The sequence below is a fragment of the Tursiops truncatus genome, chromosome 2 (genome assembly GCF_011762595.2).
Source record: "Tursiops truncatus isolate mTurTru1 chromosome 2, mTurTru1.mat.Y, whole genome shotgun sequence".
In the NCBI taxonomy this organism is placed as follows: Eukaryota; Metazoa; Chordata; class Mammalia; order Artiodactyla; family Delphinidae; genus Tursiops; species Tursiops truncatus.
This window is the reverse complement of record NC_047035.1, coordinates 129,150,433-129,294,611: the sequence shown is the minus strand read 5'-3', so window position 1 is coordinate 129,294,611 and position 144,179 is coordinate 129,150,433. Positions and strand designations below refer to the sequence as shown.

The window sequence follows — 144,179 nt, the reverse complement described above, 5'->3', positions numbered from 1 at the left end:
GCTCCAGACGCGCAAGCTCAGCGGCCATGGCTCACAGGCCCAGCCGCTCCGTGGCATGTGGGATCTTCCCGGACCAGGGCACGAACCCGCGTCCCCTGCATCGGCAGGCGGACTCTCAACCACTGCGCCACCAGGGAAGCCCCCATTCACTTCTCAAAGACTGCTGACAGCTGCCTCTACCTTAAAGCAGTATTTTCCACTCTGGGACCCATGGAACCCTGAGAGCACTGTGAAAAGGGAAAGACAAAGAAGTTTAGGGCAAGTTCTTAGAAATCGATAATGCAGAGCATCATATTAAAGATTCTGAGGTCTTGCAGGAAAAAACCCGATGTTACAGTCTAACCTAGTGTTCCCTACATTTTCTCTGGCCTTAATACCCCCTGTTTTCCCAGACAATACCAATTCACATCTCAAGGGACCAGCATTCTTCTAAGCATAGTCTGAGAAAATATCATCCTACCAAATACATGAATTGTAGCACCAGCCCTGCTCCATGACACACCAATTACAACCATGTTTATGGCTATTCCCAATGCAGTAACGTACTCTCATTTTGTCAAGTGAAACATGAAGTTCCTTCAAAATAGCAAGTGTTTTCCCCAACTTCTCAATCTGAAGGACCCTTACTAACAACTTCAAGACCCAACTCAAGTGTTACTATCTCTCTAAAGCTTTCTTCAAGTCCTCAAGTCACCCCGCTGTTTGTCATCATTCTAACACTGCCTGCCTATGTTCATAAACCACCTTCCCTACCAGACTGTCAGGCCCTTTTATCTTTGTATCTGTAGCTTGTAGCACGATTTCTAGCATGTAGCAGAAACTCAACAAATGTAGATTAAAGATGTATTTTATTGTATTCTAATTCAGTACCTCACAGAAAGTAGGTGTCAATGAATATTTATTATAGAATTTCTTGAGGTCAAATTATCTTTAAAGAAATGTCACCTGGATGGCTGTAGCTGAGATAAAGGGATTTTCCAAAAGAAGAGGCACCTTTGGCTCTGCTCTATCTTGAGAGGCTAGATTCAATCAGCTAATCCATCTAGCAACCTGGTTATTCCTCCCCACCCCCAAATTCATGAGCACCTCCTGTGTCTGTACCTCAATAAAAGGGGACAATCTTCCCAAAGAGGAAGAGATATATTTTTTATTTGTTTATGAAAATTTATTTTTCATGCTAATTATTTATTTGTATTCCTATATGCTCAATGCTATCCTTTTGCCTTAGCTTTGATGTTTTTCTTTCCTTTTTTAAGATTTTTATTTTATATTGGAGGATAGTTGATTCACAATGTTTTGTCAGTTTCAGGTATACAGCAAAGTAATTTAGTTATACATATACATATATATCAATTTTTCAGCCACGGATATAGTTAATCAGTGGAAGGCATTAGCGTGCACAGGGTACAGTGCTGCACACCCATTGAGTAACTGTCCTCATCCAGACACATGGTACCCAGTGGCTCCAAGAGTTCTAGTTACTTTCTCACTACTCACTGGTAGGACAAGCTCCACTGAGAAACAGTGTAGTTCTACCCTTGTCTGAGGCAGTTAATTTTCAAAGAGTTGTGTCAAATATTTTTTAACAATGAGGCAGATCTGTAAATGACGGTGCTATTTTCCAGCTGGGCAATCTATTTCACCTCTTACCACCCACTTTTCCTCATCTGTAAGACAAAGATAAATGAGGCAGCATTTGAAAACATTTAACACCTTGCTTGGCACCTAGCAGGCAATCAATAAAAGTATATTACATTTGGTTCTGTTTTCTCCTGAATTTTACAGCTTATAAAAATAGAGGAACCACAAATTAATAACCAACTCAAAAATTTGTTACTCAGTATATTTTGGACAGATCTATTTGTCTCTGCCATTTTCCATATTAAATTAAAATTAAAACACGCTCTTTTAAAAAGCCCTCCTCATTCAGCAGAATAGCATTTAGAATTAGGCACCTGAGCCACACATTTTAACGCTGACTCCATTTATTGTCCAAAGTTTAGCATTTTGAGACCTCAATGTCTTTAAGGTAAGGTCCAGATAAAACACGTGCACCAATGGTACGGTCCTGTCATAGGGCAGTTAAGAGATGTTGGTTGGAACCTAGCAGAGCACGAACATTTCTTTCATAAGGTTGGGACCTTTCAAATTATTCCCTCATTATTTTGTAGGGGAGTAAAATGAATGAGCCAATTTAAATAGGCCAGGGAGGGAAGAAGCCACAGCTTACACTGGGGACTGCACCAAGTCACACACAAAGAAGGCCTGGGCCAATGCGGGGTAAGGGCACCAGCTCTTAGGAACGTGAGTCCCCCTAGCATTGGAGTTAATGAGGCCATTGGTTCACTTATTTTCCTTCCCAGAGATTATCATGATCAATTTGCATGATGATTATGGAAAAAATTAAAACACTATTCCCAAAGATCAAGTTAATATAGGCCTTAGAGACTTAGAACTTCCTGGAGGAGAAGGGTATATTTTTCTCCAAAAGGGGGAAAAGCAGTTGAGATGAACTACAGTTTAGTTCAAAGAAGCAGTGGTGAATTCCTCTCCCCCACCCCCCTTTTTTAATTCATAGCATCTAACATCTCTATTAAGCCCTTGAGAACCTTTCTCCTTTAAGAGCCTATAATGAATTTAATACAAATTCAAAGGGAAATAAAAGAAGCCAGGCAGGGTGGGGGCTGGGGGATCAGAATGAAGAAGTGAAAAGTATATGAATTTGAGGAATCCTCTTGTGGTTGAAGAGCCATTTGCTCCACCTTCAGCCAGTGACAGATTCTACGTTTTCTAGGTTCAAACGAAAAATCATTTTTCCTTTGATAACTCAGGATCGCCTAAGAGATAGACATCTATAGCATCACACTCTCTCCTTAGGAGCCAAAAATCTAATCGTTAGGGTCTCACTAAAGTTAACTGCCCCACATACCAAGCAATTCCTTTTTTAGTTCCGTTTTTACCCCTTTCCCTTGTCGTTTACATGAAACTTGATCCTGCTTATTTTTCCTTCTAGAGAGACTTGCATTTTCTGCTCCATAGAGAAAGCATCTGACCACGTTGGTAGCTGGTCTGGAGGATGAAACCTATGCAGATCTGCATTCTTGAGATTTCTCCCCATGTTACTACTACGAAATGGGATAGATAAATGCAAAACTGTGCAGCTCTTCCATCTTTTAAGGATTTTACTTTTAGCAACTAAACTATCTTTACAGAATAAGCAAAAGGAAAATAGTTAAACCAACAAATATTCTGTATCACAGCTAACTTTTCCTACAAGCTATTCTCAACTTCTCTATTTCATCTCCATTCCCTAATCATTGGGAATCCCATATGTATAAAGACATATCTATCCTTCTTTAATAATTTGTGTCACCTCAGTTGCTCCATGCTTTTCTCCTAATCCATGTCACCGTTGATTCCTCATAGTTCATGGTCACAAAACCTAAGAAGCAAACAAGCAAAAAAATGTGGCAGTTTATGTCCAGCAAACACAGAAGGAATGAAATATATATTCTTTCCATGATTGACTTAGAGGAAGAAACATTTTAAGAGGAGAAAATAAGCCTGTTGTGATGACTTTTAACATTTTATCTGTAACTTATCCATTAAGTCTATCCATTGACTAAAGTAATCTTATTGAAAATGTAATGCCATCATTCTAGGCACAACAGTGACTGTAATAAATTTAGTTTGCAAACATTTACTGAGTATGTATGTTGGGCCAAGCACCATGCGAAGTGCTAGCAGGGTCACCATGAACGGTTGTGTGGGTTGTGCACAGTACAAGGGTGCCCAGCTGAAGGGGCAGCTGATACCCAGCTTGTTCTCTAACCAAGCAGAACACCCAGGTGCTGGCTACACTGACTTTAAGGAAAGGTGGCCTTTTTATAGTTTATTGTCCCAAAGGGTACAGTTTTTTGATAACCGTATTTGACTAAATGAGCTCAGGTCTAGGGCAGCCAGGAGCTTGTAATCTAGTGGCAGATAATTTCAGTGAAGGGTGATATAAATTACCTGAAAAGCAGTCTTGATGAGATAAAAGGTAAACAACGAGGTAGTCATCACTTCCCCTTTTACAGTTTCTCTATCTGGTCTTTTTAGCAAAGCACAATCACGCGGTTATGTTCAATCTTCTCAACTCCACTAGGCAGGAGTCCAAGTGTCCTGTTTGCGACTGAGGAAAATAAGGCTCAGAGAAGTAAATTAACTTACTCCAGGCCACTCAGCAGCTAATAAGTGACCCCAAGACTCCATGTCCTCCCAAGGTAGAGGGACCCAGAAGTAGGGCGGAGAGCTCTGTGATTGGGGTGGGGTTGGAGCTGAAACCCAGTGGCATCAGCACTGATCTCCAATGCCCAGCACTATGCTTGGCACACGGTGGACCCTCAAGAAGTATTTATTGAACTGAACTCAGTAAGGAAGCCTGGAGAACCAACATTTCTTGAGCAGGTCCAGGAAGTTCCTAAGATGCCACATGTAAAATGTGCTTGCTCTCAGGGTGTCCCCTCTCCCATCTCCCTAGTCCCTCACCCTACTCCTCCATTGCTCCCTGCACTCTCTTATCAACCTTCCATTGTTTGGGGACTTTCATTGCCAAGCCTGGTGGACAAGGCTGAAATTCAGACAGCTCACTGAAGTCTCCACTCTCCCCTGCCCATTGGCCCTCCATCGGGTTCACTACCGTACCTGCACAAAGAGACAGGAAAGCCCTTTGAGGAAAGCTTCCCATCCATCTTCTTGGTGGTCTTCCATGCCTTTGCCAATAAGGTGGTCTGCTTCGCAACACACTTCTATGTATTTGACATTTGTCATAAAACCCAGGTGAGGCATATCTGTCTTCTGTTAAAATAAGCCATTCTACAAAGGCATTTCCTCTGCTGTTTGGGCACCACCAGAAATAATTATTGACATATTGTCTGCATGTCTACCAGCCCTATTAATAGGAGTGGTTTCCCTATCAGAGAAACAAGAGTAACACTTATGGGACCAGAAGGAGACAGCATGATATGAAAACCTGAAGGGGAAGCTGTAGCTGAAACGACTGGCTTGAAACAAATACCTTCCTTTAACATCTTTCAAAAGCTAGTGACTGTGGCAACACAGCTGCTTCTCTGAGATGGGGCATGAATTTTCTCAGAACACTTTACTCAGATGAGTCTTAGGTTCACACAGCACAGAAGGAAGTTGATGGAAGTTTTTCTGAGTGGCAGTGATTCCTCTTTAGAAATAGGATGGCTCAGCCTTCAAGGGAGGTTTCAGGTGGGTGAGAATCCTGGACACTTGGACTCTCATTACATACTGTGAATACAGGAGAGAAGCAGCAATCATTTCTGATCCTAATTGATCCCTTGAGAGGCACCCATGGAAGAAGCCTGTCTCAGTTCCCCAAAGACCTATCAGTTGGAAAATCTTTCCCAAGATTACCAAAATCACTACTATGCTCAGAGCTGTTATAGCTCCTTTGAGCCTCTGTGGGCCAAGTACATATGGCAAAATATATAATGCTTCACCCTTGGGTAGAGAACGTGGGCATATGTACCTCTTCCAGCAGATCAGGAAGGAAGGAAAGGGATGACTTTTATAAAGGGAAAAGGACTTTAGAAAGACATATGCTAATTTAGCTGTATTTTTGTTGGGGTAAAAAAGGAGGACTCCTTTTCAAAGATATCTACAAATGTTTCCTTGTGGCGATAATTGCAACGGAAGTGATATTAGCACACCTAACAAAACATGTTACTTGGAACAAATATTTCTACTTAAGGGGAAAGAAAGACTTATCCAGCTGGATGAAGCTGTGGGTACTTTCTAGATTTAGATTCTGGGCCAGCCTGACTATCTGAGCAGCCCAAGTAGCTGTTTGGTGGGTAGACAGGGTGGGGGGGAGGGGGAGGGTTGATACATAATAAAGAATGTGAAGATGAAGAAGTTTCCTTTATTGAGGCCACCAGAGAGAACCAAGAAAATATCCAAAGATCCATGGTAAGAAATTTTGTTCTCTCAGCAGACCTAAACAGGATGTTTAAGAACAGAGAAAATTCATGCAGACAGGAGAGAGGCCCCCAAATATTGAATGGTGGACACTCAAAAAACTCTATTTCTAGTTAGCAACATTCTTTCTAAGTCCTTCTTCTCACCCAACACTTGAATGAATGCCAGACATTTTTGTTTGCACACACATAACCTGCTTGCTGCATGCCTACATGAGAAGTAGACTGTCTTGTTCAAACAGGAATAAATTGTTGAAAGAAATATAAGTGCTTAAGTGTCTTCTTCAGGACTGGGAAATCATCTATCATTTGGACTTTGAGTTGCAGCATTGTAAAGAGGAAACTTGTTCCTTACAATTATGCTGCTAAACTAGGAATAAAGACCTCTGTCGCAAGAGATGCTTAAGCAGTATGTGGATGAGAGATTAACTCTACAAGAGGCAGAGGAAATCGTCTATTTCCCCTTGCCCAACCCACTAAACTCAAACCACCCAAAACTGTCAGTGGATTTTAAATGAGAGGAAGTGGCTAACTTGATGATCAATAACAACATTGACCGTTCAGGCTGTTAAGATAAAGGTAATGTAAGTCATGCTTCTAACTATGGGTAGGTCATTTGCAGGAATCAAAACAGCACCAGCAGTGACAGTTGTCTCAAAAGGATCAGTCTTTAATGTTCCAGACCACATGTCTGCAAAGCAACAAGTAGCCATCTCATCTCAAGTGGGCATCCATGTCTTCACGAAAGGTGGAGTTCTACTTCTTTACCAGAGTTGGAGTCAGACAAACATGTCAACGTTGGCCAAGATTCCCAGCCTTCTGAATTCTGGGAAAGGACTGTCATTCCTGAGTTTGTGATGTGTTGTAGCCTAACAGCCTCCGGTGTAAATGGTTGCTAAACATCAGGGCCACCAGCAGGCATTCTGAGATCTTCAGAGACTAGGAGCCTCTCACACGTGCTTCCTTTCCCTTTCATGTGTAAAGGACCTCCACAGGATGAATGCCCTGAGTTCAGTGCCAGTGATCATGGATGTCGTGCCAGGAAGGTTGTTCATTTTGCACTAGCAGCCACTGGGAGATTGACACACTATAGAACATTAAGTACTTTTCATATCAAGGCTTTAGCATGTTGCTTACTTTGGGTAGTCGGGGAGATCGATTCCACTGAATGTCGTCTACATGTAGCAGATGTACTGTGGAAGAAATATCCCACCTTCATGCCAGATTTTGACATATTGTCTGAGGTCCATGTTAGGAGGGAATTGGTGGCTTTTTTAATAAGACTGAGTATAAGGCAATATACTGTTTCTCCTTGAGAAACTGGCTCACCTCTATCATGTGGGCAAAGAGCTGGGTTCTGATCCCGGGGACTGCTCCGGCATGTGCTGCCCATGTGCAGAGAACGAAACAATTTCCTATCTGCAAATGATGCCTTCTCTTGTTTCAATGTTATTGCTTCCCCATAAAGGTCTGTACAAAGCCTCAGCATGCCTCTTGGTATGCTATTTTTTTTATTGAAGTATAGTTGATTTACAACGTTGTGTTAGTTTCAGGTGTCCAGCAAAGTGATTCATATATATATATATAAAATATTATTTTTTCAGATGCTTTTCCATTGTAGGTTATTACAAGATATTGAATGTAGTTTCCTGTGCTCTAGAGTAGGTCCTCGTCATTTATCTATTTTATATATAGTAGTGAGTGTCTGTTAATCCCAAACTCCTAATTTTTCCCTCCTCACCTTGGTATGCTATTTTCATTTCTGCAATTGTGATTCTGTAATTCATTATATTCAGCACAAAAAGCAAAAGACACGTGTTCAGGTTTTATGTTAACAAAGTCCTTCCCCTTGACTGGCTGCTATTTAAACACTCTAAGACCACACGCTTCTCCCATGTTGTCTTCATCTGCTTAAGCCTGAATCTGTGCCTGTAGGTGGGGAATGACTGGATACTATTGCCCTGATAGCTGATGATAATATTTCTACATCCACTGTTAAGCTTCTTAAGTTTCTTCTTCACTTTAGGAGTGTTTAGCATATCGTTTTCTAAAGACCATCCTCGGTGTGCCTTAGGTAAAGTACGATTCCATACCACGTTCGTGGGAGATTATCTAGGACTGAGCTGCTGAGCGAATATCTCAGCTCCCCTCAGCCGGTCTCTCCATAAATGCACCTTTATAAACCTCTCAGGGGTAAACTGGGTCACTTGATGTTGTTTCAGAACATCTGGAAAATAGTCATTGGGGTGGGGAGGGCTATAAAAGCGTTTTGTGCTGAGGCTCCGGGGATCTCAGGAAAACACGGATGTGACACACACCAAATGATTCTAAAACGTCCACTTGTTTGTAAGTACCCGAACTACTCATTATCTGCTCTGACTTCACATAAGAGGGGTTTGACAAGGACGCTGAGTTCAGATCTGTGTTGTGGCTCCCCCACAAGCTTCAAATCCCTTTTCTGGCATTTTTAGGCAATCGAGAAGCAGACTGCAGTTGAGTGGAGCTGAATCTCATTTCGCATGCCTCCCCAGAGTGAGCAGAGGAACGAGCCCCCAACAACAAGAGCCTCCAAGCGACCAGCAGGTAACCACACAATAGATAGGACATCGTCTCTGTTTGTAGGTATTCCCCAAATATGACAGGTATGTAAAGCAGCCAGAAAATGGATTGTCCTTCCTTAGGCACTTCCTTCATTGGTTGCAATACTTCTTCACAGGGAGAGGTTTAGACATTTCGGGTATAAAAAGTCCTTCCTTAAACATCTTGAATTCCAAGCCGGGGAACTTCTTAAGGGATTGAGTCATGTGTTTTATGGTTCTCACTTTCCTTAAAATATTAGTTAAGGAAACAAATGAGAGCTTTTCTTTAAGGGGCGCAGTGAGAGCTAAACTGGCTGACCCTCCATGCTAGCTATATTGTACTTTCCTCCTTGATTAGCACGGGTACCAGGCTCTTCCTTCAAATTAAGACAATATGCTTGAAGTGATGAACCGTATTGGCCATCTATCTTCCTTTTGTGATCTGGCTCTCATCGAGCTGAAATGAAGCCATTTCTTCTGCCTGTGGCTGATTAAACACAGAGTAAGTCCTAAGGAGGCTCTAATGATCCTCCACAGAGCCTGCGTCAGCCCAGCCCGCACCTGCAGGCTTCGGCTTCTCCACCTCCATCAGAAAATGAAGCATCTGTTTCAGGGAGGTGGTATCTTTTTATCATCCGGTGTATCACTCTGGTCAGAGTGGATGCAGCTCATTTGGTACCCAAGGCTGCCTCCCGTGCCACAGGTAACAAATGGTCCCTCAGGAAGTCTTGTTCTCGTCAGGGGTGAAAGGACACAACTTTGGGTAAAAATCTGTGACTGGTAAAAGTCTCCATGGCTCACAGCCCATGGTCTTCTTTTAAGCAAAACAGGTTGGGAAATGACAAGAGGAATCTTTTAAATAAACCAATCCTTTGTTCATCAACTCATTGATTCTTTTATTCATTCATTTCATAAACACTCATCAGACACCAGCTATGAATGGAGCCCTGTGCCAGGAACTAGAGCTAGAGCATGGACATGGCCCCTGGAGGTTACATCCTAGTGAAGAGACAGACATTAAACAAGTAATGATGAGTTAAGTACTTAATTACCACTGTGAGGAGTATCCCAAATAATAAAGGACTCTGGGAATATATAAGAGGGGGACTGACGTTTTCTGGAGTTCCGGGAAGACTCCCTGGGGAAGTGACATTTAAGCTGAGACCTCAAAGACAAGATCGAGTTGTGAGTTCATAGAAAGCCACAGGGCACAGCATGTTCAAAGGTCCTGGGGTCGAAAGATAATGTTTAAATCATCCAAGCACTCAAAAACCCAGTGAGAGGGAGAGTGGCTAAAAAACAGGACTGACAACGTGGGCGGGGATCAGATCAAGCAGGGCTATTTTAGGCTGAGTTAAGGAGTTAGAATTTTATCCCAAAAGTTTGATTGGAACCAGTGGTTTGTAAGCAGGAAAGTGAAATGGTCATTACCATGATAGAACCTTACTACCATTTTTGAGTAGTGGTAAAGTTGCACTTTCCTTGCCAGGCACTGTACAGATTTGTAATTTATGATCTCCAATGGTTCCAGCATTCCATTGAGGTGAGAGGAAACTGAGGCTGAATGAGGGTAAGATCACACCAGATCACACAGCTGGCAGTGTGGGACCAGGTCCTGGCCAGGCCAACCCCACACAGACTGACTCTTAACCTGCTAAGCATTTGTGACACTTATATAACATTACTTTGTCCAACTCTATGACACTTTAGGAGAATTTACAATTTATTTATTGATAATGTTCAAATGATGATAGCTCCATTTAAATCATAAGAGAACTAAAAATAGTAGAACTAACTTACCTTGTCCCTTAGAAAGGAATCTTGGCACAAAGGTATTAAATTAGTGCCATGTAGAAGCTAAAAGCCCAAGATCTGGAATTAGATTGACTTGGGTTCAAATCTCAGCTTGTCCAGTTCCTGACGGTGTGATCGAGAACAGGGGGACATGGAGACTGATGCTCGGTTTCATTCTCTATAAATGGATATGTGAACACCGAGTTCACTTGGTTGTGGTGAGGATTAAATGAATAGTTATGCAAACCACTTTTCTAACTTTCTGAGACCCCCCAATACACATTTGTCACTAACACCACCAGCACTGCCACCATCTTCATCATCATTATTATCGTCATAGCATCATCATCATGGTTACTTAACTAACTTGCCAGGTTAGTGGGACATTAAACATCCCACCTCTTTCTCCTAGCATGTGCTTTTTAGTCTATTGCAAGTGCATTGCTCATTTTCCAGCTCTCACATTATAGAAAGGAATGTGCACTAATCCCTGGCAGGTAGCTGAAAACCAAGAATGCCTAATAAGTCAGGCATCAAATAAACCCAAGAACATTTGAAAGCAGCACAAAGTAATTCCAAAACGACTTAACTGTGCAGAAGAAGATACTTGATGGAGATGAGTAGCTATGAAGCATTTTAAATGTAATTCCCCTTTTAAATAAGCAGCTATAACAGATGAAAGGAACCTGTTTTGCTTTGAAAACTGCTTTTTTGTCTTGATAGCTTTTTTTTAATTATATGAGGAATCAAATGGATTGGCTTTTACATGAACAAAAGTTTACATACAAATATTATATAAATTGAACATAGATGTTTATAGGTATAGGTGATGCAAATTCCTCCCAAAAGGATATCAAATATCTAAATCCAGGGCTTCCCTGGTGGCGCAGTGTCTGCCTGCCAATGCAGGGGACACGGGTTCGTGCCCCGGTCCGGGAAGATCCCACATGCCGCGGAGCGGCTGGGCCCGTGAGCCATGGCCGCTGAGCCTGCGCGTCCGGAGCCTGTGCTCCGCAATGGGAGAGGCCACAACAGTCAGAGGCCCGCATACCAAAAAAAAAAAAAAAAAAAAAAAAAATCTAAATCCAGGAAGATATCTGGGCAGGACCATCTATCTGCTCTCCTGATGGTTATCTAACACCCACCACACTATTTTTTTTTTGGCCACGTTGGGTCTTCATTGCTGTGCGTGGGCTTTCTCCAGTTGCAGTGAGTGGCGGCTACTCTTTGTTGGGTGCATGGGCTTCTCATTGCCGTGGCTTCTCTTGCTGTGGAGCACGGGCTCTAGGCACGTGGGCTTCAGTAATTGCAGCACACGGGCTCAGTAGTTGTGGCACATGGACCCTAAAGCATGCAGGCTTCAGTTGTGGCTTGCAGGCTTAGTTGCTCGGTGGCATGTGGGATCTTCCTGGACCAGGGATCAAACTCGTGTCCTCTGCATTAGCAGGCAGATTCTTAACCACTGCGCCACCAGGGAAGTCCCAACACACTATTCTTGGTGTTAGTTATAGACAAATTTACACAGCAGATCCACAAAAATTACTTACTATTAAATGAAACGAGGCCTGTAAGAGCCTCCTGTCCAGTGCTTGGTAACATATTCAACCTTTGATCAATGTTAGCTATTGCAATAATACAAAAAAAAAAAATTCGGGTTAAAAAGTTTTTTGCTTTTTCTAATTTTATTGAGATATGATTGAGCTATAACACTGTGCAAGTTTAAAGTGTACTGGTGATGATTTGATACACATGTATACAGCAAAACATACGTGTGCATGGTAAGATCATTTAGGATCTACTCTCCTAGCAATTTTCAAGTATATAATGCAGTATTGTTAGCTATAATAACCATGCCATACATTAGATCCTTGGAAATTATTCATCTTATAACTGGAAGTTTGTATCCTTTGACTAACATCTCCCCATTTCTCCAAGCCCTCAGCCCCTGGCACCAGCATTCTACTCTTTGTTTCTATGAGTTTGACTTTTTCAGGTTCCACATATAAGTGGGATCCTTACAGTATTTGTCTTTCTCTGTCTGACTTATTTCACTTAGCATAGTTCTCAAGGTTTATCCATAGTGTTGCAAATGGCAGGATTTCCTTATTTCTCGTAGCTGAATAATATTCTATTGGGGAATATTATATGTATAATATATCTCACATCTTCTTTATCTGTTCATCCATTGATGGACACCTCGTTGCTTCCGTATCTTGGCTATTGTGGATAATGCTGCAAGGAACATGGGAGTGCAGACACCTCCTCAAGATCCTGATTTCATTTCCTTTGGATAAATACCCAGAAGTGGAATTGCTAAATCATAGAGGAGTTCTATTTTTTATTTTTTGAAGAGCCTCCATACTCTTTTCCATAGTGGTTGCACCAATTCACATTTCCATCAACAGTGCAAAAGTGTTCCCTTTTCTTCACATCCTCACCAACATTTGCTATCGCTTGTCCTTTTGTTAATAGCCATCCTAACAAGTGTGAGGTGATACCTCATCATGGTTTTCGATTTGCATTTTCTTGATTATTAGTGATGTTGAACACCTTTTCATGTACCTGTTGGCCATTTTTATGTTTTCTATAGGAAAATATATATTTAGGTATTCTGACCATTTCTTAATTATATTGTTTGGGTTTTTTTGCTGTTGAGTTGCAAGAGTTTCTTAAATATTTTTGATATTAACTCCTTATCAGATATATGGTTTGCAAATATTTTCTGTCATTCAATTTTCATTTTGTTGATTGTTTATTTTACTGTGCAGAAGCTTTTTAGTTTGATGTAGCCCCACATGTTTAATTTTGCCTTTGTTATTTGTACTTTTAATGTCTTTTCCAAAAATTTATTGCCAAGGCCAGTGTCAAGAAGACTTATCCCTATGTTTTCTTTTAAGTGTTATGGCTTTTGGTCTTATGTTTAAATATTTAATCCATTTTGAGTTACTCTGAGTTAATTTTTGTGGGTGGTGTGAGATAGGGTTCTAATTTTATTCTTTTGCACATGATTATCCAGTTTTCCCAGCACAATTTATTGAAGAGATTAGCCTTTCCCTGTTGAATATTCTTGGTTCCTTTGTCAAATATTAGTTGACCATATATGCAAAGGTTTATTTCTGGGCTCTGGATTCTGTTCCATTAGTCTATGTGCTCATTTTTATATTAGAACCATATTGTTTTGATTTCTATAGCTTTGTAATATAATTTGAAATAAGTAAATGTGATGTCTCCCGCTTTGTTCTTTCTCAAAATTGCTTTGGCTATTCAGTCTTTTGTGGCTCCATATGAAGTTTAGGATTTTTCTATTTCTGTGAAAAGTACTATTGGAATTTTGATATCTGCATTGAATCTATAGATGGCTTTGGATACTATGGGCATTTTAACAATATTATTTCTTCCAATCTATGAATAAGAGATATCTTTCCATTTATTTGTGACTTCTTCAATTTTTTCATCCAAATCTTACAGTTTTCTGTGTACAGATTTTTCACCTCCTTGAATACATTTATTCCTATTGTTTTTGATGCTATTATAAATGGGATTTTTTTCTTTATTTCTTCTTCAGATATTTTGTTGTTGTTAATATATAAAAACACAACTGATTTATGTATGTTAATTTTTTATCCTGGAACTTTACTGAATACATTTATTAGTTCTAAGAGTTTTCAGTACAGAAACAGTTTTACTTTTTTCTTTCCAGTTTAGTTAACTTATTTATTTTCTTGCCTAACTGCTCTGGTTAGGACTTCTAGAACTATGTTGAATAGAAGTGGTAAAAGTGGGCACCCTTGTCTTATTCTCAGTCTTAGAAGAAAGACTTCAATGTTTCACCAAAAAGACTTTTAAAACCATCCAGTTTAATTCCTATGTGTTCACAGATGATGAAACTACAGTCTCAATAGGTCATAGAACTTTCAAAATATTTCACCTCTACTAAGAACAGAGTCTATACCTGTTAGGACATGAAGAAGTTAAGGCAATCTGAGATCTGAGATAACCAGAAAGTTCCAACCTACTTAGCCCTCTGACAAAGTTGTTCTCATCTTATGGGACTCTTCTTTCATCACACTAATCCAACTGCCATTCCTTTCTTCTCATCTGCCCTTACTAGGTTATATGTTTCATTAAGGCAAGAACTGTGTATATGTCATTTTCCACACTATTCCCAGCATCAACACAGTCACCTGGCATGTAGTAGGTACTCAATATATTATTTGTGGAATTGGATAGAAACATATCGGCATGTAGCACAATGCCAAAGTTCAAGCCAAATTGCTACATTGTCCATCCCAGAATTATGTGCAGGACTTAGCTAAATGTTAAGCCTCCTCACTGAGACTCTGAGAGATAAGAACATTTGTTAGATAAATGTTTGTAACCCAAAGATACAAGGTGGCATGTGCCCAATAAGCCATGCTCATTGTGACTGACTCATTCTCAGTACAAATTCCTGCCTATCTGAGAGATAACTCAGTCTATAGTGAATGAGACCAGGTAAAAGGTAAAGATGGTCCAGCAACTCAAGGGCTGAACCTGAAGCTTAAGGAAAAATGGCTACACACTGGAGACCACTTTTAGGCAGAGATGCATTTCCACTGCCATCCATGCATCCAGTGCATTTCCATTGCCAATCACACTGAGGTTTTGCTCATGGCTATCTTAAATGTAGTTGGATACTCCCTCTAGTCCTGGAAGTGACGTGACAGAGGTGAGGAAGGAGTCCTGTGTCTTTGTAGGAAAGCTTCTATCAACTGCCTGACACCTGAACTCAAATATAAAATTTGTCAGCAACACTTTTCCCACTGCCTTTCATGGTAAGGCTCCTTCCACTCAAAATGTCCAGATGGGGGACACAAAAAAATGGATGCAGTTAGACATGGAGGGAATCAAAGATCACTTGCTCTCTCTCTGAGACTTAATCATCTGTGAAACAAAGGATTCTAAGACTTGCCCAATCCACCTCACTAGATGGTTTAAAGCACCACGGACAGATGTCTTCAGGAAGATAAGGTCTATACAATTATAAGCTGGTGTTTCTTTCTTGAAAGCCTTCCACTAGGTGTTACAGGGTTAACAAAATGAAAAAAACCACACAGCCCTGCTCTTCAAGGCACTTACAGTCTAGTACACACATGCGAGCACAGTGAGTTAAAAAAAAATTTATACACACACAGACAGTTGTTATTTTATCAAATATCTCTGTAAAGGAATCCATTATAGAACACACTGAAGCACAAATTAAATAATCTTTGTTTGATTGATTTTGAATACCCTTAGACCATTTCAGTCAAATAAGTATATAAAATTGTACACTTTTAGGAGAGAGGAATAAAGAATATATAAACAGGGCCCTTTATGTGAAATTCTATATAAGTCAACTCAGAATCAGACATAACTAAAATGGAATAGGAAGATGTGTCCAATTACATATCTGCCTCTTACTTCCTTTACAGCATCAGTATTCCATAAGTCCACAAGATCACAGCTTGACCGACAGAGGTCATACACAGAGCAGAGGATTTGTACTGATGAAAAGTTTATTTTTTTCCCTTATCAAAAAACAGGCATATTTGATTGCCAAAAGTGCTTAAAGTGGATTATATCTACATTTGACTTTGTGTTAAGTGCAGAGACAGAAATCTCTAAAATTTATAAACAAAATTTTCTCTCTTCCTTCAGAGTTCGAAGCAAAAAACAACTTGCACTGTATCTCAAACATACTACAGCTTGAATGTTACAGGGACATAAAATATATTTATTGTTGCTGTAGCTCAAATTTTCCATCCTACTACATGTACAGAGTTGGAGTTTACCAAAATAGCATCAGCAACACTGCCAACAAGATCCTATAACCTTAACACAAAGTAAATATGAAAGTAGAAAAGAAATGTAACCTTTTTAAAGTTCTCTCTATGCAAATACCATGCAGAAGTCACTGACTACTGAAAACTGCACATCTCTTCAATATCTGAACCACCCCGAAAAATCATCATGGCAAGCTTGTTATTTTGATCTTTCACAGATTTCTTTAAATTCCTATTCACTTTCTGTGATGGTCTGTGTACCTACAATCATCATCTATTAATAGTACATTTCTTAAGAGTCCCATACAGGCATAACCACAAAATCACAAAAAAGAGCTTTTTTATAAAGTTTCTGGGGCTATTTATCTTTGAATACTCACTCTATGATCAAGTCATCTTCTAAAATGATCATTAAAATGAAAAATACATTCAAAATATATAAAGAACAAATACAAGTTAAGAGCAAAAAAAACCCCAACAATTTGATTTAAAAATGGGCAGAAGATCTGAACAGAGTTTCCAAAGAAGACATACAGATGGCCAACAGGTACGTGAAAAGATGCTCACCATCATTTATCATCAGGGAAATGCAAATCAAAACCACAATGACATGTCACCTCACACCTGTTAGAATGGCTATCATGAAAAAGACAAGAAATAAAAAGTGTTGGCAAGGATGAGGAGAAAAGGGAATCCTTGTGCACTGTTGGTGGGAATGTAAATTGGTGGAGCCACTATAGAAAACAGTATGGAGGCTCCTCAAAAAAATTATAAATAAGGTTTCCCTGGTGGCGCAGTGGTTGAGAGTCCGCCTGCCAATGCAGGGGACACGGGTTCGCGCCCTGGTCTGGGAGGGTCCCACATGCCGCGGAGCGGCTGGGCCCGTGAGCCATGGCCGCTGAGCCTGCGCGTCCGGAGCCTGTGCTCCGCAACGGGAGAGGCCACAACAGTGAAAGCCCTGCATACCGCAAAAAATATATATATATATATATATAACTAGAACTACCCTGTGATCCAGCAATCTCACTTCTGGGATTTTTTCCAAAGAAACTGAAAACACTAACTCAAATAGATTGATGAACCTCCATATTCATTGCAGCATTGTTTACAATAGCCAAAATATGGAAACAAACTCTCTCTATAGATATATTGCTATTTATGACAACATGGATGGACTTTGAAGGTATTATGCTAAGTGAAATAAGTCAGACAGGGAAAGACAAAAACTGTTATGATCTCTCTTATATGTGGAATCTTAACAACAAAAAGAACAGCAACAAGCTCACAGATACAGAGAAGAGATTAGTGGTTGCCAGAGGCACGGGGTGGGGGGTAAGAGAAATGAATGAATGGGGGGGGGTTGGTTTAAATAAATCGAATAATTTTAATTAAAAAATGAAATATACTAACAGTAGCAAAATAAGTATTGAAACTCATGGGACCACAAACTCCCTATCTTGCTACCCCATTTATTTGAACTCTTTATTTGCATGAGTTCATGTCCAACATTGGTTGGGAGTCTGAACTGAAAACGAAGAACTTTGGAGCACAGGCATCCATGATGACACTGGAGGCCAGGTAGATGGAGCAGGATGCTGTGTATTTCCCAGGCAGTGCCAGAAACTCAGTCTTACCTTCTATCAAGACACTGCAGGATGAGGCTAAAGGGGCTGATTTGACGAAAGCCATTGTGAGACTCAGGTCCAAGATGTGTTGCCTCCAAGCTGAAGTGATGAAGTGTGACACAGATCGAGGAACCTCCCACAGCCTACCTCAGACCCTGCAGCAGCTCTGACTCCCAGCCACGGATAACGGCCGAGCCCAGCAGAGCCCAGATGGAGCTATGGAAGGGACCAGGCATGCACACGGGGTCCTGCTGGTGGCCAGGCAAGGCCCTCAAGAACTATTAATGTTAATTTGACTTCCTGGGTGCCAGTTAATTGAGACCCACGAACATCCAATTTCCCTTCCTGTATGGAATATTGAGTTGAACATGCATTCCCCACCTGAAACCTATGAGCAGTATTTGTTAAGTCTGGAATGCTTAGCAGAAAGTTACCTAAAATGTTCATTGATAACATGAAGCGTGTCCCTGTGGTTCTTTCTCTAATATAGACTCTCCACCTCCAACACTAATACACCTCTTCTATGTATTACCAAATAATTCTGCTGCATATCTTTTTTAATATTTATTTTTTATAGAAGTATAGTTAACTTGCAATATTGTGTTAGTTTCAGGTGTACAGTAAAGTGATTCAGTTATACATATATACATATATATCTATTTTTTTCAGCTTCTTTTCCCTTCTTTACAAAATATTGAGTATAGTTCCCTGTGGTATACAGTAGGTCCTTGCTGGTTATCTATTTTATATATAGTAGTGTGTGTATGTTAATCCTAAACTCCTGATTTATCCCTTTCCCCACCCCTTTCTCCTTTGGTAACCATAAGTTTGCTTTCTATGTCTGTGTCTATTTCTGTTTTGTATATAAGTTCATTTGTATCATTTTTTAAATATCCATACATAAGTGATATCACATGATATTTGTCTTTGTCTGGCTTATTTCACTTAGTATGATAATGTCTAGATCCATCCATGTTGCTGCAAATGGCATTATTTCATTATTTTTATGGCTGAGTAATATTCCATTGTATAAATACACTATATCTTCTTTATCCATTCATCTGTCGATGGACATCTAGATTAATATAGCTTCTAAGGGTGTCTAATTTACTAGTAAGAAACTGCTTAAGAATTAGGAGAATCCAGCTCCCTGTCTTTTAAAATACATTCAGTTTTCATAAAACTTAAATATTATGGTTCATCTTCTTATAATGATTGGCATACATAATTAGGAGAATCCAGCTCCCTGTCTTTTAAAATACATTCAGTTTTCATAAAACCTAAATATTATGGTTCATCTTCTTATAATGATTGGCATACATAATTATGTGTCAATATCTAAGTCTAGAATTTGGTGCTTACTTTGTGATGTACAATTAATATTGATAATATAGAATTAAGTACTCTTGATAAGCTACTCTAAGAATCTAGGTACAGAATAGATCAGTAAATCAATGATACAAAGAAAAGAGCACTTCTTGAATTTTTTTTTTACTGTTGTAATGTCAGAAGTCACTTAGAAACAGAACTACATGAGTAACTTAAACAAAGGAGAAAAATCCAGAACTCAGTATTTCTTCCAGCTTCTTGTAGGAGCTCTGACAAAGGGGAAATAATCTAAATAATCTAAATCTAAATAGAAAGTTTTGTTTTATAAGCTTGTTGGTTTGTTTGGGTTTTTTTTATGCAAGAGACTGTTAAAATTTACACTTGTAAATTTGTATGAATGTTCCCTTTCACATCATCACATTAACTGTCCCCTTAGCAGTTAATAAGGAAGCTGTGTTTTCCCTGAATTAGATAAAACAATATCCAGATTCAAAATAAAAAGATGGAATTACTAGCAAACTTTGCTAAGTTAGTAAATCGAGGCCTTTTCTTATTCTTTGTATAAGGTCAAAAATGTGACATTCCAGGCTTCGCTGGTGGCGCAGTGGTTGAGAGTCCGCCTGCTGATGCAGGGGACACGGGTTCATGCCCCGGTCCGGGAAGATCCCACATGCCACGGAGCGGCTGGGCCCGTGAGCCATGGCCGCTGAGCCTGCGCATCCGGAGCCTGTGCTCTGCAACGGGAGAGGCCACAACAGTGAGAGGCCCGCCTACCGCAAAAAAAAAAAAAAAGTGACATTCCCTTAAATGATACAATTGAGGATCTTTACCCAGTTGTTAATTCAGAAGTATGTTCCTGTGCAAAAGAAAAAAAAAGTATTTACCATGGATTCATGGATTCATATTTTAGCATTTCTGAAAGCATGCCTTTGTGAAAAAATTCCCTAAACAAAGAAAACCTTTACCTGTGTCAAATTCAACAATCTGCTTACTTTGGTAACATGAAACACAAGCTCCTCTTCCAGGAGCTCCAACTTTGAGAATAGTTTAAGTGACCAATGACATAAAAAATGAGTTTGCTTTAGACCTTTCTTTTTGGTAGCCATGACATAGTAAGGAAAGGATAAAGAAAGACACTTGTCAAAGTAATACAGTATTTCACGTCCGCTGATTAGGTCTGTTCACAAGTGTAACAGCTGTAACCAAAGTCTTATTACACAGTTAAAAATTCCGATTTTGATGAAAGGTATTGGACCAGGCCACATTTGTGGTAAAAATGTTTTCCTTTTTTTTTTTTAACTCTTCTGCCAGAACAAATGAATTTCTCAGTCACTATATGTGATACTACAATAGAATCAGTGGATCTTGCCAAATATGGAAATCTTCTAAAAAACTGCTCTTATCAACTTGCAAGAAGCCAAAAAGTGAAATGGATATTGTGACGCCCTGTAGACTCACGATATCACATTGGATGAGGCATGTGAAAGTACTTTGTAAATGATAAATAAAGCACTACAAGCATGCAAATTATTCAAACTACCTGTAAAGCTTCCTTCATGATGATGATGGTGATGGTAACAATAATAATAATAGCTATCACCGATTGAGTGATTTTTATTATATGACAGCAACTATGCTAAGCACTTTCCATGTATTTGCTTATTTATTACTCACAACAATTGGTTAATGTTAGACTATCATTATCTCCATTTTACAGAGGAATACTAAAAGCTCAGAGAAGTTAAGAAAATTGCCTTAGGTCACACAGCTCATCAGCCTATGACATTAAAGTAGTTCTTCACGCCCTCATGCAAATACAAGTGTTGGTAAAGAATTCATGGATTAGGTCTAGTTATGTTATGTGATCCAGGTAACCCCACATATGGTCATATTACTTTTTAGTTACTGAAGAAAAAGGACACATACACATGTACACATACATGCAAACTTATTCAGATTCCCAGAGATATGTCAAGTATCCTTGAACTAACACATAGGTGTGTTCTCTTGATTTGACAATGATTCAAATGAGTCATGTGATTTTGTTCTGCAAAGGCTCTTTCTAGCATAAGGTAAGCATGTACTAAATGTTTGATAAACATGTGTTTCCCAGCTTGGCAGTATTTGCCTTACTTGCCTGGCACGTTATTCAGAAATCTTTGGTTTGCAAATGACAAAAAGTCAACTCAAACCAGCTAAAAGCAAAAGAGGAACTGATTTGCTCATGTAAGTGAAGAGTCTAGAAAGCTCTGGTTCCCAGCATGGCTGGATGCTAGCACTTGGGCATGTCTTGTCCATCTCACTGCTGCTCCGGCTCTACTCTGCCTTTCTCTTCCTTGGCTTCCTTCTCAGTCAGCTTCTCTTCACCAGCAGTTATTGGATTATATATGGCTGCTCTAGAGATGTCAGCACTTCTCTCTTTATATCACCAACTAAAGTCCCAAGGAAGCCTTGAGTTGGCATAGCCTGCATCATACACCCATCCTGGAACTGACCACTGCCTTCAGAGAGATAAGGCATCTGATTGGCCAACCAAGAAGGAGGAAGAGGAACAGAGGAAAGGAGGAGAAAGAATAAGACAAGAAGAAGTTGGTGATAAACTGAAGCGTGACACAAGAGTAGCCTTTCTTAGTCCGGAGATATCTTGCTGATTTTTAGTTTCAATATTATCTCAAAAACTTAGCTTCCAAGAAAGGAAGTGAATGATAGGTCATTCCATCCTCTTGTTAGATTACATTCTGTATTTGTGCTGTCTTATTTATTATATTTAAAGGAAATGGACACAGAGCTTTGAAGAGGGCAAGGCTTATATGGATGATGCCGTTCAGGAGGGAAATTGTTTCTTTCCCTGCTTCATTATACTTGGTGATAATTATGATCCGTACCTCGGTGACAATTATACCATTCCAAGAAATCCACATTCGTCTTCCAATTCGTAAATTAACAAAAGGACACTAGAGAGTGTGCCCTGTTACACGTTTATAATCTTTTTGTCTCAGACTCTATGAACATGATGGGAGTTTCCCTGTGATCCTTTCTCACACAGTCATATCCTTCTGCCCTATTGCACACAAAAGTCTCATTGATTGGAAGGGCAGCTACACTGATGTGCAGGGCCAAAGGGTTAAGGATCCAGGAAATTCCCAACTGGTTTAACAGGAATGGGCACCACACCTTCTTGAAGCTCTACAGTGACCAAGTCACAAAAATTGGGTCCACCATGAGAATTGGGGAAACTCAGGGAAGTGCCTTCAGGCGACAAGGGTCTGTGGAGATTGAGAGCTCGGATAAGGGCAAATGAGTATCTCACGCTGCTCTGCTACATTCTAGTCTTGCATTTTTCCTAAGACTTCTTCTCACCCAAGGGGGTGGGGGGAAGTGAAGAGAGAAATGGAGAGCCATTCCACAGCCACATAGGTGCCCATCCTCATGCCCTGATCCTAAATCCCCCACAGCACTACTCTTATTAGACACTCTCCCTTCCCTTTGAGACAGGCTGCGACCTGGGACCCTCTGCTGCAGTGCTTGCACCTGGACAAATGTCTCCTCAAGCAACAAAATACAAAGAAACTATAAGGGACTAAAAATAACTGTGTGCATGTGCAGTTGGGGCAAATTCTGGACAACAAGATACAAAGAGACCAAAAAGCCCAACTGCCACTTCTGAAGAGCCAGGAAAAAAAGCAGGGTACTGCACATGCCCCCTGCACACACCACCACCAAAGGGGTGGGCAAAACACCTAAGCCAGCCCTCTGGCCCAACCCCTGGACCCGCCCTCACCCTCACCCCATATAAGGGACCAGCTCTCCTGCCCCCCCCTCAGGGAGCAAGCTAGCAAAGAAACCTGTTACCTGTTCTTGCTGCCCCCTGCTGCAGCAAGGACTCCAACAAAGCCTTGCCTGAATTCGTTGTCTGGCCTCTGATCAGTTTCTATTGATTAAGGAGGCCAAGGACTCTGGTCAGTAACACCTTGACTCTTTTCTTGATCTCTCCTTTTTCTTTTAGATCCAGAGGCAGAACGCCAAATAAGTCATACTCCTCTACTGATAACACACTATCATTATAAATTTGTACCAAGCCCTTCCCTCATTGTTTATTGCCTTTTATCCCATTTCCCTTCCCCATTTTCCTCTCCAACCCATCACCACAGCACTAGTAGATTTGATGATCTCCTTGAATTTCCATGTATCCTCATAAAACACGTGGTATGTCCTTGTGCTGTGTGTACGTATGTTCTTAACTTTTACAAATTATGTCCACAGACTTAGTTCTGTTTCTTTTTCTTTTTTGTCCACCCAGCACAGTTTTTAAGATTTATCTAGATACTTCAAGCTGTTTTGCATGGTATTGCATGGTAAGCCTCATTATCTATTCCCCCGAGGATGAACCCCTAGGTCGCCACCGTCCTCACTACCACAAACCACACTTTGATAAATATCCTGGTCCAGCCCCCTCAGGGACCTGTACGACAGCTTCTCTGAGCTCTACATCTGGGAGTGGGACTGAAGGATGGTTTCCATCTGGCTCTTCTGTCCTGACTACTCTATGCAACACCTACCACGGTGACAGTACCAGGTTCATATCATGTAAATGGGAGAATCTGAGGCTTAGAGAGGTTAAGTGATATGCCTAACCCCACAGAGCTGGTTCAGTGCTACAGAGTCAGGATTCAAAGCCAACTTTCTCTGACTCCCAGGCTTGCTCCCTTCCACTGTACCACACTGCCTTCCACAGGGACCTTTTGATTCAATGACCTATACTAGAGGCAGCAGGACACAGAAACAGGCCAGGAAGAAGTATCCGTTCCTTTCACCAGACATCCATTCCCCCAGGGGCCTTCAAACCTGCAGGGAGAGCTAACCGTGCCACAGGGGCCTGGGTTCCCCAGCCTGGCCTGCAGCACTGTGTAATCAAAGGTACGGGAGAGCCCCACTGGCTGGGGGCCAGGCAAGCTTAGCCCCGCCTCGCACCCCTGATGCAGGCAGATTAACAGCTGCCATCTGGCAAGCAGAGTCTTTCCATGCAAACTGCAAACCCCCCCTGTGGGTGAATCACTAGTGTGTCCAATACCAGTCAGGGCCAATAAAACTTTGATGGCTCTATTAATGAAGATGAAAACTTGAGATATGCCAAATACAGATCAAATGGCATCTTGGTAACATGATTATCTCTGAATTACTAGCTGCATAGTGAGACAGCCAAGCGACTAATCCTGGAGAAGGCTGGGTGCTTCGGATGCAGGAGACACTACTTCTTGCCTCCTGGGTGTTTTTTATTGCATCAAAGTAGTACTTTACTAAATGGAACACCTCAGAAGGCCCTCTTTTACAGAGAAGATTTAATTTCTTGAAGTTCTGAGGTTCCAAATTCAGAGTGGTCTGTAACAAGATGAGCAGGGACTACGTCAGGAAGAAACGAGGAACAAACACAAGAGTCTAGCAAATGTTCATGTCTACAGCATTGTTGATAAAATTAGCAGAAACAGCAGGATAGGAATGATAGAGAGGAAAGTAAAAGCCACAAGTCTCTCCTGCTTTCCTTTTATTTTAAATTTTAATAGTAGTTTTATTTAACTCAGTATACCAAAAAATGCCATCATTTCAATATGGATTCAATATAATAATTAATGAGGTATTATATATTCTTTTCCAAGACTAAGTCTGAAATTTGGTGTATATTTTACAGTTTTAGTACACCGTAATAAGGACTTGCCACAGTTCAAACGCTCCGTAGTCTGGGTTGGGTTCCTCTTGCATTTCCATCATAACCTGTTTCTGTCATTCTTCCACTAGACTGTGTTCTTGAGATCAGGGACTCTGCTTTGCTTCCCACATCCCTAACACATAGCACAGTATACATAGTTGGTACTCAACAAATACTTTGTTACACAATGAAAAGGTGTCATTGAATGAGATAAAAGCCTTCATGCAGAGCAGAGGCTCTTTCCATTTCTGACTTTAGCTCACTATTATCTAGTAAGTTCTTCTATGCTAGTGTTTTCAATACGTGAGCTACCTTAATGCCTGTCATTTCTATGAGGTAGCATTGTCATTCCTTTTTTCCTTATGAGAATGTTAAGGCTTAAAAGTGTTAATAACTTGGCTGGAGTCAAACCTCGAGTATTGGGCCAAGCTGAGACTCAGCCTTGGGTCCTTCCATGTCCAAAGTGAGTGTCCTCTTAAGGAAATGCCATGGTTTGACATCCCAATTTTAGGGAGCTACAGAGAATTTTGAGAGGGTTCCAAGAATTATTTCCAAAACAAATGGAAAGCTAGCCCCAGTAGAGAGGCTTTGAACATTTCACCTTTAGGACAGAAAATTGGGACTCATCAAGTGGTAGTATGTTGGAGAAGTGGGGTTGTGTGTGAAGATCTGTGAATAATTTGACACATAAAATGTCTTTCAATTTAGCTGGAATTCTGTAACAAAGACTTGACTTGGCAGCTGTGGAATAGACTATGATACCTCCAAGAATCCCATTTAGCCACAAATGTCTATAAACTTCCTTACAATTTCCATAAGAGGCCAAGTACATGAATTGGTGGCATGGCACGTGGTCTAAATTGTGTGATGTATAAAGTTATCTAAAGATGTCTTGAGAAAACCCCACATTTTTCCTTTTCTCTTGAAGTGCATTTGCGTGCACACCAGATAGCTAAACAATCACTGACTCTAAAACTTCTGATATACTGTACCTTTTCAGTCAGATGCATAATTGTGGTAGGACTCATTGTTTAATGTTTCACAGGATCATTAGCAACTTTAATTTTTCGTTAAACTCTTTTTTTTTAACATCTTTATTGGAGTATAATTGTTTTTCAATGGTGTGTTAGTTTCCGCTTTATAACAAACTGAATCAGTTATATATATACATATGTTCCCATATCTCTTCCCTTTTGCATCTCTCTCCCTCCCACTCTCCCTATCCTACCCCTCTAGGTGGTCACAAAGCATCGAGCTGATCTCCCTGTGCTATGTGGCTGCTTCCCACTAGCTATCTATTTTATGTTTGGTAGTGTATATATGTCCATGCCTCTCTCTCGCTTTGTCACAGCTTACCCATCCCCCTCCCCATATCCTCAAGTCTATTCTCTAGTAGGTCTGTGTCTTTATTCCCGTCTTACCCCTAGGTTCTTCATGACATTTTTTTTTCTTAGATTCCATATATATGTGCTAACATACGGTATTTGTCTTTCTCTTTCTGACTTACTTCACTCTGTATGACAGACTCTAGGTCTATCCACCTCATTACAAATAGCTCAATTTTGTTTCTTTTTATGGTTGAGTAATATTCCATTGTAAACTCTTGAAATCCCTTTCTGGAAAGACAAATGAGATCACATTCTGCATTCTCCTGGTTAACAGTGGCATTATCGCGTGCAGTTCCTCAAACAATCAGCTAAATTCCATTGTCATTCTGAATTTCTTCTCTTTCTTTTGTGATGCATTCACAAACTTACTCAGTCTTCTGCCTGCTTAATGGAAGAAATTTTATAGAAACTACCATAAACGATACTTAATTGTAAATGGCTTTAAAAAGCCATATGGAAGGATGAATAATCTTCCTTTTTGTTTCCATCTTTCCTAAATATTCTTTCGCTTTGTGTTTTGCAATACCTTTTGCACTCGCTTTGGTCAAAATTGTTTTTGGCCATTTGCCTGTTTGAAATGTCCTACAAAATGAATTGCTTCTTTTGTAAATAAGAAAAAACTTCGAGAAATATTGCTTTGAAATACTGTGCTGGAGTTATAGCTAGCTGGTAGCACTTTCTGTAGGGGCAAAAGGGGGTAGAGAGTTTATTGTTTGTTCAGCATATATAAATCATGATCCGGGTAATATTTTGTGCTTGCCTTCATATCTTCTAGTGGCTGTAGTTTGGAGCATCACAAATATACTTTCAGGAAAGAATTGCATATTTCCTGTGTAATGAGAGCCTTTCATTTTGGGTTAAACTTTCCAGTGACACCCGATAGAAATTGGGACATATATTTAACCACAAATTTCTTGGCTGACATTTAATGAGGACACCATGATTTTCAAGTGAATGAATTCACCCACTTTTATTGGCTTCCTTTTTTTACTTTCTACTTTAAGAAGTTAATTTATTCCTCTTACAATTTAAATGCTCTTCTAATATTATTCTTGCAAGGTAACTTTGGATTTGGCCACTCATCATCTTCCGTCTTTCCCATATCACCCTATGCTTTTAAGAAAAAAATATCTCTAAATGGCACATCAGGAACAAATATCAGAATTGGAGATCATTTTTATACCAGAGTAGTTGTCAAAATTAACCCAATATTGCATTGCAGGTCAATTCACTTATAGGGCACATTCTCGTATAGATAATAATGTTTTTAATTTCTTGCAAGCTTAGAAATGACAGTGAATGCACACTAAAAGGAAATTTTAAAGCTCACATTTAAAAGAGAAATAGTTTTCTACTTTTACCCATTTAAATGCAATGAAATCGTATATGTATATACACTATGAGTCACTATGTAGGATTATTAAAAGAACTTTCCTTTCAGAGATTTTCTTTCCAAGTACAATTCTTGAATCACATATCTTAATATAATATTCAAAATTATGAAGACAGAGAGAAAAAACTTTATTGAAAAGATGGACCATTTAAGGCAGGATTGGATTGATGGTCAATTAAAACTGTATCTCCACACTTTCATTCATGATGTGGATTCTTTTTTTTTCTTTACCTCTGTAAAGTCGTTGAAATAAGATATATTATGCCAAGATATCTGGGCAGGAAATTGCCACTAGGTGTGAACAAGAGACATCCAATCTCTCCATTCTAATGAAAATGTGATCAGTCACATTTGTACTGAGAAGAAAAGACAAAATATGACAAAGACTCAAAAATTTAGAAAAGTACCATTAAAAATCAGCTCTGTGGGGCTTCCCTGGTGGCGCACTGGTTGAGGGTCTGCCTGCCAATGCAGGGGACACGGGTTCGTGCCCCGTTCTGGGAAGATCCCACATGCTGCGGAGCGGCTGGGCCCATGAGCCATGGCTGCTGAACCTGCGCGTCCGGAGCCTGTGCTCGGCAATGGGAGAGGCCGCAACAGTGAGAGGCCCGCGTACTGAAAAAAAAAAAAAATAGAAATAATAATAACCAACTTTTAGGCTTCAGTTCCTTGTGAGATAGATAGATAGAGAGAGAGAGAGAGAGAGAGAGAGCGAGAGAGAGAGAGTGTGTGTGTGTGTGTGTGTGTGTGTGTGTGTGTGTGTGTGTGTTTTAATACAAGTGTTTTCTACAAATAAACTTGGCCACCAAACTCTTTCTTTAGTTGCTGGTGTATTTTTGTTTTCATATGTGGCACTGAATGCATTTCTGTAGTTGTGAACAACTACATTTGATTAAAATCTGTCAGATTTATCTTTTTAGCAGGAGAAAAGAAATATGTGTTTCTCCAGAAAGGAAATCAATGTGTCTTTATGATAGATGCAGAGTGGAAGGCTGGGTACTGTCACTTTAAGTGATGAAGCAGAAAGACAGGGTAGCTCCACAGCTATCACCAACCTGCTGCCGACATAGCTGTTGGGAGGCAAAGCCCTGTTTAAATCTCATAATCATTGTTTATAGGATAGACTTACAGTCACTGACCTAATAGTTATTACTCTAACTTGTTAAGTTACAAAGTCTAGCGTCTAAGGTGTCCACAGTTTACTTTGTTTAAATTTTCTTAGCAATATCTTTGAGCCAGAGCTCTACTCTGTTGCTCTTCAGAGAAAGAGTCCTCCCCTCCCCATAGGAAGGCACCAGGTCTGCAAAGGCAGATAACTGTAGCACAGAATCGCCTTTCTCAAGAGAAACAGAAAACAGAAACCAGCTCCCAGGCTATGCCAGAGACACATGAAGCAGAAAACATCCTTAAGGGGACATAATGAGAGACTGCTTCATGGCAAAAATATGTCCAGAGATCTCCCTCCTGTTGAGATCCATGCACCTCCCCAGGACCCCAAGGGTAGATAGAGCTTCAGATAGAACTGTGCTGGATAGAAAAGAAACTTCTGCCCTGACGTTGTGAGGTTATAAGTTTCTCCATTCAGAGATGCTACAACCAGCGGACACTTACCCTATTAAGACTGCCTGAGAAAGTCATGGTGAGCAGAGATTTCTTTTCAGCATGAGTATTAGTGTCTCTGTGGCTACAACCAGCAAAACCATCCTAATGAGCTTGTAAAGGAATGTCAGGGTCTATGAACTCACATGTCAGCTAAAATTACTGTCTCTCTTGCCTCATGAATGACATCTGTCAGTAAAGTATTTGAAGTGCTTGTGACCAATTTCTATAATAATGCTCTATGTATAAGCCCCTCACCTAACCAACTTTTTAAAAATGCTTTGTTGGTTTGTGTTCCTTAATAAGTGTTTTTAGAAGGCATTTTATTGACGTGAGCGTGCACATGTATGCTCTGCATATTAAGACAGGCCTGATTAAACTATTAAATGACATTATATGCAGAGTACCTAGGGAGAGTTTGGAACATCATAGATATTCTTCACAGGTCCATTCCTTATTTATCACACCTCTCTTCAACTTGCATATCCTACAAATTAAATAAATAAGCACAAATAACTAATGCATTTGCTCAAAGCTAAATGACTCTTTTCCTTTTCCCCTAACGTTCACTTTCCACCACCCTTACTTCACGATCCCCAAGCTATTCAAGAATCAGGGTTTAAGAATTACACATTGGGCCTCCCTGGTGGCGCAGTGATTGAGAGTCCGCCTGCCGATGCAGGGGACACGGGTTTGTGCCCCAGTCCGGGAAGATCCCACATGCCGCGGAGCGGCTGGGCCCGTGAGCCATGGCCGCTGAGCCTGTGCGTCCAGAGCCTGTGCTCCGCAACGGGAGAGGCCACAACAGTGAGAGGCCCGCGTAACTAAAAAAAAAAAAAAAAAAAAAGAATTACACATTAAGAATTCATTGGTCACCATCACATCCACTATAAATGATTGGAAGCCTTCCTACAATTTATATAAAATTGAAATGATTAAGATACATTCTTGCATTCTGATAATAGACTCTAGTAATGGTGTTATATGATTCTGATACAGTGATGGATTGGATTTGCTAATGTTTTGTTTATAATTCTTGGTAGAAATTGGTCTTCAAATTCTGTACTATCTTTAGAAGTTATCTTCACAAAATGATTTTAGTACCTTTCCTTTTTATGGTTGAATAGATATTCTATAACACTGGAATTGATTTTTAAAGACTGTAAGGAATTCATCTGTAAAACCATCTAGGTCTGGTGCCTTTTATAGTAATAGATCTTTTACTTTCCAGTCTCAATGATAATTGATCTGTTCATGATTCTTTAAGTGATCATTTGAAGAGTTTGTATTTTTACTAGGAAAACCGGACTCCAGGTTTCCAAATTTATTTCTATAGAGTTGCACATAATATCTACCAGTGAGTTTTCTCCATATCTGTGCTTATGTTTCCTTTACAATGCTGAATTTATTTTGCTTTCTCTCTAACCAGGCTTTACAGGGATGTATCTAGTTCATTAATCTTGCAAAGTACCTAATTTTGATTTTGCCTACCCCTTTTCATGTTTTTTTTCTACATCATAAGTTTTAGTTTTCATCTTTATTAACTACCTCCTTCTTTAGTCCAATTTTTCTTTTACTTTTTAGTTTATTTTAAAATTACTTTCAATCCTTATTTTTTTAAACAATAAAGATAATCTCAGGATATAATTTTTTAAGAGTACAAAGTTTGCTTGAATGTCTCATATAGTATATACTTTACTGTATTATAACTACACTCTCATAGCTGAATAAGCATCACACCTCCATAGTTGCCATATTTGTATTATAATCTTTTATGTATATATTATCTCATACAATGAGAATCTCTTCCTCTTTAAATAATTCTTTGTATTCCTGAAATACTGAGCACAGCTTTTTGCCCATGTAGAACCTCATTAAACACGTGTAGGATTTTTTTTAAAAAATTATGGAAGGCATGAAACTTGCTAGAGTATCTAATTCAGCAAAGCCTATGCACATCTACCCATTTATCTCCAAGAATTAGGTGATGCTGGAAAACTGAATGCTCAGGGGGTGATGCTATTAGAAGAAAGCATCAGATTTAAGCAAGATAGAGCTGGGCTCCAATTCCAACTTTTCCACTTACCAATCAAGTGATTTACCTTTTCCAAACCTCAATTTATTCACATATAAAGCAGGTTAAAAAAAAAAAAGTTCTATCCTCACAAAGCTACTATGAGGATTAAATAATGCATGAATATGCCTGACACATAATAAGAGCTCCACAGCCATGAGCTCACAGTATTATTGTTATTACCATTATTGTTGCAGTAGGGACAGGGTGATGGGGTGGGAAATAATTGAGAGGCAGAAGCCAGGGAAGTGGAAAAGGCGCTGGGAAAAGGACAAGAAAGGGAGGACCTTAGCCCAGTCTTGACCCGGTGATCTTGGAAACACTGATTAAGTAAGGAAATTTTAAATCCTTTCCCTGTAATGTGACATTTCTACAAGCTGGTTCTATATTTCATTTCCACTTTGCTAAATAATGGTACACCAAACGTCTCAAGAGAGTGCCTAAGTTCACCCCAAAGAGGGCTGCAGGGATGGGAGTGGACAAGAGGAGGCAAGATGGGGTAGCAGTAATGTAACCACCAGCTGTCCAGTGAGTGCCCATTTTTGATGAGTACTTCAGCTTGGAGGGTCATTAGTGTGGAGAGAGGTAGAGCCTTTTTTTTTTTTTTTTTTTTTGCGGTACGCGGGCCTCCCACTGCTGTGGCCTCTCCCATTGCAGAGCACAGGCTCCGGACGCGCAGGCTCAGCGGCCATGGCTTGCGGGCCCAGCCGCTCCGCGGCATGTGGGATCCTCCCGGACTGGGGCACGAACCCGCGTCCCCTGAATCAGCAGGCGGACTCTCAACCACTGCGCCACCAGGGAAGCCCGGTAGAGCCCTTTTGCATTCTTTTCTGGGTGAAGTAAAGTCAGGGCAGAAGCAGCTGTAGCTCATCACTGTCTTGAACGGCCAGAGATCTCTCCAAGGCAGAATGGGCTCTGGTGCCAGATGGCCAGGTTCTAATCCCACTCCTGCCATTGACTAGCTGTGTGGCCTCAGACAAGACGTTTGATTTCTCTATGCCTCAGTAAAAGGAGGACTTTATTTACAAACATTTAAATAGAGTTATTTTATGTGCTTTACAAATATTAACCTATTAAATCCTTACAACAAGTATAGGAGGTAGGTCAGATAGGGTGCGGTGAGAATTAAAGGGTGAATATACTTAAAGTATAAGTACTTAAAGTGCTTACAGACCTTGTTGTTTGGCATATAGTGACTACTATGTAAGTATGAGCTGCTGTTATCATTATTATTGTAAATGTCATATATTAGCTGCTGTCCTACTCATTATCATCACATCTTTCTGTTCTGTTGCAGTATGGGACTTGGTTGCATTTTGTCTCTCCTCATTCCATCACCAAGTTCTCCCCACTTCTCAGGCGCAAAGAGTCATTTGAGTATTTCCTTCACATTCTTACCATCTTGCCCTCTACTGTCTACATTCCTCTTCTGCATGTTCTGAGACCCTAGTTCTTCCATCTCATTTAGATGAGTATCAACTCTCCTGGGCCTACAGGGTACCAAGTATAGTGTTAGGTATTCTCACCTACACACAGAGGTCTGTGACCAGACCCAGTCAGAAAGCTATAATTCAATCAGCTGTCTGTTTGCATTTAAAGCCCACTCTTTTTTTTTTTTTTTAATTGGAGTATAGTTGCTTTACAATATTGTGTTAGTTTATACCATACAGCAAAGTGAATCAGCTATATATACACTATTGATACTATGTATAAAATAGATAACTAATAAGAACTTACTGTATAGCACAAGGAACTCTACTCAAGGCTTTGTGGTGACTTAAATGAGAAGGACATCCAAAAAAAGGGGATATATGTATACGTAAAGCCCACTCTTATCCTAATATCCTTAAAATCTCCACCTCGCCTTCCAAACTTTTTTTACCATCACTCTCAAACACTGGACTGGTTTGTTTATAAAACATAACATCCAAATTTTTAAAATAAAGAGTCAAGCTAACTTGATGTTTATATCTTATTCTCAGTTTTCCATATGTTTTAATTTTTTTAAGGTGATGAACTGATTTGCAGCATGTAATATGCTTTCTTGACAAACAATAGTTTCTTATTCTAGCACATAAACCTTTGAGATGATTACACCAATCAACATCTTACTCTACATATTTTAAAGCAATATCTTCAAATAGAGAAAAGTTAGAAACCACCAGATCGTGTCATAAATGCAAATTGTTTAAATATGCATTAGCAAATCCAGAAATGGAATAACTTGAAGCCATAAAAATGATTCTAAGGAAATAAGTCTAGTGATAAGGATGTATTTGATGCTACATTAAATGGAAAAAGCTGGTTACAACATATTATGTAGAATAAGATGCAATTTTATTTACTTACAACAATATATAGCAGTGCAATCACAATGGCTGATTTGTGATGAAAGGGAAAATTCATTTTGGGGGTGCTCTTAGTTTTGCTTTGTATACTCTAATTTTTCTCTGTAATGAGTATACATTGCTTTTATAGTATCAAAAACAATAGAAAAAACTGCATTTTGGTGGAAAACACAGTTGGGCACTTATCTCCACCAGCTGAAACTAGCCTCAGTTAAGCCTTTTAATCTGCTGTCTCATCAGGCCATGCATTTATTTGATAGATGGCTCAGTTGCCTCTGGCCTGTCATGTTGTTATTTGCTTTGAACTCTGAACATCTGGGTGGCAAGGACTAGCTGTCTAATATTGTTTTTTTAGTGTTTGGATATACAGAAAAATACATTAAAATTCTTCTAATCATTAGGATGAATCAAGAACCACTATTCCAATATGTTGAAGGCAAAATCAACCTTCTAAGCTTGGAGCACAAAGAGAAACAAAAGTGACCCATGTCACAGTCCTCTGTCCCCTTCTAGTCACTTCTGCAGAGTACGGCACACTCAGCCACCTTTAAAACAACCACAAACGCAGATTCCTTAACCACTGACTGTATTTTCTTCCTGGTATTACTGAGATTTATCTTAAACTATGCCTTTGCTTCACTACATATGTTAACCACATTCATTAACAATTTTTAAAGTTCTCCTTCTTCTTATCACCCTTAAAGTACACTTTATTTATTAAAAGATAATGAGCACATGTTCAGGAAATAGTAAAAGCCAAGCTTACATTTTTATCGAATTCATATTTTACATTTATATTTTCTGATTAAAATCAGAAGGGTAACTGGTGCTTCCTTCACTTCTACAGGAGAGAAAGACGGGCTGCGCCTCTTGAGAAACAAAAATGTATCTGAAAAAAATTAAAATTCATCTTAAAAAAACATATTATACCTTTACAATGTCAAATACATTAATAATTGGGTGGTAGTGATATTTTTTTTTTATTTGGTCAGTTGGCATTATGTAGACTGCCACAGTGGAAATGATGAACTTTTCTTCAAAAATTAGGATAGCCAATAAAAATTAATTAAAAAAAAAACGGACATAATTAAACAAAACCAAACAAACAATCCCAGACATTTATAGTAAAACCTATAAAAGACCTAAATGGTAAAACAATTATTCTACAATGATCTATGAATTCAATGTAATACCAATAAAAATATACTTAGACTATTTCTATTTTTTTAATTTTTTAAAAGTGTAATGATAAGAATTAGCTACACATATAAGTGCTGTATACTAAACATGGAGAAAGCATAGGTTTTGGGGTTTTTTTAAACATCTTTTTGGAGTATAATTGCTTTACAATGTTGTGATAGTTTCTGCTGTATAACAAAGTGAATCAGCTATATGTATACATATATCCCCATATCCCCTCCCTCTTGCATCTCCCTCCCACCGTCCCTAAACCTCCTCTCTAGGTGGTCACAAAGTACCCAGCTGATCTCCCTGTGCTATGTGGCTGCTTTCCACTAGCTATTTTACATTTGGTAGTGTATATATGTCCATGCCACTCTCTCACTTGGTCTCAGCTTACCATTCCCCCTCCCCATGTCCTCAAGTCCATTCTCTATGTCTGTGTCTTGGTTCCTGTCCTGCCCTTAGATTCTTCAGAACCATTTTTTTTTTTTTTAGATTCCATATATAAGTGTTAGCATACGGTATTTGTTTTCCTCTTCTGACTTACTTCACTCTGTATGACAGTCTTTAGGTCCATCAACCTCACTATAGATAACTCAATTTCATTTCTTTTTATGGCTGAGTAACATTCCATTGTATGTATGTGCCATATCTTCTTTATCCATTCATCTGTCGATGAACACTTAGGTAGCTTCCATGTCCTGGCTATTGTAAATAGAGCTGCAATGAACATTTTGGTACATGACTCTTTTTGAATTATGGTTTTCTCAGGGTATACGCCCAGTAATGGGATTGCTGAGTCGTATGGTAGTACTATTTTTAGTTTTTTAAGGAAACGCCATATTGTTCTCCATAGTGGCTGTATCAATATACATTCCCACCAACAGTGCAGGAGGGTTGCCTTTTCTCCACAACCTCTCCAGCATTTATTGTTTGTAGATTTTTTGATGATGGCCATTCTGACTGGTGTGAGGTGATACCGCATTGTGTTTTTTGTTTGTTTTTTTCTAACATCTTTATTGGGGTATAATTGCTTTATAATGGTGTGTTAGTTTCTGCTTTATAACAAAGTGAATCAGTTATACATATATATATGTTCCCATATCTCTTCCCTCTTGCGTCTCCCTCCCTCCCACCCTCCCTACCCCACCCCTCCAGGTGGTCACAAAGCACCGAGCCGATATCCCTGTGCCATGCGGCTGCTTCCCACTAGCTATCTACCTTACGTTTGTTAGTGTATATATGTCCATGCCACTCTCTCGCCCTGTCACAGCTCACCCTTCCCCCTCCCCATATTCTCAAGTCCGTTCTCCAGTAGGTCTGTGTCTTTATTCCTGTCTTACCCCTAGGTTCTTCATGACATTTTTTTTTCTTAAATTCCATATATATGTGTTAGCATACGGTATTTGTCTTTTTCTTTCTGACTTACTTCACTCTGTATGACAGACTCTAGGTCTATCCACCTCGTTACAAATAGCTCAATTTTGTTTCTTTTTATGGCTGAGTAATATTCCATTGCATATATGTGCCACATCTTCTTTATCCATTCATCCAATGATGGGCACTTAGGTTGTTTCCATCTCCAGGCTATTGTAAATAGAGCTGCAATGAACATTTTGGTACATGACTCTTTTTGAATTATGGTTTTCTCAGGGTATATGCCCAGTAGTAGGATTGCTGGGTCATATGGTAGTTTTATTTGTAGTTTTTTAAGGAACCTCCATACTGTTCTCCATAGTGGCTGAACCAATTCACATTCCCACCAACAGTGCAAGAGTGTTCCCTTTTCTCCACACCCTCTCCAGCATTTATTGTTTGTAGATTTTTTGATGATGGCCATTCTGACTGGTGTGAGGTGATACTGCATTGTGGTTTTGATTTGCATTTCTCTAAAGATTAGTAAGTTGAACATCCTTTCATATGTTTGTTGACAATCTGTATATCTTCTTGGAAGAAATGTCTATTTAGGTCTTGTACCCATTTTTGGATTGGGTTGTTTGTTTTTTTGATATGGAGCTACATGAGCTGATTGTATATTTTGGAGATTAATCCTTTGTTAGTTGCTTCATTTGCAAATATTTTCTCCCATTCTGAGGGTTGCCTTTTCATCTTGTTTATGGCTTCCTTTGCTGTGCAAAAGCTTTTAAGTTTCATTAGATCCCATTTGTTTATTTTTGTTTTTATTTCCATTTCTCTAGGAGGTGGGTCAAAAGCATAGGTTTTTACATAGATAGCATTGAGATATTTGGCTCGTTTTTCGTATCACTTAAGTGATAACTTAAGAAGTTTTAAGTGTAAACTTAAAAAATTAAACTATGGATAGAAAAAATATACAAAAGTTACAACAAAATGAATTTGTTTCTTGTACCTTTATCAGAGGCTTTTGGAAAACATGAAAAGCACAGGTGAAGGTTATTAAAAGGCATATATTTGTAAATAAGTATTATAAGAACTGACATAACTGAATATGAAGAAGTATTTAAAAATGAAAAACATTTAAGAAACATTAGCCTGGAAAAGAGAAGAATAGGGTCTACCTGCTGAAATATTGAATCATGTCCAAATGAAAGAAATCATGTCCAAAAGAGAAGAATAGGTTCTAAATAAATAACAGGATGGAAGAAAAAACAGAGTAACCACATTGTTGCCAACCCCACTTAAAGACAATGACTCATGAGAACTGCCTTTAAACTGTCATGTCTTGGACCAGACTTCTCATGCTGGGCAAATGGTGAATGTCCTTCAACACCTCCTATTCAACAAATATGCCACATACAGGGACTGGTGGACACCTGAGGCAGGGACACAAATCTGAGCCATGGTGCCATAGAAGGAACCAGGAATTTTCCCACAAAAAGGCCACTGATAACTGAGGAAATGCAGAAAATTGAGGAAATGCAGAAAAAACTGGCTGAATGGACACAAAAACAAGACTTGTATATATGTTGTCTACAAGAGACCCATTTCAGACCTAGGGACACATACAGACTGAAAATGAGGGATGGAAAAATATATTCCATGCAAATGGAAATCAAAAGAAAGCTGGAGTAACAATTCTCATATCAGACAAAATAGACTTTAAAATAAAGATTATTACAAGAGACAAAGAAGGACACTACATGATGATCAAGGGATCAATCCAAGAAGAAGATATAACAATTGTAAATATTTATGCACCCAACATAGGAGCACCTCAATTCATAAGGCAAATGCTAACAGCCATAAGAGGGGAAATTGACAGTAACACAATCGTAGTAGGGAACTTTAACACCCGACTTTCACAAATGGACAGATCATCCAAAATGAAAACAAATAAGGAAACACAAGCTTTAAATGATACATTAAACAAGATGGACTTAACTGATATTTATAGGACATTCCATCCAAAAACAACTGAATGGACAAAGATGTCACAAAGAACGAAAACTACAGGCCAATATCACTGATGAACATAGATGCAAAAATCCTCAACAAAATACTAGCAAACAGAATCCAACAGCACATTAAAAGGATCATACACCATGATCAAGTGGGGTTTATTCCAGGAACGCAAGGATTCCTCAATATACGCAAATCAATCAACGTGATACACCATATTAACAAATTGAAGGAGAAAAAACATATGATCATCTCAATTGATGCAGAAAAAGCTTTCAACAAAATTCAACACACATTTATGATAAAAACCCTCAAGAAACTAGGCATAGAGGGAAATTACCTCAACATAATAAAGGCCATATATGACAAACCCACAGCCAATATCATTCTCAATGGTGAAGAATTGAAACCATTTCCACTAAGAACAGGAGCAAGACAAGGTTGTCCACTCTCACCACTATTATTCAACATAGTTCTGGAAGTTTTAGCCACAGCAATCAGAGAAGAAAAAGAAATAAAAGGAATCCAAATCAGAAAAGAAGAAGTAAAGTTGTCACTGTTTGCAGATGACATGATACAATACATAGAGAATCCTAAAGATGCTACCAAAAAACTACTAGAGCTAATCAACGAATTTGGTAGAGTAGCAGGATATGAAATTAATGCACAGAAATCTCTTGCATTCCTATACACTAATGATGAAAAATCTGAAAGAGAAATCAAGGAAACACTCCCATTTACCACTGCAAAAAAAAGAATAAAATACCTAGGAATAAACCTACCTAAGGAGACAAAAGACCTGTATGCAGAAAACTATAAGACAATGATGAAATAAATTAATGATGATACAAGCAGATGGAGAGATATACCATGTTCTCCGATTGGAAGAATCAACATTGTGAAAATGACTCTACTACCCAAAGCAATCTACAGATTCAATGCAATCCCTATCAAACTACCAACAGCATTTTTCACAGAGCCAGAACACAATTTGTATGGAAACACAAAAGACCTCGAATAGCCAAAGCAATTTTGAGAAAGAAAAACGGAGCTGGAGGAATCAGCTTCCCTGACTTCAGACTATACTACTAAAGCTACTGTAATCAAACAGTATGGTACTGGCACAAAAACAGAAATATTGATCAATGGAACAGGATAGAAAGCTCAGAGATAAACCCACTCACATATGGTCACCTTATTTTTGATAAAGGAGGCAAGAATATACAATGGAGAAAAGACAGCCTCTTTAATAAGTGGTGCTGGGAAAACTAGACAGCTACATGTAAAAGAATGAAGTTAGAACACTCCCTAACACCATACGCAAAAATAAACTCAAAATGGATTAAAGACCTAAATGTAAAGCCAGATACTATAAAATTCTTAGAGGAAAACATAGGCAGAACACTCTATGACATAAATCACAGCAAGATCTTTTTTGACCCACCTGCTAGAGAAATAGAAATAAAAACAAAAATAAACAAATGTGATCTAATGAAACTTAAAAGCTTTTGCACAGCAAAGGAAGCCATAAACAAGATGAAAAGACCACCCTCAGAATGGGAGAAAATATTTGCAAATGAAGCAACTAACAAAGGATTAACCTCCAAAATTTACAAGCAGCTCATTGCAACTCAATATCAAAAAAACAGAGAATCCAATCCAAAAATGGGTGGACGACCTAAATAGACATCTTTCTCCCAAGAAGATATACAGATTGCCAACAAAGACATGAAAGAATGCTCAACATCACTCATCATTAGAGAAATGCAAATCAAAACTACAATGAGGTATCACCTCACACTTGTCAAAATGGCCATCATCAAAAAATCTACGAACAATAAATGCTGGAGAGGGTGTGGAGAAAAGGAACATTCTTGCACTGTTGGTGGGAATGTAAATTGATACAGCCACTATGGAGAACAGTATGGAGGTTCCTTAAAAAACTACAAATAGAAGTACCATACGACCCAGCAATCCCACTACTGGGCATATACCCTGAGAAAACCATAATTCAAATAGAGTCATGTACCACAATGTTCATTGCAGCTCTATTTACAATAACCAGGACATGGAAGCAACCTAAGTGTCCATTGACAGATGAATGGGTCAGGAAGATGTGGCACATATATACAATCAAATATTACTCAGCCATAAAAAGAAACAAAATTGAGTTATTTGTATTGAGGTGGATGGACCTGGAGTCTGTCATACAGAGTGAAGTAAGTCAGAAAGAGAAAACAAATACTGTATGCTAACACATATATATGGAATCTAAGTAAATAAAATGGTTCTGAAGAACCTAGGGGCAGGACAGCAATAAAGACACAGACGTACAGAATGGACTTAAGGACACGGGGAGGGGGAAGGGTAAGATGTGATGAAGTGAGAGAGTGGCATGGACTTATATAATATATACTACCAAATGTAAAATAGATAGCTAGTGGGAAGCAGCCGCATAGCACAGGGTGATCAGCTGGGTGCTTTGTGACCACCTAGAGGGGTGGGATAGGGAGGGTGGGAGGGAGACTCAAGAGGGAGGAGAGATGGGGATATATGTATATGTATAGTTGATTCACTTTGTTATACAGCAGAAACTAACACAACATTGTAAAGCAATTATTCTCCAACAAAGTTGTTAAAAAAAAAAGAATTCCAAGGATTCCAGGGAGAGGAAACTGCATGTTCAAAGACACTGAGGTATCACGATATGCTCAGGGAATATACTTCTGTGTGACTAAAGAGCAGGACAGATGGCAAGAAGAGGTCCTGTAGAATCAGGCCCAGTGCACGTTAGCAGAAGTTTTCCTTTCTGCCATGTTAAGAAGTTTGGATTTTGTCTTCAAGACAATTGAAGCTCTTACCGCAAGGATTTTTACAGGGAAATGACATCATTATATTAGCATTTTAATGTTTAAAATATCATTCTGGAAATAGTATGAAATATAGATGGAAAGAATGTAATTTTGGAGACGGTTGCGATGTTTCAGATGAAAAGTATTAAGAAGTGAATTGAGGGTATTGCTATAGGGATGGTGAGACAGAAGCAGAGTCAAGCAGTGGTCAGGAGCTAGCATTGACAGAAATTGTGAATTGCTTTGGTGAAGGAGAAAGAGGAAGGGAAGAATCTAGGAGAATTGTAGGTTCTTGCCTTGGGTAACTGGGTAGATAGTGGCACATTTTCCCAAAATAGGCAATACAGAAAGGAAGGGGTGGGGTGGTCAGGAGAGATAGCACATTTAGTTTTCTAGGTATAGAGTTTATGGTGCCTATAAGATATCAAAGGAAAAAGTTGCATTTACTAGAATGTGAGATTCCTGAGGGTAGCGACTTTGTTGGTTTATTTATTTATTTATTTATTTATTTATTATTTTATTTTAAAAAGGTTAAAATGATATGTATTTTTCTTTTTATTTTTTAATTGGGGTATAGTTGTTTTGCAATGTTGTGTTAGTTTCTACTGTACAGAGAAGTGGAGTTCCCTGTGCTCTACAGCAGGTTCTTATTAGTTATCTATTTTATGCATATTAGTGTATATATGTCAATCCCAACCTCCCAATTCATCCCACCACCACCACCCCACCACCCTGTTCGTTTAGTTCAACGTAATCATTGTTTAGCACATTATCTGGCAGATGATAAATGGTTAGTAAATTCCAGTTGACTATGTGTTTTTGTATGAATTGGGTCTGGATCTCAGGACAATGTTCTAGGCAATTATTAATGCTCTTTGGTTTCCTTACACAGAAAATTCTAGAACCTCTTCTGATGTCCACCAAGACCATTTTAGTTCCAGAAATAGGACAATTCTGGTCCACTCCAAAAGGAGTGAATTACAGAAATCTTACTGAGATTCCTAATGGTCCTATTACTCTTTAACAGATATAAGAAGGGTTGTTTGTTTACTGACAGAAGAAGACAAATTTGCAAAATAAATTTTTAAAGTGATCAGAGTGAGCAGAATGAATGATAAGTCATAGCATTGGAGTGAGCCTCTGATACTTTTTTAATCACATGTGTGGCTTTTAAGTTGCTATTGAAATGGTTAGGAGAGCCAAGTATGATTGCTGAGGATGGCTGTGATCCACATACGCATCAAAACTCTAAAAGAGATTGTTGCATCAGAATGAGAAGCAGTGAGAAATGCAGAGCTCAAGTAGAAATCTGGAAAAGACTTTAAGAAAAAAGAAGGAAAGAGAAAAACACCCTATAGTAAATGGCTGTGCTACTTGGAGAAACTGGAACAAATCTTTTTTTGTCAGAGAAGCTTGAACTACCTGCCTATCCCTTTAAGCATTTTCATGTACAAATCAAACACAGATGGCCCATTACGTTTATGACCTCCTGTCAATTACTCTCGATGGAGCATACATTAATTATTGAAATATTTTCATAGTATATAAGTTGTTAGTGGTTACATTGCCATAGATAATTTCAGTTTTCTGATTAGAAGCCGGTATAAACAATTTTATTTATAAAAATTAATCTCTTGAATGTAGTACAAACTACAAATACAGTAGTAAATTTTTTTTTCCATTTAACAAAGCCAAACTAGAAATCCTGGCCTCTGTCCTTGGAAGTCAGCATTGTTAGCACTGCATACAATACATAAACTCTGTCAAAATCTATTACAATTATATTAAATTTTGATTACTGGAGTTGTTTGTTATTTATGTCTAGAAGATAAAGATAATATTGGGAATAACCCTCTTCTATTCGATGCATAAATTACATCCATAAAATATCTTGTTTTGTAAACAGTAAAATTTAAAAAAAAAGACTAAACTTGGTTGAAGTTTCAAATTGTTGCATCTACTTTAGTTCAAGTAAGTCCATAAACACTTCAGATGGTGGGAAAGTCCACCGAGTGTTTAGACTCTTAACTGGGTTGCTAGTTTTTGTCTGGCTTAATAAACAAAATGCTGGGGTCAGTTAACTGTTGGAGAACAGTAACAGCATTCCAGTGAAGCAGCACCTTCAGAGAATGTGGAGAAACACTTTGAAGAAACTTAGAGAAAAGCCTAGGCATTTTCTGTCACTCTGGGAGGAAGCTATTCATTCAAGAAACATCAACTGAGCACCTACTATGTGCAGGGAACTTCTCTAGGCATTTGGAGTACATTTGAGGGACAAAGCAAAGATTTCTGCTCCTACCAGTGTAGATTCTAACGGAACTGATTGCCTCCTTTAATCCTCGGACAGCTGAGCTAACTTACCTAAGGTCACTCAGCAAAAAGGTAGTCAAGACAGAATAAGAGCCCAGGTTGTCAGAGTCCATGTTCTTAACCCACCAGCTCTCTCAGGCCGTTACTGTTTCCAACTCACCTTTCTCTGGGTCCTTGAGACATGAATACTTATATGTTGTTAGCTAAACTTTCTTCAGTAAAAGTCTTCAGTTAGGCAGATTAACCCTAAAAGAAAAAGAAAAAAGTTGTCTTTATCTATTCTCTCTGAAATTCACTTTTGAAAAGAATGTTTAGGCAAAGAATGGTACAAAGGAGATAGTCATCACAGGAATGCTGATTTCACAGCCCAGTGGGATAAGGTGGCCCTGGAGGCAGCAGGCAAAGTCAACATGCTTCTTTCATTGGCTTCTTTCTCTGGCCAAAGCCAAAGAGGGTTAAAAACTATAATTCTCGAGAGAGATGAATAGGCAGTGCTGATGGCACTCTGCTTTCACAACGGGTTTGCGCAACATGGAAAAGAGCAATTCCCACATACCTCAGCTGCAACTAAGGCTGCAGAATTATGGTTCCCAGCTAGAATCATGCCACAGGATGGAAATTTAGCATATATACCAGGTGCAAATCATCTACCAGTGAGCAATGCTTATATATTGGACCCCTCTCAGACATTCATAAGAAACATGACCAGTGGGGAGAATTCATGTAAAATTTATTGACATATTAATAAATGCTGTTCAATTAATTTTGGGTGTTAATTTTGCAAAATTAAACGGTAATGTATTTTCATATCATTAATAATGAAACTCTCAAGTTTATTTAGCACTTCATATTTTTTTAATTGAAGTATAGTTAATTTACAATGTTGTATTAGTTTCAAGTATACAGCAAAGTGATTCAGTTATATATATATACATATATATATATATATGTATATATATATTCTTTTTCACATCCTTTTCCCTTATAGCTTATTACAAGAGATTGAGTAGAGTTCCCTGTGCAATAAAGTAGGACCTTGTTGTTTGCCTATTTTATATATAGTAGTGTATATATGTTAAACGCAAACTCTTAATTTACCCCTCCCACACTAACCCTGCATTTCATATTTTTAAAACCTTTTGGTAAAAGAGAGAGCGGGTCAGAGACTTCAGATGACTTGTCTGAGGTCACCTCAGGTTTAGCAGAGAACAGCCTAGAACCTAAGCTTACCGGTTTACATCAGGTTCTAGACACTCCTTCAGGCTTCTTATTTGATCCTCGCCAAAGGAGATAGAGAAGGTATTATCATGTCCATGGACAAGTGAGAGCCCAAAGCTCAGAAACTCAGAGCAAGTCAGTGTTTAATTCAGTTCAAAAGCAAGTAACCAGGCATACAAAGTCCAGCGAGGGTGTGTGGGTGAGGAGGGCATGGGTAGGAGAAGCTAAGGCACACAAAGATAGAAAATGCAATAATAGAAGTATGTGCAAGGTATGGAAGTTGTACAGAGGTGGAAGTAATTAACTTCATCTAGGATTAAATAAAGATTCAACTAGTTGCAAATATATCTGTGTTGTAATCAAAACTCCAATGATCTTGTGACTGGTGATGCAGTGTCTAAAGCTGTTGATTTTTATGAGATTGAACAAGAAAATTACATGAGAATCTTGGAAAAAATAGACTTATGCTTACTGAATCAGAAACTTTGGAGATTCCCCCAAGTGATTTCCTCTCCACATTCAAGTCTGAAGAGCACTGGTCTACAACATCCCTCTCCTATTATACCTTAATCCTATCAGAAAAAATCAGGCAACTTGACATAGACTGTTCTTAGCGAACCCATGAGGACTCCAAGCCAGCTAGGCTTCCATCTCCAATTTCCTTCCCAGTCTAGTGTTCTCGATGTACATCACCCTCTGATCAAGGATTACAAAATACTCAATTAAAATTTTCTCTTAAATTTTGTTGAAATTCAACATCTAATTCACGGGCTATCAAGTGTTTCAAGCATTCCAAAATTCACCTTTAAAATATTTGGAAAGTAAATCACCATTTGTACATCTCTAAATTCCCAGTAATTCTCCCATTTCCCACATTTCTAATCCCATCTGCTGGTTTTCTTTGACCCCTTATAAGATAATCAATCCATCAAGATGCAGAGACCTGGGTGTGTTTACAGTGGCTGGGGAAGCTATGATGAATTCTACCCTGTGCTGAAGCTTCAGGTTTCTCTTACAAGTGTTTGTTTAAACCAGGCTCCTCGAGAGCAACTGGGGCAGTTTCTACTTGTTTGCAATTGTTCTCTTCCCGGCTTGGGGAACCCCTCCAGCCTCCATCCTGGGATAAGAGAAGAAGGAATTATCCTCCTCTGCTCCAATTCTCACTACTCAGCTAGGGGCAGTAGAGCTAGTATAACTCATTACTGTAACATTAAAAGAAATTTTAAATAAATAAAATTACTTGCAAGTCTACCATCCTGACAAGTTCATGGTCCATATATATATAAAGTTAAGTTTATGTATGGGTTTGCTTTTTAACTTTCCTTAAGAGTACATCACAAACTTTTTTCGATATTGCTATAGACTTCATAGCCTTTTACTGCAATCTTGATATGCTATGTGTATGGAATAAATCTACTACTCTTGGACATCGAGTTGGCTTCCAATTTTTCATTATGAGAAATAAATTTTAAAAGCTCATTTTAGAGATTTTTAGAGATTCAATCCCAATATTGAACAATTATCCTTAAAGAAAAGAAAAAAACTGGCCCAAAGTAGCCAGGATTACTTTGTTAACTTCCATTAGCCTACCCATAAGTATATATCATTAGTCACAAGAGGGACCAGGCAGAAAAGTATAAAGAAAATTATATAAAATTTATCCTTATCTTTAAAAATCAGCTGAATATACATGTTCTATTGAGACCCAAAAGTATCATTTTCATGTATGAATTACTATAAATAATATAGACTAAAATATATTAGTTATTAATACACATGGGTTAGCTTCATTGCACTGAAAGTTTCTGAGTTACAAACAATTCATGGGTTACATAGTAGGCCATTTCCTGATTGATGCCTGCACTTGGGTAGAGCCGACTAGAGATTTGCTATAGCCTAACATTTTAATAAAGCTGTAATTTGATTACATTCTCACTTTCTGTTTTAGACTGTAGAGCTGAAAACACATTACTATCCCTCACATAGAATCTGTTTAACCTTTATTTAGATTACACTCAATCCAGCCATTGCACTGAGAACCAGCCCAACATCTGACTTCTGTTTTCCCTTTTCTGTTCTACTACCTGTCATTGGCCCCTCAGTAATGGTGACACTTATTTTGGTGAAGCATGAGGATGACAGTAGAAGCCTCAAGGAGTAGCCCACCTTTGAGGACAAGGGCTCCTCTGGCATTTCAGGCCATGAGAAGGGTGGAGAGGCAGAAAAGTTGAGGGAAGCAACTTTTTTTTTTTTTTTAGTTATTACTATCTTTATTTTATTAATGAAGCAAAGTGACTAATTTTTCTACAGCTACACATTTAGTAAATGACAGAGTTAGATTTTTTTGTTGTTATTAGTTTCTGCTTTATAACAAAGTGAATCAGTTATACATATACATTTGTTCCCATATCTCTTCCCTCTTGCGTCTCCCTCCCTCCCACCCTCCCTATCCCCCCGCTCCAGGCAGTCACAAAGCACCGAGCTGATCTCCCTGTGCTATGCAGCGGGAAGCAACTTTTTGTTGTTGTTGTTTTGCTAAGTAGATGATCAGCAAAGGAGAAGGAAAAAAATAAGTTTTAAAAGATGGTTTGGGGATAAATCATGGAGGGCTTTGAATGACAGGAGAAAGAGTCTGGATAATAAGAAAGTATTTTAAGCAGGAGTAAATCAAAACCAGATTGCGCTTTGTAAAGGTTTAGCTCGGTGAAATGGATGGAAGAGAGAAGGGCCTGCCGAGGCTAAGTAACTAGGGAGCCACAGATGGTTAAAAGCTGGTGAGAAGGGTCTGGATGAAGAGGCAGGAGTAAGAAGGGAGAGGAGGACATGTGTGTAAGAGAAGAACAGAAATCATTGGGTGAAGGGGACAAGAAAGTTGATCTTAGCAATATGTTCTCAGGACAATCTCCTTCACAGGCCCGAAGTCCTAAGCAAACACCACTTTGTTACAAGGCCATCTTCTAAAATAGTAAAAATCTATAGGCCTCAGGTATCAAACTGGCTGAAACAATTGTTTGCACCTGGGCACGAATGTTGTGATTGAAATGGAAATGTGTCATTGACTTTCTGACCACATTTGAAAAGGACCAATAGGTGTGGTTTGGTTTGTTTTTTTGAGTAATGTTGCCCAATCTCTGAATGGCTGACTACCTCAGTGGACATGAGCCACCCAATTTCTCAACGTCTGGTAAGTGATTAGGCTGCCTGGCCCCGCCTGCCCTGGAAGAAGGAAAATTCAGTGAGAAAGTCACAATGGATGTTCTCCGTCTTCTTGGAGAAGCAAAGGCAATGTTAAAGAAAAAATGAGGGCTTCCCTGGTGGCGCAGTGGTTGAGAGTCCGCCTGCCGATGCACGGGACACGAGTTCGTGCCCCGGTCTGGGAAGACCCCACATGCCGCGGAGCGGCTGGGCCCGTGAGCCATGGCCGCTGAGCCTGTGCGTCCGGAGCCTGTGCTCCGCAACGGGAGAGGCCACAACAGTGAGAGGCCCACGTACACACCCCCACCAAAAAAAAAAAAAAAAGTAAAAGAAAAAATGAGAAAATGCAAGAGGGAGGAGATGTGAGGATATATGTATATGTATAGATGATTTACTTTGTTATAAAGCAGAAACTAACACACCATTGTAAAGCAATTATACTGTAATAAAGATGTTAAAAAAAAAGAAAAGAAAAGAAAAAATGAGAGTGACTGAGTGACGTGTGGGTTTAAGTAGAGTTGAGAAAAGTTGTATCAGAGATTCTGGTAGGACTCACTGAAAATTAAAATTGGTAAATAATTTGGCAGTAACTATTAAAACATAAAATATGCATATCCAACAATTTCACTCTAAGTAGCCATGCTAGAAAAATACTCATAGCAAATTAGTATTATGCATATGAGCACATGAGAAATATTTTGGCACGTAAGGAAGTATGTACAGGGATATTCGCTGCAGTGCTGTTTATAATAGCAAAAAGGTGAAAAGAATCTTCCTGTATATTGATTGTACAGGAATAATATGGCTATGTTACTAGTCATAACATGGGCAATCTAGAAACAGAAAGCATGTTGTGTATCTGTTCACTAACAAGATAAGCTCTCCAAGACACTGATGAGTGAAAATATCAAGTGCATAATGATATTTAGAATATGACACATGTTTTATACCAAAGACATCTTTCCTCTAAAATAATTTATTTTTTTTTAAGTCAAGTGAGCTTTAATCCAGGGGTTAGTGGTTGAATAGCAATAGATGATAGACAGACAGACAAGCAAACCTCCACTGGCAGTCTCCATTAGAGCTACCAATTTTGTGTATGATTACCAAAACCACTCTGTTCAATATAACGGTGCAGCCCTCACAGCTTAAATAACTTGGCAAAATAAATATCCAAGGGCATGCTACTGAATTACCAACACAGGAACATCCTCATTTATGTCATATTTAAAAGGGAGCGTGAAACATTATATCCTCCTGAGATGAAATCCATCAGTGGCACTGATTTCAAATCAGCTCCAAATAATCTAGATTGGAATTTATTCACTCAAATATTTTTCTTTGTTTAGAAATAAGTGGAAGCAAATTAACTTCCAAATTAGAAACTATGTCTACCGTACCTTTCTATCAGTTCTAATTTTCGAGGACGAGGTAGAGCTGATGCAATTTTAATATAGTTTAGCTGGTAGTGATTATCGCAAGATCTTCTTTTGATCCCTTAGGACTTTTTCACTTAAAAACTTGATGGTGTTGGGGTAAAGTGTTATAAGAGGGATTCTAGCACATGACAGAAAAGAAAATATTAACCCACTACGTAGCCAAGAGCTGGATTAATCTTTTAAGCAATCCAAAAGAGAATCAGAACATGAACCCTAAAAGACAGTTCAAATATTCTGAAAAATGCTCAAATGCATCTACTTGTAACAGTCCACTTTGGTGGATTTTCAGTTATTTTGGTCACCTTGCTTTGACTCCTTATCTCTCAGAAGTAAGTTTTCATGTAAGTCGTTTTATTTTTCATGTGTTTGAAAGTAATCACCACTGAATATTTCTTTGAACCTAAAAGTTGAACAGTCTGTCATGCTGAGCACATGAGAGTCACTATGGAGAAAGGGTGTTTAATGAATAACTTTGCAGTAAAAGGCCTTGAAAAGTTCCTCTAAACATTAGACCCGTGCTTGCTTTCTGAAATACATTAACAGCCTCCAGAAGGCTCAGAGTTGCTGGCAACCCAGTTAGGCAGACTTCAGAAGTCCCTGATACTTGAAGTGCTTCGCAAGGTTTGTGAAAACTCTCACCCCTCCCCAGCCCTGTCCCTGCTCTCCATCATCCCCCACTCCCCCACCTCCATCCCCAGCCAGTGTTTGGAGATCACATGGATTGGAGTTCTCCTGGAGAGAAAGATTGATAAAGCAAAGCCATTGGAGTTATTTCCTATGCATGAAATTGATTAAATCCTTCACTAAATGGCTTATAAATTTGCTTCTCATATTTCTGTCACCCACTGAAAAGATTACAGAAACTCTGCATATAACCATGTTGTATACAATACCAAATTACAAAAGGTTGTAAAAACTAATGTTTTGTTTAAAGTTTTGAGCAGGACCATATGCCTTCAGTGACCTTGAGTAAGCTATTTTAATTCAAAACATTTCAAAGAATAGAGAGGGGAGAAATATTCAACTCCATAACAAACCAGACAAGTGGTGGGTAGACCTCGGTTAACTTTGCTGAACTTCTGCTCTTTCCTCCAAGAGTGGAAAGTGAAGCCCCTCCCACCAATGCCTTATAGCTCCAAAGCTGGGAAGCCCACGTTGTGTCAACAAGGATATATTTACAGAGGAGATGAGAAAAAAGGGCTTTTAGACCTCCCAAAGTTGAATCTGCTCTATTATTTTTAGTTCAGAGACACATCCTAATGAGTTCTGGGTCTTGCATAGACCTGTAGGACTATGAAGAAAAGCTGACAAATGTTAGCATGGGTGATGGGATTGTTTTATGTTTAGGTTTTTTGTTTGTTTATTTTTCATCTTTCCCCATCTTTCAAATGTCAGTTCTCTTCTTTCTTCCACGTGAGAATTCCTTCCAACTCTTGTGTCACCATGGCGGGATGGGGTGGGATTTTAGCAAAGAAGAGATTTATAGGCAAGCACGTGACTTACAGATGTGACTTGGGAAACTAATCCTTTGCTTAACATGGCCTTAAAAGTACCTTCACTTGGGTTTCCCTGGTGGCACAGTGGTTAAGAATCTGCCTGCCAATGCAGGGGACATGGGTTCGAGCCTGGTTCGTGAAGATTCCACATGCCACAGAGCAACTAAGCCCGTGCACCACAACTAGTGAGCCTGTGCTCTGGAGCCCACGAACCACAACTACTGGAGCCCGTGTGCCACAGCTACTGAAGCCCGTGTGCCTAGAGACCGTGCTCTGCAGCAAGAGAAGCCACCACAATGAGAAGCCTGCGCACGGCAACAAAGGGTAGCCACCACTCACTGCAACTAGAGAAAGTCCGTGCACAGCAACAAAGATCCAATGCAGCCAAAATTAAATAAATAAAATAAATAAATTTATTTTTTAAAAAATAAAGAAAATAAAAAGTACCTTCACTTCTACAGGAAAAATGATATTCTTTCATAACATTTATAAGACATCATGTCTCCAGCAAGAATTAACATTTGGCATTAACGGCCAGCTCTGACAAGAACTTCAAGAGGAGACGTTTATAACCAAGGATGTGCTTAAGATCCCTACTGGCCTGACCTTCGTGGTACACATCCCCAACCTCCTGTCACCTTCAGGAATAGCCAGAGTAGGAGCCAAGATGCTGCCACAGGCGCCACCATCTGGACCCCAGTACAGTGGAAACAGGGCGATGCTGTCACTGGGGCCTGGGGGGACAGGGGGAGAGGGGGAAGGGCAGAGGACTTTCCAACACCAGCCTAGGTACACATCTGCTTTTGTATAACATTTCTGGGTACATGCAAGGAACTGTAATGGAATTATCCCTCATTTGTGAAAACACAATGTAATCTCAGTAGTAAAATCCAGGTTTGTTTTGTTTTTGTTTTTGTTTTTAATGAGTACCTGTTCTGGGACATATGCCAACAATTCAGGGATGATTTAACCAGACCATCAGCAGCTGGACAGCTTACTTAACTCTTTGGTGATGACTACACAAACCTGCTTGCTGGCTTCAAGCCACCACATAATTAATGTGGACACCAGACATACAGGGTTTAATAAATTATAACAAAGAGATTCCTTATTACACAACACAGAGAATAGCTAGCTTCTACCCAGAGGTGTTTGCCATCTTAGAAGATGTGAATGCATGTTTCCTAAAGGTTACTCCCCTAAACACTAATTCTACAAGATTATCCTTTATAAAAGGGTTTTGCTGATCACATCCATTAGGCAACAACACTCTTGGAGAATCACAGCACATAAAAATGTGTTAGAGGCCCCTGCTGCAAACAATCCCTCTAGTTCAGTGTACCTAGCGTTTCTCATTTGACCCCAGACATTTTTAATTTTTTTGTATTAACACTTAGAACCTGGAAATTGTTCTTTGAAACATACTCTGGGAAACACTGATTTAAACTTACTGCACATCTGGCAGACCAGTCCACCTCTTTCATAAGTGTAGTAAGCTCTGGACTGCCCCTTTAGTAAGAAACTCTGCCAAAATAAGAGAAATCTCTAACCTCACTGCAAGAAGGTCTCTTCCTTGCAATACACCAGCCTTGAATCGTACACACTTTCCTCTCCTAATTGGGGTAGTTGCATGTTCTACAGATATGGATATATATACATATAGAGAGATATTTCTTTTTTTAAGTAGATTTCACTAATCTACACAAGCACCTGTGAGCGTTGAATGCACAGATGGATATCAATTGTATTTATTAGTAAATAAATGCTTCACATACCTCGATTTTTCTTACAGATTCCTTTTTATGTAAGATTACTCACAAACCCACTTACCCTTTCTATGTTATTTTATTTATAAATTTATTTATTTATTTTTGGATGCGCTGGGTCTTCGTTGCTGCACGTGCGGGCTTTCTCTAGTTGCAGCAAGCAGGGGCTACTCTTCATTGCGGCGCGCGGGCTTCTCATTGCGGTGGCTTCTCTTGTTGCGGAGCATGGGCTCTAGGCACACAGACTTCAGCAGTTGTGGCTCTTGGGCTCTAGAGAGCAGGTTCAGTAGTTGTGGCGCACGGGCTTAGTTGCTCCGCTGCATGTGGGATCTTCCCAGACCAAGGGTTGAACCCCTGTCCCCTGCATTGGCAGGCAAATTCTTAACCACTGCACCACCAGGGAAGTCCTCTATTTTAAATAATAAAACACAAGCCAAGTTTCTCCTTCCCCTTCTGTAATCAAAATCACTCAGACATCAATATCATGCAAGAAAACCTAGTGGTGTGTGCAAGTGAATGAGAGTGACGTGATTATGGAGATAAGCTTGGATCTACCCTCATTTAATTTTTTAAGTCAATCATTTGCACACTTCAGCCTCTTAACTAGTATGAGTAGAAAATTACCCATGAGGTGCCTGAGAGAACATGAATGATAGCGTTGGGTGGCAACCCCCTGGCAAGAGTCTTTGCTCTACAGCCTTGGTTCTCAAACAGTAGGGAGCATCAGAACCACCTAGAGGCTGTGTTAAAAAAAACAGATCTTGAGCCGCACCTCCAGAGTTTCTGTTTCAGTGGGACTGGGCAGGGGCCTGAGAATTTGCTCCTGAACTTGCCTAATCAGAGTTGCCTGGAGCCTTTGTTATAAACACCAAGTGGCAGCCCCATCCCAGACTCCTGAGACGGCATCTCTAGGAAGGAGACTCGGGAATCTCTATTTTTAATAAACTCCCCAAGCCATTCAAAACATCCAGGTCTGGACTACCTCCGCCAGAGGAGCAGGGCTTGCCTTTTAGACTGGGGCCTCAGGTCTTGGACCCCTGCCTGCCTCTGCGCATAGGGAGTCTCTTCCCTGCTCAAGGCCTCTTCAAAGTGCAAGGAGGCTGAAGACCCGTGAATGCCTCATCCAATAACTTGTACGGTAATTGGTATATTGATTGCTAATGTCATCATGTTTTAGTATATATAAACCCCTCACTCTATTACACAGCCCCCAACAATCCAAAAAGTCATTGTTTATTCATTGTGACTCCCAAACTGCCCCTTGTCAGTTCCCGCTGGAGGGCTTGCTGATAAAAATCAGTAGATGATTGGACGCACACATTCTTAACATGACTGACTCATGACATCTCAGAGGGCAGCCAGGGAGCCTGTCATTACAGTACAATACTTTTCTTTCTTCCTCCTTATCTAGCCCCAGATGACTTTGAGATTTTTATTAACTCATTAATGACTGAAGATGTCATTAGAACCAGTAGAAGGGTTTTTTTAAATTTTTTTTTCTTTCATTCTTTCTTTCTTTAAGTGAGAATAAGTGCACAATTTGCTCCTGGTGAGAGGGTGAATGGGCTCACGGATGAAGCAACTAAGACAAATCAAGTGGAGAGACCCTTTAACTTTATTAGAACTTGAAATCTGATTGACAGGTACTAGGATTGAACGTCTACACACAGAAATACCGCGTTGCTTCAGAAATAGGTTGGGCAAGAAAAATGGGGCAATTTGGTAAGGAAATAGCAACCCATAAAATTCAGCAGTTTCTATTGTGTTGTGGGACCAATCTTTCCAAACTAACAGCTAAATTTAAGAAAAGAAAAAATTCAGAGGAAGGCTACTGAAACCTCTAAATGTTTCTTAACCTGCACATTCATTAAACCATATCTGTTTCTGCCTGCCTTTAATTTTCACATCTGCAGAATTGCTTTTAAAAATCAAATTAGATCTTTAGAAGGCACTTAAATTGCAACAACCTTATGTTTTTTTATATACTCTTGGGTTTCAGGCTTTTCATCTGGCTTGTGTGTGCAATTAATGGGATATCTCAAGGAAGCACTAATCATTTCGAAAACTTGAGAATCTAAAAAGCAAGCAGACTATTTTCATTATAACTGATTGGATTGAGAATAAGCTACAGAGGAAATGTTCAATAATTATGATAACTTTTTTTAGATGAGATCACAAAAAAATGTCAGTCACATAAGGTGCTTTTCATTGCAGTGAAGTCTTTGAAGTTCGTTTCAGTTGATTCCTCTTTGGGGTTCAGCCTCGGGCATATCAGAAGGCTACTTAGGAGAGTGGGTTTACACTGATTTTATCAGGCTGGAATAATCACTTGGCAAAGCAAACGTCTATTACTAGATGTATCTCATATGTTATTAAGTGTTTATGAAATTTTACTATTGTCAAAACACATTGTAAATTAACAGATCCTCATAAAACATGGAAACTACTCACCAGGAGAGAAAATTGTTGTCTGAGCACCTAAAAAGATTTCTGCCCAAGGAAATTGCTGTCAGTAAACTATGACCAAGATTTCAATATGCCTGAAGACAAGTTTTATTCTTAAATCACCTAATTATATCTTTCTTTCTGTATTTATTTGCCCGGTGGAGAATTGTAGTCAGTAAATGTTATGTTAAACAGAATAATTAGTTAATATTTGAATATTAATTAAATACAATAATTTTATCTAATTCAGTAATGACCATATTAATTTTTTTTTTTAATTTTTCACCCTTCTGTACATGATATCAAACACCCAGATAAAACCTGGGAGAAAAAGAGTCAAAAGCCCAGATGTTTTTAAAGATCCAGATGTATGGTGTCAAGTAAACAAAACATCAAGGTTTTTTACTATTTTTTTCCATTTTCATCCAGATGTTTGGTGTCATACAGACACAGTTTTAATCTGTTCAGTCATAATCACAGTGTTCTTTAGTATCGTTTGCCAATATTTGAATCCTTTCTTCACCAAATTTTTTTCTAAAAATTTTGTTTAATTCATTCATGGGGGAAAACACAAAGAAACAAAAAATGTAACGCCCAGCAGACTCATAACACAAGACCACCAGCTAGAATGGTGCTCATGTCTTTCTGTTACAAAACACTTCCTATCTGCATTTTTAAATGATGAAAGATAATTTGACTTAAATGACTGGAATGGCAACTTAATTGACATGCATGTGCTAATTTCAATTCTAGTACATAGTATAGGAGAATCACAGGCTCTCGAGTGTAAATGATGGCCATCTTTTCAATGGGTTCCTTTCCCAACTTACTAAATCCCAAAAGAGATGACTTGACATTTTAGGAACAATTTCTGCCCTGGTGACTTTGGGTATGTAGAAGAACTGACCTAGGAATTGAAAGACTTGACATTGAGCCCCAGCACTTCCATTTTAACTGTGTGACCTTGAGCTCATCGCTTAAGCTCTGAGCCTCAATTTTCTCTTCTTCAAAATGGGAATAATAATCCTGTCCCCAGTCAACCTGGGGATCTAATGAAAGAAATTTGGAACCACAAAATGCTTTGCAGATACAAATTTTCATTAATTATAAAATACTTTACAATTATTTAATGTATGGTTAATGTTTAAGTATTAATAGGTAAAAGTATTGTTACTGTTCATATGGAATCCAGGGGCACAATAGAGATAACCACACTCAGAAAGATCTGGTCAACTATTCACTGCTTACAAATTGTATACAGGAATGGCTATAATTCCTGCGTGTGCAAAACAACACCAGATTATACTCCTTTGCGCACCTACGCCCTTCCTGCACTTCATCTAGTTGAATGGAGAAATAATTTTAGGGATACTCTCTTTGGTAACTAAATAGACTAATCGTAAGTCCTATTGAATGTGTCTGTATTACAATAGGACACTTCTGCCAATCTAGAACCATATTCTTGACCCACTGGTGCACTTCACTTTGATGGACTCACCCACCCTCCTGGCCGATGGCAAAGACTCAAAAGTTTGCATATAGCAATTTTGTGGCTGCTAAATATTCAAACAGACCTCGTGGTTTCTATCAAGGGAGATGGATTTTATGGTTTTGTGCTTATTAGCAAAACATACATCCTGAGATATTGTCATCAACGAACAGGCCAACCTTCCTCCCACAAGATAAGAGTGTTTCTAAGTGAGAAATCAACTCATGCATTTGTAAAACACTAAGCACTAAAAACCTTTCAAGCATTTTCATCTTAGACTTTTTTGTCATGACTCCAAGATTTGGGGGAAGAAAAACCCCAAAACTTTTTAGTTCTACTTTTAAGATATAAAAAGTTCCTTGAAGTACAAAAAAAGGGAAGAAAATAATCGAATGGAAGACAAACCTGGTTAATTTTAAGTTTAAAAAAAAGTCTGCAGTGTTGGAACACTACAGTACAAAAAAGCTCCCACATTAAGAAATTTCTTTAAAAGTGGAGTCTGACTTTTTTCTCAATGATGTGACTATAGAGAAGATGGAATGAGTAATCAGGTTGTAGCTCCTCAACTTTCTGAAGTCACAATCACTCACCAGCACGTGGCTCTGTGTGAACACTTGCTGTGAAGAGCCAGAAATCAATACAAAAGGAAACAGTAATAATAAAAAGAAAGATTTCCACCATCAGAATAGGGAAAGTTGTGTGAGCTGGAAGAAAGTACAGTACCAAAGCCCATGACAAGTCATGATAAATGGGTCGTTATAAAATTCATGTTTAGGCAGCACCAGGCCGGGGATAATGCCATTCGTCATGGCAACACTAGGCCGCTAATGAGCCCTCATTGCATATTCATGTCTGAGGCGTTTCTTCTCTCCCTCGCACCCTGAACTAGTGCCTGGAAATATCTCCACCTCAAGCTGAAGCTCAGGCCTTCTTCTTCTTCTTCCTTTTTTTTTTTTCTTATTTGTTATGTTGCAGCAATTACACTGTAAAAGTGCTGTCCAAGATTGATTGCTCTGATCTGTAGTTCAATTGTAAATTAGAATACACATCCCCCCAGGGACACATGGCCCCTATTTGTGATTAAGAAAAAAGCCCCATAATAGACTAATAGCTAAAGTTCTCTCTCTTTTACTTTCAGGCAATTAGCTTGATGAAATGGCCTCTTTTTGTGTACCCTGGAAGTGTAAACCGATATCATAATGAAGTATATGATGTTTATTCTATTATTTTCACCTTGCTGGGTATGCAGGAATGCATAAGTAATGGCTGCTTTGTCTGGTGCGTTTACTGATTCAGAAGTAAACTATTTCTTAAAGATGCAGTGTGTGCATTCTGAGGCTTGAGGTAAGCGACCCCTAACTGCAGGTTGACTTCCGTGGAAAGGACTCTCTACTAAAAAAGGAGAAAATTTTCCCAGGTAGTGGTGAGAGCAGGACACTGATATTGAAGAGCCATGTAGCTGCTGGGTAGCTCTGGGGTGGATGAGGTGATAATACTTGGGCAGCATTCAGACTCAGTGAAGACACTGGCACACTTTGGCAAAGTGTTCTGTGGCGACCTTATGTCCAGTGAGACTCCAAGTGACCATAATGTGTGTTTTATCTCCCCAGTTGGTTCTGGAACACCAATTCAGTCTCTACTCTTGGGTGGTTGAAGCTAACCCTACACAATGTATAAATTATATAGCCATCTTTAAGTGGATTGCAGCCCCTCCCCCCCCAAAATTCTTGTCTTTTCAAGATCTAAAACTCTGATCTCATAAGTTGTCAAGAAAATATTCTTCAGCTTCCTACACAAGCCAGCTGATTAAGGTTTTGACCAGTGAGCCAATGAATGCAATCACTTGATATTGGTGCATTCCCAAAGCCATTTCTTCTCTCCATGTGCAATATTTTAATATTTGTTTTAGTTTCATTCATGAGAGTCTCAAGAGTAAAGGAAGAAATAAGTGTCCCAACTGGCAAGATAGAAATAGAAAAGAAGGAAAAAGAAAAGAAAACAAAAAAATCTAGCTTGGTCAAAAATTCCCTGCCACTCATGTGTAACCCGTTTGTATGACCCACCAGACACTTCCTGGGCTTGTGTAGTCTGAATAAATCCAACTCTCTCTTCTTTACTGTGAACCCTATTTGCTTTTCTCAAAAAATCACTTTTATTAGCAAAAGGATCTCACTAGTTTCTTAATGCTGAATTGAACATGCATGTTTAGATTTGCTATATTTTAAAATTAATGTTTGTGATAGTCTTTTGTTACATATAAAATATGTTTGCATTTCCTCCCAGTTCCTGGTTAAATAAAACCTTTTGGGAAAGTTTATCACTATACCCTATAAAGCAATACTAATGTTACGTAATTTCCAATAGTACCACAAAATGAGCTACTCAGAAATATTTCAGGAAAATTTACTTGATACTTTTCTTGCTAAAAATCAAAAGTTCTTACCAGTCCTTATTTGGGGGCTTTCTCCTTAACTTTTACAACATTAAACTGCTGTGTAAATTATAAACCTGCAACATAATAAATGTACATTTTCATTGCTCTTTGAAATGGTTGACTGTCTAGCTGCCACAATGCTGCTGTATTGGAGATATCCTAAACTTTCAAATGACATTAGGTCTGGGAAGGTATCCTCCACACTTACAGCACTTCCTTGCTGAAACTTGTCACATTTTTTTGAGTACATTTTTCGATAACATTGATGACTCACATTTACCATGCTTCATGGTTTTTGCAGTTCTTTCATATAAATTATATCATATAAATAACCCTATGAGATAAATGAGGCAAATAATTTTATTATCACCCCAAAATTAGAGGGCAGACAATTGAGGCTCAGAGAGGTTAAGTCACTTGCCTAAAGTCACAAGTCAGTAAATGCAAAATTGATCCTTGTCCCCAGGCCTTGAACTCAAAATCTGAGCTCCTTCTGTCAGGCCATGCTGCCTCTTTACTAGCTGCAAAGTCACCATTAGCAGTAACTCTCCAGAATACAGCTCTTACCATAAACAGTCCTTTCAATCTTTATTTGTACCTGAGCAAGACTGACAAATGAGTATAAAGACACACACACACATACACACACACCCCTTTATAAACACCAACTAAGAAAGGGATAGAATTCACACTGCATTGTTACCTCCCTACCTAAATTTAAGATAAATAATCTATATTTGATTACAAACATATGCTTAGACTGGAGAGATATCAGCCACAAAATTGAAGCAATTATCTAGATAATTCAAATTTGAGGTATAGGGCAAGGACCACTCTTTTTAAGAGATATGTGTTTATATCCAAATTTTCCAGAGATTCGGTTGAGTCTTTTCACCAAACATCTCTCCAAGACCTTTGCACACACCCTCTGCCCCACTCTTACCGCTTGTCACACATTCCCATAGAACTAACTCAACCCTGACCATCAATCTAGAATCAGCTCAAAGATCACTTCTCTTTAGAAATAGTCCCTGACTTGTATCTCTACCCCTGTTCCAAATACCTCCTTGATTTGATCTCCACAAATGAGCCTCCTTCATCCCAGTAATGGCCTCTCCCATCCTGAAGCCAGTGAAGACAGGATTTGGATCCAGAATCCAGAAAATACAAACTCTTTCGAGGGTGTGCGGGACCTATCTGCTGCAGATCCCCAGCATACTAAAGTGTCATGCTCATGATTCAGAGCCCTGAGATTAGCAAAGCAGCTCTGGGCTGTTCTTTGCAAAGGAGTGGCCACCACTTTGATGAGAGATAGGCAGCTGACCCATGGTATGCCACTTGTAGAAGTGGCCTTGAAATGACAACTCTATCAAATAAAATATCCAAAGCAGAAGCCTATGGGAGGAGGCAAAAATCTAAGATAAAAATCACATCAGCCATGATTTCCTATGAAAAACTATTTCTGCCTGAACTGGAGAAAGAGAAGACACCAGAAATAAGCCTAAAACAAAGGATCCCAAAACAGTGTAAAAGTATGTCCAAATCCCAGTTTGTGACAGACAGTACCTAAAGTTATAAGAGAAATGAGGGGATATGTCATTATTTCATTTAGTCATTCATCCCTCCATTCAACAATTCATTCAATAAATACTTTTGAGTCTTGAGGAGATAATGGCAAAAATAGGCATCATCACTACCCTCATGGAACTCACAATTTAGTGGGGGAGACACATATATAATCACACCATTGAAGACAAGATTGCATACTATATAATACATATGGGGAGTATAAGTGAGGATAAAATGGGACTCATAGTGGGATCTTGATACAGACAAGTGCTTCAATATAGAAAGTCTTACAAGAGAAGCCTGAAGAATGAGGTTATAGATGAATGTTTAGAGAATGGGGGTAAAGCATTTCTGGAAGCAGAATTTGCAAAGGCCCAGGAGTAGAACACAGCTTAGCAAGTTAAAGGACCATTAAACAGGCCAGTGTGACTGGACCGCTAGGAACTGGAAGTAAAGTATAATGTGTTGAAACTGAGGACATAGGTAGGTTAGGTAGTTCATGTAGGGGCTTGTAGACCACAGCAAGAATTTCAGATGCTACCTTCAATCTAATGCAAAGCAACTGAGGGTTTCTAACCAGGAGGGGCCCCTGATCATATCTGCAGTGAGCTTTCTGGTGACAATGTTGTCACAGTTTGAGTAAAGAACCTCAATTTGTTAAGAAAGAAACATACAATGGTTTTGTTTCTCTAGCACTGGCTACCAACCATGCCCTAGGGAACATTTTCCCCTTTACTGTTAGAAAATAGAGCCCTCTCCAAACTGTTTCCTGTGTGAGCCCAGCACCAGGCCCACCAGTGCTGATGGGGGGGATCTGGCATAGCAGGTATGATACCAAAGACTGACTTTTGAGTCAGTTCTAAGAAACAATGACCGTTCTTGTGAGACCAAGACATCTGCTCAAATGCTGCAGCAAAGCTAGATGATACATAAGCTCTGAATGAAATGGAGTAGCAGCTGGTCCAAAGATCCCACAAGTAGTCAGTTTCAATATCTTGGAATGCTGACTGGACTACATGACATGCTCCTGAGTCACTGTCCTGCACCCTTTGACCCGGTCAGGACCTACCCACTCTGAACCCCCTGTTAGAGCCCTCTGCTGTCAGTACTTCTTAATGGCCTGTCTCCTCCACACAGCAGTAAGATTCACAGCGCAGGAGAGGCATGCATCTTAGTGACCACTTAATCGCTAATGCCTGGTACATTGCCAGACACTTGTAGGTGCCTAGTAATGTTGGTTTGTTTCATTTGTACTATGGTCTGCAACACTGTGTTGTCATTGTGGATTTTTTATTTTCAATCTCCCTCTGTGAGTTCTTTGAGAGCAATGTCACCATCTCTGTATCTCCAGTTGGCACTTGATACAGGATTGATTAATTGTTTAGTTAAGTAATGTATGGACAAAGTAATTAATATAAAGGATATTCATGAATGCCAACGACTCCACCTTATCTTTAGGCAGCCACAGGATGTATAAAACCACATCATCTGAGAATCTTGCATACCATCAATATTCATTGGTGAAAGATGATCCCTTAACACTGATGGTTAATGCATTTCTACATATTAATACACAACTAAAAAGAGAATGTATGTAGAAACTGCTGAGCTCCAAATAAGGTCTATAACTAGGTTAACAGTACTGAATCAATTTCCTAATGTTGACAAGGTACTGTGGTTATGTAAGATGTTATCTTTGGGAAAACTGAGTGAAGGGAACAGGGGATGTCTCTGAATTCTTTGTACAACTTCTTGTGAGTTTAAAACAGTTTTTAAATAAAAGATTATAATGGCTTAAAAACAAATTTTAATATTTTGCTCTTATACATCTTTATATATTTTATATTTGTACTTTTAATTTTCATATCTATTTTTAGAATAGCTGAGAAAAATGTAATGATTAAATGATGCTGTCATACACCACACCATCATGCAGGAAAGGTAATGCCCTAATTCTGGGCACTGTTCTTTTGATCCAGCCAGGCTGGCATTTAAAATATGCTGGGAGATGAACAAGATGCATTACTTTTGCCTGATTCAAGTATATCCACGAAATGGTATTTTCATAAACAAACTGCCGATGGCTATGATCTTCTCTCTTATTTTCCTTTTATCCTGTCAGGTCAATAACAAATATCTCTGTCTCTTCTGCAGAGCCCAGGTTTTGGAAGATAGAGAGCAATTACAGGCTACAGGGAACTATTAGTGAAAAACTCACAGGAAGCCAGAGAGCCTTTAAACTTCCTTCTACTTAGCACCGTCCTTTTAAAAAAAAAGTCAATTTTAAAAAAAGATGTTTTAAACAAATGTGGTTAGTGTGTACGCTCCAATGGTGCTCCTGGAGTTTTTAAATTACACATTCAAGTGTCCACTGGTGGTTACATGGATAACAATGTGTGTCATGACATCAAAAGTCTGAAGCAGGGCTTCCCTGGTGGCGCAGTGGTTGAGAGTCCGCCTGCCGATGCAGGAGACACGGGTTCGTGCCCCAGTCTGGGAAGATCCCACTGGGCCCGTGAGCCATGGCCAATGAGCCTGCGTGTCCGGAGCCTGTACTCCGCAACGGGAAAGGCCACAACAGTGAGAGGCCCGCGTACCGCAAAAATTAAAAAAAAAAATTCTTTGGGCTTCCCTGGTGGCGCAGTGATTGAGAGTCCGCCTGCCGATGCAGGGGACACGGGTTCGTGCCCCGGTCTGGGAGGATCCCACGTGCCGCGGAGGGGCTGGGCCCGTGAGCCATGGCAGCTGAGCCTGCACGTCCAGAGGCTGTGCTCCGCAATGGGAGAGGCCACAACAGTTAGAGACCCGCGTACCACAAAAAAAAAAAAAAAAAAAAAAAAAAAAAAAAAAAAAGGTCTGAAGCATAGTAGGCAATTTTTCTACTATTGGATCTGAAAACCACCAAAAAGAAATGCATATGTATGTAGATTAAGGAGAAATTGCAGTTTATCTTAAACTGCTTAAACATGGAAAGTCAACAAGAACTTCCTCAGCATGAAAAGCTTCAATTTCCAATACTATTTGATTAATAAACTTCCTGGAGTCCATACGATGAAAATTATGAAAAATCCTGTAGCTATCATAAACATAAAGTTAAATTCAAAGATGAATGACATTCCCCCATATTCATCCTTTTTTTTCTGAAAACTGAAAACCTTGAATAGGTATATCTGAGAAGACTACCTGCTCAGAAGTCCCTGTGGTTTTGTGATAACCTGTTTAAATCAAGTTCAGCTCCAGGTATGGCACTGTGACATCATCTTAGCAATCCATAGTCTTTCTCAGAAAAGATGCAGAAGGACTGTGTATGATAACCAGGTGCAGAAAAAGACTGCCTCTCTGATGGCTAGAAAAGCTCATTAGACAAGGGCATCCATCTTTACTTCTTCAGGATAACAGCCACAAGCTGTAAAGACAGAGTTTCACTTAATAAAAGAAAGGGAGGGAAAATGCAAGAATGTTTTTAATATTTGGCTTATTAATTCATGAATCAAAGAAGAAACTATAATTATCTCTGGTTCTGTCAGAACTGAGAGATTTCTTCCACACAATCTTTTGTATGGCAGGAACAAAGCTTTATTCCAAAGAAAATTCACTTTAAAATATCCCCAAAGAGATAAAATACCCGCAAGATTCTGCAGCTCTTTAATGCTTGCCATAGGCCAAATCGTGCAATTAGAATCAGTCACTTTAAGGGCTGAAGTCGTATAATGCTAATAGATCACTTTATAATATGAGCAGATTTTAAAAGTCGTATTTAATTTTCCATTATTACTGTACTGAATGCTAGTTGTGTCCATACAGTCAGTTAGAGATTCTCAAGTCCAGAGAGAACAGAGAACAGGGACAGACAGACTGCCACTTGCCAGGGCATTGCTCTATCCTGGCTTTAATTCTGAGATCTGAATTAGAACTCTAAAATAGACCATATTTCAACTTTCTTCCTAACTGTGTTTATTTTTACTTCCAAACCAAATGACAAGGGCTCCTTTGGTTTTGTAATTATTTTATTTCAAAAAGTACAGATTGAGACAAAATCCCCTATGATGTGTGTGTGTGTGTGTGCACGTGTGTGTGTGTGCACGTGTGTGTGTGTACACGTGTGTGTGGTTTTCTTTAAGAAAATGAAATGAACCATAAAATAAGCCCTTAACAGTAACCTAAGAAATAAAACAAAATCATTTACAACACATGGGATTGTTGCAGGATATGTCAAGATTAGATGGTTTAAGGGAGCTCTCCTGAATGTGGAAGCAATTATCATGAAATTCATGACTCATTAGCAAACATTCCATATTGTGTTTCTCATTTCTGGGTCAACGTTATAAGGAAATATAGACTTGAGATTTAGCTGTTTCACTGACTTCAGTGCTAGATTAGAGATAGTTGGACCATACGATAGTATAAAGCAAAGGCTCCGTGGTTTTGAAGTTCTTCATTTCTCAGTTGCAGGCAATTTGGTCCTTAAGTATGAACAAAATAACCTCGAAAGCACATAGGTAAGAATGAAGTTGGTGATAGAAGCGCTGCCTGTAAACGTAAAGTTAAGAATTGCACACTGCACATACGTACTGGTGGATGTCAGAGGGGATTTCACAGACACACTGCTTGGTATGCAAAATGGCTGGTGAACTCAAGTACCCAATACTGTATATAATGGGAACCAGATGTCTAACAGAGAGAGAAAAATATTTTATAGCAATAAATGTGACATTGACTCTTAAAGGGTTTGCTGCTTTTAAACAACTTCCCAGTCTTCCTTTTCCTCATGTATTTTAAAGTAGATCATGGAAAGAAATTATTTTCACATTTTTAAAGGAAAAGTGTTTAACTTGCCATGAACTTCTAAAATGCATACATAAGGAGAAATGATCTGAAAAAGATAATTTTGGAATTTACGAAAGCCCTGTACTCAGCAATCCAAAAAAAAAATTATTAAGGCAAATAAAGCATAATTCCTCCTGCCCTTTAGCAACTTAAAATATACAAGATGTGATAAGATGCATACAGCTGTTACGGGGATGTGGCCAAAGCAGGTCCTGGGAAAGAGACACAGAGCGTTCTGAGAATTCAAAGGAGGGAGAGAAAATGCCTATGGCTGGCAGGTTCCATGAAGGAGGATCCCGCTGACTCATCCTTCTCTGGGCCTCCCATAGCCTCCTCTGCATGCACCAGTGTTGCCCTGGTGAAAGCCTTCTGTTCTCTTGCTGGCCACTGCAGTGGTCTCCCAGCAGCTCTGCTCTCTCAGCCTCCCTCCACCCACTCCCAATACAACCCTGATTTTGCTGCTGGGGTAGTTGTTCTGAAGCATTGGTGCTGTCAAGGAAGCTGGTTAAATTACAAGCTCTCTAGTTAGGCCTGGGTCCACATCTTGCCTTGCTATTTACTGGTTGTGACTTGGGGAATTCACTTAACTAACCTCCTTCTACCTGCATTTTTCATCTGTAGGGTGAGGATAATCAAAGTCCAAGTCTCATGGTCTTGGTGTCAGGATTTAATGAGGTCTGCACAGAACGTGCTTTGCTAGATGCCACCATGAAGTCAGGGCACTGTTGGTTGAGACTCTTTTAGCTAGCTGTTCCCCTATCAGGTCAGATCCAGTTTTTAAAGGACAAAATCTAATGTCCTTCTTTTGGGGTGCCAGGCTGCTCAGGAGCTGGTGCTTGCCTGCTTCTCCAATTCTTTCTTTCAATCCCTTCCCTCAAATACCCAACTCTCCTACCATCCTTGTCTGCTTGTCATCATCCAAGGAGGCCTTCTGGGCTCCAGCCCCTGTACCCTTGCACATGCTATTCTGCCTGCCGTGGATGCTTCAACTTCCACTTGTCTACATGGTAAATCCTTGCTGACCCTGTAGGTCTCATCTCTAGCAGATCTCTCTGTGTCTTCCCTGATATCTTGTGAAAAAAATAAGTGCTCCCTTTACTAAATCAATGGTCGCAAACTCACGGCCCACACAGATAGCATAGCTAAGTGAAGGAGGACAAGGTAATGCAGTAGGGAGTGGTGGGGACTGTGGCAAAAAGGAGAACCCATGCCCTGGCTAAAGGGTCAGCCACTCCTCACTGTGGCCATGATAAAATGAGCATACGGTATTGCCCAAACTTCCATTTCTTCAAGGTAAGAAAGAAATCTGCATTTTTACCTGACACCTCCAGTTGTTAATTGTTGACACCTAAAAAGAATTTTAATGCTATAACTTTGAGCCAAACAAAACCCTCTGGGGACCAAACGGCTAGCTGTGTGCAGACCTTGGCTCTTGGGTCACCTGACTCAGGGATTTCCTTACAGGTGCACCCCTCCATTCTTGGTCCAATAATTGTTAGCACACCTACTTCTCCAATAAGGATAAGGAGAACGTTGAGTTTTCTTTGTCTTTCCAGTGCCCAACACAGTGGGTGGCTCAAAAAAAGCATCTCAGTGAATTTTACATTGATATTTCCTGAGCCTGAAAGCCAAGGTAGGGTCTGCAGGTGGGAGATCATTCCAGGCAGGTCAAAGAATCAAGGTGTCCCTATTCCAAATGTCCCTCTTTCTAAAGAGGAAAGATTTCATAGATATCATAAGCCTTGGTCAATATCTGACTTCTTCAGAAGTGTCTGGAACTCTTCCTACAAAGCTCCAAAGCCCACTCCACGGTTAGCAACACTGGAGTCAGTCCTGAAAATATAAACCTAGTCTATAAACATAGTCTATATATAAACTTAATCTGCACCTGGCATGTGAGTGAATAACTCAATGAATGAGTTAAATCTTCCTGACAGAGCCCCAACTCAAGTGTCAGATATAACACTGTCTTAATTTTGTTGGAAGGTGACCAGAGAGCAAATGCTGGATCAGAAAGAGACATGTTGTCTCTGAAACTGTGAACAAGAAGAAGAAAATGTTAAAGGTTGGGATGTGGACAACATAGAAGATTCAGTGAAAGCAACAATACATTTTTTTTTAACTTTTTGAATACCCACAATCTTTGATCTGATGAGGCACTTATTTCAAGGAATAATCATGCACAAATATTTGGCTACAAGTATGTTCATTGCAGCTTTGTTTATAATGTTGAAAACTATAGGGGCTATTACATGAGCAGTAATAGAGGACTTATGATTATTAATAACAATAGATGAAATCTACTGAACACTTATAAGGCAGACTGTGTACTGGGAATGTTGGATTCATTATATCACTTAACCATATTGTTCTATCCATCTTACAGATGAGGACTCTGAGACACAGAGTGCTTAAATAATTGGTCCAAATCACATAGCAAACAAGTGTCAGCACAGGCATTTGAACTCAGTACTCATTTAATGCCAGACCTTCCACTTCTCCCATAAATATTCAACATCCACTGTGGTCGTTGTGCAGTCACCAAAATTATAATCTGGGAGGATATAGGATGGTACAGACAAAACTTACGAAGTGAAAAAAGCAGGTTACCAAAAAATGTGTCATCTTTCTCAGGCATCGTTAGAGGAAAATATCAGAACCCTTCAGACACTGCTCCACCACTAAAGAACGCTTTGAACTGAGAAGAAATGCTATCCCACAAAAGTCACTGCAGGATTCGTGCCAGATACAAGGAGTATCTCTAGCATCCTGCCATCCATTCCTCTGCTTCTCACCCTGTGTCTCTTTTGCCTGTCTCTTGCAAACCACCTTCTTCAGTAACCCCACTTCACTGTAACCCAGCTGAGGCCTGAGCTTCACCCTGGTCCACTTAGCTGGGGTCAGGGGCTAGAGTTCTATAACAGCTGATTCTACAAAACAGCAAATGGTTTACAGAAAAGTGCTGCCCATCTAAGTAGTAATTCTATTTTTTGTAACTAAAAACCATAAATATGGAGAAAAAAGATGGGAAAGACTCACAACAAGGTATTAGCAGTGTTAAAACATACAACATTTGTCTTCTTATGTTTGTTTCTCTATATGTTCTAAGTTTTCTACAGTGGATATAAATTATTTCTGTACTAAGGGGAGAAAAGAGGCCAAACCATATAGGTCTAGAGTGGGTGACATTTGGAGACTAGAAAGAGAAAATAAAAGTGTCCTTAGTGCTGCTAAGGTATAGGAAACTCTTACCAAAGAAAGGTTAGCAGCTGAACAGCAGATCCCACCTGAAAGTCGCCAGATGTGGAGCAAGACCTCGCCTTGAGGCTGTCAAAGCTGTATTGATGGAGATGTTAGGCATTGAGTGCACCAGTTCCAGCGCCCTGTGACACTGTGCTGGGCAAATGGCTCCTAGGATAAGGCAAGTCAGAGCAGAGAAGAAAGGCATGAGCTACACGGAATATAAGATATGATTATAGAAGGCAAGAAACAGTGACCATAAAAGAGGAAACCAAAATGAAAATACGTGTTTCAAGCACTCAAGTGAGGAATGGGACAAGGAAAAGCAGGGATATTGCTTTGGTCTGAAAAGTGGCAATCGAGTTGCAGATAGGTGATGAAGGGGAGTGAGAGGTAAGATTTTCTATGCACAGAAAGATAAAGTGATGCCAAGGGAGATGAAGGAATGGAGAGATTTTTTAGGTCCATAGAAGGTATAGTACATAGAAGAGTAAAGGAGCTGAAAGAAGGATGGTGGTGGAACCAAGGTAGGGCAGAAGAAGAAAAGACAAGTAACAGGAAAATGAGATATTGAGGACAAACATTTGGGCCTGAATAAAGCTAGCAAGGACACCCAGTCCAGAGTTAGGGAATGTTACCCACTGCCATCTTATTTGCCTCTGATTCTCCCCAAATCATAAGCTGCCGTGGGCCTTCCTAATCTCACACTGCCTGTGGCCTCTCTGGAGGCATGTGTTCATCTTGTACATCACTTGGTACAAGTTTCCCTATCACCTTGCTCGGCTGAAGAATAGATATTTCATTACTTTTCACTACTTACTTCATCAATTTTTTATAACTCCCACTAGACAGGAAGTTCTTGGAGATTGGGGGGTTGGGAACAGTTGACATTGTTATTGGACATCAGTAGTTTTAAGATGTGTCCACAAGTTTTCTAACACTCCTCAAATCCAGAGGAGGGGGCTATGTGTTCTCCCCTTGTATCTGAGCTGAGCTTAGTGACTGGTGGACCAATAATGTGTGTGCCTGGGCTAGGACAAAACAGATGCTTTAGCTTTTGCTTTGTTTTCTTGGGATGCTCATCTTTGGAGCCCTGAGTGGCCAGGAAAAGAGCACAAGAAAGATGCTGTAAGGAAGCTCAGGCCACATGGAATGACCAGGCATTCCAGCTGATAGCCCCAGGTGAGGATGCAGCAAGGAAGGACCAGCATCAACCATCACACATGTGAGTGAGGAAGCCTCAGAGGTCGCTCTAGCCTCTGCCACCATCAAACCTCGTTCTCGTGAAAGGCTGCTTGAGAACCACCCAGCTGAGCCCAGCCACCACTCAGAACCATGACGGATCATAATAAAATGTTGGTTGTGTTCTTATGTGAGTAAGTGTCAGGCTGAATCTGTCACACAGAAATAAATAACTGGAGCAGGCCTGGTTGGTTCTCAACAAACATCACATTTACTTCAACAGCAGATAAGGGAAGGCAACAATGTCTTTGGATCTTTTTCTCCCTTTTTGTCTTACTCTCCATTATTTTCTGTTCCTTGGTCAAGCTCTCCTTATATCCTCAATCTCTCTCTCTCTCTCTCTCTCTCTCTGCAAATCCAGAATTTTCCCTGTAGAAGAGAGAGAGAGAGAGAGCCAGGGCTCTCTTCATACCTATAAAAGGCCACTTTTATTTTCTCTCTCTTTTGGTGTAAAAGAGCTCAAATTCTTTATTAAAAACAAAACAAAACAAAACCTTTCCCATTTTCCTGTTCTTTACTGACTTTATTCCTCCTTCCCCAATGACCTTTGAGTCTTGTGTGTTCTTTTTAGGTTGTAAAAATTAAGAACAAGATACTCTACCAGTGATGATCTTGGCTATAGCCTCACCCACATCTGGAAAGCACTGTTGTTTGGGCCACCTTCAGATCATCTTGCAGCTGCCCCACCCATCCGCTGCAGGAGTCCTGACTCACTTCCCCAGGCAGTACAGGGGGTCCGCAGGCAGCAGCTGCATCTGGATCCTGAGTGGGAAGACAGCAAGCCGGGTGGTCAAAATGGCTATGAGGATGCTGAGTGCAGCTTCAAAGGTCTCATAGGAGGGACGCTCAGACTCTGTAACCTGGAGACTGGCCCGGCTCACCTTGCACGAAGAGGGAGTGAGGCACTGAATGGTCACTAAGCAGCTGATAAAGCATGGAGGCTGAGGGATAGGCAAAAACTAGACCAGAAAATCCCCCCACCCCCTATGTGGAAGGGCGTGCATACCATCTGTGCTGCCCCTTGGGAGTAGCCTGCACCCCTACCTTGAGAGATCACCTGTGACAAGCCTAGGTGGGCGCACATTGACAGAGTGATGCTCCTGCATAAATTCATGGAATTCTGGAGGAGCACGGAGCTGAGGAATGAAGAAGCAACCCCCAGGAATGCCAAACACGCTGCTAAAAGGACCACGTGCAGGGTTGGCCCAGCTCACTAGCAGCAGGCAAAGTAATATCATCTCAGGTCAAGGAGAAAACCCACAGCCCAAAATAGCCACCTTCCCAGTTGCCACTGGGTCTAAAATTATACCATTGAAGATTTATTCCTTTGCACACCTCACTTTCCCTGGGGGCCAGTCCGGGTGAGGGCAGGGACCCATGCACCCATATGTCTTCACATTAAGGTGTAAAACGCCTGACAGCTCCATGGAGTTACCTGGAGGTGGGAAAGGAAGGGAGGTGTTGAAAGGAGAGGAACAAGGCAAAGGAAGTGTTGGTGAGGAATACCAAAAGGAAACTTCTCCTATTTCAGAGTTTTACCCAGAAGGAACCTAGCTGGCAGCTACATCATAAAACAAATGCCTGAGCAATTTGCCAGTAAATCTGAACCATGCATGTAAACAATTCTAATCATTTATTCCTTGAAATGCCTTTATAATATATTATTATGCAGAGTTACACATGCTTCTACTTCAAATTGCCTAAAGCAGGTGTGGGGGTGGGGTGGGGGGAGGAGTAAATGAAAGAGCAATTAAAAAGTATAACAAGAGGGAACATGAGGAAATGGTATCTGCCTATCAGGCTAGAACACAAAAGGAAGCTACAGACAGGTAATCAGATCATCCTCAACCAAAGTCTCCACTTCTGGGGGAAGATATGTCCTCAGAAATTCAGGCAAGGTCTCTGTTTTTATATAGAGAAGTTTGGTTAACCTTACCCTAGAAGATTAAGCAGTAAACAAAATGAAAACAAATAATCACTATTGGAAATATACTTCCAGTCTACTGTTCCAACAACTACCACCTCCATCCTATTCTATCTTTAAAGTCCTTAAGAAGTAGACAAAAATGTCAGAATGGTAACCCACCCCCCTTTTCTTAAGCCACCTCTTGGGCAGAAAGCTAAGTACATGGATGCCAGGGATGAGCTTTAGGCAGAGGCAAGAATACACATAGGGAACAGAAGAAGGAAAAGAGTGAAAGGCAAGGAAAGAGAACAGAGTGCTGAGAAGGACGGGTTCCTGAAAGAATGAGCAACATGTTCACACTGTTTGGCTGTTTCTAAAGGGCTGCCACTGAACTTTACCTCCAGTCCTCCAAACTCCATGAAGGAAGGAAGTTTTAGTCCCATTTTTATGAATGAGAACACTTCGGATGAGAGAAATTCGCTGACTTGCCCAAGGTCATACAGCTGGGTATTTGGGGACATGCGCAGGTCTTGAAAGCTGAGTCTAACTAAGTAAATCCCCTGTTCCTTCTACTCTAATAGTCTTTGGAGTTACCAAACCCAGGGAGTCAAGAAATGTTCCTCCTGGGTCTGTGAGTAACATACTGATGATTTCTGTAACTAAGATTTCCCTTCTTAAACTTGATTCATTCATTCACGCAGCAACGATTGCGTTTCAGCTAGCTCTGGGCATTGTTCTAGGAGCTGGAGTTCACCTTTCATGGGTGAAGGGTTCTCCTTGCATCTATGTCACACAGACGACTCCTTGATAGTCAATCTCAACTGTCCCCTTTTCAGGGGGACAGTTGACCAGGCCACCTCAAGTGGCCCCTGGCATCCTTTCCTAGTGACTCTTGTCTAATTTTCCCATAATACATAAGACACCTGAAACAATGTAAGTCCTATCTTTTTTTTTTTTTTTTTTTTTTGCGGTATGCGGGCCTCTCACTGTTGTGGCCTCTGCCATTGCGGAGCACAGGCTCCGGATGCACAGGCTCAGTGGCCATGGCTCACGGGCCCAGCCGCTCCGCGGCATGTGGGATCTTCCCAGACCGGGGCACGAACCCGTGTCCCCTGCATCGGCAAGCAGACTCTCAACCACTGCGCCACCAGGGAAGCCCTGTAAGTCCTATCTTTATCCACTATTTTACTGCTTGTCTTCTCTCTAGGAAACCAGGTCTTTCAGAGCAAGGACCTTCTCTTATTCAAAGCTGTCTCTCCAATGCTTTGAACAGTTCTTGCCCATAATAGATGCTCAATAAATGTCTCCAATAAACAACAGTGAAAATCACAGAGAGCTTTTTCCAGTGCCTACTATATGTCCAAAGCAGTATGAAACTCTTTCCATCAATCATCCCATTTAATCAAGATTACACGTGCCAAAATAGAAAATATATGAAGAAGATAAGGTTTTAATAATGGCAGAGAAAGTGCTTGGAAGAATTAAAGCTCAGTTTGAAATGCCTGTACCCTGTACCACTTAATGCAAGAACAAGGGCCATCTTGTGACATTAAAAGGTAACAAATTTAAAATGAATAAAAGGAAATACTTTTTAAAACAGCATATAATCTACCTGTGGAATTCACTGCCGCAGGATATTATTGAGGCAAATAGTCTAGCAAGATTCAAGAAAGGATTAGACATTTATATGAATAGGAATAATATTGGCAGTTACACTAACTAGGTTAAAAAGTTACAAGGCATGTCCGTCCTGGGCTCCAGGGCATAACTGCTCACCAGCTGGAGTGAGGAAGGAATTTCCCCCTGTGATAGAACATTGCATAATTGGCCAGATGCACAATGGCTGGTATTTTTGCAGTCTTCTGTAACAGAGGTAGAGACCGCTGCCCAGGGGAAGTTTCTGGAGAAGTCAGACCAATGACCTCTTAACATGGTTATTTCTGTCTTCGTGTTGTACAATCCTAAATAGAAGGTAGAGAGGACACATAAATTTGGGGGGATTTGTACCTGAAAATTATTCAACAGCAGAAGGGGTAAAAATAATTTTCTTCTTCCTGATGATGAAAATATTTCACAGAATGAAATCATACTCTAGCTGTAATCTTATTATCAGCATAGCCAATAGTTCCAGGAGGCTACCTGTGCAATTCCAAACCTCAGCATGCTAAAGTCCTGGCAAAATCTTATATAAGGGCATCATCCATCCATCTTTCATGTCCATCTAACACTATGCCTTCTGCATGTGCACTTAACAAGTATGTGTTTAATGAAAGTACATTTTTGCAGGTGTGGCAAGCAAAGCTGTTCATAATGCAGTCCACTCACATTTTGAAGCTTTTCTCTTTGTTATAGAGTCAGGCACTTCCTTTGATTCTTAGTGATGCATATCCTCCTTTTTTTTCTTCATCCTAACACGGAAAACCAAAAAGGCAGTTGTTAGCCACACATCGGAATACAAGTGGCCATAATAACATGTGAACATATTAAAGAAAACATGAAAACTAAATTATTCATTATACTAACTTACTTTACAAACCTTAGTTATCCAAGTATAGATAAGACTCTGAGGAAACTGTATCAGTGTTTGAACGATTTAGGAAAGAATATCCCCCCAAATTGTGGGACAAAGAACACTATGAAAGCCAAAACATAAAAGGGAATTTTAATTTAAGTCCTCAAACCATCAATGAACCCAAAAGATTTCAAAGTAGAATAAAAGTAGATAGATATGCAATAAAATGTTGTATAAATATTAATACGATGGGCTCTTGTTAACTGCGGATTCCACATCTGAATATTCACCCAACCAAAATTTGATCCGCAGTTGGATGAATCTGTGGATTCGGAACCTGCCACTAGGGAAGGCCAATTGTACTACATCATTTATACAAGGGACTTGAGCATCTGTGGATTTTGGTATCCTCGGAGGTCCAGGAAGCAATCCCAGATGGATACTGAGAAATGACTGGAGAGAGAAAAACAGAGACAGACCATAGTTATCATTAGTATTTTCAAATATGTTCTCACACAAAGTAAGTTAAGAACCACTGGTCTAGGACCCAGTCCACCAGAAAATTCTCAATTCACCCTGGACAGAGTCTTTTCCATCTGCATACAAGAATTGCTCTCATTAAGATTTGCTTCTTTAAGTTGGCAGAATAATATTACTTAGATTCTCTTAGTAAAAGATCAGACATGTCAAGGGGATATGGGGATATATGTATAGGAATAGCTGATTCACAGCAGAAACTAACACATCATTGTAAAGCAATTATACTACAACAAAGATGTTAAAAAAAAAAAAAAATGTAGGATCTAATTCCCATCCAGAGGAAAGACCTTAAACATTTAAGTGTTGTTTCAGATAGCTACCTGTCATTTTATTAACTGGTGGAAGATGAGTCTTTTCAAGTTTGGCTGTTTTCTCTTGGTTTAAGCTTTCCTATTTACTTTTTCATGTGATTATCATAAGAATAGAGCTTGTCAGATGTTTGTTTATTGGTGTTGGGTTGCCTTTAGTTTGGGGTGCTTTTTTTTTTCTTTCTTTCTTCTTTTGTGGTTGATGATTGTTTTTTTTACTCAAAATTAACCACATAGCATGAGGAATTGCATGTTGTGTAAGGTCTGTCATCAACCAGGATGGGGTTCAAATTTCACCCTAGCAGTGTTACTCTAGATAAACCAATTCCTGTGACTCTCTTTCCTCATCTGTAAAATGGAGATATAATAAATTTGGCTTAATCTGGTGAGCAGATTAAAGGAGACATGACTATAAAGCATTTGACACATTGCCTTTTATATATTAAGCAGAGAATAAATTTTATCTATTATTATAATTCTGCATATTTTGCCTGTGTATTTGTAATCATTAAGAGTGCATATCCTATTTCAATATTATTACAGCAGCTGCATAACAATGAATATCAAGAAAATATTTTATACTTCCATTTCCTGTTCTAACTATTATAAGCAAGAGTTTGATGAACATTTTCGAGCATAATCTTTTTGGTACTGAGAATGGATTCCTAGAAGTAAAAATTAATTGGTCATGGGTTATAAAAAAATCTCATGGCTCTTGATACACATGGTCAAATGAGTTTCCAAAAGGGTTTTGCCAACGTACCCTCATCTCAGCTATACAGAGTGTCAGTTTCGCTGCTCTTTGGTGAATAATGGGAATTCCTATTTACCAGTAATAAAAAGAAAAAAAATTAAAATAATGAAAAGACTCTGTATACGTAAGCCATTGTGTTTCCAGATCTAGGAAAAAAACATTCTTTGAATGGTACACATTTCCATTCCTTCAACATCAGCAAATTTCCGTCCAAGTGTTTTCTCAAAGTGTTATATTCAACCTCTGAGGAACTTTTCATCCTACAGTCACACACCTTGTAGTTTTCTGGCTGAGCGAAGTCACAGAAGGGAAGGAGAAGTTTCCTGGTTTCCTGCCAGCTGTCCAGTTGTCCCATGAAGACCAGCGATTCACTGCCTGCCGCTGGCATGAAAACACTGCACGCAGGACCATTCCCAGAGGAAATGGGACCTAATGAGACTCATACATAAATATTTTCTTGCAAAGTGGAATACTATAGAATGACACAGCACACATCAGACCACAAAACAGGGAAGGTATAACCCAAGGAGGCATAGCACCTGAGCCCTGAAAGGGATAATCTGAGGAGGAACAGTTGGTTTGTGCCGCTTTGCAAGAGACCTAAATAAGAGCTGGTTTTGTGGCAAGAGAGAAAAAAAAAAGGAAAGAAAAGAAAGAGAATACTTTGGCCTTTGGTAGTGAATTTATACACCTGAGAGGTGAGGGATTGACAATGTTGAAATGGAAATTTTCTAACTCGAGGTGACCAAGTAGAAGCTTTTTCTTCCCTTTCTACATTAATGTCCTGCTGACCCCCTCTTTCTCTTTAAACAAATCTTGAGGAGCCCCAGAATTTCATTTGAAATCTATGTGGGCATTGTTCTAATAAGAAAGCATCTGACCACCCTCCACACCAAACTGTCCGATGAGAAATCTCTTTTAAGATGCTGTCACTTAGAAGGCTAGTTCAACGGCTTCTCCTGGCTCAGTTACAATGCAGTATTCACATAAGGCGCAAATCACAGTTGGGCTCTTTCGACATTTATGGATGGTGTAGCATTATTTATTAAATTCCAGAATCTGGTGTTGGTTAAATAGGCTAAAATGATTAGTGACTCCAAAGATGGAGACCATTGGCATGACATTTTATCCTGGCTCCATGGATGTCTGCACACGTGGGTGTGAAGCACACCTAAAAGCAGGCAACAGGGTAGAAGGGATAAAGACTCAGCCTCCTATCGCTACTACCTGTGTGACCCTAATCAAGCAATGAACCTCTCTGGGCCTTTGCTGCTACTCTGTTAAATGGAGATAGTAACACCTGCCTTGCAGAGTTATGTGAGGAAAGCGCCAGTTCCCAGTACAGCGGAGATTCACTGTTGTGGCCTCTCCCGTTGCGGAGCACAGGCTCCAGACGCACAGGCTCAGCGGCCATGGCTCACGGGCCCAGCCGCTCCGCGGCATGTGGGATCTTCCCGGACCGGGGCACGAACCCGTGTCCCCTGCATCGGCAGGTGGACTCTCAACCACTGCGCCACCAGGGAAGTCCCCGGGGAGATTTTTATGTCTACACACATGAGCGCACACACACGCATATGTGAGTATGTGTGCGTGCACTTGAGTTTTTGAAAATCAATTACACCTCTCCATTTTTATAGCTCACAAGGTGAGTTTTGAAAAGTCAATCAAGAAAGGAAGGAAAGAAACAGATTTTCCTTTCCAACAAGAAAAAGCAATTAAACGTCAAATATGAACTGTTCCTGGGAGTAAATTTTTTTAATGGGTTAAAGACTTGGCCATTATAGACCTCCAATATGTAATTTCTAAGAAAGGACCAGGTAATATATATATATATATATATATTTTTAATTAAGTGGAAGATAAAACGCTAGAACCAGTGGATCCATTCAGAAACCACTTTTTTAGCCATTTTCCAGAGCTTCCCGATTGCATCATGCCTTTTAAGAGGCCCGATTTATTTAACAGCACTTTATTTTAAACCTTCATTTGTGAAAAGCATTGATTTATGATGGGCTGATTAAAGCAATGGTATCTTAAGCAATAATTATTTCAATTATTGGACTTTCACCAATGTGCATTATTCTGGCTTGCTCTCCATTCTTTCCCCATTTTGATTCACTATAAGAGAATATGGTAGGTGACTTAATTTTGAAAAATTCCTGTACAAATGTAACATGAGAAAGAAAGGTATAGACAGATGGACCGCTGTACCCTTTTTGATGATGTGAGGGTATGGTATTTTAATATGCTCTGACAAACTTGAACAAGTCCCTGATGGGCTCCTACTCAATATCATTTGGATTATTCCAAGTTCCAAGCCTGCTCTATTCTCCCTGGAGCACAGAGGAGTCATAGGAATGTACATACTAAAGATGACCCCTCGAAGCCTAGTCCTTAGAATCTTGCCTTCTCTTTTCATGGACCTGGAGAAAACAGTTAAGCTCGCACTCAGATCTTTAACTCAATTCAAAATTAGCACTGATATAATGCAGACCAGATATTCTCTCCTGAACTGAGAGCCTATCCCGTGGACCAGGCTGGTAAATAAAAACAGTGAAATTGGCCTGGAGTCATATGCTAGGGAATAGTGGCAACTTGGAAGGGACACTGTATAATGGGGGCAGCTGCTCCTGGGCCCCAGCTAATTGTCACCAGCTGTGGCCCAAACGGTCCCACATCTTTAGATTTTTCAAAAGAATCCAGAAATCCATACTGTTGTGTGAAGTTGAAGTTTCTCAGTTTCTAAAGGTTAGAAAAGCACTGGCCAAATTTAGCCTGTAGGCCACCTCTGCTCTACTTCCTAGCTGGTGCACAAGTGGTCAGTCCATCTAGTTACTGGGGAGAAGATATGCCACACATTTTTTAAATTAACAAAGTATTTTTATTCCACTATTTCACAAACATTTAATGGAAATATATTATGTGCTAAGAACTACATGCGGGGCACTGGGAAAGCAAAAAGAAAGTAGCACCTAGTATCTGCCATCAAGGAATTGACAGTCTAGCTTTTATGTATATGAACCATGAAGGACTTGGGGTTTAAAATCTTAAGAGGAAAAGCAACCTAAAATTGGGGCTCAGTCTATCACATTCCTTTTTGTACATAGCTCCTTTGTTATCCTTCAGGTAAGTTAGTTTGTCCCTATGTTCTGCTTTGAAGCTCTCTTTTAATTTCAGGACTACTCCCATGAATATTAAAGTCCACGTCACGCACATTCCCATTAAAACCCCCAACAGCAATTGGAAGGGAAAATTCCATTTGTACCTTGACAGTTTATCTCCATCAAATCAACTTTACAGATTTCTTAGTTTGGTGCTATTAACTAGACTCTTGCATGATTTGAATCTAGTTATTCTATGCTGCTGTAGTTTTTATGAGAGCTGATCAGCAAATGCTTTATGTATTAATCCCTCTGGAAAATCACCTTAATAACTTTTTTAAGTTTTGGGGGGGAATTATAGAAGTCCCAAGTCACAAATGAAAGCGTTTGGGTCCAGCCATTAGAATTTTCAGTTTAGCACTTGAAAAATGATGCACCTAATTGCTTTACAGAAGAAAATCAGATCAAAGTTAAGATTCTTTCTTCTTAAACTCTGTAATTATTTCTCAGACTCCTACTTGAAGTGCCTTAAAGTACTTCCATTGAAATGTATATGGGCTTTTTCCCTCTTTCTTTTAAATATGCCTTGACTTTGCTGGGTCGCTTTTCATTGCCCTCTTTGATGGCACGACCTGAAAGGAAAGTCCTCAAACATCACCATCACTTGCATGGTATAGAAACAGACAAAACAGGTGGGGTGCAGTGCTAAGAGCCAGGCATTGCACCAATTTAAAAACAGCATTTGATACAGTCTGCAGCTCAAAAACAGGCAATTACAGGTGGTCTCATTTCCTTCTTTGCGTATAATTCGCAGTCAACCCTTTGCATATAGATCCCCTTCCCATCCTCTTTTTCCCAGCCCATCCCCATAGCAAGCTCAGGTATGGCTTCTCAGGGAGCATTGAATCATGGGTAACATGCTCTGACTGCTGTGGGTACTGGATGTTGGGGGACATTTGACGCTTCTCATTTGCTTAACACAGCAGGCAATTCTTACAAGGTCACTGACTTTCTCAGTTGAAGCTACTGTGCTGATTCGTTGCCAAACCCAGTATTTGACAGATGAAGGAGAAGAGACTGAGAGAAGGGAGGTGACTTGCCTCGGGTCACACAGCTGGCCACAGTGACTTCCGTCTAGCGCTCTCCCCACTGCCACTCACGGCCATGGTACTGTACAAACCTCGTCTCAAACAGAATTTTACTTAGGCTTCACAATAAAAACTAATGTATGATAAAAGCACAGATGGGCTCCTGTTTTGCGCCAAGAGCCTGCCCATCGCCAGAGACTCAACAATGAATGGGAAGCAGCCTAATCCTGATTCAATCACCTGCTGATGATTTGTCCCCCCTGAATTGATGCACAGAGGGATCATTGACTGAACACTGCCTAGATTGTAAAAGGAGGAACCTTAGAACTTTCTTCCCAACTTTTGTTTTACAGAGGAGGAAACTGAGGCCCCTAAAAACCTTAAGAGCTAATTCACACCAGAGGCAGGTTTAGAACCCATGATGCTGATCACTGAGCCATGTTCTCTTCACTTCCGTACATCCATCTAATTCCGAATGCAACCTAACTTGGGGGCCCAACCTATCACATGGATCCCAGATATCTCCTTTGTTATCCTTCAGGTAAGTTAGTTTGTCAAGTGCTCTGCTTTGAAGCTCCTTTTTAATTTGAGAACTAGTCCCATGAATACTAGAGTTCATGTAAGGTACATTCCATCAAAATCCCCAACAATTGGACAATGGTTCCTGGGACCCAGAGTTTAGCATGCAGTGACTGGCACAGTACACATGGGTCCCAAGGGGCAGAGATTGGGGACATCTCAGTAAAGAGGGGCAGGTCATGAATAGAGCCTCCATTCCCAGCTAGGGGCTCTTGGGTTCTGCCAAGCTCTGGGCTTAAACGTGAAAACTGGACAGTACACAGAACAGCACGTACCCATAGCTCTGGCATATTCAAGACAAACCCAGAGAAGTGGAGTGATAAGCCAATGTCCACTGAGACCCTGGGGTTAGTGTTTGTACCTTTACCAGACTAATGGGCTTTTTAGCCTTCCCATAGATATATTTAAAATAGTAGCTGCAGTTTATATATATTTTCAATGACCTTGTAAATCAATAGTATTCAGTAATCTTAGCTGAAACTATAAATGGCTGCTGGACCCATTAAAGAAGTAAGTTAGATCTTCTATTTTTTTTAATATGGTCTTCCAGGAAGCTGCCTCTGGACATAAGTACAGAAAATTAACACAATAAGTAAAGCATTATAGAACAGCTATTAACAGATTACACTAATAAAAACCAAATGGGGGCCTTAATGCTGCCCCTCTGGGAGAGAAGGACAGATAAAATAAACAACAGGAAAAGAATATGGAGTAAAGGAAATTGATTTTAAACAATAATAATACAGAAACCTCCCACCACGTTAAAAAAAAAAATTAGATCTCTAGCTTCATTTTGGGAAAGATAGAAGGAAATTTTCACTCTGCCTTGGTAAGACTTAAGTTTGATACTAATAAGCGTGTTATCCAGGCTAACAAATTGGAAAAATGAAGACGTGCTGACAAGGAAGTTCTTAAATGCCAGGCACATGGCCACAAGGACTATTTACTGTAATATCAAAATGAGGAGCCCTTCCGGTCTCCTTCAGCAGAAGAGGAAATCTAAACATTTGGAGCTCATGGTCCGTCACGGTAGGATGAAAAGTCGGTTCCAATGATACTTGGCATTCACAGCAAAGGCCACGCCACACAGAGGAGTAAGAGTTTCTATCTCCTTGGGAGGTATTCATGGGGATGTGTAGTTTAGAACTGCACACACACACACACACACGCACCCGCCCCAGGTACAGCACTGCCTGTTGGCTAAATCCTAAAATCCTTGAGCGTGCTCGGGGTTAACTCTATGTAGAAATTTATAGTAGAGAAGGGTCTCTTCTTTCCATTTTGTTACCTATAACATGGCCCATATCCCTACCTTCAAACCTAGCCGGAAGCTAACAGTTCGTCTTTGTGAGTGCCTGCTAGTTGCCAAGTGTCCTCCAATATGCCTTACACATGTTGTCTCTCATTCCTGTATTTTGCTTGCAAGGCAGGTAATGATCCACAATCAGAGTTGAAGAAATGAAGGGTCAGTGTGATCCAGAGACTAGTTCCATTTCCCACCTTGTAGACACTCACCCTTCTTCCTTCCCATAGGTAACCCCGGCAGGATCCCTAACTGTCGCTGTTACTCTTTTCCTTACTCCGTCTTCACATATTGTTCTAACCAGCTGAACCCATGGAGCCAATCCTTTTTTGCATGGCATATGCAAAATCCCAGGTTATTTTTACTTTTCACTGGCAAAAAGTCAGCAAATTCAAATGAAATGATAATTTCTATGTGAGAAAAATAGTTTAGCATTTTCTTAAAATGCAAACTTAAAAAAAAAAATCTTACACAAGACTCTAACTTTTAATTTGGCAGAAAATAGCCCGGTGGTTTCGTGGGATACACTAAGTAAAACAATAGTGGTTTAAATGTGTTGGTCTCAGAATTGAAGGTGAGCTTTACCACAGTGAAATGTGGGTGTTTCAACTAGAAAAGAAGCGTCGGTAGGTAAGAGATGGGGTTGTCTGTATGGAGATAGACTACTCGTGTATTAAAAGGGGATGACTTGTTCAATACTGGGCAGAGAGGGGCTGGAAGGTATACAAGGGAACCAGTGAACAGAAGGTTCACAAGGGAGATTGAAATTTGAAGCTTTGAACACATTCTAAAAGCTGCAGCCCTGCAAAAATACATTGTTTTCAGGCCACCACACGTGGTAGTAAAATATTGGAGTCATTCCAAATAAAGAATATTTTAAATAATGTGGAAGTTTACTCTTTGGTAATAAGACAGGGAAAAAATGAAGAAATTATATAATTTGAAGGAAAGGGACAAAATTATCATTTTCTACAGATGATAAGATTTAATTAGATGGCGCAAAAGAATCCACTGGCAAACTCTTTGAATAAGAAACCAGTAAAGTGGGAAAATACAAAATAAAAAAGCAAAAATACAAAATAAAAATCACTTTCCTCAGAAAACAATTATAAGATTTAATAGGGAAACTGTATTCACAATAGCAATGAATAAACTTGACACCATGCACATTGAAAAATACATGAAGAAACTACAAATTTAATAGGAGTTCATGTGAAAAAATAAATTAGAAGACATGCTTTACTTCTAAATGAGAAAACTCAGTATTAAAGACCTCAAATCCTCACACAGTAATGTATCAATTGTCTTTTCTTACATTTTGAACTTGATGAGTTCTTATGGGATAACAAATAAGGAGGCATAACCCAGAAAACTAATTGTAATGAGAAAAAAAAAAAACTTTGCATTACTGGATATGAAAGCATATTCTTAAATTGTGATAATAAAAATGGAGGGTTTTGGCAAAAAAAGTGATGAAGACAGAAAGATAATGAATAAAATTTTAAAATACAGAAATAAGCCCAATAGCATACAACATTTAGATCAGTGAGGAAATAGATTCTTACCACACAGACCAAATATGTGACAGATTTAAATCCTTTAAAAAGAGCCACAAAAGCACTAGTGGAAAATATAGGTTAACATTTCTCTGACCCTGGGATGTGCCTTTCTAAACATAAAAGTAGAGGAAGAAAGACTAAATGAAAATAATTATGTATTTAAATTCATAAACATATACATTAAAAATCCATTCACAATTAAAACTTAAGTGACAAAATGAAGAAATGCTTGCAATGGGCAATAGTGAAAGGGTTAACAAATTTAATAGGCAAAGAACTTTTACAACTTTATATGCAAAGAACTAACACAATTGAAAAATTGAATAGAACTTCTACAATTTTAAATAAATAGAAATTAGAATAACAGACAAATAACATACACACAAGACAGCCAAGAAACATGAAGAAGCTAGAATCACAATCAAGGAAATACGAATCACAGTAAGTTCTAAGTTTCTTATCTTAGTTTGGAAAGAATTAATGATGGGTTGTGAATTCTGTATTCTCACTCACTGCAGGTGGGAATATAAACTGGCATAAATACTTTGGAGGGCAACTCTGCAAATTTTAGCCCCAAAAAGACTTTGACCCAGGAATTTCACTCACAGTAATTTCCAGAGGGAACAGAGATGCACACAAACGTTTTAAAAAGGCAAAAAGTTACATGAATATCTAACTAGAGGTCAAATGAATTATGATACCTTCAAATAAGGAAATATGATGCCAACATAAAAATCATGTTTTATAATAGTTTTAACAACATGAGCAAATATATATAAGGACTTGTCAGATGGGAAAACCGGATTCCAAAATAGTGGATGACAGCAAGGTGTCAGTCTTACCTTTTCAACATACAAATATATGCGTGTAAAAAAGGAGAGGAAAAAGATGAGAAAATGCATATCAACACGTTGACAATGATTATATACAAGCGGTGGGACTAGCAATTTGTATTGACTTCTTTGTGCTTTTCCATAATTTCCAAATGTTCTGTGATGAACGTGTATTATTTTTGCAATCAAGAAAAACATAGTTTCATGTGTGTTTTAAATCCTAGCTGGCTGGAAGCGTGGAACTGTGAGGTAGGCTGTCCAGAGAGAATGCTGCGGGAGTATAAAGGGAACTTCTCAGCCCCGTGAGTCTATGCCTTTACCTTATCCTGGCCTTTTTTTGCTCTTTTTTGTCAGTTCTCGGAAAGTTTGCAGCTTCCAACACCATTTTACATGCTCCTCCTGTGACTGACAGAGCAGTGTCCCAACAATACTTACTGTATTTTGGGTCAGGGGCCCGTGGGTCAGCAAGGTTATTAATAAACATCGCCTCTTGTTCTAATTTGGGTACCTTCTCTCCTTCTTGTCTCTCCTCCTGCCCTGCTTTTCCTTTCACATCTCTTTCTGTCTGACCCTTTTCCCCTTCTCCCTGATCTCAAAGATTTGGCCTTCATTTTAGCTCGACTTCTGGCACTTTTACCGTAACACTTTTCTGATGTATTTGTTGGTCCTGTTAAGTTTTCATAGGGAATTTCATTTTTGAGGAAAGATTTCGTGTCCTAAATCGATTTGACGTGGGTTGATATGATTCTCTGATCTGACATGCCTGGGAGGTGGGGGGATAAGTCAAATTGAGGCAAATGTGGATGAGCAGGGGAAGGACCTTGTTTTTGAAAAAGAATTTTTGTTAAACAGTATTCACTGACCACAGAATTAGCCAGATTTAAGAGGCCACTACTACGATCAGCTCTACACAAAAGGAAGAGAACTGGAAGGCAGAAGTCAGCTTAATTTTATTATTATTTTTTCTATTATCTTTGATGAGACAAAAAGAATTTAAAGAATTTATCATGTATATTTGGATGTATGTACAGCCATTTTATTTTCTTTTTTAGAGCTTGATTTATGACCTTAGCTTACATTTAGAGTAAATCTTGTTGTATTTTTTCTGATTTTATTACACAAATAGAAGTGGCTGCATGGTCATCACCACTACCAAATTTTTACACATCAGCTCTTCAAAGCCCCTGAATTTGGTACAAATTCAATTTTTGTTTTTACTTTCAACATTTTCTAACTGTAATTTCAAACCAGACAAGATTCCTTTGTCAACTGAAAAAAGTCAATTCCTACACACACACAAATTTGCACGTACTCTTTCCAAATTTATTAAACTTCAGTTGTTATTTTCTTCTAATAAACATAATATCGCATCTCCCATCAGAGCGTTCAGAGTTAAATGTGCCAATGGGAGTTACTTAACAATGATAGAGCAACATATTTATATCAGAAAACATATAAAAAGAAATGTTTGAATCTTTACTTAATTACTCATACTTTTCAAATTTACCTATTGCACTTTTTCCTGTTCAAGAACGCCTTCTTTTTTAAATGTGACCTAGACTACCCTTTTTAGAATGACTGGAAGTCTTTTAGAGTGATATAATTTTTTAACACATGATTAACATGATTAATTCTACTATAAACTAGGGTCCTCATATTGAAAAAACTGAAAAAAAAATGAAGAAATGGCAAGGAAGCTAAATTTATCCAGAAGAAAGATAGTTTTCTATACCTAAACTTATTATCATGAAACATACTAGTTTTGTTGCATTATCAGAATTGCACCTGAGTTTGATCTTTCACAAACTAAGACAATCTATGTGAACTTTGAATGAACTATGCATTCCGCTTCTTAATATGGTCACCCCTCACCACTGTACATTAACAGTCAGACAGGCAGGGATCCTGAACTCAGTTCAAATCACCATTGGAAGTAGCCATTAATCAGACTTGACTAAATGTCTAATTTGGTTCCTTGCTTACTCTTTAGTTTTTGATTTTCCTTTTGAATAGATTATTCTTATCTGTTCTGTAACAACTATCAAAGGATGAGAATAGCTTTAAATGTGCTCTGTCACATGTGTGGCCATTTGTCACACATGGGATAATATTTATTTTCTTTAAACGCCGTATTTTTCTTAATAGACCTAGGTTTGCATGAGCAGTAACTTGTTAGGCTGTCTTGGGTAAGAAGAGAGGAAAAAGAAGGAGGAGGAAGCTTTTCTTGAGTGCCTACTATGTACCATACAGTATGACATGTGCATCCATCCATTCGATGGAGCTTTTATGTTGTGCTAAGTGTTTCACACATCTTTTCTGGTATTGTCTGCACAGCATCACAGTGAAGAAGAAATTGTTAAACTCAGGATACAGATGAGAAAATTGGGGCTTAGAGATGTTAAGCAACATGTCTAAGACACACAATTAGGGTGACATGAAGCACAGACTGGCACCCAGGCCCTGCTCGCCAAACTATGGCACTTTCACTGATTATGAATAGACTTCATTGTCTGCAGTGGCAAGGGCTCAGAATACAGATTAAACCCTGGAGTTTATTGCAGGCTGGGCTTGAGGTCAATGACACCTGATCACTTATAAGGTATGACTTGGGGTTGTCTGAAAAGCCAAGAAAGACCTCCCAAACAATTACATTAGATAACATGGCAAAAACGTTATGAAAGGACTAAAAATAAATTCTCATATTAGTATGAAAAATATATATTATAACACCCATGACACCGTCTGACTCAGACTAGCGGCTTTCAAGAGGTGGGCATCTATGTACCTTTGTTGTACCTATTTTAAATATTCTCTATTTAAAGAGGGTCACTGGTTCCAAGATGTTCCTCGAAATTTTGATAAATAAATGTTCTGAGGATCATCTATGTATGGGGACTTTTTCCCTCACATAATCAGGTTGGATGCAGAGCACAGTTTTATGCCCTGTAATAGGCCTTTTTTTTTTTTTTTTTTTTTTTCCTGATCTCTCTGTTTCGGCTGCTTCCAAGTCCCAGGCTGGGATCCGCAGGCTGTGGGATGAGGGTGGTGTGGCAGGTGGCAGGCTACAGTTCTTCATGCTCTAGGGGTAAGATTTCTTGTGAAAACGGACAGCTTTTTTGTTCTTCCTCAGCCTTTTTAACACACAGCCACATCTCTGGCTGTGCCTGCTGTGGTTGTGACTGTACTGAGCTAAATTTATGCTGCTGACAACTCGCACTGAAGTACATCGGTAGCACAGAGTCAGTGGGAGTTGTGTGTATATAAACTCGGGCAGCCCTTGGCCCGCTGAGTGTAATAGCATCTCTGCCTTGGTAGATTATGGGTATGATACGGGTGATGCGTAATGGATGGGGCAGTCTGTGTACAAATTTCCAATGACTTGCTACACCCCTTTAGGATGGTGGCTGTCAAAAGTGTTAGCAGGGCTGCCCTGGTGGCGCAGTGGTTGAGAGTCCGCCTGCCGACGCGGGGGACACGTGCCCCGGTCCCGGAAGATCCCACATGCCGTCTGGGCCCGTGAGCCATGGCCGCTGAGCCTGCGCGTCCGGAGACTGTGCTCCGCAACGGGAGAGGCCACAACAGCGAGAGGCTCGCGTACAGAAAAAAAAGTGTTAGTACTTTACACCCACAACAACCACGGATCCTATTACCTACCGGTGGCCCCTGTGCTCACAGACCGCCTCTTCCTCCGCTTCTAGTAGGTAATTGCTGCAGGGGTACCTATCGAACATATACAAAGGAGGAAGCACGGGTGAATTTTCTTCCTTGAGCTCCACTGTATTAATAGAAGGAGGAAAATACGGAACGTGTTTGAATTAGCCTGGACGGAAGTTCAAAGGGAATTCCATGTAAAAGATATCTCTGAAAGATTTCACATACAGAAACTGAACCAAGGGGGGCATTATGTTGCTATGCACTTAAATCAAGACCTACCCTGATGTCAGCGCTTCATTTGGGGTGTTAATGGAAAGGTACACAGATGTGGAAACTTCCACGCTGTGGATGATGTTTAAAACATTTAAATTGTTTATCATGTCTTTTTGAATGAGTCTGACGATGGCTGGGGAATCTACAAAAGTTTAAACATGAAGATCTGACTAAGGAACGCTAGCATTCTTGGGTTAAGAAACTTTTCATGCTAAAAATAGACAGTGTCACCTCTCAGATTGGGGCAGGCAAACTAAGCTGTATCCTTGCTCTTTTTCTGAGCTGAGACTAAACTTCGTAGTGTGATTTTTCTGGTCTTCCAAGCTAAACTGAGACATAACAGATTAACATCAATAAAGACACTGGTGACAATGATGATCGTTCCTAGAAAAATTGGGGGCAAAATAACCACCCCGATGATGACCTGAGATTGAATGTGGACAACTTCGTTTTTATAATAGTATTGAAAATCTGTTAGCATTGGAAATCATAGCATTGATTATATTATCTGTCTGCATCTAGTGTCTAGAACACTATGGAAACTCACTCATCCATATACTCAATTTACTAGCCCTAAATATATTCCAGGCACAGTGCTAGTCTCTGGAGACACAGATACAAACGAGAGACTGTCCTTGTCCTTAGGGACCCTGTCTTGATTTATTTTCATTGTATAATAAATAGTGTATGCTATGTATCTGTCACTCGTCTAAGTGCTTTACATATATTAACTCATTTAATCATCAAAACAACCATAGGTATAGTTATATTATTCTCCCCCATTTTACAGATGAGGAAACTGAGGTACTAAATCAGCAGGCCCAAGGCCACACACCTGGTATGTCAGCAGACCCAGGATTTAAATCCAGGCAAATCTAGTTTCCAGAAACCTTACTATTAATGGTTGCTTAGGAGCTAATTAAAGAAATAAAGCTTTAACTATTTTCAGCGTAACTACTAGTGACATCAAAGAGCCTAGAAACCCCAGAAATCCTGGCTTCTGCAATATTCAGATCAATGATTGGGCAAAACTGTAAGAGACATGCTAATGCAATTTGTAAAGGAACAAAAGATGAGAGAGATAGACTCTAAAAGCCACCGAAAGCCAAAACAAAATGCAGTTTAATGGGAATAAACATGAGACGTTCTTAAATGCAATAAATCCCCCATACAAGCCGTAGATGACTGAAGTCTGACTCCACAGTATGGGGGCTCCTCCCTGACCAGGGCTCTGATTAAAGTCACGTGACCTGATAGATAGCACTGGTCACGAGACTTCTGAATATTTTATTTTTTTCTGGATTCTTCTTAAGAGACTCTGGCAAACTAAGGCCAACGCAGGAAGACAAAACTTCTGCGTCCGTGTAATATGGGGCACTGGGGAACTTAGCCAATAAAACAAAAGCAGTGGCTTGAAGGGGTGGGGGAGAATGAAAGTTACCTTCAAGGTTTTGAAAGTCTGCCATACGATGTAGGGATGAGGTGTTTCAACTCTGTTGCTTCTGAGGACAGACTCCAACTCTGTAGAAAGATGCTCCAGGGACACCGTTCTGGTTCCCACAGAAGGAACAAAACTTTCTAAAAAAAAGCTCCCAATAGTGGTAGCCTGGGGGAAAGGGAACCCTATCCCTCCCATCTCTTAGGTGGCTGGCCAGGGCTAACTGGCAACCTTCACCCAGACCTTCACATATTTACATTACCTGCCTTGAATTTACAACTCTTGAAAATGCTGAATCGGTGTCTGCCTGACCATCTGCCCATTTCCAGACCTCTGGCTTCAGTGGAAAGTTGGACCAGTGTCCTCCAAGCTTCCTTCCAAGGGAGCCATTCATGACTTCTTGATTCCATTATGGAGCCTTGAATTCCACAATGTTTTAGAAACCGGTTATCCCTGTTATATAGATGAAGAAATATCAGAGGGCTCGGTAACCAGCAGAGTGAGAGGCAGATAACATCTCCCCCTCACACATAGATTCCTGCTCACACTTGAATAGCTACTTCTACACAACCAACCTTAGCGTTGTTACAGAGCAACTTAGCCCTAACCTTATTCTAGAAAATTGGTCTGGTCCCCAGTGGCCACTATATCATTTAGCTGAGAGCTTACTATCATTTCTAAGTTAATTTGTGAGTTAATTGTAAATGTCAGGAAGCTCTGACACTGCCAAAAATGGTAAATTATTGAGATAGACCAGGGTCAGAAGAATCCAAAATTGAATAAATTTGGTTGTTGATCAGTTTTTATCAAAAAAATATGTTGACATCCAAGGGGACCGGAATGCCCTCAGATATGAGTTGCCTCAGAAGACAGCCCTCCATGAAGTGGACCCTGGATTACGGGGTAAAAAATGTTTTCCAAAACAAAACAAAATGTTTTCCGATCCTAAGATTCCCATAATACTCCACAATCACAATGCCAATCACGTTTTCATCTAAATGACTATCCAACCTATAGAACTTTAAAAAGAGCTCAGTCCCTACCTCTGGATACATCCAGTTTGATGGTCTAAATGTGGTATCGAAAGTGGTTAAATTCTAAACCTCTGAACACGTGCATTACGGCCACTGGTAAAATAATGACTCGTCTTTTCCACACCACTGGGTTTGGCAGGTCTGTGCTTCAGGAATAGATATGCCTCCCATTCTTCTTGCCTTCTGACCTCTGTGGTTCCTTTTCCCCCGGCAAGGTCAAGCCCTTAACATCAGGATTATGTTGAAAGAAAGACGAATATTTTCCCCAAACTTCTGGAATTATCAGGATTATATAAAGTGGGGGCTGGCCTCCTTAGTAAAGGGAGAAAACGAAATCTCATTCCCAAATGATTCTGACCTGTATTGGCCTCCAAGTTTTGGCCAAATGATGCCTCTTTTTTGCCCACATGGCTGTATTTACCATAATCTGTGTCTCTCCATTCTCAGCAGTACAGTCCTCATGGTAATGATGCCACTAACTCCCATTTGTTACGGATTAATCCACAGCATATTGGAAAACGGAGTTAAAGTGGAATGCAATGGTAATTAAGCAAAAGATGTCAGAGAGCCTTTACTTTTAACTTCTTTTGCAAAAATCATTCTTGAGGAGTGGCAAACTGAAAAACCACATCCTGACACAGCATCCACAGTCAATTAGCCCCTTCCCTGAGTGAGAAAATGCACGCTTTCCTTGCAGAGGATCTGTGTTAAACATCTTACCTGGAAGACAACATTCAGTTCCCCATTCATTGACATTTTAAGGCAAGTAACAACAGGGTTTTTCTAGCTGCATTTCTCTACCCTCAGACACACAGGTCAAAAGAGAAGGCAATGTTAGGCTGAAATTTCTGTAATTTACAATCTCCAGCTTGTGGGCCAGAGCCAAAGGGCTCTTGGCTACAAAGTGTAAACAGAGCATTGTTGCCTCTTAATCTGGGTAATTGGTCCCAAATGCTGTTGCCACTTTTCAGATCAGATGCTTTACATACTTTTTAAAGAACCTGGAACTTTTCTCCTTTGGCAGAGAAAAGTTTGGTGCATTAACTCAGTCTTTTCATCAGCACTAAGACTCCTATAAACAGCCATGTGATTTCATTTGGGGGCCTGTAAACACAGGAGACTGGGGGCCCGCTTGGAGAGTTCCAGTCCATGTTTGAATGTTCATCCATCTATCGTTTGCTCCCCCATCCAAGCCAACTTCAGAGTGTTTACTTAACATACATAGCTTCTGCAAAAGTTGAGCAGACAGGCCACCTCCTAGAGGGTGCCCCCAGTTATCAGAAGCCAGGTTATGTCCCATTCCAGCAGAACGTGTTCTTATCAGTACATGCCTTAAGTGTGATGCACCGCAGTAAATTTGGCCTAAAACCAGTTGTTCTGTGACATCATCTTCTGGGAGAAGTCCTGGGGATGCTGTGGGAGAGAAGACAGTGTATGGTGTTCTGGGAGGAGACGAGGCTTGGGACGATGCAGGGGGACCACAGGCTGCATGACCCTGGGCAGGTAACACAACCTCCCTGAGCCTCGGTTTTCATATCTACAAAATGGAGCTAATAATATAAACCTCACAAACTCATCATGAGAATTAAATGAGAAAGTGAATATAAAGGTTATGGGGGCATTCCACATACTATTATGAGGTAAAGTAATTTTAAAGACATATGGCTTAAAAAATACTTTACATCATAATAGTATATATATATTAATAATTGTATAGTATATATATATTACTATCATATAGTAATATATGTAATAGTATATATTATATATATATTTATATATATGTATGTGTATCTATATATATATATAATATATATATGCCTATCTTTCTGCTTCAACCTACACGAGGCAGGGAACATATTTTTGTTTTCCTGTGAAATCTCTGATTTAGGCTTCAGTATTCCAAGAAAATATAGCTTTCATTACTGGTCTTGCAAGAAAATGACAAAATCTGAGTTCCCTTAATTTGTTTTTCTCTTAGACCTTCCTCTTTACCTATTTCCAATCTCCCTGGTGACATTTGTAGGCCTTCATTTTCCTTCTAAATATTTCTAGAGTGCTATTGAGTTCTATATTAACTATTGCTTCTCCAAGTTTCCCTTATTTAGTTCTTCTGATCTTTCCTCCCAAGTCAATCTCTCACCCTGTCATTTTTGTACTTTTTTTCTTTGAATTCCAGTCCATTTATCTCTATCTCTTTGGCATTAAGGTAGTCTACATATGTAGCATTCCAAGTAGACACTCAGCAAAGACTTCAGGGAGATTTGGGACTTCGACTCCCTTCCTACTTCTGGGTTAAGAAGATTAGACAAGAATGAGCTTTCTCGACCTTGGTTTCTGCCATTACATTTACTTCTGTTCTCAGCAGTTAAAAATGGGAAAATACTTCTCCTATGTATAGTCTGTAGCAGTTTGTTTTCCAAACAACATTGCAATTATATTTTCTCTAGGGAGGCAGTATAGCATTGTGCTTAAGTACAGAGATTCCAGAACCAGGCATCCTGGCGTTCAAATCCCTTTTAGGAGCAGTGTAACCTTGGGCAAGTTATGTAATTTCCCTGTGCCTAGTCTTTCTTATCTGCAAAATGGAGATAATTGTGTTTGTTTGGTACTGCTATGGTCAACTAAGTTGAGTTAATACATGCAAAGTACTTAAAATTGTGCCTGGTTACAGTAAGCACTCAAGAAATGTTGGTTACGGACATTTCATTTAGATTCTCCTTTTTTAAAAAATCGTATGCGTATTTAACTGTCAGTTTCCCCTCTGGTCTCTCATATGTGGTCACATTTCCACATATATCATTGAAAATGGGCTTCATATACTGTTCTTCCCTACTTCAGAATGTTACAGGAAATACGAAATAAAATAGGACAAAACAGCAATTCCCAAAACATCTAGCTCTCTTCCCCAGCCCATCATCTCTTCATCATTAGCTAAAGTGGGATGAAAGTTTTATTATGAACCCAAAACACAACTGTAGTTTACCCCAAAGTGAGTGACTCTGGGTTAGCTTTAGGAAAATCTGGTTTGAATTTTAGGTGAACCTCCTTTTTACTCTCAAATGCCGAAAGAGGATTTACAGTTTCAGGTGGATACCAAATGAAATTTGGTAAGTTCATCTGAGTTTTACTTTGGGTTTGTCATTTGAATGAACTCAAATTTCATGCAGCCTTAATCCTTATATTTATGGTTTTCCTGCCATTTTCACCTCAGTTGATAAAAAACATTTTTAAATAAAAATTGAGACATGCTGTTCAATATTTCAGCAAATTGCAATATTTTAGAGCATATACATTTCTTTGTCTCAATAATATACAACTATGAGGAAAATACAGTTTTGGTAATATATGCTTTAATGAGTCATGTTATTTTTGCAAATATTCTCCTTTACTTCATACTGTGTTTATTAGCCACAAAATTCCAAGTTGACCAGACATTAATTAACAAGATTATCTATTTCTGTCAACATTTAAAGATCTGCAGCTGCATCAATTTTTAATCCCTGGCTCAGGTAAACCATGACTTTAAAATCAAATTTGTATAATATAAGCTTTCTCCAGTTTTACATTTCTTCCCCCCCAGAAGTCAGAAGCCCAGACTTTAGCTAATTTCCTCAAATTATATGCTAGAGGTTTGAGGAGATTTAAGGATAGATCTTTTATGTCAAAATGGTAGGTTCACAATTTGTGACTGATGATCTTGGACATATAAATGATATATGCCCATTAAATAAAGAGGCCTTTGGGATGAGAAGATTAGGCAAAAGTGAGTTTAGGGAAATTTCCAAATCCTACATTTGCAGAGATATGGGCAACATGCTTACAGTTTCTGTTTTATTATAAGGCAAAATAATCTTAAATAACTTATATATTGAGACTAATATATCAATGAGATTAAAAAGATTATTTGCCTAGAAGTGCATTTTTCACTCCAATAGTTAACTAGAAGCTTTGCAGTTACATTACTTTGAATACCTACTTTTCTTAATGGAACTAAACAAAGTTACCCTGGGATTTAAAAAAAAAAAAATTCTCTTAAGAAATGTGCATTAGATAAAATTTCTCCCAAATACTACTGACACTTTTTCATAAATTAACCACACTTTATATTATTTAAAAAATTAAAACCTGAAAACACACACAAAAAATGTCACACGTTTTTTTCTTCTAATCTGTAGTCCCCAAATGACTGGTAATAAAAACAAACTTTACAACATCTTTGAGAATACCAAAGAACACCAGTCAAGATTATTTTGGCTAGAAAAGAAAGCAATTTTTATATTCAAAAATTTGGCCTTCGGACATATATACGCTACCAAATGTAAAATAGATAGCTAGTGGGAAGCAGCCACATAGCACAGCGAAATCAGCTCGGTGCTTTGTGACCACCTAGAGGGGTGGGATAGGGAGGGTGGAGGGAGGGAGATGCAAGAGGGAAGAGATATGGGGATGTATGTATATGTATAACTGATTCACTTTGTTATAACACAAAAACTAACACAACACTGTAAACCAATTATACTCCAATAAAGATGTTAAAAAAAAATTTTTTTGGCCTTCCTTAGTCAATTCCCAAAAGGGAAAAAATCAGCTAATCTTAGAAAGGTGGTAAATTTAAGTGATTCTGTAATCCAAGTTAGTCCTCAATCATGTTTTGAAATATGATGAAACAGTAAGGACCGGGAAAAGACATAGAAAATTTCAAAAGTAACTCCAAATAGAAACACCGAGCATTTCTTTAAGAGGCTTTCGGCTTCTAAATTAGAGGATGAATAGCGTCTAACTGGAAAATAGCAGCAAGTTTGTGCTAGCGTGCCCGCTTCATGGTATTCATGGCAACCAAAAAAGAAGAAAAATACTCCTAACGTATTCTATTACCGGATCATTTAAATCAGCATGAAACATATTTTTGTCGGTCACGTATTCCAGGTATCACCCTAGACAGCAAGTCAGCTAAATATGGACACATCCATACACAGGTTCTAACACTCATACAACAAACAACTGGGCATGCACGTACACTGGCATACGCATGCGCACACACAAACATATACGTCCGAAACCTGCCCAGGCTTCCCTCTGGGTCCTTGAAAACTCTGGCATATTGTAAACCCAGGAAAGAATTTTAATCTACATGGTTTTAAAATAGGAGCCTTTTAAATATGCTGCATACAATTTGTGATGGTCATCTCTAAGATGCTGCTCCATTATCCTTTTCCATTTGGAATGAATGAGGCTAATTAATTTCAGGCCATACTTGATGAGGTCAGCACCATACGAGGGGTGCGTGCTAGACATTGCTAATCTCTTTCAGCTGAGAGTGATGAATTAAAGATGAAGCATGCCTTTGCAGGCCTAATTTAGAATGTATATCAAAAAACCTACAGCCAATAATACTATACCCTACAACAAAGAAAAACTGGTTCACTCAAACTCCCTGAGTTGTGTTGATTTTAAAGACATTTTCAGTCCTCTTTCGAATTCCATCTGTGGATGGGTGAACCATATCAAGAAAATCAAGCCATCTCTCACACATAGCCATGTGGACAAAAAGTGGGATTAAAGGAAAGAAAGAAAGAAAACAGAAACAAAATACAACAATCAGGGTTTGATCCCTTATGTATTAAAATTCCACCTACACATTAGACTTTTTTTTTTTTTTTCTAGAGCTACCAGACTGACAAAGATCCCAAATTAGCAATACCTGTATTCAAGCAATGACCACCCAGCTCTGCTGAGACATTTCAAAGCAACATGCTAAATGAGGCAGCCTGTTGTTTTTAAAGCAGGTATCTTAATGAAGCTTATTAGGTTTTTCCATGTCTCTCTTTTGAAAGCCAATAGAGATTGACCAGGTAGATAATGTGATACCTTTTATAAAGCCAAGAAAGAAATTGTAATACTGATGCCTCCAGGCCAAAATGTTCTTATGAAGTTAATGCTGAGCCAACTTCCGAGTTGTGAAAATGGAGATACTCGCTGATCTAAACTCTAAAGAGAAGAAGGAATTAGTCTAAATTTCTCAAAGGTAACTACTCCAAGTCCCTAAGGGTGGCAAGAAAGGTGTTTCAGCCCAGAGAGTAGAGAATACACCTTGAAAAAAGTATTTCAACATACCTAGCAAGAGAAATCCTGACATTCTAATGAGTGGGCATTTCCTACTGGTGGCCACAATAACTCCTGCCTCTGTATCTCGGTAGCCTTCACTAGAAAAAAGCTGCTTCGAATTAGGTCCAATCTACATGCTGAATCAATCTTTCATCCCTTTGATTGCTTCTGAAAATATTTATATTTCTTAATAATGCACATTTTGTCTTGCAACTTCTGATTAAACCCAGACGGGGTTTCCCAAAGCAGCCAATGTATGTGGAAGGGTGATTTGGGACAGGAAAAGGAAGATAAAAAACACAGGTTTTTCCCATTGGGGAACCATTAGAGAATATAAATCTAGCAATTTTGGTTATGTAAGCATAAGAGGAGGGTTGTAATAAATACAGATTGGAATATTACAGTGACCTAATGGAGATTACAGAATATTTTTATTATTGTGTGATTCTTCATTGCAGCTTAAACTCTTCGGCTGGTTAGCTTAACAGATTTTATGAAAAATTATTGTGGGAGAGATTTAGGAAGATTTCATATTACAACCAATAATAACCCACACAAATTATCATATCAAAATAATTAGAGCAGCAAAATAGTTATAATAGGGACACGACGAGATCATCTAAAATTTTTTTTTTTTTTTTTTTTTGATGAATAAGGACCATAGTTTGGAAGATATTGGGGGAGGGAGGGTGGATTCCTGGTTTGGGGCCCAAGAGAAAAGGAGTCTAATTTCAACCCTGTCACCAATCAGCTGGGAGAACTTACAGAAGTCACCCAACCTCTCCAGACCTCAGGTTTTTCTTCTTGCTTTTATCTGGGAAATAAGGGAGGTAAAGTTCTCCTTGTAAGTTTTAAATTCTATGGTTTTGTAAAGCATTATCCTTGTCCTTAAGCATTCCGTGTTCTCTGAAAGCAGAGAGGAAGAAAAGAGACTTTGTCCAATGCTGTGTCCCCAATGCCAGTCTCTGAGAGATGGCAGTCACAACTTCTCAAAGTACCTCATTTGTCACTTGTCCCTGCTTGCCTCCTCAGACATGGCTGTCACTTTTCTGTTCCTTACTTCTTCTCTCTTAGAGACCATGACAAAAGGAAGCACCCAAAAGCAATGCCCATAGTTTCATTTGACCCAACCACCCATTTTAGAGATGAAGAAAATAAAGGCCAAAGAAGTGAAGGTCACATACTTAGTAACTGGTAAAGCTAGTATTTAAATCCAGGTCTATTTCCAAACCAGGATCTATTCTGCTATGACACACTGCCTCAGAGTCTGAGGGATTTTTATATTCCACAAATAAGTGGGTTTCTTGTGACCACTCAGTGCAGTTGAAGACTCCTTGCAATTGGAAACGGGAACATAGGATAGGGAAGTGGCTTTGAATGTAGACTTCCTGGATTTGAATAACATGTCACCAACTTACTAGCAATGTGAGTTTCAGGCAAGTCCCTAACCTCCATAAGCCTTGGTTTGCTTTTTATTTTTCTCTTGGATAATGGAAAATAACACCAACATCTACCTCAGAGTTGTGTAAGAGATTAAATAAAATACATGTGTATGTTTACCATAGTTCTGGTATATAGTCAATGTTGGCTGCTGTTAGTATCACCACCCTTTTCTTCTTCATTTACATAGAGAAAAACCCTGAAAGGATCCTAGGAAACCTAGGTATGAATTCTGACTGTGCTCCTATTAGTTCCATGGCCTCAGATAAGTCTTTGAGCCTCAGTTTACTCGTCAGCAAAATGGGAATTTAAAATATCAACCTTGCAGGATTTTAGTAAAAACCAAATGAGTTATGCATGTGCGAATAACTTTCATAAATAGGTAGAGTCCTATAAAAATACAAGGGTTGATGGTTTTATTAAAACATTATTATTCCTAGGTCAGAAAGCCTCTGGATGCTTAGAGCTGGTTAACAGATGATAAAAGAGATAACGCCACTGATTTGTTTCTCAAATAAATCTCCTTAGAAATGAGATACATGCAACACCATGTAATCATAAAAGAATAAATGCATTTCCTCAGTTATCACTGTTATCCATTTAATCCTATTCTACTGCTCTCTACCTAAATTTGCAATTCTCTCATAATTTTATCTTACCAGGGAATTAGAAGATGATTAGGTTGCAGGAGCAGGGTTTAGAACAGGAAAACAGCACTCTCTTCTTTGCCTTCCAAGTAATTAGAGAAAGAAATATCTCAAAGTAAAGAAAACACACTTTATGAAATATTCAATGACAGCTTCCAAGAAGTCTTCATACCTTGTTAAAATACTGTCAGACTTTGCCATTGACCAGCTGTCCATTGCACGTGAACTTAAAAATATATACATTATTGAGATACAACTTTTTTTAAGCTAAAGAAGCATCATGGGACGGGAATTGTTTTCTGAGTAGGATTAGTAAAGAGTTGGGGCCTAAAGGTGTATGTCTATTTTAAAAAGAAATTTTCTGATTGCAGATAACTTCTCAATTTGATTTAGTGTCGAACGATAGTGATGGGGTTGATAAGTGAGCATTCATCGGTAATTCATCTTGTGCTGGTAGAAATTTACAGCAAAGCAGTGCTTTCCCAACAGTGACAAGCCCTATTAATCTTCTTCAGACACATTTCAATAGGTGTTCCCATCTGTGGCCAGCATCTAAACATTCTGGCATCACTGGCGACTTGAAGACACCTTCATTTCAAGTTACACTCGTGAAAATGTGATACTAGATTGTACTCTATTTTTTAACCTAATTCTCTCTCCTCATTCAATTAGCCTTTCTTGCCTAGATTTTCTGCTCATGTGTAACATCATTTCCCAGGGAGAGCTCTCAAAGATTTGGTTTCTCAGAGATGCACAATCTCCCCCAAGGTTAACAACTAACAACTTTTTTACAAATTAAAATTGCATAGATTCCTGTTCTGGCAGTCACTGGCCTCAGATTGCATATGTCCTTAGAAAGTAGAACCTGCTCAAATACAGCATTGAGAGGCCTGAGGAAAAGAGGAAGTCTAGAAATTCCATTGTGTTCATATTCGGAATGCAATTTGTTATACTGAACTATGATGCTTAATTTCAGTGCAGGGGAATGCCGGGAAAAGGAGAAGCAATTAGGAAAACCGAAAAAAAAAATGAAACAGCAGCCAAGTGTTCAAAACAGCCACATGTACTCAACATAGTCAGTCTATAGGATAAAACCCCTCTCCTGTTCTTTGCATCTGCTGGAGGACCTCCAGTTAAGAAAGAAATACAATAAGCACTTTAGGGATAGCTTATTTCACTTAAATTGCCTTTATCTACAAACAACATGCTCTATCTGGCTGCAAGGTTAGTCTAGGTGAAAAATCTGGAGGGGGTGTTTGATTTTGGATTGCACCTAAGTGCTTTTTTGTGCCATTTCATCCTCATAATGGATTTGGTCTTGCAAGGTGGATTTGAACAGCATTTTTCTTGTTCACTTTAGAAATCATTCAAAAGAGAAAACTGGCTTACACATTCTTAGTTTAGAAAGGTTAGATCTACCTGCATCATGAATGGATATTTTTAACTTTACTGAACTTTTTTGTTTGCACGTGATCTGACATGTATGTGTGTTACTAGTATGTGTGTATGTATATATGCATATGTATGTGTGTGTATATGTGTATATATATATATGTAATAAAGATATTCATTCTCAGAAAGATCTCCCGCCTTCACACAAACTATTTTTCACAATAATCATCTGAGTTTTTTACAGATCTCAAAAACCTTATTGTAGGTGGCAAGTTTAAATGTGCCATATTAATAACTTGTTACCCAAGACAAATTAAGTCCTTATATGTCAAAAGCACTTGGCACTGTATTATCTACAAGACAAGTATTTATTGAATAAATGTTGAATCCAATTTCATTTTAATGTGACTGACTGTATGTTTCAGCCTCTTAGAGATAAAAACACTCAGACCCATAACTGTGTTGCAACATTACACCTAACTTGTCTATTTCTATTATTGTCTCCTAACTTAGAATATGGAAAGAAGGGTTTTTTTGTTTTGTTTTTTTGGGTTTTTTTGGTTGTTGTTCTGAAGAGCAAGGGAAGAGATAGAAAAACGGCTGGCATTCAGCCTAAAGAGAAATCATTGAAACAAATTAATCCTATGCCGTTTAAATTGACGTGGTAATCCATCATCAGAGAAGGCAAACTCTGAAAGCAATCTAGAATCTGCCCTGCTCTTTCACTAGCCCTGGAGGCACAAAGATGGATAGTAAAGGAAAGGGGGGGGGGGATCATAAAAGTTAGCGATGCCTTAGAAAATAATAAAATTGGTTATATCAGCTTTCACTGTCGTGCCTCTGAAAACCTTCTTTGGAAAGGAGAGGTTAACTTTCAACAGTTGCTTTCCAAACTTTACCTCAAAGTGGTAGGTCATCTGCAGTTGAGCTCAGAGAATCTGCCTCCTTCTTGAGGCTGCCAGGCTATGGACTAGAGTCTAACCACTGCAGGACCCACAGTTACACAGAAACTTTCCTTATAAGTGGTAAGGGTGGGGGTTAGGATTGGAGTTTCTTTGGGGTTTTGTTGTTGTTTTGTTTTTTGGTGGCGGAGAGTGGGAGGGAGTCTTTTCTTCTTTTTTCTCCTATAATTATCTTGTTTTGCACCCAATGAAAAAGCATGTTATTGTAATTTTTAAAGTAAAACTTCTGTAACATCCCTAAAAACGGAGGCAAGCCATCATGCCCTGTCACTTATCTGTGTTTTTTTTAATTCTGGAGGCTTATTTTTCAAATTTTCTTCACTTCAAAAAGCCTGTGATATGTTGTTAAAACTTGCTCAAAATTCAAAAATCATACAAAACTGAAGTGTCCCATCTTGGTAGATAAGATGAAAAAAGCCTTGTAAAGAGCTCCATTGTAAAAACAATGATTCTGTATTTCCAACACACTGAAGCCTAAGGTTTTTGTTTTTGATTTTGTTTTCCTCTTTAGCTTGTATATGTAGTGATGTTTTATTTTTTGTTATTAGGGTTTTTTTGGGGGGTAGTGCAGAAACTCACCTCTTTACTATTGTCTGGACATAGAAATTTGAACACAGAAGTGAATATTATTTTCCAATTTAATAATGCATTGAGCTATAAAGGCAAGACAATTTGAAAATATTTTTTAATCTCAAAATCTGCTAACAATAGACAGTACGTGAAGACAAAAACCCAGATACCTTAGTGCCAAAGGCAAGAAGGCAGAAGCACACGAATATAAACCATACCCAATAGCTGCCCTATTTAAATTTATCTAGGATAGAGTTTCTTCTAGTTTATTAAAACTTCACATGTTCCTGAAACTTCAGAGTAAACATCACACCTTTTCTCTATAATTAGAATTTTATTCACTTTTTTTAAAAAGGGGATGAGTAATTCTTGCATATGGACTAAACTTTTTTTAAAAGTATTTAAGCATAAAAGACAAATTAGAGGCATTTCCCTGCTAAACAAGAAGAGAACAAAAGGCTCGTATATAAAATATTCATCCACAGCCATGCCAGTTGCAATTTTAAGAGTTGTTCGGAAAGAATAGATTCAGGTGTTTGTAAGTGTGTTTGTTTTTAATGGAACCTGGGAAATTTAAATAGTAGCTCTTCATTAACTGAACATTCAATTGCACTTTCTGAGAAAGATCTGATGCCTTTGAATTTGTTTTCAATGTATAAACAATGACTTCAGCACAATAGTATATGATTTTAAAAGCTATTAAATTAATCAAAATCATATGAAAAAAGTCAATGAGTAACTAAGCATAATTATTGAAGACTATAAAGAAAAACATTGTTTAATATTTTTTAAACCCCATCCCCCCTCGCTTAAATTTCACTTCTTTCTATTTGGATGGCAATATGGCAACAAAGTATATGCAAAATAAAAAATTCCACCATAACTTTTGGAGTCAGTAAATACATTATTAACATGCATTCTGCAAGAAATAGGGTTGCCTAAATTTTTAACTTCTCCCTGACATGCGATGTAATGTGGTCCTGTCAATATATACCCAATGTGACATTTATCACTGAAGTCAATATTTTCTTCCTTCTACATTTTCACTTTTGTTTTAAACTATTTTAAGTGATATCATCTCAGTCAATTTACCTCAGTCAAGCACATTGTACTCCCTTTGATAAGGTTGATTAATTTATTATAAATTGTAATGTAGGGATAGGAAAGGTACCTTTCTGTGTCCTGTATTCAAAATAAAAAAGATCAGTGTAAATTTTATTTAAACATTACACTTTGTAAAGCCTCAAGTTGATACTTCCTATGGTCAAAAAAACTGAATATTATGTTAGCCTCCTCTCACTTTTGCACAGAAGTCCTTTATTTTTAATGTGTATGTTCAACATTTCAAGAAACCATCCATTTAAGAAGAGAAGTGCAGTTGATAGTTAATTAATTATGTTTTCTAAATTCATACATTATGTTTTTCTATTATGGCAGTATATCTGTCTTTGTCCATTTACTTACATCTCTAATTATATGCTTTATATTGAAACTGGGGTTTTTCTAAAAACCAACAGAATGGAAATTAGCCCTTGTTTTCTCCTTCTGAAATTCACCTTGAGTTTGTGGCTAAAGAAAATTAAGCAAGATAAATCCCCTTTGTTGTTCTGTTTGTATTTTCTTTAAGTACACTGATGCAGCTAATTAACAACATAAATTTACCTGGATATTTGCCTTACTAACACCTGCACATTTAAATGACTGGCACTTGATACCATTTGATTAATGCCTTTTTTGACATACCAAAAATGAACTGTCATTTTAAAGGTTTCATTACCAGTCTCCTAAGAGAAAAAAATACAGAATCAGACAACCTTTCCTCACCCTGTCCACTTCTAAATAAGAACTGATGTCCACATGGCTTTAGATATCTTTAAAACGTTCTCAGCTGGAGTTGCCTTGCAATATAATATTAAAAGCATATACAGCCCACATCAGACTTAGTTAAATGGGCAACAAATCCCTTATGCTAGCATCTATAGCTAGAGCCTATTCTCTTTTAATTCTTCAATTCATTGAAAAGTAAAATAAACAGAGTAGCATATTGTTGAATTTTAAAATAAATGTATTAGGCAAAAGATGTTCACCTCTTGTTTAAATGCCCTGCCAAAGCTACCAAACTGAAAACTGACGTTTTTACCTTGAAGTGTCTTTCCATGATTCTGCAAGGCACAACAGCTTTACCATTACTAAGTTGCTTCAGCTTGTATTTCAACAATAGAGATTCCAAGGAACTCATTCAAAACTCTTTTTTGCACTGTTTTCTGCCAGACCCTCAGCATGTACACATGAGTGACAGCCTCTGTCTAGTGCTTGAGTATATAAACCTTTAATCTATCATGGAACTTCTACCACCATAAGAATATATACACACCCATGTGCATATACCTTCATTCACATAACTATTATATAACTACTCATTAAAAATGCCACCAGGTGTGAAAACAGCAGAATGGATTTTCCTAATCTCATCTAGATTTCATGGCTATAATTTGGCTACTGACAAGATTCTAAATTAGCTTTTACTTAAATGAAAGAAGGTAAAACGTATATTAGGATTTGTATTTTTTAAAAAACCTCTCCCACAATAATTAATTGTTGCATATATGTTAGAATTATTTTTCAAGTGAACTGGGTGGTCAGTTAAATAGAAGAAAATATTTCACTACATTGTGTTTTCTTATTCCCTAAAGTCCATCTCCGTGGAGTGAGCTGCCTTGATGGATGAAACTGTTGTCTCTCAGAATGGAAACCCGCTTTCGTAGGAAGGGTGGGTGTGGGGGAGGACCAGTGAAAGACAGAGCTCTAAAATCCTTGCAACTAGAGTGAATTTACCTCCCCTCTCTCCCCCTTCTTCCCTTTCACCCTTCCTTCCTTTTTTGCTACAGCCCCTTTGGTACATTAGTGTAGTTAACCTTCGCTCTGGCCGAGACCAAGAAGGGTTAATGGAGACCCGGCTTCTGACAGCCTCCAGGTCAGCGATGCTCTCGAGCTTCCATCGCAGGAATTAGAGGATTACCGAGGAATGAATTCGAGGCACCAATCGCCTCACACCTGAACACATCACTCCAAGCCACTGGGATTCATACTTAAAAAAAAAAAAAAAAATTCTCCCTTCTGAAAAACGGTTAATTAGATCTGCAGTTATATTTCCTGTTGCACCGAGGAGCCAAGTAGGGCAGCCTGAACTGAATTCCTCAATCTGCCAAGGAAATCGAGCAATTTGGGGAGAGGGAAAATAAATAAATAAATAAATAAATAAATAAATAAATAAATAAATAAATAAATAAATAAATAAATAATAAAGCCAGCAAGCTATCGGTTTCTTCAGCAAGGGCAGATTTTTAGGAAAAGGTTAAGAGCGAGAAAGGGAAGAAGAAACGAAAAAAATTCTTCCCTTTCCTCACCTTCGGTCTCCCCTTTTCCCCCCGAAATTAGTGCCTTCTTGATTATTTGCAGCTGTTTCGAACCTCAAGGTTTGTTCACAGCAGCGACCGATGCCTCCCGCTTCCAGAGGTGAAAAGCCATTTTCGCGCCAGGACTTTGCTGCTTGAGTTTGGGGAGAAGGTTTTCTTCTCCTTCCTAGCAAACTCCACCCAAAGCCTTGCTAACTTCAGCGAGCCCCGCAAGGCTTTGCGCCCTCGCACTTTAGGCTTCTGCACCCAGCCTTGGGGCCACAGAACCATTTCCCTCGCTGGACTGTCGCTTGAGACCCCCAAAAGCTGATTTCCCGCCCTGGAGAGGACGGGGACATCCAGGGGGCGTCGTTGGTGTGTGTCACCCTGCCTCTGCCTTCCTGCTCCCCCTCAGACTTCCTCCCACCTGCCTAGGAGCCCCGAACCTGGAATCCACTTGCCCTGCGGTCCGCAGCGGGTTCCGCCACCCGGCGGCCGCCCTTGACACTGGGTGGGTGGGATGGAGAGGCAGCCCGCTGGGCTGGGCTGGGCCGCTGCGTCCTCTCTGGAACACTAGGGGAGACGAGGGGGCAGAGGTGCATCCGGGAGAAAGTTCGGGGATGCTGCGTGGCGCGCCGGGGGAAAATGCAACCCGTTTGGGCCACGTCGTTACTCCGGGAAGCTGCCTGGAGAGCCCGCGCTGTGCGGGAACCTGCCAGCATCTCCACGCCGGGCCTGCGATCCCCTTCCGTGGCCACCTGACCACTGGCACTCGCGACGTAGAGCCCCGTGGCGCCCAAGCGCTCTGCCCCGCGGCGGCCCGCGCAGCTCTCACCCAGCGCCAGCCCAGCCGCGCCGGGACGCGGCGGACTCCCTGCCGCTGGCTGCGCCCTCGCGTCTCCCGTCGAGGAGGGAGGGACACAGGCTTGCCCCCGGATGCTCTCTGGCGGTGGTCGGGTCGCCCCCCTCGAGGCTCGCTCCCCCCTCTCAGCCTCGCCAAATCCCTGAAAGCCCCGGCCCCCTTCGTCACCCCGGGGGCTTCTAATCACTCCGTATCGATTTCCCTAACTCTTTTCATCCAGTTGAAGACACATCTTAAAACACTCCAGCCCGGAGTGTGCTCTGGGCTTTATCCACACTAATAAAATGATTTACCCTTCTCTCTGCGCTCTCCTCACTGAGGAAAATCGTTCGAGCCCCGGCTATTTGTGTGTGATCAGTAAATATTTAGTGCGGTGACATCCTCAGCTAGGCTTCTGATCGATTCGGGGCCCACCGGGAGGTGCGCACGGTCAGGGCGGGGCCGCGCCGAGCCCGCCGAGGGGGCTCCTCCCGCCCTCGCCGCTGGCCGCTGATTTACGGCCTCTGCAACCAGCAAAGGGGGGCGAAAGCGCGCCGGGAAAATTGGCTTTTCAACCTTTTCACTTTTGACATTCAGCTGCCTCCCCAGGCTCTAATTCTCGCCCTACTCCCCCCTCCTCACCCCAACCAAGGGCGCCCCGTGCGCCCTGCGCGCCCTTCCTGCGGCAGCGCGCTGCGCTCGCGCCCCCGAGGCCCGGGGACCACCTAGCACAAGCCTACGCCTTGACGCGGGGAGGCCCAGTCCCCTGCCCTGGGAGTCGTCGCCTTCGGGGCGAAATGCACTCTGCCCGCCCACACCTCAGAGGGTGGAGGGGTTGTGGAGAAGCCGAGAGCTGCGGTGGCCCGGACGGGGAGCCACTGTCCTCGCTACCTTTTCTCCGACCCTCAGTCTTTTCCCCACTTCTGTGGCTGGTCCTCGACGCCCCTCGGGCCGGATGGCGTCGGGCGGGAACTTTACTTTCCTCGCAGAGACGCTCCCGTTTCCTTAGAAGCGGAAAAAGCGCTTAGCTTGGAGGAGTTGGAAGGGGGCCTCCTACCCTGATCTTGGCTGCCAGAGGGTTGCGGCCGCGGCAGTGAGAGTGTCCTCATCCCCACTGGCCTCCCCGAGGCGCACACTCCTTCCTTATTTCAGGGCCGCGCCCTGAATCTAGACACCAGGCAATGGGCCGACCTGGAGTAAGGCATGACACGCTCTCGCCCCCTCCTACAGACCCACCACCTCGGGCCGCTGCCTTGTCAGAGGAGGAAGATGTGAAAGATACTAACCCCCTGGGCTCCACCGCTCTGCAGTCGGGGGCACGGGCCTGAAAAACTCCAACACTGTTGCCCACCTGTTAGCGGCCCTGATCCCCTCTCACCTGAGGCCGAGGCTTCTGCAATTCCCCCCGGGTCCAGGGAGGGAGGTGAGCCACATCGCTGGTTCACGCACCCCTCCCCAGCGCTAGCACCCTCTCCTTTGTCGCACACGTGATTTTCTAAACCACTTTATCTGCAGACTATATCTTTATACTAATGCATACTTAATTGGTCCGTCTTGACTGTCCATATAAAACAATTTAATTAGGGTGCTTTCTTGCTTTGGAAAGCAAAGAAAAAAATCTGCCCAGTGCTTATTGTATTTAGCACCAATACAGGCAGAAAATGTAGCACAAGTTTTTGGTTGAAAGAGCACCTCTGTGCCCATTGAAGGGCGTTGATCCGAAAAGACAGAAAGGACAAGTAAAATCGATTTGAAGCGACCCTCTCTGTCCCTTTCACACCATTCAGAAACTCCATTCCTTCTAAGACAAAGACCAGAGCCTTGGGAATTCTCAGGGAAAAAGAGGACTCCAGTCCCACAAGCCTAGGGCACTTTTTAAAAACCTTCAATATTGCACTTAAAACCCGCTCTCGGTTCTGTGCCCCCCCCCCATGCGGGTTTCACTGGCACCCTCTCCAAAGCGTCAGGCGGCGTGGCTGACAAGCCCCCACTCCTCTGCGGGCTCGGCCTTCTGGCCAGGCCGGACCAGGCTTTTAGGGTTAGTGCAGCCCTCACCTTTGACCCCCAAGATCGAAGTGGCTGCCACACTGCAGAGTGCAAAGCTACAACCCAGGCCAGAGTTAAAACAAAACAGCAAAATATTTCTCTACTCCCAAACCCAGGGAAACCAGTTCTGGTTCAGCCGCCTGAGCCACCTTACCCAGTAATACCTCACTCAACTTTTTTTTTCTTCTTCTTTTGCAATGAACTGCCCTAGCCACCTCTAAAGCAGGGAACTTGGGTTGTCAGGGCTGCATCGCTGGGTAGCGGTGAGTTGTCCTCCATTAGGAACCCAAACACCAGGTTATCCGACAGGCGCCCTGGCTGGGGAAGGCAGTCATCGATCAGACCTGGCAGGAAAGGGAGGAGGGAGAGGAGGAGAGAGGAGGACGAGGGGAGGGGAGGAAACAGGCTGAGCTGTGATCACCTTCACCTGCCCTGAGCCCGGCCCCCCTGTTCAACTATCCCTCGACCTTCTGCTGGGGTTAAAGGGGGCGGGGGTGAAAGGGAGGGGGGCATCCCCAGTTACACAAGTGGCCTCCTTCTATAAGAGAATGAGTTCATCACCTCCCCAGAGAAGCCTCACCATCCATCCACTCGTATAACTGATGAGACAAACCACAAGGAAAAACTTCTGTAGCCCATATTTATGGTATTAATGAATAGTTAAAAAAAGATTTACACTTCTTATGATCAATATTCTGAGTTATTTCCCTCAAAGTATATAATTACAGTGTCTTCAGAGTTTTCATCATTGTTTGAGGTGGCAAAACTATTTGTAATTTTCATTAGCCAGTAAACATGTAATTAACATTCAGCACTGTGTTTAACTTAATTCCTGTTTAAGACAAGGACAAGAAGCAGCCGAAGAGGGTTAGTTCCATTTGTCAAGTCTGACATACATCTTACCATAACAGTTTCCTAAAATAAAAGATCCGTGTTTCCCCATTATTCTTCTCTTAAAACAAAACAAAAAAATTCCATTAGTTAAAACGGTATTAAACTGCGAGGGGAAGCATAGTTTATTCTCAAATTTTGCTAGTTACTGTATTCCTGCTTCCTTTATTCATTTTGGGAGGTGGATGTAGAGAGGGGGTGAATTAAGCATGCATTATCTGAAGACAGAAAGTGGGGAAACCCCTCCCCCCAAAGAAATAGGTTTCCTCTTCAGGAAAGTTCTAGAAGGGGAACTGGGAAGGGGGGACATGAATCCGCAGGGGAGAAGGAAAAATCACTTGGGGGGGGTTGAGTTAAAAGTAGAAAATGAGGATTTCAACGGATTCCTAGGAAAGATGTTGCCCTCCTGTTTCAAGTTCTATCTTTGATCTAGGGTGAGGGGAGCCTGTCTGCCAGTCTGCGAGGCTGCTGCTTTTTTCCCCTCCTCTCCCACCTCTGTTTTTTTCCAACTTGCTTTAGGATTAGCCTCCATCCCTCTCGACCCCAAACAGTGGAATTTGGCTGTGCCTTGGGTCGTCTTTGCTCTGCAGTATCGCCTATAGTTGTTGGCGGTTTTCTGCTGAGGCTGAGCCGTTAGCTCCAGCCTCCGACTAAACTCATTAAGTTGGGAGATTTTTTTCAATTGGACGGGTGTTTTTAAAGTCTCGTCTTTCCAGCCCCAAACAAGGTGTAACAACGCACTCTTCCTTCTAAGGAATGAGATGAGAGACAAGGATCACTCCAGACATCTCCTACCTACGGTTTGGGGTTTTTTTTCTTAAAGGCGAGGCTTGCATTCCTCAGCAGCTATGTACAAAGCTCCCTGAAACCTCGTCTCTCTAAAGTTACTGTGCAGGGCTTTCCAAGGCTGAGAGCGCCTAATACATGGGGAAGCACTTCCCTGAGGTGGAAGATCTCTCCCTTCACCTTTCCTCTTTTTCCCTGCAGGCTAGTGCCTACTTTTTATCAGTTTGCACAATCGCTTAGATAAACACCGAGGAGGAGATTCTCTTTAATTATCAAAGACACATCTTTTCAGGGGGCCAACAAAGCATTTATTTCACCCGCCAAACTAAAGGAGAGTTATTCCAGTTTAGAAGGAAGATGCAAGCGGTTTGGGACCTTGAACAAGGCAAATATGGTTTTGGTATGTTTACTTACAGTATTTTTTTCTCTCTCTCTCTCTCCTTTCTCACTTTCCTCCTTGTGCTGTGTGGGGTTGGGGATGACTTGGGGATTTTCAAAAAATCGGATTGCTAACGTGTATGAAATGCCTAGGACTGTGGTTTAAGGTGTTCGGGGAAGGGGGGACAGTCAATTCAATGCCTTGCCATATTTTATTACATGTGTGCGGTAGGAGAGGTGGTGGGGGGCGGGGAGAAGGGGAAAATACAATTGCGAAGCTGCCAAAATATGATTAAACCGAAGCGTAAAGACTGCGGTGCCTCCCATCTCCTCAAACTCATTTCCTTCGCTAGAGCAAACTAAAAACCAGTCCTATAAGCGTGTTTTTCCAAGCAATAGACGACTCGGTTTTCTAGCAAAGGAGCTGCTAGGCTCGCACTAAGCGTCAGAATTTACTGTTCGATCTGCCTCTGCGCTGTATTTTGCAACCTTGTGCAACTGACATCCAGCCAGGCAGGGAGGGAGAAAAGCTCTGCCCGGCGCCCTCGCCCGCGGCTCGGGGAGCAGAGCGCTCGGTTAAGCTAGGAGAATCGCAACGAGAAGGGTACTCACCATCGGGCGGGGTAGTGGAGCTGGCGTGCGGATTTCAGGCAAACGTTTACCTTTTTGCTGTCTATTACAACCGTGTCGGGCTGACTTAAGCAATTCTGTGCTCTGTCCAGAACGTTCAAGGAACGGTTCCTCATTTTTAAAAAGCCAGCGAGAGAGACGACAGAGACAGAGAAAGAAAAAAGAGAGGAGGGGGTGAGGGGGACGCGCATAAACCCAGTTCAGAAAAAAAAAAAAAAAAAATCATCACCTCTCCGGCAGTGACTCAGGAAACGCAGAGGTGGCGAGATCGGAGTCCGGTCCAACCAAGCCAGAGCCAATTAATTTTAAACCCTGAAGAATTATTCAGATTAAAATGTACAGAAGTTTCATTCTGCTATGCCTACGTGAGCTCAAAGTCGTTTCCCTTTAAGAGCTCTTTTCTTTTAAAGTTGCGTTTTAGGCAGCGAGGACTCTTACACTAGGGGGCAGACAGATACTGTACTTGCTCCAATCTTAAGCAATTTTTTCCCTCCCAGCATATGCTCTGATTTAGCACTGTAAATTTTTCAGAGGACCCAACTCTGACAGCCCCTGGTGATTTTCAAAGTACCACAAGCCAGTGGTTAAAAATTGCATTGACTTGGAAGTTCAGAGAGACACAATGGAAGCCCCTTTCTCTATTCATGGAGCTCCAGTGTGGTGGAAGAGAAAAACACACACGGACTAGATTGAGGGGAAGGAGGAATTCAATGAATCCTGGTGGACAGAACTGGTTTCTACTGAGTTCAGAGTTAATCTCGACATTTGCTGAGGTCTGTATTCATATTATGATTTAATTTGTGGAGAATTACAGCCACTTTCTGGAAGAAAATCATATTCCTGGGTGGCTTTTTTTCCCCCTACAGTAAAACAAATGTTTTTTCAACTTTCTCCGGCCAAATTAAAGCTTGCCATTCTTCTCATTAAAATAAATTTACATCTACAATAAAAGACTGGGCTGGATTTTCTTAAAAAAAAAAAAACAGTAACAACATATTGATATTTATCTTTTAGCCTTAGAGCTGTTTTAATCAAGGAATATGAGCATCTCAGAAGAAGACATTTTAAAATATTTTCTCCTTGTTTTTCTTCTCAGTCTGCAGTCTTCTCTCTTCTTCTATACAATAAATTAACTACAATTGAAATGGTCATTTTTTTGTTGTTTTTGTTTTTTGGCTTTTTAATAGCACCCCCATAACTGAATGAGTCCTAAAATACAGAGTAAAACACCTCTGACTTATTGGCAGCCCTGTGGTTGTATGCCTATCAGGATCCAGAGCTGTAGGAGATGGTTGGGAAATCCTTCATTTTAAATCTGAAGCCATCAGAGCGTACTTCAAATACCAAAAATCTCAAAGTGTCCTGGAGAAGCTCTTCTTCCTCAAAAATTTCCGACTGCATGTTTGTAAAAGGTGATCTTGCCATGGAAGTGTCTGCACCCAAGAGGCGAGTTTAGGATTTCCTTATAATCAGTTATATCTTCTATTAAATTGAGATGGGGATGCCCATTAGATTTTCTATCTCAACCCCAGCCCTACCACATCTCTGCTGAGTTTGCCCCTAATCTACTGACATTTGTAGCGTTAGGAAATTCCTCAAATCATAGAGGTTGAAAAGAAAAAGAGTAAAAGAAAAAAAAAGCACAGCCTTCTCCGAAATGATTTCTTTTCCATCCTTCTCGTCCTCTTTAGGAGAAAGTTATATTGTGTCTCTAATCAACCTGAAATTTTCTGCCTGGCTTTGCTCTATGGCAATCTCATTACACACCAGGTTTATGATAGCTCAGTGTCCACTATAGTTCTTTTTTTTTTTTTAACAACTTCCAAATAATCCCAGCACCTGCAGCCTTAGTGAAATATGTGATTTCAGCGGAGGAAGGGTGAGGGCTAAGGAGGTTTCAAGAATGAAGCATAAGGAGAATCTTTCCTTCCCTATAAACTAGTGCCTATCTGCCTACATCTTCATTTAGTTCCTACCTCGTATTCTCCCCATGTGTGTAAAGGGTATTGAGTGCAAAGTGCAATCTATACATGTCAGTTATATGTATGGTTTATTATTTTTTAATCCTTCATCACTCCGATTTTTTAAACTATCAAGGATGCTTTCCTATGGTCATTAATTTACTCTTTGTGTTCATGTTTCCTGAAGCTCAACATGTTTTGTGTAAAATATCTTGTTCATAAACCTGGTTGCATTACCAGTCTACAGTTTTTTCTTGGTGCAAAGAGTGTATGATGGAGTCACAGTTTTGTTCTATAAATTTTGAATAATCATAATCCACTAACTGGTCAAAATCCAACAGACAGGTTACTGATTTGGAATACAGTGTGTTCTGAGGGGCAATTCTAGATGTTTGATGTTTAAAACCAAAAGCCCTGGAATTCAGAGACATAACTGGCTTGATGATTTTAGCACATTGAGCAGAATGGCACAGGAGATGAAGTTGTTCTCATTGCAGTGAATCTCCTGAGGAAGAATATGGCTTGTGCGTGATTCCTGTGAGTTGTACTTGTTATTATTCCCAATTTGGGGCAGAATCTCTGGGTGTGTTTTAATGACTGTATGAATGCTTAAAAGGAACTTGAGGAACAATGAAGTCGTACTCAACTGTTCTATTACCTAGAAGCATAGTCGCTGAAGCCTTTGTCTGTGTACATTGACAAATGCGCATCTGATATATGTGCGCTTACATATGTGTACAGAGGGTATGCACAGGGGACGCTGGGAGGCTGCCTCCGCTTGTCCATCAGCGGGCAGAAAGGTCTTTTCACCTCTCACCACGACTGGGTGTGTGGCAGGACGTGGGCTTGGGAGTTAGCTGAAACTAACGAGAGAGGATAAAGTTGAAGAAAATTGATTTTAATTGCATCATGACAATGAGATGAAGTCTATTTCTGCTTCTCAGCATCCGAGATGCTTTATTTGAGCAATTAAAATGTCAGGCCACATTCCTGTGAAATGTTAACCCTACAAGGAAAACACAGCCACTGACGGCTCCTTTTCTCTAAAAAAACGAAAGAGAGAGAGAGAAAGAAAGAAAGAAAGGAAGGAAGGAAGGAAGAAAAGAAAGAAAGAAAGAAAGGAAGAAAAGAAAGAAAGAAAGAAAGAAAAAGAAAGAAAGAAAGGAAGAAAGGAAGGAAGGAAGGATGGAAGAAAAAAAATAGCCACCAAACCAAGCAAGTGATCAGAGTAGACTAAGGGAAGGGTCTACCATCACCCGGATTTGACCAAATGTTTCGTTTGGAAAATGCCTGCAAGCTCGGCTCGAGGCACCTTCCCATCCTCACCCACTACCCCTCTGCAAAGAAACCGGGGAACTTTTCTCTTTCTCTGGTACTGTGGGCATAAAGATGCGCTGGGAGTCCCGGGTGGTGCGCGAACAACGGATTTGGTGGCATCGCCAAGTTGCGAGAGTCGAAGTCCTCGATTCCATCCAAAGCCTCTCGCGGAGCCTTTAAGAGGCGTTGTGTGTGCGCGCCGCGGTCCTCTCCCCTCTGGAGCGGAAACCTCGGGTGCGGGGTGCGGACAGAGCCGTGGCCGCGCGCCCGGGGCCAGTGTGGGCCCATCCCCCGCTTGGCAGTGGCGGCGGCACAGCCGCCCCGTCCCCGCCCCCCTTCGCCCCCCGCGCCAGGGCCGCGACACTGCTCGCGCTAGGACCGGGCTGAGCCCGCGGCCGCCATGGCGGGGCCGCCGCGCTCCGGCCAATGACTGCGAGGGGGCGGTGCGCGCGCGCCTGGCCAGGCCAACCCCGGCTGCTGCCTTATAAGGCGCGCCGTCGCCATGGCAACGTGCGCTAAGTTGCAGCAGTCGTGTCAAAGTTCACTATATAGAGAGCTCAGTGAGCTGATCGCGGAGAAGCCACTTCTGCCAGCCCCGGCGCCTATAAATCGCATTCCCTCCCGCGCCCCCCTTTTTAGCATATTTGATCACTTTGATTCTCTGTTCTTTTCTCTCCGCGGTGTGTGTGTGCGTGCGCGCGTGTGTGTTTTCTTCTCCTCCTCCTCCTCTCCCCGAGTTGTCTTCTTTCTCCGGGTGCCGTGCTGCCTTTTTTCCCCTCTTTCATTCTTTCTCTCCGTCTTTTCCTCCCCCCTCTGCGCACGAAGGATGTGCTTCTAGGTGGTGATCTGCCCTCCTCTCTCTCTTTTATCATTTCTCCCCCGCCGCCGGCGAGTTGACTCTTTCCCTATGTGTGTGAGGCGGCGGCGGCGGCAGCAGCAGCAGCAGCGGCTCCGGCGGCGGCAGCAGCGGCTTCAGCGGCGGCGGCGGCGCTAGACGCGGCGGCTCCGGGCCCGACCCGGCGGCTTCGGCGGCGGCGGCGGCGGCTCCAGCGGCGGCGGCGGCCCAGGCGGCCCGCAGGGAGCGGCGAGCGGCCTCTATCCGGCGAAAGCGGGCGGCGGCGGCCGGAGCAAGCGAGGCGCGCGCCGGGCGCCTGTGGCAGGCGGCGGCGGCGGCCCAGCGCCAGGACGACGCCGCGCAGCGCCCGACGCGGACCACTTTCATGCTGATTCCCCCGGACCCGGGCAGCGCTCCGGCCACTCCGTGGGCCGCCGGCCTCCGCCCCGGCCTGCCTGGCTCTCTGGGTGCGCCCGAGACCGGCGCCTCTGCTCTCCTAGTCCTCCTGATTTCGATGGCTTTCCTGAATGGCTGACTGTGGGCTGCCCTGGACTTGGCCCCCGGACAGTCGCCTCTCCTCCTCCACCTCCTCCTCCTCCTCCTCTTCCTCCTCCTCCTCCAACTCCTCGGCTGCACACCAGCTCTGAGAGCGAGAGAGTGAACGAGAGAGGGAGGGAGAGAGTGAGAGCGAGGGAGATCTTTGGAGAGATTTTTTTTTTTTTTTTTTTGCCTCTTACTTCTGTCTTGAAGCCAGACAATCGACTTGCAGCTCTCCCTCCCCTCCCTCTCTCTCCACGTTCTGCTCCCACTTGCTCTCCCCCGGCCCCATCCCCTCCCCTCCCGGCGGAAAGCCCCCCGAAAGCAACAAAGCTGAGCCGAGGGAAACAAACAAAACAAACACACCGGGCCAGACAAGCAATCGACAAAACTTTGCAAAGCAGAAACAAAAAAGGAAAAACTAACCAACCTCAACCAACCAGACCCCGAGCCACCCGGGGCGCCCTCTCGCACCCTTGCACACACAAAAGGCGGCGCGCCGGAGCCCGAGACCCGGGAGCCGCCGCCGCCAGCAGCCAGGGGAGCAGGAAGTCCGGACGCGGCCCCCATAGATATGGCAATGGTAGTCAGCACGTGGCGCGACCCCCAGGACGAGGTGCCCGGCTCTCAGGGCAGCCAGGCCTCGCAGGCGCCGCCTGTGCCCGGCCCGCCGCCCGGCGCCCCGCACACGCCACAGACGCCCGGCCAAGGGGGCCCGGCCAGCACGCCGGCCCAGACGGCGGCCGGCGGCCAGGGCGGCCCTGGCGGTCCGGGCGGTGACAAGCAGCAGCAGCAGCAGCACATCGAGTGCGTGGTGTGCGGGGACAAGTCGAGCGGCAAGCACTACGGCCAGTTCACGTGCGAGGGCTGCAAGAGCTTCTTCAAGCGCAGCGTGCGGAGGAACCTGAGCTACACGTGCCGCGCCAACCGGAACTGTCCCATCGACCAGCACCACCGCAACCAGTGCCAGTACTGCCGCCTCAAAAAGTGCCTCAAAGTGGGCATGAGACGGGAAGGTATTGGCCTCTCATTTCTACCCCCCTCGCCTGGGGTCCCGGGGCCCTGGGTGCGTTTGGCTAGCCTGCTCTGGGTAAGGACACGGAAGCCCCAAGCTCTTCTCTTCGTATTGCAGCTGAAAGGGGTTTTATACTAGAAGCAAGTTCTGCATTGGAACCCAGATCCCCAAATCCGCATGCTTTGGCCGACTGATTTCCTCTTCTACTCTCTCTTCGGGCTCTTTTAATTTTCTTTGCATTGACTGCCAGTTCATTCGAGTTCGCCTTTCTGCAAGTGATGGGGTGTTGTTTGTTGTTGTTGTTTTAAAGCCTGGTTTACTTCTCTTTCCTCTCAGTTTTTTTTCTGTCTCCTTGTTTTTCCTGCATGTTCAACACATGTCCCTCCTCCCCACCCCCTCCCCAGCCCCCACCCGCTCAAAAAAAAAACCAAAAAAAAAAAAACCCAACAACCTGAGATTGTACTTTTGTACAGGAGGTTCAAATTACAAATGGCAATTTTACGCACTTCGCCGTATTAACGCTGCCGCCCGGGCAGCACTCATGTGACCCTCCGTGGATTAACATTCGGCTGAAAAAAAAAAAAAAAAACCTCTGTTTTCTTTTTTCCTTTCACTTTTGAAAGGAGGAGAGCGCGATAGGGAGTTAGGGGAAGGGTGGGCGAGGGGCCCTGGGCGGCTGCTTTCGCTCTGAGCGAGTTGGGTCTTTGTGATACGAAATTCGCCGAGCGCCGCAAGCCGTGCTCGGCCAATGGCGCGCTCGGCGCCGGGCGCGGGCTCCGGGTTGGGGCGAGCGAACGCCGCGGTTTCTTTGTGTTTCTGCGAGAGCGACTCTCCCCGTCCGGCGTCAGATAACAGCTCGTGCCCGAGCCTGGCCGGCTTTCCCCGGCCCTCCCCGGCCCTCCCCGGGCTGCGCCGGCCGCCCGCTCCCCGCCTCTCCCCGGCTTCCTCTCGCCTCGGCCGGCCTGTCTCTCCGCCCTCTCCCTCCGTCTCTCTTCCTCCGAGCACACCGATTAGGATGCCGCCAGACCTCGGTTCTCAGCTTGTCTCTCACCGGGGGTGGCCCGCGGGGCTGGGGTTGCGGGGTTGGGGGAAAGCGGTTCCGGGGTGGCCACAGGCCGTCCGGGGTGCAGCTTGATGTCTTTTGCAAAAGCGTCTCACCCTCCCCCCAGCCTCGCCCCTCCCGCTCCCTCTCCTCCAATCAATAAAAAATATCAGCCGTTTAGCAGTAAGGAAGAAAGATGCCCCCAGAATGCTCCATCCCTCCCATCGTGCCGGGGACCGCGAGGCAAAGCGGCCAATTCTGGGTCCTCGGCCGCCCAGCCCGGAGCGGGCCTCCGAGGCCAGTGTGCCGCCCTGGCCGCCAGAGCTTGCCTGGGTGGTGATTTGAGAGGAGTGCAGCCGGGCTCCCGGCGACTCCCAGGTCTGTGGCCCTAGCGCGCTGGTGAGAGGGGCAGGCTTGCCTGTTCCTGCGCCCCGCGGGGTCTGGGTCAGGTGGGGGTCGGGCTGGGGCAAACCCTGACGGGGGAGCAGGGGAACGAAGCTGGTCATTAACTGCGGAGTGTCTCCTTTCCTCCCTGCAGCGGTGCAGAGGGGCAGGATGCCGCCCACCCAGCCGACCCACGGGCAGTTTGCGCTGACCAACGGGGACCCCCTCAACTGCCACTCGTACCTGTCCGGATATATTTCTCTGCTGCTGCGCGCCGAACCCTATCCCACGTCGCGCTTCGGCAGCCAGTGCATGCAGCCCAACAACATCATGGGCATCGAGAACATTTGCGAACTGGCCGCGCGGATGCTCTTCAGCGCCGTCGAGTGGGCCCGGAACATCCCCTTCTTCCCTGACCTGCAGATCACCGACCAGGTGGCCCTGCTTCGCCTCACCTGGAGCGAGCTGTTCGTGCTGAACGCGGCACAGTGCTCCATGCCCCTCCACGTCGCCCCGCTACTGGCCGCCGCCGGCCTACACGCCTCGCCCATGTCCGCCGACCGGGTGGTCGCCTTTATGGACCACATACGGATCTTCCAAGAGCAAGTGGAGAAGCTCAAAGCGCTGCACGTCGACTCCGCCGAGTACAGCTGCCTCAAGGCCATAGTCCTGTTCACCTCAGGTAGGAAGGAGCCCTGCCCTCTCATGCCCATGCGCTCCTAGCTCAGAATTAGGGCCTAAACTCTTCGGAGCCCCCAGAACTAGCCCAGCCTCCCCCTTAAAAAGCCAAACTGTCTGTGCAACTTGGAATGGGAACTTTGCATAGCTGTTGGGGCCCCACCAGGCCTGTCCTGGGGAGAGGGGAGAGGAGAGGAAGGCTGGGTTGCAAGAAGGATGCTTCAGACACAGACTCTCAAAATAGGCCATGGGGAAGCCTCTCAGGCCTGTTCCCCTCCCACCAGACTAGGATGCAGGCTTCTGCTCCTTCCCTTAGCTCAGGCCCTCTGGGCCAGCTGAGCCTGTGGAATCTCCTCTACCCCATGGCTGTCTCTGTCACCCTGGCTGAACCTCTAGAAGATGCCCCTAGGCACTGGAGCAGTCTTGGTATCATCCCTGCAGGGGAAAGTTTGCCCCTGCAGGGGAAAAGTTTGCCTGCTAATTCAGTAGGAGTTGGAGCTCCAGGCACATCCAACCTGAGGGCAGCAATTTTCAAAATCATATTTTTATTAAAACAATGCAGACTGCCAGGAGAGGGGAAAGAGCTGTCAGAAAGGGGCAAGAGGAAGAAAGGGGCCATCATAACTCTTCAGAATGCCTGTAGGGGGTTGAAGACTCTGGCCTCTCGCTTCCCCTGCCCAGGCAAACAGTTAAGGCAATTTTCAAATAACCCAAAGTGTATGCCAACTTGGGCTGGGTATGAGTATTGCTTGAGATATAAAACCATCATTGACTGCATTATGAAATCTAATTAGTTTGCAGGTAGTTTAACCTGTGTGAGTAATAGACCTAATATTAATTAACTCTTGAGGCCAAACGATTGTTGAAGGTGTCTGGCTTTCCACTTTGGGCCACACCTGAGCCTTTTGGCTGCCTCCAGGCTGAGTTCAGCAGAGCCCAGGTGGGTGGAAATCACCCCTTCCACATTCCTGTTCTAAGTTGTCAGCTGATCCCTTTGTCACGGCTGAGAGGGGAAGGGGTTCCCAGTTCAGGATAACAAACATCTGGACCTGGGTAGGGCTTGGAACCTAGTCACCCACTGCAGGTTTTGCAGCTTGTAATCAGGACACGAGGAGAGCTGTGGAATTCCTGTGGCAGACAAAAAGATCCACAGTCTCTTCCTTACTGTTCCAAGGAATTCTGGGGGCCCAAGTCATTAGCTGAATCTATTGCAGGTTCTGAGTCCTTAACCCACTGTCTTTTACATATTGCTGCTCTTCACATAAAATCCACCGCCTCCACTGCCACCCCAAATTCTGCCTTTGAAAGTCCTTAGGTAATCAATTAAAGGACAGTGTCTGGGCAAGGAAGAGCTGTATGCAGAGGCTTGGATCTGGATTATTTTTCTCGGGGGACCTGTCATAACTAGAACATTTGCCTGATGCAGAGGTACAGGCAGGATCTTCCCCTAGCCTATAGCCACTTTCACCCCTTCCCAAAACCCTAACCCAGCCCAAGTTCCCAGACCATCTGGGTGGTGGTTCATTTCTTGATATCCTTGTTAGCTCTTAGACTTACCCTTGGTCTTCCAAGGAAAGAAATGTCTGATACTGTCGTAACAGTTTAATTTATTACTATTTGCAAAATGTAGAGGCCTGTGTGGAGAATGCAAATCACCTCACAAAGAGATAAAGGTTCCTGTTATCTGATTCTGAGACAGTCCGCTGTAAGAAGGAGTCCTATGCAAACAGATCTTTTAATTCCTGATCACAGACACCAATGCATTCTGTATACATGCAAAGTCCTAGATCCACACATGAGGAGATTGTATGTGTGTTCTGTTTCTTGGGGTGGACGTGGTGGCAGCTCTTTTTGAATATCTGCTTTAAGAATTCACAGTATGCATGTGTTAGCCCTCGTCTTGCCTGGGGAGCCCCCAAAGGTCAGGTCACAACCTGCACTGCCTTCACTGAGAAGCCTCTCATTTCAAAGGCACTTATTGTATTTTCACGTATCCGAAAAAGAAAAGTGTTTTCCTGAAGATAACGGGGAGGGGTCTCTTCTTGCAGGGACCTGGGTGTAAAAAAAAATAAATAAATAAGGGGGGGCTGGTAGTAGGAGAAAAAGGGAGAGAGAAGAAAAGGAGGGAAAAGAAACAGCTCAAATGAACAGAGAGATCACAGTTTGCATGGCTGCCCTTCAATAGGCTAAACTGACAAGATCAGTTTTAAAGGGCCACTTAAATCAGTTTCAAAGACTGGAGAAAAATGAGTCGCCCTCTTTGGGGAGAATCTGAGGCTGGGTCGTGGGCGCCATTACCCGGGGCTGGGCCAGGTTGTTGCCCCCCCCCCCCACACTGTATAATTATAAGCCAAACTATTATTTACAGAGGAGGAGGGGGCAGAGCACTGGCAGTTTTGGTTTCATCTGTTTGTCTGTCTGTTTACTGACCTGGGCCAGATTTACCCAATGCACTTCGCTTGGGCCTCCCAGTGACCAAGCCTGAGGACTCGGACAGGGAAAGCCTGCAACGCATTGAGCTGTGTTTTTATTTTAAAGCAAATACCCCAGGACCATCTCTTGCGATCCCCACCCCCCCAACCCCCTCCATCCCAGTTTTCAGTATGTAGGCATTTGCTCCAACTCCGGTTGGGGCAGTTTGACAGAGCACTGTACACACACCTCATGTGACCCATTTCAGACCTCTTAATCTGATGACTGAATTCTTCGTCTTCTTCTTCTTTTTTTTTTAAACTTTCTTCCAGATGCCTGTGGTCTCTCTGATGTAGCCCATGTGGAAAGCTTGCAGGAAAAGTCCCAGTGTGCTTTGGAAGAATACGTTAGGAGCCAGTACCCCAACCAACCAACGCGATTCGGAAAGCTTTTGCTTCGTCTCCCTTCCCTCCGCACGGTCTCCTCCTCAGTCATAGAGCAATTGTTTTTCGTCCGTTTGGTAGGTAAAACCCCCATCGAAACCCTCATCCGGGATATGTTACTGTCCGGCAGCAGTTTTAACTGGCCGTATATGGCAATTCAATAAATAAATAAATCAAGATAAGAAGGGGGAGTGAAACAGAGAGAAAGAAAAGGCAAAAGACTGGTTTGTTTGCTTAAATTCCTTCTATTAAGAAAGGATATAAAAGGATGTTACAAGTTTGCTAAAAGAAGAGAGGGGAAGAATTTAATGGACTGTGAATTTCCAAAAAAAAAAAGACTGTCAAATGAACTTTTACAGAATGCATTAAAAAAAACAAACTCCTGTGTCGTTCAGAACAACTTGCTACTTATCATTTTTGTATAAAAAGGAAATTAGTCTTTTTCTTTTTTTGGTAAATTTTGGAAAAATATTGCTAAAAGTGCATTTAAGGAGATTGGGAGAAAAATTAGCAGAATGGAGAAAGTAAGTCTTTTTTTTTCCAAATTATTAATTGTCCTGTGTCTATGTACCTCTAGCTGTTCTTTTTTGTACTTTTCTGGTTCCAAACCAGTTTATTCTGTGGTTCTATAATAAGTTTTGATATAATCTTGGCTTCTTAAAAACTGTGTATCCTTAAAATATATGTTCTGCAAGAATTAAAACTCAGTCCATGAAAATATCATAGGAAGACATAAAACTTTAAAAGGCAACTCAAAGATGATGGAAACGCACTTACAAGTGGTGACCAAAAATTTTAGGTGAAGTTGAGCACTCTAATTTGAGAACTGGAGGAACCACATACAACACTTAACTTCCCCTACCCTCCCCACCCCCCAAAAAAAGATACCATGACAAACCTAGCTTTTTAAAAATATTTTAAGAAAGAGAATGAACTGTGGAATTTATTGGCAGCCAAGGAATGTGTCCAAGACACATGCTGAGGTTTTGAATAAAAAGTGAACTTTTGTAATTTGAATTGGGTCCCGCTTACTTCTTGAATTGTTATGAAAATCCTATATCTGTTTGTATATTTGCAAACCCTTTGTATTATAATTGTTGATATTTTCCCTTTTTAAAAAATACCATTGAAATCAGCATGACAAAATAACACTGTTGGCACTTATAGGTAACGTGATTGATTCAGTATCTTAGAGTTTACAGTTTGTGTTTTAAAAAAACTGAAGGTTTTTTTTTAAGTGCAACATTTCTGTATACTGTAAAAGTTATAATAACTGAACTGTTTGGTCGAGTCTTTGTGTGTTATATTCCAAGGAAAATTGAAAGTATTCAGAAATTAAAATATTATTTGATATCTGAAACCTGTTTGGCTGTCCCCACTCACTGTCTTTCCTTCGAGAAGCCCCTGTGAGCTCTCACTGAGCTGGGCCGGGGGCTCTATTTGTTTACTCCCCTCAGCCAGTTTGTTCAAAGGTAGACTAGTGTATTTGCCTGTTTAATTTGGGTGTGTGTGTGGGGGGAGCTGAAGTTAATGGTTTATCTATGGTTTAGGAAGTGCCATACTGATATAGTAAACCACCCCTATTCACCTAATCCTTCTTTTAATTAAAAATGGATTTTCCAGGAAAAAAAAAGGCCCTTATATTTGTCACACTTAAGTGCCTGCTTAGGGAAGGTATTGTGAAAAGTATTAGAAATCTTGAGATCAGTATCTATTTTATGATCAGGAAAAAAATACTGTTTTGTACATTTCTGACAGTTACGCAGAAGACCGTTCAAGCAGGCTATCACAGCCTTGTAAATAGAAGGCAGTTGTTTGCAATGAGTTTTTCCTTAAGTAGGTGTGATTTTTAAAAATATTCTGTGGTTCTCATCTAGTGTGGTTGTTGAGAGGATTTCAAATTCAGTGGTATAGCTTAGAGCGGCTGAAGGGTTTATTTTTAATGTATATATGATAACTTGCAGTTGGCCTTCCTCCCCCCTCCCCCCGTACGTTCATTCTGTGAGAGCATGACCACAGGTCAAGGGAATCTTTTCCATTGGAGTTCTGTACATAAAAACACGTCGACATTTTGACATTTCAGATTGTGTAGATGCAGCCTGTACTGCTCTTGGGATCCTTTGTCCTTAAAAGCCAAATTAAGAAAAGGAAGAGAAAGAAAGAAGGAAACTTTACAGGGTGTGCGGATTTGGAAGTATCTTGATTTGGAGTCTTTTCCTCTTTCTCTTTTCCTGGTTCGGAGGAAGCTCGGTGTGTGGGAGCTTTTGCAATTTTTGTTCCTATTGAGGCTTTGCAGCAGCCCCACCACTATCCCGTGCCGTGGTTTGATTTTAAAAGGGGGTGGTGGGTAAGGGGATGTGAAAGAAAAGGGATCATTTTGTAAAGTGTATTAAACTTTGATACTCAGTTCCAGTCAATACATGTAGACCAGAAAAATCTGTCTGATTTGTGCATTTGAGCGGAGTTCTCCATCTGACCCTCAGCTTCTTTCTGTAGATATATACATACATAAATATAAGTATGTTCTTATGGCAGAAGATCGCTGACCTCTAGATCGAGGTTTTGTAGGTTGTTGTTTTTTTTCTCCTCTTGCAAGTGCTATCCATGTGAGTGTGTGAAGTTTCTCTAATAAGTAAAACACAGGCCCTTTTCCTTGTTTGTTTTGTGTTAGTTTATTGTAAACAGCCATTTGTTGTAAATTATTATTGGCATTAAATTATAATTTATGATTTTCAAAGCAAAAGACAGTCCCTGTTTTATTATGCTTTAAGCATGTGTTCTAGACGTTGGAAATCTCTCTCTCACTCTCTCTAAGTTTCAGCAGTGAGCTTGGGGTCTGCGAGGCAGAAAAACAGGACCCAAAATTTTTCAAACGGTTAAAACAAAACCCCTTGTATATGTTTAGAGTGGCCGGAGGAGGATCTGTTTAGAGTCTTGAGTTTGGTTTAAGTTTATTGCATTTAAAGAAAGTTTTTCTTTTCACGCTGAGTTAGAACAAAAGATCTTTGCTGCGACTGAATTGGACAAAAGACGAGGGCTGGGACCCAGCGAGTGCGTTCTGTGTGAAATTGACGAGATCTTTTAAAAAGCTGCTAAACATGGCGACTCTTTCCCTTTAAGTGTCTCTTTTTCCTTGCCGGTTTTTTTTTTTTTTTTTTTTTTTTTCCTCCATCTGATCTGAGCTCGCTTTATTTCTTTTCCCAACCCCGCTCCCCCTCCTCCTGTTGGTGCTCGGGGGAGTGAGAGAACCCAGTTAGAGGCGAGATGCAACAATAGTCTGAGGAGGGAGTGGGGGAGAGGGAGAGAGAGAGAGAGAGAGAGAGAGAGAGAGAGAGAGAGAGAGAGAGAGAGAGGGAGAGGGTCGGTCGCTGCTTCTCGACACTTTCAAACAAACCTGGGGGGAAGACTAAGCTGGGGTGGGGGACGGTGAATTCTAGCCTGTTCGCTCGGCTCGCGGTCGTCCTGCCTCGGCCTTTCACCAAGAGTTCTCTCTGGGCCGCCAGGGACTGGGGCTCAAAGTTAGCGGGCGACGTCCGGGGCTGGTTCCGCGGAGACCGCTGGGTTAGCATCCGGCCGGCTGCGGGGACGGGAGCCTGGAGTTGGCAGCAGCTGCTGAAAAGTGCCTGCCCCCCCAGCCCCCGCCCCCCACTTACGTGCGGCGGAATTCCGCCCGCGACCCCGGAAAGTCCGGGGTGCCGGGCGCGCGGAGCTGCACTCCTGGGACGTGCATTAAGCGGCGACGGGCGGGGGGCGGTCAGGGGGAGCTCGAGCGTGTGAAACTCTGCCTCGAAGCTCGCTTTTGACTTGGTCCTATGAGCTGAGCCAACATGGCGTCTCCCATTGCACCGCGAGCGCCGGGCTGCCAGGCACGGCAGGGCCGGGTAATAGAAAACACATTGGTTACCAAAAAGAAAAAAAAGGGGGGGGGGGCGGCTAAAGGCCATTCCATCTGCAGGCAGAAAACCCTCTTTTAAACTCTCTGGCGAGTGAGTGCGGTCCTCGATTATTCTGTAATTAAAGCAGCAGAATTACTAGGGAACATATTGGTGACACAGTATCCCCTTCTCTGTTCGCTCCCTCCCCCTTATAATCCGGAGAGTTTATTTCAGGCCTCCCCTCCCAACAAGAACCAAATGAGAAAAAGTCTGTATCCTCAACCGTGATCTTAAATGTTTGAATGGTATAGGGGGAGGGGGAGAGGCCAGTATTAACAGACCTCGGTCAGTTCTCGCGCTCATTAATGCAGGGGCTGCGCCGGGGGGTTGTGCCGGGGCCTCCTCCGAGCTGGGGGGTGGGGACCGGGCTGCGATCCCCGCCGGACGTGGGCACAACTTGCTGCTTGCATGGCAAACTTAGAGGAAAGCTGGCTTTCTGGGCGGAGGGCTGACTTGGGGGTGCGCAGGGGCCGAGGGCGGGTTCCGGGCGGGCGGTCGCAGGCGCTAGAAATGTGTGAGCCGGCGTGGACGGCGCCCCTGACAGGAGCACTTCACAGCGGGGGATCCCCTTTATCTAATAGGTTTGAGAGGAGGCGAGGTCGGCCGTGGGACAGACCTGGCCGCCCAGAGAGGGTCTTCTGAGAGCCTCTGGAGAGACAGTGTCTTGGCCCGGGCTGAGCCTTCAGTCGACGGGGGAATCGCCCCTTACGTCCAACTGCAACTCCAGCCCAGGCCTGGAGACCCTTACCCTCAGCCGCCTGGGAGGGGAGTGAGGTACTCTGAATTCTGGGCCGCGTCAAGATTTATTGAAGTTAGGTTTAAAAAACGTGCTTCAGATGATTTTTCCCATTTTCTCAGATTTCAAAGGCTCCCTGCAGTGCGGCTGCCTAATTAATGGTGAAATTCAACTAAATCTAATTATGCAGTAATTTTAAAGCAGTTAGTGCTGGGCGTTGGTTTGTAATAGGACCCCAGTTTTTTAAAGTTTGCTTACTCTGTTGGTTTAGGGGAAAGCTATCTTTTGTAAGGCAAAGAAAGACGTGGAAATAGTTTTACTGCGTGAACTGGAGGGCTGAGAACGGCCCCCACCCCGTCCATTTCCATCCCCACTTCTATCTCCCTTCCCCTCTCTCTCTCTTTTTCCTCTCTCAAACTCACGCTCAAAAACTGAGCGAGGTGCTAACCCAGCCAGGGGACCCGGTTTCATAGCCAAAGGGGAAAGAGAATTTTTCATAAGGAGACACAAAGGGACTTGGTATCTGCCCTCTTGGACGCATCTGTAAATGCCCGAAAACAGGGAAGCGACTCTCATCTCTTCTAATAGAGAACAGATTTCCTCTCCTTAACATCCATTGTCATTAAGGAGAAAAGCTGACTCTTGGAGTTATAAATCTTATCGTCCTTCTGATAACACACTTGTAATAAGCGTCTTATTCAAAGTGAATTGTAAAACTGCCTCATTTAATATGGCATCTGTGTCATTAAAACTTTTCACCCCCCCCCCTCCTTGCGTCTTGCAGGCTTGGCATTCGAGCAAGCGCCTAGGTGCCATGTGGGCCTCTGGGGTAGGACCAAGGGGGAGAGAGGTGTAAGAGATGGGCTACCCGGATTTAGCCTGTGGATCTTAGTTTGGGGTGAGAGACCCCTGAGGCAGAGAGGGCCTGGTGAGGGGGGGTGCTGTGTCCCCCTTTCCCATCCCCCGGAGCAGCCCCCTCTAAATGACGTTCCTTGAAAGAAACATGCTTGTGATTAGCTAAGCAAACACATCTGCTTTCGGAGTTGGGCCTTCGTTAATTAGCTGAACAAAGGGCCGTTTTGCTTTTTACCTTTTGCTGGGGGAGAGGGTGTTATTTCAGGAGTGTCGCGGGCCCTCCTCTTTTCAATTGCAGCCACGACGTTAATTTTATTGGGATTACTGATGGGAAATGAGGTGGCGCAGGCTTCCGAGAGGAAAAGCTTGATCATTACCCCCTTTGGAACTATATTTTTCCACCCAACCTCCTGCTCGCGAGGAGGGGGTGGGGGGCGAACTACGCAGCAAGTTCGGAGCAATTGGAATCAGGTTCGCCGTCCGCTGATATCGGGTGACAGAGCGTGTGTTGAAGCTGAACTCTATAATTTGCGCCTCTGTTTCTTTATTAGGCCTGGACAACGAACTAATGAGCTTTGGCCCAGCACTGTGTCACTTGTATTTATTTTCTTATGGCAACTTTGAGATAGCAGAAGTGTTCCTTACCAGGAGCCAGAGAGGGCTCGGAGTCCTGACTCAGGCTGTCCCCGGCCGGGGTTGGTGGCTGCGTCTCCGGGGAGCGAGGGCCTGCGCAGAACTGACGGAGCCCGGAGACTGGGCCTTTAGGTGAGGCCCTGGGGCGCTCAGGAAGGGGTTAGGCCCTTTGTAGGCCCAGACATTCCCGCAGGCCCAGCTCCCTGAGGTTGAGGTCGAGGGGCGCGGGGCTAGCCTAGGGCAGGTCCCCAGGCAGGATGATGGTCGGAGGTGCAAAGGTGGCTTGGCTCCCTCCTGGCGCCGGGCGGAGGAGGGATCCACAAGCAGAGCGTGTCGGGCCAAAGAACCCTTGGAGCGAGCGGGACTATCCCACCCTGAGGCCAAAGCGTCTGTCTGCTTTGTGTTGAGGGAGCCCTGGCTCAGCTCTCTGGTTAACTGGTTTGGGGGGTGGGTGGGGGAGAGGATGCTTTAAAGGAGCTCGCGGGGTCCTGAAGTGCGGGGGCTTCCCTTCCCTCTCTCCCTAGTTTGCTCCAAAGAGTCTCAGTTGGAGAGGCCTGAAATAAAGTAAAAGAGGAGCTGGGGGGTGGGGACCGAAAAGGGTCAGCGGAGGCAGCACGAATATCCCTTGTGCTGTGGCAGAGAATACGAGCCCCCCACGCGGAAGGGGGGTGGGGTGCAGGGAAAGGGGAAGCCCAGGGAACTGCGAGGCGAGCCAGGACTTCTCCGCTCCGCAGCAGTCGGAGACTTCCCGCGGCTGCCGCCTTGCTCCCCACCAGGCAGCCCTGGCTAATAACGCCCAGGCTCTGTGTCCCCGCCCGCCCCATCTCTCCTAGCTCCATCCCTCTGCCTTACTAGCCCCCTCCCCACCTCTTCCTTCCTTCCTGCAAATGGGTGTTAACGTAGGTCTTTATGTTCTGTCTATAACTAGGATGTAATCACGCGCCCCATGCCTCTCTCTAAAGGCATTTAATAAATGTCTATTAAAGCGCTACAAATGTAAGATGAATTTAGTGGCGCGGCTGCCTCCCTGAATCCGAACGGTAATGATGGATTTATCAACGGGGATTCGCCTTCAGCCCAGCAAGGGAGGTTTACTCAGCAAATATGTCGTTGAGCACCCACCCAAATACAACCATTTGACCCCCTGCAGGCGTTACCCACCTCACCCCTTCCGGCCCCTGCCTGGTGGGCCAGGGTTGCCCCGGGGCCAGCGACGGCCCGAGGACCAGAGGGGCACCGCCCCTCTCCTGGCCTCTCGCCCCCTCCTCTGCCTCCTCTCGGCCTGCGGGTCTCATCTTTTGGCGAGTGGGGGACCTGGCTTGAAGGTTTAGATGTGGGCAGTGGGTGATAGCAATATTAGAGCACATGACGAAGCGTGGGCTGTCTTGGTGTTGCCGACTCACATCAGTGGGCGCCTTCGCGCTCCTGTTGGTTTTTAGGGGGTAGCAGTTGTTCCTGAGAGTGGGCTCTTGAGCACTCAGGCTTTGACCAAATCTTAGGTTGTGAGATCCTCGCTGGGCCCCCAGCCCATCCCTGGGCAGCATTCTAGGCGAGATGGCTCGAGGACAGAGGCCTCGGCCCCCAGGCCCTCCGAGGGCCCTAAGTGTGTCCAGAGTGGGTGCCTCTAGTGCCCACATTCTCCAGGCTCCCCGGACCCGGCCAAACCAAACTAGAGGCGGCTATTTTCCAAGGTTAGGGTGTAGCCCCCAAGGCAGAGGACAAAACTTCCAAGTCTCTTCCCCTAAACAGATCTGGCCTCTCTCCCACCTGCCCTGGCAGGGCCCACCGGCCATTTTAAAGTTTCTGTGGCTGTGGATTTTATAGAATTTGGTTTGGACTGTGATTATTAACGCGCACAAACCCCGGTGACCACCACTTCTTTCTTTTTGTCTTTTATCTTTCTTTGCGAGGGGGAGGAAAGTGCTGGCCTGTTCCGTCAAGCCCAGTTCGCATTTGCTTTGGCCTCTGATTTCTTTCTTCTTTGGAAATTTCATTGAGATGTCTCTGTACTTCGCTTGTCAGTTATCTTTGTTCCTTTTAAATAAAGGGCTTTTAAATGGACTTATTGCTCCCAGCGTGGGTTCCTCTCTCTAAATGTTAGAAAATTGTGCCATCTACCCGCTATGCTGAGTACTGTCACACTCGGAGACCTCGGGGACCTCCGGGCCGGCTTCAATGCAGCGGTGTCAGGGGCCGCGGGCGGCAGGAGGAGGGGTGGCTCACGTGGATTTTTTACAGATCTCCGCCTGCAGTCGGCCCGCGTGGCCACGGCAGGGCACGACCAGCAACGCGCGCAGCCGCCGGCTTGATGGCGGCCGCGAACTTGGCGGCTGCGGCTGATCCGGCACCACATCACAGGCGTGGCTGGGACTCTTCCCTTCTCAGAGATGCCCCGGGCCGCGAAGGGGAGCGCCGGGGCTGCTTTTAGACCCGAACAGCCGCTGGGGGTCGGGGATAACAGTGGACAATGTGGGGGGAGGCTACCAGGGAGGGGCCGAGGGGGGGACTTGGCCACGCCGCTTTGGAGCGCTCCTACCCGCCTCCAGCCCTGCTGTCTCCCTCGGGGAAGCCGGGCCGAGGCCTGCGGAGAGTCACAGCCGCCAACTGGCTTCCCAGCCTGGGTGAGCGAGAGGAGGGCTCGGGCCAGGCAGTTCGGTTGCAACTTTCAGCTCTGTCTTCTGGAAGGCCACAACTTGCTTTGCTTTAGGGGAGTGTAGTTTAGTTGGACCAAGTTTGAACGAATCAGAGGTCTGACGTGGGGTCTCCTCGCCCCGACCCCTTCTCTGCAAAACATCCCACCCGCAACCGCAGGTTCTTTTTGAATGAGTTAGAATGGATTAACAGTTCCGATTTTATTATGTGGCTACCCCTCTCAGATGCCTTTCTTTTTTTAAAAAACCCATTAAAAGTATTAGCTAAGATCTTCAAGTGTCATTTGGGTATTTATGCTTGTGTGTGGGAGGGGGTGGGGAAATCTCCGATACGGTTTATGACTTTTATTACATGTTTCACACTGTTCGAGAAATGGAGTTTTAAACAACATACAATTAAATCTATATTGCTCTTTGGAGAAGGGCCAAGGAACTCGACAGTCAATTAGTTTAGATCTTTTGATACTTGTTGCTAAAATCAAAGTGTGAAACTACAACCCCAATGTAGAGCTGCTTCCCCATTTTCCTAAGGTCGTGGAGCTACCACATAAGAAATGGCAGTGGCTTTTTTCCACCCCGGGTTGTTTTTCCTGATAATTCTGCACAGATTATTCTTTTAAAAAATCAGACTATTTTCTATGTTTTTCCCCCATTTCTCTCATCTCCTGACTTTATCAGCCCGATTTAGTTTTTAAAAATACATTTACTTTTAATTTGTATTATTTGAAAGTGAATTTTCCATTCACCCTCTCTCTCATCCCTCCTCTCCTTGCCTGACAGTAAGAAGGGAAGCCAGGTTGTTTAATAACCACAATAATACAGTGGTTTCCAGACAAAGGCAAAATTAAATTCCTTATAACCACAACAGGACGAGAATCGGGGATTCATTCTCCACCCCCACCCCCCCACCCCCGCTTTCTCTCATCTCTGTCTCTTTCAATAAGCAGTTTAGGAAATAATCTGCATTGAACAGAAACTGCTTCCTCCTTGAAAATGTCACCGTTCCCACCTCCCTGACTCTCTCTGGGCCAATCCCCTTGACTGCCTGGTGGCAGTCTGCCTGTCCTTGGCCCGAGCAGGGGCTGATGGGGGTGGGGGCGCCTATGGAGACAGAGCATCACGAGAAAGCGGTGGGGTCCAGCTCGCCTGTACCGGGCCGCTGAGGCAGGGCTGCTAGCAAGTTCCAAATAGGGGCTTGCGAATTGATTAGATAATTCTTACTTCGCCTCAGCATCTTCTCCCTATAGACACCCAGGTTTTCAAAATGAGGGGGAGGGGTCTGAGGTCTCATATCTGTCCCCCCATTTTCTTCTCCATTTTCCAGGCTGGGTTGCCCTTTCACCAGCTTCATCACTGATTTTAATACCCTGTGGCTTTGGGACTGAACAGGCCAGTCATTGAACTGTCATCTCCACCAGGTTAGAACATCCAGAACCTCCTCTCTTCTCCAAAAGAAAGGTTCTGAACCGAGTGAAGTGATTGGGTGGAATGTCATTAGCCTCTCTCCAGAAGCCTTCCTTTTCCTCCCAGGGAATGAGGACTCCCGGGTGGGGAGGAACTTTGCCTCCACCAGTGCTGTGGCCTTGCAGGGTCTGGGCCTCGAGTTTCCACCCCGTCTTGTGCCCATCCCTATGCTGTGGCCCTAATTGTAAGGAAGGTCTGGGAAACATTTTCTCTGCTAATTTTATATTTCCCCTTTCCCCCTTGCAACATTAAACATAATTTTGCGCTGTCACTGTCACTAAGATTGTGGTTTGTTGATGTCTCTACTTGGAAACATGACCCCTTCGCCTCCAACAGGGAGTCCTCCCTGTGCAGCTTCTGGGAGGCCCCTTCTCCATCCGGGACTTCAGGGTTTCTGGAAAACCCTGAGAGAGAGAGAGAGAGAGAGAGAGAGAGAGAGAGAGAGAGAGAGAGAGAGCGAGCACGGGAGAGAACTGCAACAAAGGCCAGAAGGGTCCCTACCAGAACCCCACAATCATTTCAAATCCCCTTTCCCTATGACAGCAGGGGCCAATGTGTTTTTGATGTGCGTTTGGTTGTTGGCTTGTTTGTTTAATAAAATCTGTGTGTGTGTGTGTGTGTGTGTGTTTTAATGTCTCAGTGTCTGTGATGTGTAACCATAGCCACTCCACTTTAAAAATTTCCCTTCAAATTTCTTTTTTGCTTGTTTGTTTTTGTGTCTGTCCTCTTCAACCTCTCTCTGTTCTTTATCCCCCCACGCCCATATATTTTCTTTGCCTAAGCAATAATCCCCTGGCCCAGTGACCACGTTCCTGGAGATAAAATCCATTTATCCCTTGTGTTGCTTCACCAACGCCCAGTTATCCGGGGCATTTGGTGACAGACTGGAGCAAGAGAGATGAAGATATTTTTTATTTTGCAGGCCCTGCTCCTTTCTTTAATGTGCCAGCCTGGAGGGGCTTGGGAGTTAAGCAAATGCACCAGGGTCTATGGGTTTGATCTCTGTGCCTGGTTGTGGTTCTGGTTGCTTCTCATCTGTTTTCCTTTTCTTTGGAAGAGCTGCTAGCTACTCTGCACTTTCCACAACAGTGTTTCAGAGCCTGTGTGCACCAAGGCTGGTGAGTTTCAGGGCGATTATCTCATTTCGCTGGTGCAGAGTGAAGCGGCTTGCAGCCCCTGGGTCAGGCATTCAGCGGAGGGCCCATGTCACAGACCCAACCCGAAGGTTAATTTTCCCTCATTAACATGTCCATAGTTTGCTTCTAGCCCAGGATCTCAGGTCCTTGCTGTGTCACCTCCCTGCTCCCCTCTCAAAGTCCCTGGTATATTCTGTCTCTCTCCTGGACCCTTCTTCACAACCTTACATTCTGCCAGGTTCCTACTGGGTTCATAGACTCTAATCACTGAAAACCCATTTCATCAATTTTCAGTTTGTCTATTTTTATTCTAGAGCCTCTTTCCTCCATCCACCTCTCTCTCTCTCTTTCTCTCTCTCCTCCATGCACTTCATTTACAAAGTATTCTGCTTTATTTGAATTAGTTCACTTCTCCTCTTTTACTTTCTCTCCCCCCCCCCCACCCCTTATCCTTTGATTCACTGCTAGTAAAAGCAAAAATACAAAATGGCCAAGTTCAGCTGCATGTGCGTGGGGGGAGCCAACCATCCCAGCCACCTAAAGTGAAGCTGGAGGTTTCTAATGACAGAAGAAACAACAAAGAAAAGAGAATTGCATTTGCAGCTTAAGTGGGGGCGAGTGTGTTTGTGTGTCTATATCTGTGTGTGTTTTTAAGATTTTTTTAAACTGCTTTTGTGCTGACTTGACAGAGGCGTTTGCCGAAGCTAGTCACAGTATAGGAACTTTGAGTTAACCTCTTATATCAAATGAATCTTCTCATTTAGAGACCAATACATCTCAATCTCTAGCTACGTTGTGTAGACCCAGCCTGAGCTCAATGATACAAGACTGGGGCTTATAATAAAGACCAGATAAAGTTTGCCAAAGTTATTTTTTCCCCTCCATCCTTTTTTAACTAATCTAAAAAATTCCCCCATCTAACAAATAAAAGTTCGAGGAAGTAGCAGCTTTTCCTCAGTGAGCAGAAGGTTGGGGATTTCTTTACCTTTTCACAGCAAGCCTGTTGACTGAAGTGGTTTTCCAAGCTCAGACGCTGAAATGATTTATAGTTTTTCAACGTCATTATTTTGGTGTGTTGTTTAGGTGGGGCTGAGACAATCTAATAATCAATGTAAGGCTGGGGGGAGGGGATTGCCTGTGACCAAGAGGAGAGTTAACACCAGAAACATGAAAGCCAGTCCGGTCTCCAGGGATGGAATTTGGGAAAGAGCCTGCACACGTCTGCTCCTGGGCTATAAAGAAATACATTGTTAACAACAACAAAACAGACAATGCCCTGAGCTCTGCCTTGATTCAGAGCTGAGCTACTTTCAAGATTTTTTAGCAGCACTGTTCATTTTGATGGGGTTTCTGGGCCATTTGAAATTCAACCTTTAGCCAGCCTGCTCATGGGGTATGGTTACAGAATTCATTTTCTGATTTACTACCCCTCCTCCTATATTTTCTTTATTTCCTGATGGCCTCCCATGAGGCTAATTTTTTTCCTTTCTTTTATATTTTCCAGTTTTGTTCTCCCCACAAACGACTCAGTGTTTTTCCTGTTTCTACTGATCACTCATTTGCTTCCTTTCTTTCCTTCCTCAAGAGACAGAGGAAAATAAAAAGCATGGGAGGGGGATTTCCAAATCGTTCCTCTCTAAGTGTTATTAATTACTGTTACAAGGCAGGCGATTCTTAACTAATAACAAAGTTGTAAATTATCCCTGACTTTCAAATATTTCTCATTTGTCAGCTCTGATTGACTTGATTAATATTCCGTTCTTTGAAATAATTTTAGCCACACTTACAATCAGCTCTACTCATGAAGCACTGAGCAGATCATCACCCCTGCACAGGACCCTGTCCCTCTGGTTTTACTTTTCAAGTGAAGTGTTGGTTTTCATCCTGAGGTCCATGATTCTGCCTGCAAAGCAGTGCTGGAAAGGCTCACGGGTAGTTAAACTGCAGAAATTGAGTGGATGGGGTACCTGCGTATGTTCAATGATTATATGTAATTTTGAAAACATTGTTGGGGAAATTAATTGTATTGAAAGAACCAAAAAACTTCATTTCCTAGGTCTCCTAAACATTTTTTTCCCCCCAGATTCAAGGCTGAAGGAATGGATGTTTAAAGGATGCCTAAACCCGGGACATTCACCCAAGCTAAGACCTATTTCTCCTTATTCTCCTCCATACCATTTCTAAGAAAGAGCTGGTCTACTCCTAGCTCACCTAATCAGAGATGGGAATTACTGATGGGGAAAAAAGGTGTATGTTGGGAGTGGGGGGCAGAAAAGGTCAAAAGGGCTCCCGGGACAGGAGCACTCTGAAAACCCCACCTTTGGGAAAGGGGGGTTATATTTTCCAAAGGTCTTTTTCCCTTGCACCATCATATCCAGAATGCGATTTTTGAAGCTATCAATACCTGCTGCCTCCAATACCTCTGGAGTTTTAATCTTAATTATATTATTAAGTGAAGTACTGTGCTGTCAAGGAATTGAACATGATTTATGACGTCTGCCTATTAAAGAATCGATTGTGAATATCGCTACCATCATCTGTCAATATTCTTAGGCCGGGGGTATTTCTCGCTCCACGGTTGTTATTTGTAATACCGAAATGATAGACTGCAGGATAAGGCTATTTCTTCTTCGCAGGACTAGCTTTCCAGGTGCGGCGGGGAGTGAGCGTGCGGAGACAGGAAACTCCGCGCGGCCCACCACTTCTCTCACCCAGGGAGAGTTTTAAGTGTTTTTTTTTTTTTTTTTCCTTAATGTGAAAACCAGTGAATTCTCCTTCGGGCGCGTAGTAGAAGAAGGAAAGCCAGAGTCGTTTTTAGGGAAAGAAATAACCTCTGCAGGTCGATATCAGGAGCGAGCATTTCCGAGCTGCCAGGTGATTTGCAATGAGACCAGAAGCAAAAAAACAGCGACGAGGGAGCCCCTTTATAGGAGAATGGCTGGATGGGGGCTGGTGGAGCGGGCTAGGGCAGATACCCGGGTCGTGGCTATGCCCTTGGACTCGGAGGTGTTCAATTTCTGGGATCAATCAAGGCTCTCTACTACGAGCCACCCCTACCACGACACTTCCACCTGCTCCCGGATGCTCTGCATAGGTGGAGGCGGGTGCGAAACGCGCAGCGGCTGAGCCCGGAGGAGCCTGAGCGCGGAGGCCTTTTGTCTCCAGACAGAGAGCAGCGCCTGCTTTTTTCCACCCTCGCGGGGCACGGCACGGGGTCATCGGCGAGTCTCAGCCCCTGTTTTAGGGGGATGGGAGGGAGAGGCCATGCATGGCGCCAAAGTCCGGTTCCCGGAGAGGCCTCGGAGCGGAGGCTGGAGCACCCGTGCGGCGTGGGGCGTGGAGAGCAGCCCGAGCGCGGCCAGGGGGCGGCACGGCCTGCGCCCCGTTCCTGCCCTGGGGCCCGCACCGGGCCGCGAGGGCTGCGGAGGCCCCGGAGCCGGTGCAGTGTCCCCGGCCCCGCGAGGGAGGCGCACCTCGCCTGGAGCAGCGCCGCCGCGCCCTGGGCCTGGGCGGGAGGAGGAAGCGCGGAACACGGGGCCTCGGGCTTGGCTGTGGGCCTGGTCTCGGCGCGCCCAGCACTCGCCCTGACCCTCGCCTGGCCTTCGCCGTCCTCACGGCCCAGTCGACTTGCCTCCAGAGTTCCAGCGGGAACAAATGAGCACATCACTGAAACTGTTGGTATTCCTTTTCCCCGGCCAGAGATTTGGGGCCCACACCGTGCGTGGCCACGCGGGGCAGGCCGGATATGGGAAGAGGACCACAGACAGGGAGGGAGGATGCCATGACCCGGCTCCTGGCAGCCCGCAGTGCCCCCTTCTCACCGGGCAGAAAACGGATTGCGGGGCAGAAACCTCTATCCTCAGCCATGGGATCCCACCTAACTGGCTACCTGCCTGCTCCCTCCCGGCTTCCCTGCTCTGAGGCCTACCCTTGGCCACGATGGTGTATCCTCGGCCAAGGGTAGGCCTCCCTGGGGGGATGGACACGATGTCTGGTACATAGTAAGCACTCAATAAATGTTAGCTGTGGTTCTTATTATGAGGCTCGTCCGGTTTCCTCCGTGAGCATCTCCTCTCTCCTACACGTTGATCCCAGATCAACCACCGCATAGCTGCGGTCCCCAAGCCCCCAACACGTGCCTAGGTGTCCACCAGCTGCTTCTGCCCCCTCTAAGCCCCAAAGGCACAGCCCTCCACCCCTAACATACAGGGAGAAAACCCGAGGCCCCTGCCCTTCCTCCCCCAGCGTGTTTGTTCAGGCCTGGACCACTGTGAATGGAAGACACGGAGGCCTGAAGCAAGTGTTAGCAGGTTTCTAATGCGCCCTGCCCCGGTCAGCGCCAAGGGAAGGGAATGTCTGTTAAATAAGAACTTCCTGGGAAAGGGGGTAGTGGTTTGTTTTTTGAAAGCAAACAAGAAAAAAGAAAAGACACTTCAGTGTGGGGTTTGGGAGGAGCAAGGGCAGGCCGAGACAGGGGGAGCAATAGTAGCTGGGTCAGAAGCATCGGAATGACACCTTTTTCTTCCAGAAACAAGTTCTTGGGTAAGCCTTTAATCGGCCTAGGCCGAGGGGAATAAGTTGTCATAGACAGGCCACTAAATATACATAGGACGCCTTGAGGCCGGAATTTATCTTAAGACCTCAAATAAATATCACCCCGCCTTCTAGATTCTTCTTATTATCAGTAATACTCCGAATATTGTCGTTATTGTTTTGCAAACGACGTTTCGGTCCCGGACAGCCCCTGAATCCTCAGCAGGAGCCACGCCCAGGACGGCGATCACCTGCAGCGCTGGGGCTGGGACTTTGCCCCCATCATCGTCCCTGCCCTCCTCCCCACTCCCCTTAGGCTGATTGATATTCTTGGATGTGGACCCCTTTGAAAAGGACAAATGTCAATACAGACCATCCATCCCCTCTTGCTTTCTAATTGTGTGTCGGAGCGAGGAGGGACCCAGGCGCAGGCCCAGCGGCGCGTGTTACGCGGCCTGCGTTGTACTGTAATCACCAAAACCTTGGCCTAATTTACAGCTAATAGATCTCGAGCTAGGGAGTCGGGAAGAAATCAGTGGCCCAAGGAGCTGATTTAAGCTTTGGAAGGATCGGAAATTAAGAGACTGGAAGGAGGATGTGATTCATATTATTCTCTCCCCCTCCCCCTCCCACACAGGACCAGGCGTCTCCCGGCTCGGCTTTTGGGGATGCAGCCCTTAGCTCTCCGCGGCCTGTGTCCCTGTCGCTCGCTTCCCTCGATCGGGACCACTGGGCGTCTGGGGCGCCCTTCCGTGCGCTCAGACCCCGCGCCCTCCGCCTGGCTTCTCCCAGCCCCCGAGAGGAGGCGCTGGCGCCCGGGTCGGCCTCTGATCCCTCCCAGCCGGCGTCCCGGAGCCCCCATTCACAAAGCCCCGCTTGGAGGAGACGACACACACACGCACACACACACACACGCACGCACACGCACACGCACACAGCGAAGAGGGGAGCTTGATCTTGTCTCATTGGTGTCTCGGGCCTGAAAGGAAAATCGTTTGGGTAAACAGCCAAGCTTCCAGGCTTAACGCCCGGCTCCCGCCTCCGCCCCCTCCCCCTCCCCCCTCCGCCTCCCCCACTCCCCTTCCACCCCACCCGCCACCCACACTCCGCGCCGCAGCCGGGCCCCGAGCGAGCTCCGCGCGGCGGGCCGGGAGCCCAGGGCTCCCGGGTTCAAAGGGCCGCGGCCCTGAGGGGATGCCCTTCTCGCTGTGCCCCGGGGGGCAGAAGCAGACTGCAGGGCGGTGGGACCGGCCCGGGCCACGGTAGGAACCGCGAAACCTCCCGCTTCCCTAAATAGAGCTGGTCCCGCGGGAGGGCGCCGGGGAGTTCGGAGCCCGGAGGGACCTTTTCGCCAAGACCAAGCGGAGGCCGACCCCCGGGCCCAAGCTGGGCCTGGGCGGCCCCGGCGGGTACCCTGAGCCCCGGCAGGCGTTCCCAGGCAGGTGTGCAAGTGTGTGCACGACCGCGGGCGGGGGCGGTGACCCTCTGCAGGCCGCGTGGCGCTCCGCACACCCCGGGGTGATTACCGGGTCCCCACCTCCCTCCAAACGGGGCGGCTCCTGGAAAAGCCTTTAATCTGATATGAAGCGTTTTCCGAAGTTAGATTCTTTCCGAAAGGAGAGTTCTTCACTTAACTGACTGTAAACATAATGAATAGTTATTAACATGCAAAAAAAAAAAAAAAGCAACCTTTGTGGTGTTTAAAAGGTTACTGCTCTCTCCCTAGCTCATACTCTCAAGCATGGAAAGAACCTTGAAATCTGAAAATATTCTGATTAGATTATTAGACTTGATTATACGGTGACCCCCCCTTCTTCTAATGAAATTCCTCTCTCTTCTCCTTTCCTCTCTCTCTTGTTCTCTCTCTCTCTTTCTCCTTCTCCCAGTCTCAATCTTGCTCTAATCCAGGAGTCATTAGCAACACCCTCTGGCTACATGTTTTGCATCAGTGAAACATTGTGACATAGTTGTAATACAAACTCTGTCGCCTTGCACTGCATCTTGCGGTAGGAAGTGTAATAGCAATAAAAATCATTTTTCATCTCTAGGCATTATTCGGTGGAAAAAACAAACCCCAGAAAATCTTAATGTGAGAAGTGGAGGGGGTGGAGGAGAGAGAAATGAAAGGAGGGAAGAGAAGGAGGGAGGGAGAAAGAGAGAGAGAAGAAAAACCTTTCCAATTTAGACTGCTCGAAACTAGAGACACATTGATTCAAGCATATTATTTTCTCTGCTTTCCTCTTCTCTGGTTTTGTCCCTGGTCCCCATGGCTGTCCCTCAGTGGACCCCTGGACCCTCTCAGGAATTGCCTCTTAGTTCCCAGGATATCTCAGCAACTCCCTTCTCCCCCAGCACAGCATCCCTTTGGGCGAGAAAGCCCCAGGACTCCCAGGGTCTGGGCCACCCCTTCTCAACTGTCTGGGGTGAGGAATCCTTATTCAAATCCTGCTAAGAAATTGGGGCCTCTTTCCTGTATTGTATCTCAGGAATGTTTCCTTGCCTGATGAAGAAGGGACAAACCACCCAGCAAGCCAACCTGTCTATTTTCCTGACGCAGCCCTATAATTTCTGAGCAAGGGCTCTCTGAGAGCCTCCTAATCTTCAGTGAGGAGTACTGCCTCCTTTGCCTGCTGGCCCTTTGGGAACTCACCCTGCCAACTTAGGGAGGGCAGAGTTTCAGAGAAATGGTCTCTATGTTGGATTTGCTTAGGCAGGGAAATGCAGGGGCTTACACACCACCACGTGCACACTCCCCCACCCCGCCCACACCATAGTTCCCAGTTCAGCAATCATTCCATATGGGATCCGCCGAGTTCCTTTAAACAAAAACAAACTTGCGTCAAAACTAAATTAGAAAAAGTTTCTGTACCTGCCTGAAAACAAAGAAAACACACAAATTTTATCAACATAAGGTATACACTCTATTTTTAACAGGAAAAATCTTTTTTGTGTGTGAAAATATTTTACTATAACCCTATCTCTGGGACAGTGCACTTTGAAAACAAATTGAACAAATTCACATATGAGTTAAATTTTCTGTATATTTTTAGTTTTGTGGACTTAAGAGTAGGGCAAAACTCCTAAGTTACCAACTGGATAAAATAGGGTCAAACTTGCACCTTAGAGAGAAATGCTGTGTGATTTGTAACTCTTGCCGTTCCTGTTTTCACTGGCCCACAGGTGTACAAGTTAGGGGCTGCATTTTGTGGTTATTTTGTCAGCAGAGCCAAGGGCTGCAGGGAACAAGTCCCAGTAGGCTGGCGACTGGCATGGCGCAGCCCCCCTGATGTCCGTCTGATCAGAATGAGTGGATTTCGGTGGAACTCGTAATTGGGAAGGGATGACTTCATAAGCACCCGCCTCATGGGAGATATCTGCATTGGCAATAGCTGAGTGGCCCGAAACACACGGCGGCCCCAACCCGTGGCAACCCGTGGCCTCCGAGAGGACATCGCTCATTTATTTTATCTTTTCTATGAAAGCAGCATCACAATTTAGACTTGGAGATATTGTACTTATATATTTGTTCCTCTTTCTCCTGTTATTTGCCCTTTATCCCAGTGCAGACATTACGGGATATGTCGGTCACAGATCACGGGTTTTAATTGGTGGGAAGAAGGCCTGCGCGTTTCGGCTTCTCTTAAGGTTTAGATGAAGGAAAAACTCCGGTGACGGTCAAGTTAGGCAGGAGGCTGGGCGGCATGTCCGCGTAATTCCAGTTTCTGCAGCGAGGTGGCGCTCCAGGGTACGGCAGCGCGCCGGGCTGTCCGGCGCCGAGCGGCGTGGCCGCGTTCCCGCAGTGAGGCGGCGGCCACCGAGCATCGTTCACGCCGGCTTCCTTTCGCCTCGGCGTCAAAAGTCGGGGAGCGCTCAGACCCGCTAGGCCGACCTGTCCTCGGGGTGGGCGAAGGCCCGAGGCCACGACGGGGAAGCTGGCGGCGGCAGGGAACGCGGCGGGACCCAGGCCGGGGCACATTCCGGGCGCCTTGGCTCCGGGGAATCTCTGAAGTCCGTATTCGCGGTGGGACCCGGGCGGGGCCGGTGCAAGGGTGCGGGGCCCGCAAAGCCCGGGGACCACGCGCGGGGTCAGCCTTGGTCCAGTCGTGGAAGGCCGAACCCAAACACACCGAAGGAGTCGCCCAGCTCCTTCTCCCCGGGCTCGGGAGACTTCGCTTCTTTTTTTTCTCCCCCTGCTTTTTTTAAAATTAATATAAAATAAAGGAAAGAAAATCTAATGCATTCGTTATTGGTTTGTCCCCAAACTAGGTAGTTTTCCAGTTTGATAGGTTTTTCTTTTTCCTTTCCTTTCCTTCTCATTCTTTACATTTTTCCCTTTCGTCCCCCCCCCCCCCCCGTTTTTCTTTCTTTTCTTTCTTTATTCTTTTTAAAACCTACTTCTGAGAGCTGGTACCTTGTGGGTGGGTGGGTGAGAGAGAGGAAGAGAGAGAGAGAGAGATTAACACCAGCCCTGGAATACCCAGAATTGGGCAAATGGCAGCGAAATTGAAGAAGAAACTATTTTGATTTATTGAACTACTTCCATACATGCGATTTCATTTTCACACAATTGCCTTCCGTGGGTATCTCACAAGCTCTAAGTCAAAGACGACTGGGAGGAAATGCTTTTCACTCTGTCACTCTCAACTTGTGGTTGTTGGGCCCATTACGACCAGTTTGGAAAAAATACTAGAAATAATAATACTAATAAATAGTCACGATGAACAGCATTTCCATCCTGCATGAACTTTCTCCTACGTAGCTCTGTGCCTGGATCTCTGGGACCCGGGCGACACGCGCAGCCATTTAGGCTGGGCCCTCTTTTCAACAGTTTGATCCACTGGAGGGCCCTGCCTCGAGAGCTGCCCCCTTACCCGGTGGCTTTGGGTGCCCGGCCTGGGCCCTGGCCGCCACCGGGAAGCTTTCCTGAGGCTGCACCCGGTCGCTGACTTGTCACCAGCTGCACTTCTTCTTTTAGTCCGTACTTTTGGCCACCTCACCTTCCTTGAAGTTTCCTGGTATAAACGCAGGAAATTTCGGCATTAGGAGTCTGCAGAAACTCAGAGGGTCAGGTCATGAGGAATGTTAACGTGGCGACCAAGGATTATAAACATGATCTAAAAGTCTCTTCCAATTCATTTCTTCAAGTATTTATTTGAGTTAAGCGATGAAAAGTGACAGTTGTGAAATAGACAGCATTTAAAAGTAATGAAGTCAGATGAGGATTTAACCTGTCGATTGCTATAAATCAACTTTGAAAAAGACAAATTAAGAATATTACTTGGGCGCCTAACCGCCAGCATTCGCTGTGCGGGCTGCAGACCCTGAAATCTGCTTGCTATTGCCCTGGGAGCAGCGGCCCCGCAAGGCTCTGAGATTGGAGCTTGGCCCTTGGGTGACTGAGCGGTCCTGGGACTTGCGCTGCCTGAACATGACATTTTGGCAGAGGTGGGTGTCCACTTCCCCTCGGACTTGGGCAGATTTGGGCCACCGCAGTGTGTCTTGGGCAGGTGACCCCAGCCCTCAGCACAGCTGGAAGTTCAGAGGGGCCGCCACCCACAGTAAATGCCATGATATAGATGGGCGCTTAGCCCAGCTCCCCGCCCAGCTGAGGGTGCCAACTTCCTCCAGCCGAGCGGAGAAAGGCCGGGGCCTGCCTGACCCCCAACCCTGGCCTGCCTTAACTAACCCTTTGGAAATGGCGGCAGAGGCAGGGAGGAAGGTGAGGAAGAAGAGCAGGAAACTAAATTTCCCAGGGGCCCAGGGATCCTGGGGGTGGGGTGAGGAGGGGAGGGGAGGGAGGTGCTTCGGGTTCTCAGTGACATCAAATGGCCTTATCTACAAGGGAACCCGGAAAAGAAAGGGACCGAGACAGGCATCCGGAGGTCTTGTGATGGGGAGAACGATCTTAGTTCTCCACCTGCCCCAGTCAAGGGGTTCAGATATGGCTTCTAAGGAAGGTGAACTGGTGGGGTGTTTTGAAATAAACTGGACACAATTTCTTGGAGATCTTAAGTTTCCCACAACTGCAATTTTAGTCAAAGCCAGGCTTGGGGGGACAGTCCCCTTCCCAGTGACTTCACCCCCAGGTCCCCATCCCACCCCAAGTCTGAAGGAGCATGCCCGGAGCTTCTGGCCCTCTGGGTTAGCTAGGGTCTCTTTCCTCCAACACTTCTCCCAGATGAGGAGGGCATAGAGGTTCCCCCCTTTTCCTTTGCCCCTCTCCGACGTTGCTTCTTGGAGAAGTCGGGCATCCGATATCCTCCCGGGAGAGGCGCCGCTCTGCTGGAGCACCAGCAACAGGTCCTATGCACTTTATCCCCTGAGTCCTCCACCTCTTTCCCTCTCCATCCTCACTTCTTGGGTCAACTGAGAAGAGGGAGTACCTCTCTTTTGCTCTGTCCTGGGACCACCGAGCGCAACCCAAGGAAAGTGAGGAGACGGCGCCCGAGTTTGGGGGCAAGTGCCAGGCCACTTGGCTCTTAGAGACGTTCTGTTGCCCCCGCCTTAGCCCTGCTCTGAATTCTGACTCTAGGCTGGAGGCTGTGACTCAGAGGACTGAGGATGAGACCCAGGAGAAAGTGATTGGGAGAGAGCGCGAAGAGGACCACACCCTCCCCAGGGACAGTCACTAGCGACGTGGGGGCAAGTTGGGCTGGTGGCTCCACTCGGCCCATCGTGGCCTGCGACGCCACCTCGCGGCCTGGGGGCCTGCTGCCGACCTCGTGCAGCGTCCTCTCCCCCTTCAGGTCGATTTCCCTTCTCTACAGACCGCGACTCGGGGAAGGAGGCGCCCCACCCGGGCGCACAGGGCTCCCGCACTTCCCGCGCCCAGCCCGCCCTCCGGGTCAGCCGGGCTGGAACCCGGCGGCTGGGACCCCGCCGTCGGCTGCGCGGCCACCACCCTCCGCCCGCCCCGCTGGCGCCAGGGTTCCCAGTGT

General features: G+C 42.5%; 1 protein-coding gene and 2 long non-coding RNA genes across 13 annotated transcripts; 2 read left to right on the top strand and 1 right to left on the bottom strand.

Annotated features, from left to right (window-relative positions):
* Nucleotides 1–24,634: 24,634 nt before the first annotated feature.
* On the bottom strand, nucleotides 24,635–111,241 carry LOC109551786 (uncharacterized). Of its 9 annotated transcripts, XR_012330268.1 has the most exons (12): nucleotides 110,657–111,241; nucleotides 91,920–92,001; nucleotides 89,817–90,007; nucleotides 89,558–89,666; nucleotides 73,938–87,909; nucleotides 73,389–73,573; nucleotides 71,042–71,141; nucleotides 70,308–70,468; nucleotides 43,398–43,592; nucleotides 34,391–34,513; nucleotides 29,610–29,689; nucleotides 24,635–28,218 (listed from the first exon to the last, which is right to left on the bottom strand). It is a non-coding gene; the product is annotated as an uncharacterized lncRNA (long non-coding RNA). The 9 variants fall into 9 exon arrangements; XR_012330266.1 differs by lacking the exons at nucleotides 24,635–28,218; nucleotides 29,610–29,689 and having other exon boundaries at nucleotides 32,077–34,513; nucleotides 73,938–76,121; nucleotides 87,844–87,909; XR_012330263.1 differs by lacking the exons at nucleotides 24,635–28,218; nucleotides 29,610–29,689 and having other exon boundaries at nucleotides 32,069–34,513.
* NR2F2 (nuclear receptor subfamily 2 group F member 2) lies at nucleotides 109,781–122,658 on the top strand. 3 transcript variants are annotated; one of them, XM_033852091.2, is made up of 3 exons: nucleotides 109,781–110,066; nucleotides 117,920–118,447; nucleotides 121,188–122,658. In XM_033852091.2, the coding sequence occupies exons 1-3, from the start codon at nucleotides 110,024–110,026 to the stop codon at nucleotides 121,460–121,462; spliced, it is 846 nt and encodes a 281-aa protein (XP_033707982.1). In that variant the 5' UTR covers nucleotides 109,781–110,023; the 3' UTR covers nucleotides 121,463–122,658. The 3 variants fall into 3 exon arrangements, with proteins under 3 accessions (XP_033707982.1, XP_033707981.1, XP_019801532.2); XM_033852090.2 differs by lacking the exon at nucleotides 109,781–110,066 and adding an exon at nucleotides 115,891–116,340; XM_019945973.3 differs by lacking the exon at nucleotides 109,781–110,066 and adding an exon at nucleotides 117,446–117,759.
* Nucleotides 122,659–138,130: 15,472 nt separating this feature from the next.
* LOC141278055 (uncharacterized) lies at nucleotides 138,131–141,476 on the top strand. Its single transcript, XR_012330262.1, has 2 exons — nucleotides 138,131–138,503; nucleotides 140,422–141,476. It is a non-coding gene; the product is annotated as an uncharacterized lncRNA (long non-coding RNA).
* The last annotated feature ends 2,703 nt before the right edge of the window (nucleotides 141,477–144,179 follow it).

Excerpts from the sequence above, each read along its gene's own strand:
- NR2F2 (XM_033852090.2), top strand. The coding sequence starts at position 115,899 with ATGGCAATGGTAGTCAGCACGTGGCGCGACCCCCAGGACGAGGTGCCC. Across the intron at positions 116,341-117,919 it reads AGTGGGCATGAGACGGGAAG|CGGTGCAGAGGGGCAGGATG; the intron begins GTATTGGCCTCT and ends TCCTCCCTGCAG. Across the intron at positions 118,448-121,187 it reads CATAGTCCTGTTCACCTCAG|ATGCCTGTGGTCTCTCTGAT; the intron begins GTAGGAAGGAGC and ends ACTTTCTTCCAG.